The sequence below is a fragment of the Amblyomma americanum genome, chromosome 7 (genome assembly GCF_052857255.1).
Source record: "Amblyomma americanum isolate KBUSLIRL-KWMA chromosome 7, ASM5285725v1, whole genome shotgun sequence".
In the NCBI taxonomy this organism is placed as follows: Eukaryota; Metazoa; Arthropoda; class Arachnida; order Ixodida; family Ixodidae; genus Amblyomma; species Amblyomma americanum.
The window spans coordinates 108,700,334-108,844,512 of record NC_135503.1 but is presented as its reverse complement, the minus strand read 5'-3'; the positions used below and the strand labels follow the sequence as shown (position 1 = coordinate 108,844,512).

The following is a 144,179-nucleotide window of genomic DNA, read 5'->3' as shown; positions in this document are numbered from 1 at the left end:
CTTTCGGCAGTGTTGTGGCGGAGCCTCTCTTAAAATTAAACTCCATTTATATTCGGGCTGCCTTCCATGGAGCAATGCGAAACCAGGACGTGCTCAGCTATATAGCACCGACTTAGCGTCGACGAGCGCACAATCTATTAGCGTTTAGCCTCGTGCAAGAAATTGATTTGATCGCTTCCCTACTTTTGTTCCACGTTCTCCATTAACAAAGAATCTATTAAGTAAGCGTCATCATCACTGTTAACCCAAATATTCCCACTGCAAGGTAAAAACATCTCCAGTAATCTCCAGATAACACTGTACTGTCCCAGCTACGGCTCCCTTGTCCCCGCAAGCTTCCTAATGATATACGCTCATCTGACTTTCTGTCAACCCTCCTGCCGTTTACCATCTCTTTGAATCCACTGGGTTACCTTAAGGGGCCACCGGTAATCTTCCCTCCGTATTACATGCCCTGCCCATGTCCATTTTCTCTCCTCGATTTCTAGTTTCGACATCATTGAAGACTGCATGCTGAATATATGAAACATCTCGGGATACCCGACAACGAAAAAAGCTTGCAAATAGGCCTTTGATTTCGGTAGTATTGTTCAACAGGATACACTTATTACAGGCGCACCTCGTAAGTGTTATTGTTTGTGATTCGCTGGGGCCAACAAGACTAGATCCAAGGGCGTGCCAAGGTCAAGGTTTCAGACAAGGTCTCTGCCGCGCTCCGTCAGCTAACTAAACAAATAAAGCCGCGCACCCACAAGAAAAAGGTACTGGGTTCTATCCGTATTCTCCCAACTGAGCCGTAAGCCGGTCATAGGTGCGTGCGTTCTGTAGAAATATACCGCACGTGCAGAAGCGAATATAGTAAATTGCAAATGGTACATTTTGACGTCCGAAAGCGAAACATGAGCTAAGAGGGACAACGCTGGAGAACTCCGGTTTAATTTAGGCGGCCTGCTGCAGGTGGTCTATAGCCAAAACAACTGCGCTGACTTCGCAGTAGATAATACAGTAGCTACGGAGGAATGTCGCTTATTGGTTGAACATAAATAAAAGGACTGGATATTATTGTTTCAAAAACCAGCAATCAGATGTGAAAAAAACATAGTAGTTGAAATAAAAATGATAGGGCGGTCCGATTAAGAGACCGAGAGCAGCATACACTGAAGAGCAAAAGAGATTTAGGAATTTAAACGCAATGGAAATAAGCAAGTTGTGCTCACCGGGAGATGTGACTTGCAATATACATAACCGTTGTTCTGTTAGGGTCAGACGTGTCAGCGGAAGTGAAATGGACGCTAGCAAAAGTTACCAGTGGCGGTGGGAGGGGCCAGAAGAGAATAATTTCAGGGAAAATTCAGGTATTTGCTCGGATAGGATACGTGGGCGCGGCAGACTCGTGACAGGGCTAATTGTTTATCGATAAGAGTCGCCTTGGTTTTAAATGCAATGGACTTTGTCTAGTGGACGACCATCTTTGCTGACCGTTATGCCCGTAACGTCATTCCAACTCTTACACGCTTAGTCAGCCTTCCTGGAACAAAGAAAAGCTGCATTTTGGTTTAAGCTCCTTTCATACTTTTTCCCTTCAGCTATGAAAAAGTATACATTACGTCCAGATAGTGCTGGAGAAGAGCATGCTAAAGTAGCGACTTCCGCCTCAAGGCGTTTGCCAAAAGCATTTGCAAAGTGATCCAGTAGCATAGCGTCTCTCTCGAGTGCAGGAACTTAAAACGAGGGTTAAGCGCCTGTCACACCAAACAATAATAATAACAATAATTGGTTTTGGAAATGGCGCAGTATCTGTCTCATATATCGTTGGACACCTGAACCGCGCCGTAAGGGAAGGGATAAAGGAGGAAATGAAAAGACAGGAAGAAAGAGGTGCCGTAGTGGAGGGCTCCGGAATAATTTCGACCACCTGGGGATTTTTAACGTGCACTGACATCGCACAGCACACGGTCGCCTTAGCGTTTTTCCTCCATAAAAAAAAAAAACTCTAAGGCGCCGTTGTGCTGTGCGATGTCAGTGCACGTCACACCGAACACAAGTTTAAATATTCTGACAAAAAGAATGGACTGAAATGCTCCCGCAGGAAACTTCAGTGCAGACCTCGAGACCTTGCGTTCAGAAATCAATAATAAAGCCGAAGTTTTGTTACCGAGGAAGGCAGCTTCAACCAAAGTTGAGAAACGCGACTCGCGCTTCGGTCTTGAAAACTCACAGCGGCCCCGCCATTTTCAGACATACAGCTAGAAAATTCCGATCACATTCGCCTGCAGAGCTCCTATTTTTTTTGTTTACGTCGGTTGTAGTACTAGGCAACTGTCTCGCTTCTTTATTCGATCAACTTAACCAGTGCCTAAGGAAGATTATTAGCAGACAAGGATAGGAAAATGAGGGGCTCGTGATGACGCGCATACGAAGAAATAACTCTCAAAAACGAAAAAAAATCATAGAGGAATGTTTCTATTTTTTTATTTCTGCTGTTTATCAATGGGAAAATAGTAGTGTAACCACTACTTGTTGCTTGGAAGGTGAATGTTTATAAAGTGGAAGGAAAAACAACCCACGACCTCTGAGTGTCGAGTGCGGTGCTCTACTAACTCAACTACGGCGGTGACTGTTAAATCTTTCGGGGACATTTACGTTGCATGTCATCTAACCTTGACAGTGTTCTCCAGTACCGCCTTCGTCCATATAAACTATAGGGGCGGACGTAACATATCCTGTACTACCGCGAGTGTCAAGAGCAAGATGATCTAACAGTGAGCTCGGAAGCTGTGCGAGAACGCTCTTATACTACCTATGTCATCAAGACTGCCAGAACAGAGGCCCTTGTTAAGCTACGGAACATTCAATGTTAAGAAGATGAGGGGCTCGTTGCGTCGTACGTATAAATAAATCTACAGAAAACAAGGACAGCACCAAGTAATGTTTCTGTTTTATATATATTTTTTGCGCCCTTTACCAATGGGAAATAAGTAGGGAATCCCTTCGACTGCCTTGTCTAGAAAGCTCTGTGATTTTGCGCCTTTATTCACAGCAGAAAATATACGCAGGGCACCTAAAACTACTTACGTGTTTTGCATGCGAAAGCATTGTTTTTTTAACTTCTATTTCCGTTTTTACTTCTAGAATTAACTTTTATTTTTTATCTTCTGTGGCACTGAGACACCGACTCATTGGCATACAATCGTAAAGTTACAGATTCTCTAGGTTCACCTTTGTTCGCGAAGAAGCGGTGTGGTTTTGTGTAAGCCTATGGGTTGCCTGCTCGCTTCGCAATCTGAAGGTCCTTGGTTCAATTCTCTGCACCTTCTGCAGGAATGTTTTTTTATACCAGGTTGACGTCATCTGGAGTTTTTGGGATCACTGCTGTTGGTGTAAGCCGACGCCGGGTTTCATTGCGGATGGGCCGTATTATAATTCCGCATTAGGAACTTTAATAGCAACAGTTCCACGCTTCCAACTGTCGTGATCAAGCAGCCTGACATGTTAAGATCCCTCCCCCATTTTATGTTAGAATGGGCCACTCGCGTTTACATTTGAATTCCTGGCATATCTTCGGTTCCTGCGCTAGAAAACGTTGGCAATGCTGCATAAAATGAACAGGTCTTTAGCTCATTTCATAAATCAAACATTGTAGTCTATGACGGGGGTTAGTGACCGCACATTAAGGAGAGCCAAAACGTGGAAGCTGTGAGCCTATTCTCGTATTTTTACCGCGACCAACCTGAAAACAAACTTCCTTTGAGCTTTCTGTGTGTTTATGTGTGTTTGTTCTACCACTTCAAATGCTTTGTTTTCTTAGAAAAAAAATCACCGAGAACGAAAGACGCGAAGGCTAAATAGAGCAGGTACAAACTCTTACGAAGCAACAGAGATTATTTTTTGGGCTCTCTTCTTCTAGCCCAGAATACATAAACTGGCTGGAGAGGTCTCAATATACGCTACAGCCTTCGTTTAATCTTAATGTGTAGATGCTGTCTTTGCCGTCAACACACCGGCTTCGCCGAGTTGACCTCGAGATCGAACCCTGTGATACACCGCAGGCGGTTGATGAAAAGAGAGAAAAGCGCTTCCGCGCAGGCGGCAGCCTTTTTGAACTCAGGGGTTCTTTTAAATCACAGGTGCCGCCGAAGTCACTCCCTAGACCTGTTCCCACGAATCTTAGCAGCTGTTCAGGTTTATGCGCAAGGCATCGCGGTGGGTGTATACTTTGTTGCGTCTGCTTTTATCGCCGTCCTATTTGGCAGCGACAATCGGTCCGCTTGTTCTGTATCGTAGCAACGTCGAAGACTTGAGGGACGCGGATATTAACAGTTACATGAGAATTGACGCCCTAATAAATACGCAGCCTGTACATGGCGGAATCCGGTGCAGTGAGCACTTACAAAAATTTCTTCGAACAGTCTGTATGTAGACTGTCCATATACTTCTCTCTATAAAGTCTGTAGACAAACACTAGAGAACACTCTATAGGCAATACATATTCCATAGAAAGTCGATAGACAATCGATAGATTTATGGCCATACACTTTTCGTAGACTTTTGTCTTTAGACAGTCTATAGACTATGAACAGACAAAAAGAAGCAATAGAGTCTATAAGTGTGTGACAGTCTATAGACCATTTTGTAAGGGAGGAATCAATTTTTTACGCTTTACAAATCTCCTCGACTGCTGAGCTCTCTGAATACTGCTTTCAACATCAATTTTTAAAAAATACCGACGTATCGAGGCATAAGGCAGTTATTTCAAGCACAACACCGCTAACAACAGAGAGATTCGTGAGTTCTTTAGTAAATGGTTGCCCGCTGAGAAGATTAAATGTGGCGTTCAGCTACCCAGAAAAACGTTACGCGCTCAATCCGGGTGGCGGGAGGCCTATTTAGATGTAGGCGAGACGCAAACATATGTCGACATTTATAGTATGGTGCACGCTTAGCGAGGCGGTCAAAATTAATCCGCAGCTCTCTATTAATTCCTCTCACATAGCCGCTGAGGCACGAAAAATGATTAATGATAAATTATGCTATCAGTAACCTTCGTGACGCTTCATGGTATTCAAGCACAGCATGCACACATACATATCAAGCGTATTTGCAGCCTTTGTCAAAAGCTTGCAGTCCATGGAAGTTCGCTTTCATAGTGGTCCTAACCATTGAAGGGTTGATGACAGTTGCCTTCAAGAGATTGGATACGCTGGGGGTGCATAACGAGCTAAACTGCGTGGGCCAGAAGCAAACCCCTCTGGCCTGTAAACTTTTAACAAAGGCTGTACATGTGCACAGACGTCACGTGTGCAGCTGAGATATTGATAAAACGCCCTTTAAATTGTAGCTGCCTCTGTGTTTGGCTTGTGGAGACTTTCTGATGCAAGGTCAATTCAAACACTTAGCTGCTGCTGATAAGGACAGCACAGGGAAAGCTCACCATTCTGTATTTATAGAGGCTGCAAATGACCGACACGCTCCGGTCTGTTTTTATTCGAACCGTCGCATAAAGCAGGACCACTTATGTATGCTTGGCCCTTCGGACGGTAGATTCGAAGGATATAGAGGGCACAAACACTTTCTTATTTTGAGCGACGTCCTTGTCCCAGTTACAGAGGTTTTAGACGACTATCCTCGCCCACGTTATGGTGAGCACGTGGAAACTGCAGAGGTGTTTGAAGTGGTAGTCAGTGAACCTGGGGACAAAGAACGCCAACGTCGGTGATTCATGGCGAGTGCAGACCCGTACCGAACTTCAGCGGTTCCTTCTTTTGGCTACCATGGCATTTAACAGCAGAACAAAGTAGAAATAGCTACCACGAGGATGCCATGTGGACAACATCGCCATCGTAGCCTGTGAGATTCCCGTAGTCTCCGGTTTCTCCTCTACAGAGGTCGTGTATTTGGGCTCGACGATCTCTGCGCTTGGAGAATTACGACGTGAATACTGCACCGAATTTTTAGCGCAGCATCACTTCTCTAAGTTCTCTATACGGATACTTACACGGTGCCGTTGGCCTATAGAGAAACTAACGCGTGAAAGCCTTGCCTCCCACGCAGCTCCGTCGCCTAACCTCATTTTTGCTGCCAAGAAAAGTGATGTTGGTTTTCGGTATAATCACTGCTTAACTGTGGTAGGAGGCATTCTATGCTCTGGAGAGGAATATTCATTATCCATGTGCGATTTTTGTTGTGCACAAATTAATTCATTTAACGCCTATTTTTTTTTCTCTCTCCTCTGATCTCTCTTTTCCATTTCCTTTTCTCCAAAATTTTTGTTTGGAGAAATCCCAATTCATTTTTATTTCATTGGTGTTAGTCCGTTATAAGTAGTGGTGCGGGCCAGGACACATTTTTTCATTTCCTTTTTCTAGTCCCAATATAATCTGTCATACGCGCCGCTGCATCAACGTAACAGCAGGTTCGACCACTGCTCTGAGAATCTTTTAAAGGTGAAGTGCCTTTTCTGGACGTAAAATATAAAGCTTGTGTGCGTGTGTGTATCTGTATATATGTATAGAACGTCAGGCGGCAGCTAGGCGCTGGCTCTTAGGTATGTTTGCTGAATAACGACTTTACTGAGACCAAAATGCGTAAAATTAACAAGACAATTCGCAGCAAATGGTGAAATCAATGCGGACTGCTATGAGAACTGTTTTGCGTTAATGTGCACAATTACGAGGCCGTCCCATGGTCATGGACGCCTTACAATAGCATGCTGCTCCCGTCGCATCTGACAGCATTTAAGAACCAACGAGTTGAATTATAAAATTGTTTTGATGCTTAAAATCCAAAAGGCTGGCGTTATTCATCGGTTACTAATTTTGTTCTTTTCGTTTTTAGATAGTACTGGTTTGAGTTCTTTGGTCATTTCAAGCTGGAAATCAAAAATAAGAAAAGAGGCAGAAACAGGAGCTGTAATTTAAAAAAAGAAAGTACAGTTGAAAGCTATATCACTTGATGAAAACTTCAAACTGAAAGACGTGTTAACCTATTTCTCCTCACGCCGCTTTTAAGGAGTCTTCGCTATGCACAGTTGCTGCTCTTTTATACTTGTCGCTGGAACCGCAGCGGCACATCTACGAACACGTTGGTCAACCTATCCACCTTCCCTTTCCCTTTGTACCTCCTCGGAGCGAGCACCTTTATCTTAAAAAACTGCGCGTACATCCAATTTTTCAACCAAGAATTACCTTGTACAAAGCGAGCGAAGCTCTCCCTCTCCTCACGGCTCCCTTTCGCGCCTTCTTAAAGAGGGAGGGAAAATGATATGACAATGCTCCTGAGGTTGTCCCTTGCTATAGAGTGCTGCCCATAAATCCAGCGCTGTTGCACAAAAAACAGTCAGATATATCTAGCCATTCAATCCGCCCACCACGATATACCTCGACATGGGAAGTTTCTGTTATCGCGGACATTGCACCCCGACTCTGCGACTTGTTCTTCTGTCAAAATTTCGGCACTGCTCGCCTGTGCCCATTCGTATAGAGGCGGCTCTTCCCGCGTCGAGAAGATAACCCGAGGTGCCATCGTTGATTAAGATATCCCAGCTTCTGAACAGAGACGTCAAAAAAAAAAAAAAAAACGGAAAGTATGCGGAACACAGTACTCGCGCAATTGTTTTTCGGGTTTCGAGATAAAAAGGTGTCACAGAGGCCGTTACAGACTGCCCGACACCAGTGAAGAAAAATAAGCAGTTGTGCCAGGCCAACCTTGATGCCCCCAGATATTTAGAATGGTGGGTTATCTTTGAGAAGAGTCATAGTTGGTGCGTGACTTGGCTCACAAAGCGGAAACATAGCCGCTGTGTACTTCCTTTCGTGCCTGTATTCAAATGCTCCCATGTTCAACATTCTTGGGCAAAAATTTTGATTATAGAAAAATTGTAAGGTAGCGTTATGGAAATACTGCAGGTAATGGTCCATTCTTCTGATATGTAGCAAATTATTTTAAATATTTTCCGTCGCTCGCATCAAGCATCAAACTGCCATTCAGAACTGATGGATAGCAAAAACGTTAATTTAAAAAAAAATGCAGAAGTGTCGACTGGAGATCTGCGGATAATTTGATTGTTTTTGTGAAGCCTTACAATATATATAAAATTTGGTTTAATTGAAACTTTCTCGTTCAAAAATGCTTTTCTCCAAAATTGTTGGGCATGAGGAGCTTTGAAATTGCGCGTAACGCTATTTAAAAAATATATTTTGCGTGGCTTTTATTTTGGCAATCTGGTCTCTGCCAGAAGCGTTGTTGCATGTACAAAGGTTTTTTGTATAGCTTGAGCTCGAATTGATGAAGAGGAATATTTGTCTGGACTAGGCTGTGCTTCTAACTACACAAAAAAGCTACCCGAAAAACATAGCATGCATTTGAGAGAGTATACTAGTATATTCATGGTATCCGTCATAAAGCCGACACTGGTGTAGGAGAGACAAAATTCTAACACGCAACTGACACTATAGAGACAGTTTCTGCTATGGAAAACTTCAAGACAATCAAACGCGAAGAGCTGATACGAACGAGAAGAAACCATGTATTTCATTCATGCAATTCAAGGCGCAGAAGAAGTGTTTTTATGTAGTCATACATTATCGCGTCCTCTTTTGCATGTCTAAATGAAAAATCCGCTGCTCAATAAACCGAAGTAAGCTCTTCTCGAACTCCTACTAGCATACTGCCGCCATGTTATGTTTTATAAAAATATGCTTCAACCTATGCGGCGTCGATGTGTGTCGTAAATGAAAGCTGCAGCGTTCACATGCATCCAAACGCATGTTATGGCGGAGGCATATATCTTTGCCATAACAGACATGGGGGACATCCACATGTTCCTTAGGGATCTGCAAGATACGGCGCCGATGGGTCGCCCCCCCCCCCCCCCCCCCCCCCCCCTAAGCACCTGTTCCCAGGAGCGGTCATGCCCGGGGGAAATAGGGGAATGTAAGTCCAGTCGTGACGCCCCCGCTTAGGGTGCCTCGTTGTCAGCTACGGAACTAATCCTTTAATGTTCCGGCGCCGAGTCAACCATGTTCCGCGGAAGAAATTCCTTGGCTGTCAATGGAGACGGCAAATCTGATGCGTGGCATTCGATGGAATGCACGTGCAGCGAGCTGCGTACGCGGAGTCACGCGTCCTGCACGTTTCAGGAGGTGCGGGGATCACTGGGCTCGGACCGGTGATCCCTGGGCTCCGCCCACTTGCACATACGGTGCCACTGCACTGAGGTTGGTTAAAATTGGGCGCGAGCTTGATTACTCAAGCTCCGCCCAATTATCGAAGGGGTTAAAAACCCGTGGGAAACAACGTCTTGGGACGAGCGCGCCGAGTCTCAAGCTCGGCCGTTTCTAACAGCCTTTTTTTAAACTGCCCTTTTTAAACTGCCTTTTGCTAATATGCCTTTTTTTATCAATCCCGTCTTTAATAAATAGGTTTTGTCTTAAGAAGTTGGAATTGCTGCCCTGACCGGCAACGTGTCGCCGGACGAGCGGACGAAGACCCGAAGTGCTCTTCGTACTGCTAACCGCCGTATATTCGATCACCGACCAGGGTGCCATCATCATTCACCGCTCGCGAGGAGCAACCGACTAGCCCGATCCGGCCATTCCATCAGGGGGAGGGCAAGAAGTTAACTCGGTCTATCCAAAAAACGCCAGAAGGCAGCATCCGTTGAGGTGTGACAGCCATCAGCCTCCTCAATCAATGCCGACCCCACCGAAGGTGATTTCGTGCGAAAATAAGATATCTGGCACTGTACTCACGCTTCCTCACATCACTGCGCGAGTTTTTTCGTCCGCCCAACAGATTTTTGTCTATAAAAATGAATCTATACAGGAAACATGTTCTTAAAAGGAGTTACCTAACCGGAGATATTATTTGCAGTAATTCTGGGGGTGAAAATGGGCTGCTTTAAGGTATAAACACTGAATTTTCCAGTTAGCTTCTTTTTCACCTATGCGATTACAAGGGAACGCGCTTCAGACAGCGTTTTTTTTTATTCTCTCAAGAACAGCGGAGTTTTCTAGATAGATTCGTTTTTCTTTCAACAGACCTGAGTATTGTTGTTCGACTACAATAATAAGTAATGGGAAGAGTAAGGGTAACATTGTGCGCACCGAGTTCGAAAAGTGCCGACAAAAGGGGCACACTCCGCGTAAATGGTTTGAAAATATGAAGTTTCAGCGCTATATGACAGCAGTTGCATGCAAGTAACTCGAGCCCATAGCACTTGCAAGTTGACTGACAAAGTTCCTTCGCCCCGAAATGGCTGGCGAAAACCGAATGCAGTAAAAGACTGCATATTAATATGGACCACTGAGATTTCTAGCGAGAACCCTTTGAATTTGAACTGGCAGACCATTTGCAGACATTGCTTCAATAGAAATGCGAAAGACGCGCCCGATCTGGAACTTTTGCCTTCGCATGCTCAGCAGCAGAAGTACATATATGGGCTCCGTGCGCTGGTATGGTGGCGCCAGCAGCGACCACATCGTCAGCGCCGCCTCGTCGCTTCCATAGCATACACACATGCACGAAAAAAAAAACGAAACAAAATTGACATGCTGAACCACAGAGGAGCATAACAAACGAATACAAACTTCGGATGCTAGATCCAAGAACTGCACCGTAAACCATATCCTGCGACTGACTGAGCGCATTCCTTCCCTTTACATAAAGAAATAAAACAACTACCAATGATGGCACGTTCAAAACACCCCAGTCGATGTAAACCCTTTCCCAGTTTGCACTCATGAATTTAATTCCACAGTACACCCATTTTCCAGCAGACCCTCTGTGCAGGAGCGAGCCTGCACGATGTCCAAGGAAGCGTTAAAATATATTCGGTACCTTGACTGCAGCGTTTTTATAGTTGTTATGACATTGCTAAACAGAGCAGTAGGTCGAGCACCCATAATTATCCAAGTTAGTTTTCGCCTTCGAACGAAACACCTCACCGCTCGCCTCGCTCACTGCAAACTGAACCAGAGACGCGCGTTGGCTGCCTCCGCCTTTCGCCACCGCTGTTAACCAGGTGGCGCCACTCGCGCGCGCCAAACTGCAGCGCACGGAGCCTATACCGAGCGTCGCAGTTAAATGTAACCAAGCTTTTAAAAAGATAAAAGTGTCCTATAGCCCAGTGAAAACAACTGAGGGTTGTTCAGACTCGCGTGGCCTAATCTGTATTATTTTTCGTTCTTCAACGTTAATTATTTAGTTTAGTATAAATAGCTAACTTTTTAATTATTGATTTAAGGAACAAAGTGCCAATGTAAAAGTTGTAGATCGTCTCAAAAAAAAAAAAAACCCACTAGCAGCGCTGTTTCCATCAAGGTACGATCTACATAGCTTTATTTATTGGCCTTAAAAGAAAGCTACCACGTGGCCAGCAGCTGCGCCACATCTCTGCACCTGCGTCTTAAGCTGTCTCCAGCCGAATGTAAATTCGCGGGGGGAGGAGGGGAGGGGGTAGCGGCATCGTTGAGAGCAAGCAGGGACCAAGGCACCCTATATACTGGTGGCCTTCATCAGGACTTGAGTAATTTCTCAAGAGTCTGAACTTTCAAAAAAAAAAACATCGTGCGTGATGCTAGCAGCTGTGTAAACAGCCAGTCTTCACAGTATGTAGTACAGCGTGGCACTGCTGGCTGCGGTGCGCAGACGCCCATTCGGCACCCAAGCATTGCATATGGATTCGATGAGCGCGTTCACACGCTGTCTTGGCTTCAAAAGGAAACAGTTAACAGCATAATAAAATTGGCAAGGAGTCATGTATGAGAGGAACATTTTCGTAACGTTTTAGGGGTTCTTAAGTAACATTGAAAATGAAATCAAAGTTGGATGTTGGGGAAAGGAAATGGCACGGTATCTGTCTCATATCTCGGTAGACACCTGAACCGCGCCACAAGGGAAGGGATACAGGAGGGACTGATAGAAGAAAGGAAGAAAGCGGTGCCGTAGTGGAGGGCTGCGGAATAATTTCGACCACCCGGGGATCGTTAACGTGCACTGACATCGCACAGCACACAGGCGCCTTCGCGTTTCTCCTCCATCGAAACGCGGCTGCCGCAGTCGGGTTCGAACCCGTGTACTCTGGATCAGTAGCCGAGCGCCGTAATCACCGAGCCACCATGGCGGGTTAACTAAAATTTCCAAAGGAGAAAATTGGAATGGTCTTTCAAGGTTCACCGAGGGCTTGGTCTGCAGGTAAGACACAGAAATATATGCAACAGACCAGGTAGCCTTTTCAAAATATTCGCAGTGAGTTTTCACGCATGGCTGTCATTGTTGAAGTTCCATGGCTCCTTTGGTGCAGAAAGGCGTGCACTGCTGCCGAGCCATTGCACAACATCGGTCTGTAGTGCTTCACATGGCTAGAATTATTTCGTACCAGGTGCTCTTTGCTATAAAATAATGATCACTATATGCCAAATCTGGCCTGTAACGTTAGGGAAGGGTTCCCATAGTAAAGCTGCTAGTGTTGTTACTGCTTTATGCGCCGGGACTGTGACGGGCCTTACTGGCGAGAACTATATTGCTAGACGATACTCCAGATTTTTTTTTTTTCTGAATGCCACTTCGTCCGCCGCCCTGAAGCAACAGACAACTATAATACGCAATAATTCTAGCCTGGCCCTCAAAAAATTTATCTTGTATGACACCTTTCATATCCCAAAATAGTGCTCCCAATACATTCCCAACAGACGGCTGCAATTTACTATCCTTGGGTGATGGAGAATCTTGACGACGTCATTCCACGCTGCTTCTTTTGGCTCCAGCCGTAAATTAAAGCTTCTGCATTCAATTAAAAGAAACTATTGGATCAAAAAACTATTGCTTTCGGCTCAAGTTATATAGATATAGAAGCTGTTCACAAATTGCTTTCCTTGTTTATTTCTGCTCAACGTGAACTGGCGGGGTAACAACCTTGCACACAGTTCGAGAGAATAAAGGCACATGGTTGACTGTATCAACACTGCCAGCAGAGAAACAGGACTGGCCAGAGTTAAATATCTCCGCCAGAATATAATTCACGTTTACTCGTCTGTTCGCAAGGATAAATTGTTTATACGCTCCACCTTTGGTGTGGTGAGAGTTGCACGAACAGGCCTATGCCTTCAATTTAAACATCTTTCTACCTTCACAAAGCTGTTCGTGCCATTTGCACACTCTTGCTTGAAGTTTCTTCAGCATTCTGTTCTTTCAGTCTCCTTTTAATCTAAGACAATTTCACGCTCTTCTCAGAAAATTCTTTTCGCCCAGTGTAGTGCGCCATCGACAGATACTCCATTCCGCCGTGTTTGTTAACTCTGATGCGAATACATACGTGTACATATATACAACGTGAATTATACAACATGCAGGCAGCGCGATTCTCATGAAGAACCAAGGAACTATCAGGGATTTCTCTCCCCGACTCAAGCGCGGGCACCAGAGTTTGTTGTCGTCCGTTGAGTCCAGGTCACAAATGTGGAGGTGAACGTTTGACTTTGGTTATTTAATGCGCTCTAGTCACATGGGGGATCGTTCGCCCATTTCGCACCCAGCCACATATATCGCCAGTCGCGCGTCTAGAGGCTTCTATTATGAGTCAGCTCAGCCGTGGTCCATGTATTCTCAGTTTTTTGCGGTAAAAAAACATCAGTAAATCTCAAAACGTCGCTATATTTCAACTGAGGCCTGCACAATTTAGGAACTCCCCATACAGCCTCTGTCTCACTTTCTTTTCTCAGTGTCCAAAAACTACTTACGTGCCCACAAAAGAGGGTCTGCTACAGTGATCCCCATTCTACAAATAGCTACGTACAGCAATCTCACGGGAAAGGCATAAATGCAAAGTTAACAGTGCATCCCACTGTGAAATTACGGGGCCTGAATCCTTCGCGCTTGGCAGATATAAATGTTCCGAAGGCGCTTCCCTACGCGACACACGACCACGGTGCCGCCTGTCACACAACTTCGCGCGTCACCCTGGAAGTGCGTGTAATAAGGTGTCTGACAGTGAGGTTTCTGCGTGGCCGTTTTCTTGCAAGCTCTCCTGCCTACGCTGCATATATCCGTGCCTGAACTGTGGGCGCGGTTACAGAACTAAAGGCTACGGACACGGTCGCTATTCCTGGCAGCGCTTCTAAAAGGGCGATGCCGAAGATAGGTCTGATGAATGCTCCTGACAGCGCGCGGAGGCACAAGTCAACTTATCTTCTCTCCAAAGCCGTAAGCAGCCTGCAAATAGAAGGAGCGAATTCAGGGTGCCAGTGACATCGCGTTTATTGCTCTCCAAGTCCTGTCCAAGCACCGGCCAAGTACAAGACCTTTTCCCACAAAGCGCTTGTTTTTAACAATACCGGTATTTTTCACTGTTCATAGTGACATCCGAAATACGATTAATATTTACATTGCACTCTTATTGTTTGAAAATTGAGCTCCTGCCTCCTTGCCCAGAGTGTTGTATCTTATTCAAGAAGTGAATAGGAGTCGATAAAGTCATGCAATTGTGCTTCTCTGTATGCATGGGCTGTCTTATAAGCTGTAGTAGTGTGTGTTCTGGAAGGCAGATATGCGTGCCTGTGTATACATTTGCATGGTGACTTCATGCATGCCTTTGTACGACACTTGTCTGTTGCATGTGTGCTGCTATTGATAGCAGGTTTTCGTGCGTGTGTGTGGTGTGCGCCTGTCTTTGGAGCTGTTTGCTCATCTGGTTCTTGCATTTGTTCTTTCATTTGTGTTTATCTGTGTTTACATATGCAAAGTGCATGTCGGTTTGGCCCGATAGAAGGTGCGATAGGGAAGTATGCATTCTTGCACATGGGTAAGTACTTGCGTGTGTGTATGCCTGAGTGCATGGCTGTATGTGAATCTATACGTGCCTACGCATGTACATGCGGTTGCGTGCTTGCTTGCGGTTTATGCAGATCTATGCATAATTGCCTGCGATCTTATAGCATGTTCTTCGTGTCTGTTTGTGTGATAGCGCACTCGCTTGTGCTTGGAGCTGTCTGTGTACGTGGTTCTTTCCCTATGTCTTCGTGTTTTCGTATTGAATTTGAAGGCTGATTATTAAATTATGTGTGGGCTTGAGCGCCTTTTTACGCGCATCTCTATACGCTCAGTTCGCGCGCACCAGCGTTTATTGCTTGCGTAGTCGTGCGCGTGTGGTGTTTGTGTACGTATCACTTCGTGCTAGTGTGAATATGCAGGGAAAGTATGCAGGGTGCTTGTGAGCCTGCCGCCTATGTTATATATCGGCAGTGAGTGGGTGTGTGTGCGCGTGCTTGTCTCGTCTGTTGTGCATTTCGGCTGTGCCTCTGTGCACACGTTGTTATATGTGGCAGTGTTGTTAAGGTCTAGGTTATGAAAATTAAGTATACGTTTATATGATCCGTCTGTCCGTCATAGAGACAGAAGCTTACATCCCCTCAAACTAGCTTACAAGATTCACCTGTACTAGAAAAATCAGGAGTAGCTTAGTCACCATTTCGCGCTCAGTTCTTGGCCTGCTGTAGAACAGAGCCTGAACAATTTCAAATTGCGCAACTTACCTCTCCTGATGTGCGAGGAAGTTTCTTGCTAGTGTGTCGTGTGCGGGCTTGCTTTCGCACATGAATGCGTTGTACTCTGCCTGTGCTTGTGAATGCACGCGCGAGGTTGTCCTCGTCCATACTCTGCACTTTGTACAATAAAACGACACAGTGAAATAAGCCAATTGTATACATAGTGTTCGTTAGGTTTGATTTGAGGCGTGGTGTGCGTAAGTTTCGGTTTCGACCACGCAGGGAGCCACGGCCAGAGATACGAGCAGCCGCGCATGCGCTTAGAGAGTGTTTTCCTCTCCCGTAAACATACCTATGTGTCTTGATTTGGTCTCCAATAAACGAACGCACCAGACGCATGCAGCGCGTATATGCACTTATTTGCCTCTTAGTACAAATGGCAGCAGTTCGTAATTCCTAGTCCTTTGTGCTGAGGTGGGGACTGTAGAGTTAAGATGCGGGCAAAAACATCCAAATATGTCTTTTTCCGAAAAATGCTCCGCCATTGCCTTGTAAAAAAAAAGCGTATCTCTTATCGCTGACCGGAAATGGCGGTATTTTCTAAAGACTTCAACAGTTGCTTCGCCACCGCAGACTTCTCAGTTCGCGAACTCTCTTAGATCGGTGTTAGCGATGCTGTCCAGTGGCACATTCCACATGACGATTGAGGTCGTGGAGAAAATGTCTCACCCTTGTAAAAATCTAGGGCAGACTATATACCAAGGAAAACATTCCACAAATCATAACTGTAGCAAATAGGTGACGCGGCGTGGGGGATCTGAAGCAGCCGTGACAGCGTGTGGGTAGAATCACTGCGTAGGTCGTACGAGAATACCATTGTCGTGTTAAGACCCCGTGTATTTCAATGGAAGTGTAAGGCCGCTGCTCGTTTCCAGCTGCGTACATTTGCAGGAAGCAGGACGCCGGCACACGCGGTGGCCGCTCCCCACTACAAGCGGGGCTCCCCGAGTGCATACGGGGAACGAGGCAAGGGAGGCATCCGGGGGGAAGCCATGCGCAGGGTCCAGCCTTGCCTGGTGAACAAAAACGTATTTCCAGGAGGGCCATGACGGACACCTGTCATGGCGGACATGCAGCGCTCAACAAGAATGTGGGAAGACAGGGGCGATCCTTATCTGGCTTCCCAGAGCGACAGACAAACCCCTTCAGGCTTATTAGCTGTGTCCCGCCGTCGGTAGTGCGGCAGCATCGTGGCCCTTTCGCTCCCTCCTCTGTTGCTGACGGGCGACGCTGACCAATGATGGGTGGCAGGGTGCCTGAGGCAAGTCGGATTAGCTCCGAATGGAGAGCCTGTGTATACTCTCACTTGAGAGAGAGTGGTGGCGTTTTTGTTGTTTATTTAGTTTGTATTGTTAACAGACTCTGGGTTCGAGGCTAAGCCCAACCCAAGGGGTAGTCCCCATCTCGCATGTTAGTGTTGATTGGAGAATTGATGCTTAGGGCGGGCCACTGAAAATGACCGCCCTTAGTGATTTGTTTATTAAGTGCTTAAAAGCGCATGTGAACGGATGCAGTTCAGTCCAGTCTGAGCTGGGGCTCCATGCTTAGCATGTAACGTGATGCTACTTAGGCTCTAACCTGCCGGGTCGATGAGTAAACTAGCGCAAAGTTTGTTCTTTTGTAAATTCAGTTCTGCTTTTTCCAGTTTAACTCTCTCTATATGTATGCTGTAAATATATGCTCTGCTGTCATCATCTGCAAGCTCGCCTCCTGTCCATCTTCCAAGCCGAACGACACTAGAGGAAGGGTTCGTGAACCTTCCTCGAAGAAACGAACGACCTTTGAAATTCTACTGGAAGCGCCGGGGCTATCAAAGCGAAGAAACTGCGCCAGCTGCTCCGAAATATTCTCGATTTCCTGAATAGCCACTAATGTTTGAAGTGGCCGAGCATTTCGGAAAGGAATTCCGCTTTTTTCTTACCATCCACTGGTGCCTGAGAGGGCAGACACTGGAATCACACCGGGAAACCGTTATGCTAGTTTCCTTGGTTAAATGGTCAGAAGGAAAATTCGTTCAAAGGATACCGCGTATCAGAGACTCTATAGTGCTTATTCGAAGCCAGAATTATGGCATTTTGCCATTTTCAGAAAAAGGGCCATTTAAGTGACGTTATGTTGACCTCAGGTGCAGCTGCACCATTAGATAGCACTTTTCGAAGGACATAACCGCAGCAAAGCATGACTGCTCACTTTTCTCTCGAACTGAGCGTGTACTTGCAGATGGGCCCTATGCATTTTGCAGATAATTTGAACACGCTTCGGAAAGTGAGCCCTTTATTCCTATTGAAGAAGAGCCCCGTAAATAATTATTTTATTCCCTGTATTACTGGCTGCGATTTGAGGAGTTCGTTAAAAAAATTTCATTTATTATTTCCCTTGGTGCCCTGCTGCTCCTGAGTTACTCCTCAGTAAGTTCACTTCGAAGTGCTTGTTTTGCTCGTTATTTGAAGAAGGAAAGAATTAAGGACGTAAAAAACAGCTTAGCGAAATATTTCTCTCCTCGGGGGTAGAGTTGGAATAGGCTGTGGGTGTGAAGAAACCCTTCTCGTGCTGCGCACTTCGGCGTTTTCTTTGGGGAGAGATGACGCGCACTTTTGCCTGAATGTACCCCGGAATTACGCATTTATTATTTTCAGCTTTTCAAATCTCAAATGTTTCAAATGTTTGCAGCAAATGCAGACATATAAATGACGAGGTAATCATTAGGGCAAGAGAGAGCGTGCGAAAGCACACAGCAGGGATTGTCGGCCAGAAGACACTAGAGAGCGCGGACATATATTAAATGTCAAACACCGGATAACACGCTTCGCGAAACAGGCTTTCGTTGCTTTTTAATGACGCCGTATATTTAGATTAATGTCTAATCAGAAACATGTGCCTTTTCCGGAGGCACCCACCACCGTGCGAAATATGCCACCCTTCAAGTCCTTTTCTCACGCATGAGATCATCGTCCAACCAGCTTCCTTTGCTCATTGCAATTTCGGCCTTGCTGCAGGGGACGTCTCACTTCTATCCCTGCCCTGTACCATTCCTTATACGCCGCTGCCGATCTGGAACCCGGCGCTTTCGTTGTCGTAAAATCTTTCACCAAACTCCGTGCTCGCGCTGCTTTTTACGACCGCATCGGGGGCATAGCGCCGACGTTCTCACAGGGCAGGCGCGCGTGCTTGTAATGTCGTCGTTATAAATAGATACCCCATGGTGCACGCTTTTTCCGTCTCCCCCTTCTTGAATCGAAAAGATGTGATATTTTTAAGGAAGGAATTTTGAAGGACTGCGTGAGCGCCAGCTACGTTCCAAAACCTGCGCATGCCGAAGCCAAGAAAGAACTGCGCAAACAACACACGGACAGCCAAGAGGCAACGACGCACGCCACTGCGTTTGGGTACTTTGCCTCTTCGCCGCTCGTGTCTCGTTCGCGCAGCTCTTTCGTCGCATCTATAATGAACCAACTACGCAGCCCGACAAGATCTACCGAAGCAAAGCAGAGATGATGGCGTCCTCATTCTTCTAATGTAGCTAGACTGAATCAGTGCTTTTCGACTCATAGCAATCACGTTTCGGTTACGGCTAATACGCCCGGAAGCAATACAGACGTCCCTGAAAAGCCCCGAACAACTAATTTATGAAAGTGGAAACAGAGAGTATAAAAAGATGCGCGCCAGCAAATCACGTTCTTGGAGATATGTTGCTAAAGATTATCTCTTGGTAAAGTCTAAATTAAAGGTTCGCACCAAATTTTCCACAGTGATAAAGAAACATTCACAAGATTATGGAAGCCTAACGAATTTTTCGGCGGTTAAAATCATAAGGTTAAGAAAATTATTGGACACTTCATTAATAAAATTTCTTCTTTCAAGCATTTGCAGACGTCACTGCCGTATACGCTCTCGGTGTATTTTTTCTGCTGCATGACAAAAAACGGCAGCAAAATAACCTTCAGCCTAACAACAGCAAGAAGTCCCCATCAGTTAGATCAGTTAGGATTTGCTCTTAATTTCATTCAGTATGTTAAAAAGAAAGCCTGCTTCTGCAGCTCGAAGCAACGGGTCTTTCCCTTTCCCGTAGGTAACTTTATGATCTTTCTTTTTAACTTAGAGCACTTTTTCTGACTTTTTATTCAAGCTGCTGACTTTCTCTCCAAGCTCCTCACTTCGACTGTTCTTAGTTATTGATCTTTGAGCACGGAATGCAATAACGAGCACAATCACCACTTTTTCGGAGCGGCAGCGCTGGACAAGAAAATAATAATAAAACAGCAAATAGAATGAAACCCTTCTGTTCGATCTCTACGTCCCCTTGGGAAGAGCAGTTGAGGAAAAATTTCATGGAAACCAAGCGATCGTTATCAGGGCGCCTGTATACTCGCGGATAATGATCTCTCAAATCAGCATCGATCTCTCTCGCCGAAAATCAATAATCCGCTCGAGCTTCAGATGCGTCTAAATGACGAGCGCACTCGCTCGGACCGGGCGTCTAATTTTCCGCTCATGTTTTACATATAACTTTCTTGCGTCGCCATATATTGTCCGCGATTTCTTCCTTTATAAAATTTAATTTTTGTAGTTTGTTCCAATGTCCTCAGTAAATGCTATCCGGATGTTCTTGCTAAACAATGCTTTTAGGTAAGAGGACTCTTAATAGGAGTGAAGTTACACAACACTTTATTTTCACTGTTACAGTACAGGCCAGTATGCCTTCAAGTCACTCGAGTTTATTTAGTAGCCGAGACAGCAGAGAACGTCGTAAACGATCCACATGGGTGTCCCTTTAACGGCGCGAAGTTTAACCCACGCCTTTGTGAAAGCAGACTTGGAGCAATCCTAAATACTATAAGAAGTTAGCGTGGCTGCGAAGATCGTGCGCCTATATAATACTAAACACAACTTAGGCAACAAAAGACGCCTGCACATTGCGTTCGAAACACCAACCTGTCATTACGACAAAGTGAAATGTTTTCCGGTACGAATGTACCATAACCAATGTGGAGCAGTCACTAAGGGAATAAGGACACCCGTATCGTTTCCCGGGTTTCGTTACAGGCGAAACAAGAGTAATGCTCGTATGCTGTGCGGCGACGTCAGTGCATGTTAAAAAAACCCACGTAGTCGAAAACATTCGGCAGCCCTCAACTGCGGCATACTTATTACCCCGAATATGTGCATTGGGAACAATTTTAACACTCCCTGTACAGCAGACTCCCATCTTTCCGTTACTGTAAGTTTAATGCGACTACTAGCATTTTCTAGCTAGTTGGCTGGTCAACAAATATTGAGTAGTTAACTTTATAACTATCAATATTATTCTTCTTATTTAGTGAGAGGCGTGTAGCTCACGGCAAGTATTATTGATATTAGGTTTTAGAATTTCGAAAACGAAGTTGCCGTCGGTGCTGTGCCAAAAGAAATTATGGCAATTTCGACCAGTTACGCGGACAGGAGCGGTTAGTTCATGCTTGCAAGCTTCTCGAAAGCACATTTAATTTGGCGCGACGTAGGCAAATGTAGTGGACAACAGCTCTCAGGGTAACTCTGTTTTCGAAATTCTAAAAACTATTATCAGTAATACTTATAGTAATACTGCATGCCGCCCAATAAATAAGGAGACTAAATAATAGTGATATTGTTAAAATGGTTCACTAATAAATGCATACTAGTCAAATTTAATCTTAGACAGATTTAAATATTAATCAACCAGCCTAGTAGTTACCACACCTTAGCTGTATTCTGATGCGCTATAGGGACACCACTGATACAGAAAAAAATACCCTCCTTTAACTCCAAAAGCCTATTTTTAAGAAGTGCTGGAAGCATTAGGTCAAACCTCTTTTATAGATTATCGCGTGTGTTTAAATGCGATTTGCGCTGTCAAGCTGAGCTCATTTCAACAGGTATGTGCAACTTCTAGAACAATAAGATTTTCGCCCATACAAGGGAAAAGCTTAGAGGACCAAACAAAGCACTGTGTAATGTTCTACACTCTAAACAGATAGCAGTAAAAAGGGAGTAAACCGTCTTCTGGCGCACTCCATTTTATACTCCCGCATAAATGCATTCGTGTTTAGAATGTTGAAAAGAGTTGGTTGCTGCGCTGCTTAACCGCGACGCCATTGCTGATACGGTCATGGCATCGGCTCATCCTGACACCAGGAGAGGGTTGAAACTTGCCTTCAAGCCTGGAAAACTATACAGCGGCTCGAGTAATACTGTCGCGCGGCTGCAGCGACAGTATTCAGCATTGCAAGCCAGTCACGCCGATTATCACGCGACTCTTACTCTCGGACAAGTGCCCGCATACACGAAATCTCCTCCGTCAAGGCACCCGCATGCAACGTTACCCGTCGCTGTCCTCGTCTTGCGTGCTTTGTCTCTACCGCTCTCCAGACCGCGGAGGGAAGACGAGGGCCCCACTCCGTTGGCGGCGCTCGTTTCCCTTGCTTCGAGTGCCTCCGCGTACGGCTGCATTCCACGCGCGTTTCCCACAGGCGAGGCTTAGCGCACGTCGGAGCGCGCCAAAAGCTTATGCGCGCCATCCCGGCCACGCGGTTATTAACGCGTCTCGCGCGCACTTCGCCGAGCAGAAAGAATGGAACGTTGCCGCCGCCGACGGCGCGCGACGGTAATAATCATTAGTAGCGGTGCGCTTGTCTCTTCGTTTCCATATCGCGCGCGTTCACCCACCCATCCGAGCCACGTATGCCAGAAGGCGAATGGAAAAAAGCGCGGACCTCGAAGGGTGGAACGCGCACGAGACACGTGGACTCTATTATGCAACGGCAGAGCGAATGGGCGCATTCATTCGACCTTATGCGTGCATTTATATATGTATGCGTGTAACCCGCCACCTAACGCACGCACATACTCTCCAGAAAGCTTTGTGCTGCGGACACTGACGCGTTTGCGCTCAAGCATGGTGGAGGCGTTCGCACAATATCATTGCCATCGTCATAATTGAAGCCAGTCGGGAAGTGAAAAGAAATAATTGTCTGACAGGAGAATAGTTCTCCGCACTTTCCTCAGCACGTTTAGTTTCACTTTTGTGTGCGCCTTTGTTGGTATAAGCTCAGACGATACGAAGCACGAACAGAAGCTTTGCTCGCAACATTGGCGCTACTATACTAGCCCTGCTTCGAAGCGAAGAGGTGCCTAACCACCGCTGTTGCTTAAATTACAGTCATCGAGTGGGGGCGGCTGCTCGATTGAAAAATAATTGCATTCTTATATTCCTTTGAGCGTTGTATTAGACCCGTGGTGCTATGTGGCCAGAACAAGAGTAATTTAAAGAGAACGCATGCATACCATAAACCCTGCGATTACATTTTGACTGTGCTTCACGGGGAGCGCTTGAATGCAGTAAAGTCACAAAAGAATTCAAAGACAATTCTCATGTTTTAAATTACGCCAGAAAAAGAAGGCTAAAGAAAGCATGTGCTATCGCCTGCTGAGGTGTGTGCAGCTTGCGACAGTTGCCGCCTCAGTGCTTTCGTGAGCTTCTGTTCCGTTCCTGTGGTGCGCCCTCCTGGCCTCAACGGCACTCACAGCTGACGTCGACTATGGGAGGCGTATTTCGGAACCATTTACTTATCCCGACGCTGTTCTTTTCGTGTTTGCATATATCTTCAGTCCTGCCTTTAATAGAGTAGCAGGCGACCCATCAATGCTTTCTACGTTTAATCTTCTACGTCACAGATTGCACTTTCTTAAGGTAGGATCATAAACAAAAGTTCTAAAGGCAGAGATTGGTTGGAAAATAAGGGCCCAAAGGTCCACACTAGCCATCGTAGATACACATCCCGCTGCAAAGCCCCTTGGGAGGACACAATCACATACACACTTTTTAGAAATCTTCCTGGCTCTCCCAAACAATTCTTGCTCGACACCATGAAAAAACTCAGGACAAAAGAAACCCTCCCTTCTGACTGGAAATCTCCTTAATCACTCTCATACCCAAACCAGTCAAATCCCTCTCTCTTTCTGACCTCCGCCCTATTTCTCTCACTTTGTGCGTGGCAGAACCATTGGAACGTATGGCTCTTATATGCTCTTCGATTTTCTCGATCCCACAAAGTTTTTCCCTCCATTCATAGTGGGTTTCCGCTTACGTATCTCTACGCAGGGCCTCTTCCTCAAATTACAACATACCTTCTTTGATCTTCCTTCCTTCCGAATGCACGCTTTGGTCACTGTGGACGTCAGCAAGGCTTTTGATTGCATCTCCCATGACCACACCTCGAGTCTGTGGCCCAAGCCGGCTGTGACTCCAGCCTCAGGCACAGGGGCCGTGCAGGGGCCTATAGGGACCCACGTGTTCCAAACTCTCCTGTGTATACTAAATGTTTTCACTATCACGAGCCCGTCACCGCTCAAAGCGCGATAAAGCAAAGGAAACTACTCTCCGTTCAGGTAACTTGGAAACTATACTGAGAGTCACTCGGCAAACTGCCTGCATACATGCTCCTGGATGCTGATGGGTTGGAGCAGCGGAAGACAAGATCCATGCATTAAAGCAGGGCACGGGCTTTGCAGATGGACGGCGATGGCAGGGCAGTAGTTCTGCACTATTAATATCCATTCCAGCTCTAACCAATCCCGGTGGCTGAGTGACTACGACGTTCGCCTGCTGACCTCAAGGTTGCGAGTCTGAATCGCGGCCACGGCAGCTGCATTTCGATGGGGGTGAAATCAAAACATGCAGTGTCATGCAATGTGCAACGTCAGCGCTCGTTAAAGGCGGCCAGGTGGTCGTAAGTACTCCGGATGGCATATCTCATATATCCTAGGTGCATCTTCTGGACTTTAATCCCCGCGTACCTTACCAACCCCACCTGTTCGATCCCTACAACCACTTCACTCAGCTGCTCACAGTGAAACTCTCACGGTGCCACACGGCTGCAGACTGAAGTTAAGTGTTACGATTTTTTTTTTTTCAGACAAATGAGCCCCGGCTCAGAGGTTTGTTTTTATAGAGTTTTTATAGAGTTGAGGGATGGCGTAGCGAATGGCTCCGGAAATGTCGATTACCCGGGGTTCTTTAACGTGCACTGGCATCGCACAGTACACAGGCATCTAGGATTTCGCTTCAATCGAAATTCGACTGCCTTGGCTGGGATCGAACACGTGTCCTTCGGGTCAGCAGCCGAGTGCAATAGACACTGAGCCAACGCAGCGGCGTTGGCTCAGAGGTACGTCGTAATGAACTGCTTCAGATTAATTACTGCTACCTGGGGCTCGCTTGCGTTCACTCAAATCTCACTATATGGAAACGCACGCAAACAACACTTACCTTGTTTGTCTCGTAGTTTGTAGGTTCTTTGCAGCGAAAAGATGTATGGAGCCTATAGGAGGTATTCACATGACGTCATCCGCAAGGGGGCGCTAGCGGCCGGCGCGGCATTCGCCATGTTGGTGGTCGCGCGCGAGGCAGCCACAGCATTTACTTCGCTTGTTATGTGTGAAATGTGAGTGTATTTAGCGTCTCGTCGCAAACCATTTCTGTCCGACCCGTAACACCGTGTGACTGAGTGGAGACGCCGTGAACTGCGCGAAGCAGAAAAGAGCGGGCACGCTGAAAATGTTACACTTTGTGGAAACGTCGACCCGTAGGAATGTGCAGGTGCCGGCGTGGTGTGCGACGTACTACAAGACGGCTGCCGTGCGTTGAATTCACCGATATTGAGGTTTGCCTTGTGCACGGCGTAGGTTTGCCGACAGGCCAAGGAATTAAAGCATGCAAATCTATGAAAGGGTGCAAGTGCTTGACAAGCGGTCGAGCCCAACATCCGTGTTGAGGGTGCCGACGGCCGAAGTGCCGTTTTTCACCTAGGTGAGTAGTTCAACGTGTCTGTTCGTTTAGCTAGCTTAACTTCTCATCTCTGTCTGCTGCAAGTGACGTGTTACTACTGAATGTAGCGGAATCGCTGCACATCGCGTTGCTGAGAACCGGCCTACAGATTCCATGTCTTGTGCGCTGGAAGAAACGCTACGTTCTTACAATCAAACCTGCAAAACATTCTTGCAATGTCTGCCATTCGTGCTGCGAGTGCATGACAATATTTGCTTGACCATTTTGTCGCGTAAATAAAGCAGCTATGACGCAATATGCCTTTTTGCTGAAACAATAAGGCTTCGGCAGTTCGCGGACTACAGCCGCTGGAAATATGAGTTTCTGCAGCGTCAGTTTAGGAATATGGGTAATTAATCATGTGCTGTGTTATCCACGATGTGTCCTGCATGAGTAGCTGACAGTTATGAACTGATATTAAAAGCTGCAAGTCGTGTACATTCTTGCGTGCAATGCAGCTGGCCTGTTTTGCTACCGAGTTGCAGCACGCAGCTCGGTTAAATTAAGGCACAGAATTCTGCTGCAAACTCTATGCACCATAAGCGTTCCACAAAGTGGACGTTGACGCATTTAACAACGTGCAAAGATGTTACGGATCACTAACAATACAGGCCGGATACCTCACGGCGTACCGTGACACTGCGCGAGCTGGCGTGAAACGAACGCAAATATGGCGCGTTTGCCGCGGCGGCGCTCGCGCCGTCATGTAGCGCGGCCTCAGTGAATACCTCCTATGGACCTCCTGCATGTTTGTAAACAAACGAGGTGGCGCTGCAGTCGCTAGCGAGCTCGTGGTAGGCAAAAGGTCGGGGAGTGGTGTCGCGGATAGGTGTTGTGCGCGGGTTTTCAAGGCTTGTAGGCGCGTTTCCTGTTTCTGCGAATCATAGCAATGGTCGATGCTTCCAACTTAGTAATTTGTCGAAGTACACGAGCTTGCGTTGTCCACGTGCGGCCTATAAAGAGAAATAGTTTGCCACTGTGTATTGTATATATGGTTAGTCGTAAACATGTAGAAAGCGTTCCTGCCGTTTATTTATGCGCTAGGCATTGAATAAAACAAGTTTCGACACTCTGCACTAGCTGGAATGATTTTACTTCGGGACAGTAGTGAGGGGAAGTGCTGGCGTTGTTTCGTCGGAGCAGACATGCTCTCATCGTCTGCTGACATACGTACGTGTCGCACTGCGCGAAAAGTGGGAACAGCGTCATGTCCCCGATCTCCTGTCTCGCTTAGCGCTGTTTTTAGCCGCATGACCACGCACCAGCCAGGCCGACTTGTCCTCTTGTTAAGCTGGTAGATTTGATGAAAATTTTTGATTTCTAGAATTATTTTCTTTCCTAGCCCTGAAGTCTAGTTTCCTGACGAAAAATTATAGCAATATATTGAGTACAAATTTATAAATTACGCTTTTTAGAAGTGTGGTCGTCAAAAATTGTGAGGCAATTTCTTTGATTTCAGTGCCGCATTTCTTTGCAAAAGCGAAAGCGAAGATACCATAAACGAGGGAATAAACTTTAAGGTTCGTTTTCTGACCTCTCACATTTTCTGCGACTGGATCACTCACCTTCGTAATTCGCATGAAAATAAAATGATTCCATTTGTCGCAAACTATTCCTGAGACGTTGAGGAGCGTAATAAATCTCTCGATTTTTTGCCCTACACGTGCAGTATTGTGTTATTTTTTGTAAGAAACGTATTCATGTAACTATGCATGCATAAGTACTGATCATATAGAAAAAGAACTAATCGCGTCATCATACAGAACAGAGCTTTATGCACATGCTGGCATAAAAAAACTGCGCACTATCTACTCAATTATTTGAGACCTAGCTTGGGGGGACTTGACGACGGTGCTAATTATAATTACCCAGAACTGCACCAGGTATAGCTATAAATAAAAGGAATTACTGAAACTAGCGTAGGAATTTCATATTTGCACCAAGTTTAGTTACATATCGCATGCATGAATAACGAAAACACTTTTAATTGCAGCGTCCCCTCTCAATCTCGCCACGTGTCTGTTAGTAGCACGCCTGCGGCTGCTTCTTTCCAAACAAGCTTCGCGATCATGTATTACCTCATGGAACATGACACATGCATGATGCAATGAAAAAACATATGGCGTTTAGCACACTTAAGGTACGCTATTCTAAGCACACCAACGCGACCGCGCAAGATTGACACAGCTTACCAGACTTCTTTCTACTCGAATGAAATAATTACGTCATCATATCAAGAAACAGTTTCAAGTAAATATTAAATGTCACAAAACGCGTCATTTAAACATGGTGTGCTATTAACAAAAAAACGTATTCCTTGGGGGCGAGTGAACCTGTCGGCGCTCCGAGCACTCCGGCTCAAGGTGATAAGTACGTGTGCAGCTACATATGTCTTTTTTTTTCCTTGAGCAATTATTAGCCTACTATCCTGAAGTTCAGGTGAATGAACGCAGTAACTTGCATGCTATTAAGTGCATTGAGTGGCAGTGCCTATCGACTCCCAGACTTCGCGCTTTACTACCGTGGCCCAATGCCTGTTAGCCAGTTTCCGAATGCGGCATTTATGCACGAGAAACCTATCGAGACTAATTTAATATTTTTTATGCTACTACGCGGATCCAGCAGTGACGCAGCTGGTCAATACATGCTGCTTCTGCAGTGCACAGGCTTGAAGCAGCCGCCGGTAACTGCGGCAGCTGCGGTAGGCACGGGCAAGCGGAACCTGTTTTGCCTACCATTCGAAAGTCGCTGCTAACATCAGCGCCACCGCATCTTCGTGACGTCGCGGGGTGAAGGAGGTCCATAGGCCGAGCAAGTTTTGAGCGTAAGTCGCGGAAAGGCCATGGAGAGGTACAACTCAGCACGCGCCTTACTGCCTCAGCTGCCGCTCACCCTCTCTAAATATGGAGCACTTCCCCTTTCAGTGCCCAGTAGCCCTCCAAACCCCCCCCCCCCCCCCCCCCCTCATTCCTGGAACACATAGAGCAACTACGGGACGACCACAGTGCGCTCTGGTACTCCATACCCGCGATGCTTTGAGCGGTTAATACGTCGCTCCTTAATAAAGTGATTATCTCTCTGAGCATGAAAGTTCGTCATGCGCCCGTGGCGGTTTCGTCTGCTTTGAGATTAAGACACGAGGTCTTGCTGGCCGCGCAGCTCCTACGCCGTGGTGCACGTCGGACCGTCCGATTAGCCGCAGTGAGCAGCCGAGATTCGGTGCGCTCGTAAGCATGAGGAGAAGCGGCAACAACGGCATAGTGCAACCGTACACGCGAGGTGGAACGCGATCGAAACCGCTGGGAAACACAGTCAAACCGAACATCATCGCCAGATCAACGCCATTTGTGTCCGAGAGATGGAAGCACCCGCACGCTAAGAAAAAAAGGAGTGTTCTTAGTCCTTTGAGGGGGTAAATCCACTGACGCTGTGGCGACCCCCTTTTGGTGTAACGTTACACCTTCGTCGGGGGACTAAGCGCGCACAGTGTAATGTTTAGGCTGTTATCGGGGTAATGTTATTCTGTCTGGCCAAGTGTAAGTATAACCCTTAGATGACTAACGTTACCCCTCCTCAGAAAGACTAACGCTTAGGCCATGAAAGTGTAAACATATGCTTCACTTTCTGGCGCATGTTTACGCCCACTCGGAATAAGCTTATGCTCAATCCCAGGGCGCAAACTTTTACTCGCAAGGGCTACAGTTAATCCTGTCTAATGAGCTTACTACAACCCTCCTACAGAGCAACTTTGCACCTTATCAATGGGCGTAACATTGGTCTGCAAGAGCATATGGGTTCCTCTATTAGGTGCACCTTTACCCCATGTTAGGAAGGGTAACGTAAGCGTAAGCTTACCCTCGCAAGGGCTATAGTTACCTAATGAGTTTTTTACAACGCTTCTATGGTGCAACTTTGCACCATGTCAGTGGGCATAACATTGCTCTGAAAGTGTGTATGTTTTGCTCTTTTAGGCGCATCCTTACGTCTCTTTTGGACGGGTAACGTTACCGTCCAGAGGAATGTATCCCATATTACAGTGTATTGTTACAACTTCTAGAATGTAGGGCACAGGCACTTTCGCTGTGATAATAGGCATCCATTGTTATTAAAGTAAGATCGTTTTTGGCCCTGTAAAGCAAACCACTTCACTTTGTAGGTGTCGGTAATGGTGCATCTACTTTAATGTATTACATCGAAACCAAACGCAGCATTACAATACACCTACAGAACAAAGCTGCTTGCTGAAAAGGCATGATAAGCACCTCACTGCCATCAAGTTCACAGATGTTTTTCTCTCCCACATTCCTGGTTATGTTTGTGTTAGTGCGATAAGATTGTGGCGTGCCGTGCTGCACTTCAGAGTTTCGGACTCCAGTGATTGTACACCAGTATGCACGACAGAGTTTATTTCTTATGGAATTTAAAATGGCAGCATAACTCAGCAGTCTTCTGTCAACGTCATGATGGCATCCATTCTCCAAGCGAACCTGTGTGACAAAAAGAAAACATTGAAACATGACGGACAGTACACACATCTAATGCATAAATTATAATTATGAGATCAAAATTTAATCTGCGACAATTTGGTCTGAAGCGCGAAGGCGTACGTGTGGTGTTTTCCAAGCGAGCATGCTGTACAGGCCAAGAAATAAGTAAAAGAATGAACAACACGAGCTCAGGATACCAAATCATGATACTGATTGAAGAACATGCATGCCCCACTAGCTAGACCGAACTAGAAGGCTCCTACATTTGGTGTGCAGTACACATATCTCACATGCAGTGGAAGTATAGAGCGCAGCTCCCACTTCAGTAAATGGCCTAGTTTTTTTTTTAATTACAGCGTTCTTTTGGCGCTGATTCAAAGGAGCCCGATTTTGCAGCTGAAATCTACAAGACATAAGAAACCATACCGCAGTATATTTGACGCTTGTAAAATGATAAGCAGGGCGTCTTCACTCACCCCGTTGCTATCGTGCATGCAGTGGTGCTACCATATAGTTAGAGTCAGTGCATGACCATGTAATATTTTTTGCAAACAAAAATGACCTGAAGTGAGCTCTTGTTCAGCTGTTGTCCAGTTATGCTTTTGGCGCTAGCTAGCAAAATTGTGGCTGAATTTTTGCCGCCTGCGCGCAACAAAAGCGTATGTGCACTGAGATAGTGCGTTTCTTTCTGCAACAACTTGCAATATTATATAAGTCAGCTTCTTCAAAATGATGTCTTCCGACCAAAAGTACTCGTTTACAGACAGCAGTCTCGCATTTTCAGAAAAAGGTTGGATTCCCCTTAATCTATTTTGGGACCGACTAACCCATCTCCCCTTTCGTGGCAAGAACAGGAATTGATAACGAAGACTGTGGTAAATGTCTCGAACCCAGAGGACACACTCACATTCTTCGAGCGAATGAAAACTCCGGATGGCCGCCCACTGCCTGCAGCAGAGTGCAGGCAGAAAAAGGAGGGATACCGTCCTTCGTCACAGAGCAGTGGGGAATGGGTTGTTCCTTGTACTGGCTAGGAGTGCGCGGGGGAGGGGGAAGGGAAGGAAGTTAGCGCGACGGTGTTGTTCAGTAGAAAAGTTTTAGAAAGTTTAGCGTGAGCTAGCTCACTACTTCCGCCGCACAGGAACAAAGGCCCATTCCCTTCTATTTCCTGCTTAGCCTCTACTGCAGTGCTACCGAAGGTTGACTGCATGAGTACAATTGTACTCTTGGTGGCTCTCTCCAGGCCACTTTGAAGTAAACTGGCGACATCCCCGAGCTTGCTCAGAAGAGGGAACTTTACTCTTTTCGTTTCCACAAAAAATGCGAGAGTGTCGTCCGGGTACGAGACCTTTTGGTTGGAAAAAAAGCCTTGCGGAGAAGCTGACTTACACATTTCTGCAAATGGTCTATTTTGCAAGTTGTTAAATCTCGTCAGGATTAAGTGACTTGAAATAGCGATAGAAAAATGTTTGGTGAAGATTAAACAGAAACATAGCAGCATGGAGCTAATGGTCGAGTTCGGGGGAAAAAACAGGCCCTTTTTCTGCATTAAAAAGAAGAGAAAATCCTGACCGCGCCACTCCGCTGCATCTGGAAAAAAGATGCCATATGGCTTTGGGCCTCATCATAAAAAAGGTTTGTACTCCAGTTCAATCAATTTTTAACTTCAATCACTCAGAGCAATCATCAAGATTCTGAAAGAAAGTAGGACTCACCCTCTGAAGCTCAAAGGCCACATTAGCTGCCCTCATGCTTGAGGTCGCATGCATTAGGAAGCGTACACCCGCCGCCAAGAGTTCAAGAAAGGCGGCTGTGCCGAAAACAGTTAATTGCTTCGTATCCACAACTTATTGCTGGGGATATAAGGGTGCATTGCACAATTTGGACCATGACAATTAATATCTCTTCTAAGATCCACGAACTGGCGAGGGCGAAATTGAGTTGTTTTACTAAAAGTGTACATGAGCGTAATTTCCCACCGCCACCCCGCCCTCTACAAAACACAAGCAGATAAACAGTCGACCGTACTTACCAGGCTTGATACGGCGTCATCGCAAAGTTAGCCTGTTGGCGGGCTATCAAAACGCGTTATTCGCTCAGCGACTGCACACCACAGGTACAGAGTCGGACAGCAGATAGCATGACAAACTCTGTCCAGAGACGCTAAGTGCAAACTGCGCCCTGCAGCAGCTGCCAGTATCAGGCAGTGCCATGACAGGTCGCGCTTCCCTCCTCCTGCGGGCAGATTTTTTCTTCTCTTCTTTTTGTTCCCCGGACCGGATTCCGCGTGTCCGCCGCGTATGCTTTCTTGGTGGAGGGATTTAGCATACCGGAGACATACTACCGGCTTTAGGTACGCTTGTTGTGCACGTGCAGCGGCCCTTCCCTGCCGGGTGCTTGCTTCTGCGCATATGTAAAAAATTCCTTGGTTAACTGTCCGAACAGAAAATCGCCTGTTTTCTTGACGGCTGAATACAAAAAAAAGTGTGCGGTAGGAAATATCGCGAATGTACATATGCTCTGCGCTTCTCGTCTCTAAAATGGCAGCCACTATGAAGGTGGTGCAAGCGTGCTTTAATATAAGTTATTTGAAATATTGCGTATAAGTTAGAAAATGAGCAAGTGCACGCACTTAAGCGGAAAAAGCCTGTTTTCGGATTCTGTTTCTGCTAATTCTTATATGTACGACAATCGCTACTATACTATTGCTAGAAAGAAAACTAAAAGTTGACACAGCTCCGTTATATATCATTCTTCAACACCTTACAGAAAATAAGCAACCGAGTACAATTGAAATGACTCCATCAGAAATGTATATGAATACCGGGGTGAATTACAGCCTCAGGAAAGTAACGTAACAATTACTGAAAACTAGGCTGTTATTCTTCTGTTACTTTCCTCCCAACATTTATAGTTCCATGACAAAAATTTACTCAGACTGCAGTGAACTGCAGCAGCTTGCTTGATGATTTGTTCTTTTAATAAACTGCACATCTCCAACCAAAAATTTTAATTTTAACCCAACGTTTCCAGGCTGACTCGGCTCCTTCATCTGGGGTGACTGAGGGCTGTAGCTAGTGTCTTAAGTATAGAGGAGGGAGGGGGTCAAAGGAATGACAGGTGTGATGCGAAAGGCATGGTGGAGGGAGAGAGGGCGTTAAGGCTGTTTGTCACGTTGTCGCACTGTGGGGAGGCGGTCAATGGCGACTTTTTTTTTGTTGAGTTGAAGAGCGAAGTCCCTGGGCATATACTGGGGGCAGGTTTCCTTTTGTGCGGTTGATGTTGTTCGGGGTGGTTTGAATGTGCCAGGATTCCAGAAGGAGCCTTTTGTGGTAATTTGTTTCGGTTCCCAGGATGCGGGTTTCTTCGAAGTTGATTCTACGGTCGGAGTCCTCGGAATGTTCCAACCAAAAATTAAAATTTTTGTTTGGAGATGTGCAGTTTATTACAAGTCTTCAAACCCAACCAGACAGACAAATCTGTCAAAATGTTTAGTTTTCAATGATTTGTTCTACGCTGTTAATTTCCGAGGGCAATTGTTTTTCGAAGCTGCGGTCAAAAACGTTCCTACGTTTACTCGCGAAGCTATTAGCGGCCGCACTGATCACATTTAGAACACCTTGCGTCGATTTTGGGTGTAATGAGAGGTAAGCTGCGGCGCCATCATACAAGACAGGGGGGGGGGGGGGGGGCTACACAGCGGTCACGTGATACCTCTCGGGAGAACTCCCATAGAAGACGGCGTTGACCCGGTTGTGGTGCGGACATGATCGTGCGCGATGCTTCTCGGCAACCGGTCTGCTGTCGCTCGGTCACAAAGAAAACTGCTTGCCGTCAGGAAAGCAGTACCTTCGGCTCGAGCTTTTTTTTTTTTTTGGAAAAAAGGAACTGATTACCTGTAATCAACTACAGAAAAAGTAATTGAATTGCCTGGAACTTTGCCGTTTGAAAAAAAAGTAACAAATTAATCATAAAATTGCAAGAAAGTGCAGCTGATTACAAGTAATCAATTACATGTCATGCGTTACGTACAACTCTGGTACGTATCGTCATATCTTCTATACTTTAAAGCCGGCGTGGTGGCTCAGTCGTTATGGCACTCAGCTGTTGACCCGAAAGACGCGGGTTCGATCCCGGCCGCGGCGGTCGAATTTGTGTGGATGCGAAGTTCCAGAGGCCCGTGTACTGTGCGCTGTCAGCGCACGTTAAAGAACCCCAGGTGGTGGCAATTTCCGGAGCACTTCACTACGGCATCCTTCACAGCCTGAGTCGCTTTGGGATGTTAAACCCTCATAAACCATGAACCATCCATACTTTGAAAGATCTTCCAAGCGTTATTATTAAATAACGGCCAAGACAATGCGCCAGATATCAAAATCTAGCAAATGTAAGCTTGTAGTTGTCACAGGAGAGCAAATCAAGCCAATGTACACTAAAAATACAGGTACTAGTTTACTCATATTTACGAAGCCTTAGACATACACACACACACATATAATCGATAAAATGTGCATGTAGAGATGGTCCACAAGATGTGGGACACAAATTTGTGCGCTGGCCTGAACGTAGTGAAATTTGCTCAGTCAAAAAGCATACTTAATAAAAAATGTTTCACAACGCTCTTGCAGTGTTCACACGTGTGTCTAGGATTCACGCTCACTTGCGCTCGCATTAGCAAATCAGTCGAAAAGCTTCTAATGCGGGATAACTTCAAACCCTTGAGTGTACTCCTGTGAGCAGGAAGTCAGCGCTGTGCATAGACAGCAAGGACAGCACGGTGAGGGGTTAGCGTGGCTTCCAAGCTGCGCGTCCGCTGCTCTATCCCGCCTTCGGTTAGTCATCCGCCGGGTCACTGAACGTAGACCCTGAGGGGACAAGTATTCCTAGGGAGTGTTAACATTGCCCCGCGTCTGAATGATGCTTCAAGAGCTTTCCGCGCTGGAGCACAATAGCGCTCGGCGTCGTACATCGGCGAGACCAGGAACTTCGCCGAAAGAATGAAGCAGCACAAAGCGGATTAAAAATCTGGAGGAGCGGACTCGCGACAAAAAACTTTTTGGACTAATTGCTGCAGTGACACGTGGCCAAAGGCGCCTTCTTTCTTCCCTTTCCTGCCCAGACCTTGCTACAGGAATTTGCGAGTGTGCATGAGAAATGTGAGCTTTAACAAAGTTTGAGCACTCTTTTATTCATTACACCATAATTATTTATGACAAGCACGTTTTCTGCTTTCTGTTTTTCTCTTGGCGTATAGCATTCAAAGGTCATTTTCAAATTTAATTGAGAAATAAACAAAAAATTTCATTGCCAGGGAGGAGGAGAAAGCGTCAGAGGACCCAAGACTCCTTTCCACAAATCAGTAGGTTCATCTGTGTATGCGCCACTCAGCATTTCCCTATTTCTGCTCCTTTGTAAAAGATTACCTTGGGCTCACCCCCAGCCCTGTTAACAGCAAGGCTGTCAAGGGCAAATTGCATTTGCGTTATCACTCGTAACATAAAATGAAGTACTATGTAAAGCACGAATGTCCTACAGACGAGAGTGAGCTTATGGTACAAGTTTAATCATGACACTAAATCAGGGCCCGCCGATCTTGCCATTACGTGCATCTGAACATGAGGAGGAAATATGCACTGCTTGAAACGGACACAGATTAAATGCGCATAGAACGTGAGCGTTGGAGCTGATCGCCGCATCATGTCAAATTAAAGCATGGAATGTTTTTAGTCGTACTAGAAACAGTCTATATGGAAAAAAGCTGTAAGCATTTGAATTCCGTTTTGAGCGTAGACTGCTAAGCTTAATATTTTTACTTGATACATTTGCCACACAAGTAAAATCGACCATTATATAAATTCTTTCCCGTCCCTCTATGAAGTCGGCACGCGTATCGAGGCACTTCACACAAAATTCTCCACGAGCGCCCCATCGCGGCATGCGAGCAAAGTATAATCACCCCGCTGTTTTGGGGGCAAGAAAGGACGCGCAGTTATCAACAATGGTAGATAGCGTAAGTAGGGTGTAAGTTTTCTAAAAGGGGGTAAGTGATCAGTAGCGTGCTTTTAACGGGTGCAAAGTTATTCCTAGGGTCCTCTAAAGGGGGTAAAAGTCCTTTTTACCCCTTTCTCACACCCTTTTTTCTTAGAGTGTGGCTCTGGCAGGTGGGTCCCAGAGAGCAACCTATAAAGCAGGTGGGCCACCTAGGTCACGTGACATTGCGGCGTAATCACAACCTGCCTACCGGACTATGAGTGAACTGCTCACTGTGGCAGGTGGCAATTAAATTAATGATTGGTCGCATGGGAAGAGCAATCTGCACTCTACGCACGAATACGCTTACATGGGAGTAAAAAGAGAGCGCACTCCCTTAATACGGAGTGCACTATACGACAAATTACTCTCTTTTTACTCCTATCTGTTTAGAATGTGGGCTGCACAAAGCCCACCGCTCGGAGCACCTGCCATTGTAGGGCGGCGTCGCGTCGCTCAACCGCTGCCCACTGCACCAGGAGGGGATTGAGGACTCCCGGGGATCTATGAATGTTAAGTCGAGAATGGCCTCTAGCAATATATGGAAATTAACGCATTAGAGATATATAGTGTCATACCCTTAAGTCGGAGATTATGTATCCCCACCAATTGTTTCTAGTGCGATGAAAGTGTACTATATAGGAGTAATGGTATAAAACGTTCTTACCCACTGTACAAAATTTAGTTGATGCCTGTAAAAAAAGTTAACCGTTCGTGGTTGGACTTTTAAAACTTAAGAAATCACTTTCTTGAGTTTCGATATATAATTTGGGCGAGACATTTCTACTTTGAATTTAAATAACGAGCGATCGACTTCTGAACGGGTTAAATAAAGTCGATGTTCATGTTCCTGTGTGGGCTTAACTTCCCAAAGCGACTCAGGCTATGAGGGACGCCGTATTGAAGTGCTCAGGAAATTTCGACCACCTGGGGTTCGTTAATGTCAGTGCACGTGAAAGAACCCCAGGATGAGCAACGGGTAAGATAACATTGTGCTAGATATACAGTATACAGGGTGTTTCACCCATGCCTCTACGCATTTCCTTTAAAATAGGCGTTTTGAGTTCGAAGAGTTTTTTCGGGATAGCATTGTCAGCAGTGCAGTATATAAGAACTTAGCTAAGACAGTAAAGAGCAGGCTGATTAACCAATACTGAATGGTTAATTTTTAACTTTTACCGTTATGATCTTCAACTGTGGAGAGGCGTGCCTTACGAGTTTCAAGAATTTCGGAAACGCGGTTACCTCAGGCGCTGCGGTCAAATTCTGCTTATATCCCGCCAAATGCATGCGCTTACGAGAAGCTTGAAGCCAAAGCAACCTTTTTAGTGCACGTAACTGGTCGAAATAGCCGAAATTTGTGAGGCCAGAGCACCGAACGTAACCGCATTTTAGAAATTCAAGACACTGATATGGATATTAATTAGGGTGGGCTACCCGTCTCTCTGTAATTGAGGACCATAAGTGTAATACTTAAAACGTTAACTATTCAATATTCGTTAAGCAGCCTGCTAGTCAGCACCTCTTAGCTGTACTGTTATATACTACACCGCTGACAATGGTATGCCGAAAACAGCGATATTTCAAATTAAAAAGGCTACCTTTAAACTCTGCGTAAAGTCTTAGGTGAAACACCCTGTACCTAAGCAGCGTATACTTGTCTCATCGGATGAGAAATGGTGGACTGCGTTAAACTACCTCCAGTTGTTCTCAGCGGCCCAAAGCTGAATGCGCAAATGCTTATGTTTAATGATGCTCTCAGTTAAATCGCGCGTCGCAAATTAATTTGACTGAGAGTCTGCAAATATTCGGTTTATTTTTAAATTCCGAAGTATGGCAATCACTCTAAGTCGTAAATATAACTTCGTAGCAGTTGATACTACGATCACCAGCCGGGAAAGTAAGCTTCAGGTCACCTTGACATTCTGCATACAGCTGAAATATCTGCAAATCCATCAACGAGAATAAGCACGTGGCTACTGCCAATTCATTTAGTGCTACTCCCATAAAAGCTTCAACCGATTTGGGTAGTTCGTATTCTAAACTCAAGCTGCCGAGTCACAACAACTGTCTATGAATATAGTAACATGCTTCGTCTGTACGCCCCCTGTATAAGAACATAAACTGCACACATTATCAAACCCGCCTCATCGCAATATGTTTGCAAACACAGACGAGTTGTGGTCAGCACTCTATCAGTGCTGTTCCGCAATTTTGTTTTTATTCGTGTCGGCCCGAAATCTTCTTACAGCTGACACGAAGTGCACAACTTTTTTCTTTCGCTTTTTGTATGCCAACACAAATATTTATCATTTGGTTAAAGCACTCCTCGAAACAAGACGAAAGAGGAACAGGAATTCCCTCGCTTCAGTTCCGCAGCCCAAGTTTAGATAATGCCCCGATTTTAAACGAGAGTCAAGCCCAATGTGTTGAAGGTAACTCTACGGTCTCACATGACGGTATCCGTTGGTCATCGGGCTGCAAAAGGCGTTAAACGATGCTTTGTTTGCTTTCTTGAAAATTGCCGAACATCGCCTCTTGCATTCCGCACCAGTGTCGATGCTTTGAAAAGGCGACATGTTTTCGAGGCATTCATTAGCCTTAACCGATCAGATTTGGTATTTAGCTTCCGAGTTAACGGAGAAACCAGTGAAAATATTTATTTTTGTTATCGGAGAGAACAATGAGCTGAAATGCAGCAAATGCTGACCAAACAAACAAACAAAATCCAAGCATCAGCATTTGTGCACTGCGGAAACAACTAAGCTCGTAAAAAAGTTAACTTTCGCTTTCCACTCTTCCGAAGAGCAGAGAGTCTGGTAGAGGAAGCGGCATTTGATGCAGCTTTCTTTGCAAGATCAGCCGCTTCGAAGTTCTTCTCTTTGTCTGTGTAGCCCTGTGCACATATGGCGTCGTCACCGAAAAGCTGCTTTCTCCGCACGGCCAGCGCGTCCCCGCCGCACCGATCGCGCCGCCCTCGAACGTCGAGCGCTGAAACTGCACTCCGCTTTATCCCGGGAGCAATAGAGAAGATGAACGCCCCAGCATCTTCCGCTTCCCGAGTACCCGCAGCTCCTCCGGATCGTTTACCCTCTCCCCCAACACTGACTCCCCATTGGCTTCAGAGAGCTTCGACGTCACCGCTGTCATACCAATCTCCGCCCCGCTGGCACCGCCCACCGCTCCGGAGCACGCCCCGACGCCTGCCGGGCCGGTGAGGAGGCGTTTCGTTTTCCTGCGGCGTGGGGAAACCGGCTGCCATCGACAACACGAACAAATGCGGCCGGCGAGCGGTTGAGTGCTGGCGAAGAGCGTCTGGTAGCAGTCGGAGACGGTGTCGTCGCGCAGCTATTGTGGGCAGCGGAACGAATTCGGCGCGCGTTTGTGAGTCTGTGCGGTGTGCATGCCAGCGGCCGAGTGTTCCTGCTTCGTTGAGGACCTACTTGCCCGCGAGCAGCAGCAGCCTCGCTTTCTTCGAGTGTTCGCGGAAGCTGGAATGCCGGGCCTCATGTATCCACATCGGTCGCGGTGAGTGACAACACGCGACAGGTAGCCTCGTGCGGGACAAACCACGGTTCGGGCCCCACAAGCAGTGGTGATGAAGTAGTCGCCCGGGCTCCCATGTCATCTCGCAATAGAAGTACATAGGGCCCCGGAGACAAGGCTGCGATCTACGTTTCTCCAGACATCGATACCCTAAAGCTTGCTTCTTACGACGCAGTATTCGTTCTCCGCGAGAGTAACAAAGTGCTTCGAAGGTGCTCATAGTTGGGACTAGAAGAGGGTCATCACATCGGTAGCAAGACCGCGTACGTGAAGACATCATCGCCCGACGTTTTATTACCATACGTTTTAGACGACTGCGAGTGGCACGGCCCGCCATCACTTCCTACGGCCTGCAGCGTCTCTCACGACCATCTGAAGATTGCTCTCACGTGTCCCAGAATTTTCGAGCAAAGCTTTCACGGCTGGCTTTCACGAAGGCCGACACCGACCTGACCAGCCCGCGGCAAACGAGCAGCCGGCCAGCTGAGGCGCGGCCCTCCTCGGCGTCCCCCCTGCGGAGGCATCGCCCTCGCCTCCGCTGCCCACGGGTCCCAGCAGCGTGGGTTGGTGGGAGTCTGATGCGGCGTCGGCGGCGGCGGCCAGGATGAGCTGCACCGAGGTCATGTACCAGCCCTACTCGCCCTACTTTCCCTACCACCAGCGGGCGGCCGCCGCAGCCTCCTGTCCCGGCGGGGCCGCCGCGTCCGGCATCGCGGCGGCGCAGGCCGCATGCCTCGACTACAAGGTGAGGGTCTGCGGCTCTCTCCTCCCCCTCGCGTCGCCTCCTCCCTCCCGTACTCCTGTCGCCGGGAGGGGACGGCGGGATTTAAAGCCTCCTTCGTCCTTTAGCTGGTTTGTACTACAACCTGTTACCTGTTGGTGTCGAGATCAACAAGGCCCATTCCATTGGACAGGGGCAACTCGCAGTGACCCCTAATCGCCGCTGTCTCGGACCGTCCGCTGCCGCCTGGATATTCCTCCTCATTTCTCGATATCTTCTTCCCACTCGAATGTGTGCTGCATTCGAGTAGATTTCCCTGTTCTTAGGCGCTGGCATTGACCGCGAGCACCACCTATATACTACTTGTCTCTTCTGTTCTTTACATGACGTGGGACCGAATTCCGAAGGCGATGGTCACATTTCTGTGGAGGCGAACGTAAAAGACGCCCGAGTTTTGTGTAAAATCAGCGCTTATTAAATAACCCAAAGTAGCGTTAACCAGCGCCCAGACATCCACTACTGCGTTTCTCACAGCCCATATGCAGCTTTGGAACGTAAAACCCATACCATACCATAAAATATCATTGCTCCATAGCTTCCAGTACCTCGGTACCCACTGTTACTCTTGTTTGGTTGCCAAGCTATTGAAAGTTGCTTCGTTTTTTTTTTTGTATCAATCCTGTAACTATCACCGCGCTTGCCATTTACAGCCTCGATCAATCTTCATAATTCATCTGCTCAGTTACTTAGCAGTACAGTATGATCAGAATTCCCTATAACCCACCTGCTTGGTTACTCATGTATACAATCTCATCACTAAAGCCATGGCTTCAGGTTCCTCACATACATTGTTTATCCTGTAATATATATGCACACCTAGTTTATCACCGCGCACTCTCATTATACTGCATTGTATACAGATCATCCCTTTCATGGTTTATGCCTTTGTTTCCTAAGCCTGAATGGCATGTTATGTAGTTCTTAGCGGGGTCAGGAAAACAGATGACGCATAGTGAGGGCCAACGCGCATGCTATGCGTGGTTTATCGGCGAGGCAAGAAGTATAGATGTTAGACTCCCGATAAATGCAGAATTCCTCAAAGTAAATCAGTCACTCTTCCAAGGCATCACTTACAGACTGGGGCGTTTGAAAGACGATGCATTCTTGGGTTGACAGCACGAAAGATAGCAAGTCTTGTCAGCGGGGAAGCCCAAGTTGAGAGCGCCGATAAGGTATCTCTTGTCTGGGCTACAGATGCCGCCCTTATGCATGAGCCGCAGCGCAGACTTGGACCTTGCACGGATAGGAAAAGCAAGCGGCCGCGATTCTTCAACTGACACAGGCGATAAGCGCTGTTGCCGCCGAAGCCTGTGCATTGGTGTTTCAAGAACGCGGTGATGAAGCCAGGATGTGTCGGCCGATTGGGCATTTAACTGTTCAATCTTATCGCTTCGCTTTCACTACACCAGTACGTCGCACTGGTGTAGTGGTTAGGTTTTGGTTTAATGGTGACCGCATCTAAACGGCGATCACTTTATCAACCTGTCGTTTTAGAAATGAATATGAATAAACTTGCGCTCCTTTCAGTGAGGGCAGTGTCGTATAGAATAAGCATAAGAGCCTTGTACACTCGCTTGCTGAGATATAACGGCATGAGAAAGGGCCAAGACGTATACTTGTGTCCATACAATGAGTGGGTAACATCCCCCCCCCCCCTTTATTTATTTACCTCAATCACGTCACCTTTCGAATAGATCTAAGTAAGGACAGCGGTTCATTCTTATTTCGCGATCCGGCAGGAAAGGAATAAACAGAATGTGGCTTAGGCACGACGTATACTGCATTATGTGGCAAGCAAAAATAGAATGCAAATCGCGCGCGGACGTTCTTCGCCAGCGGAAACAGTGCTTCCTATCTCTGCAAGGCAGATAGAAGCAAAGCAAGTGAGCTTCTGTTTGAGAGAGCTTTTTTAGCAAAATTATTTCTAGAGTTGCAGACGCCCTTGCTTCTGTTGTTAGCACTGTGACGAATGGCATGATTCGTGCTCTAATTCTCAAACAAACAGCATAATCATGGGCCGAGATGGTGGAGATACTTGAGTGACGGCACTGCGCTGTGTATACCGGACAGCATTCATGTGTTCCGTGTTGCAGATCGCGAAAATGAATCCGGTTACAGCGTACGCGAGAGCGTGCTCGGCGTTTGAGCGCCCACCGCTTAGTATAGGCACACATTCTGAAGTCAGCTTAAGCGCCGCGCTACGATAACAGTTTACCTTGCGCAAATGTAGGAGTGGAATGGTCGTTAAATTTTTTGCTGCTGAGAACTGGCCGGTTGAATTTATAACCAAGAGGACATGAAACAGACACTAGCTGTAAATCGCTCGCATACGAAAGTAGACACGACTATCGGTGCGCTGTTCGATATGTTCGGTTTTATCTGTATTCTCGGCGAAAATACGCCGTGCGATATAAATTATGACTGGCGACATGGGCTTTATAGTAATTTTCAATTCCTTAGTCTTCAAGGTAAAATATTTACGAACGCATGCCGCAATGCAACAAGGTGTGTAAAAGTATCTTCGCTTTAAAGAACGGCAGCTGCAAAAGCAGCCAGACCTAATCGTCGCTTTGCAGCTCAGTAACATTCAATATGTTTTTGTACCTCAGTAGGACATATAGCTCGTCGCACAAAATATTCTCTATAGGGCGTATTCACTGAACTCACACCTTTGTGGTCAGGAACAGCCATACGATCAATGAAATTTCCTCACGTGTTTTTCACTGAGTGTTGTCCATATCACCCATTTCTTTTTCTTAGATTGCTTTGCGCGGATCTCGAAGCGCCATCTACAGTATATCCGCGGAATGCAAAACAACATGGCTTTGAGACATTGAGTTTCTAAAGCGCTCCCTCCATACTTTTCGGAAGCCGACACAAAGGAAACTATTCTCTGGTACTATCCCAATTACGCGCCATTCCAAGGTGAACATACCATGTGCATATGCTCCATCGAGGTTCTATAGTATGTCGAAAGGTGTTATCAAGACGTGACGCGGAAGCTCAGTTTATATCGATGTAATGGGCTCCCCGCCGCGGTTTTTATTCCTTACTGCGGCGAGCGCATTTCTGTGCAGACGCTCTGGAATAATGGCCGTACATGTAGAGATTTCGAGACAATTCATGCCCAACAATTCTGGACAAAAGCATTTTTGAATAGCAAAAAGTTTATGAACGCAAGTTTTTCATATATTGTGAGATTTCACTCTAGCAATCAATATATCCGCAGATCTCCCTTCGACCAGCTTGAATTTTTTGCTATTAACGTTTTTTCTATCGTCAAAAGCGTTCCCCATTGGTTTTCTATACTAATCTTAACTGCTCCGTGCGAGCGATGGAAAAAGTTTAAAATTAAGATGTTGCTCCACATCGAAAGAATAGACCCTTACCTTTAATTTTTCCACAACAGCACGTTACAATTTTCCAGCATTTAAAAATTTTGTCCAGGAATCTTGGTCGTGTAAGAACCTTCAGTGGCTGAAAGTACTGCATATATCTACGGGGCTGCTCACAGCCCACAGCGTTGCTTTGGCATATAAAAAAATACTAGAAAGCAAACTATTAGGCTTGTTGAAGGGCCCATCAAATTATGGTTTAAGGTTCCTCAGATATACTGCGAGATTGTATGAACCTAAATGGTTGAAAGTGGTTGAAATGGAAAGAAGACCATTTCAGTCCCAATCTCTCGCCGCAGGGGACGTCACTTATTAAAAAAATACATACTAATAAAGTGGATAAGTATATGATTTAATAATTAGCATTCTAATGTACGCAGACTAATGATTAGTGCTTGATATTTTCTGGAATATATGGTCATCAGGCAGTTTTACTTACATTGTAGTGGTGGTGCTATAAAAAAGAACAGACAAGTTAGTTTTTCCCAGCTTCTCTTGTGCAGATGATGCGTCTGTTACTGATATGCTTTCATTTTCTTTCGATAATTTTCATAGCTGCACGGCTGATGTGCATAACCGGCGCTCCTCTGTTAAGGCTCATGTGGTTGAATTTACTGACCTCTTTGTACCGATGGGTGTTAAGAAAACCCTTGGATTAGATCTGTCTACATTGCAGCTCAAAAGAAAACTCAAACGGGTGAAGAAAAAACATAATAGTGATGGTTTTGACATCATTACACAAAAAATTTCTGCTATCACCCTAGATCTTAAAATACGAATATCATCAGATAGAGAGAAATATTATGGTGTCTGACTGCCCAATTGCATTGCTACATCTCCAGAAGAATTCTGGCAAGCGACCTCCTCTGCTATTACAGACTGCGATGCATTTGTCAATGAAAACAACCTATATAGTATCCGACGATGACAGGCGGCAAATACATTTAATATTTCTTTCAAATTTTTTCACAAAAGGAAATTACACGTTACCCAATTTTGGTTCAGGTTTACCGCAGATAACAGACGTTGTAATCAGGGAACAAGGAATTTTCAGTAAGCTCTAGAACGTAGTAAAAAATCTGGACCCAATCAAATTCCCAGCGCTTTTCTGAAAAGGTATGCGGAATCGACAGGTAAATATCTATTGTGTTGTTTTCCAAAAGACTGCTTGACGGCCAAATTCCAAGGGGCTGGAAGACCGCCAGAGTCAAACCACTTCTTAAAATTGAAAAACAAAATATTGTTATATATCGTCCGACGTCACAAACTTCTACAGTTAGCAAAATGCCCGAGCATATTATACATAAACACGTTTCAGCACATTTATGGCGATACGGATTGACTAAATATCAACACGCATTTAGGAGAGGATATTCAGCACACGATCGGCATAAAAAATAACGGTGACCAAAGAGACGCTCTTTCATGGATTTCTCCAAAGCATTCGGCAAGGATTCTCGCAAGGAAATCATTCTTAAAATTGGATAAATTGTTCATTTTTTTTCTCTTTATACAATGGATATCTGCCTACACTCAAGATCGCCATCAATTCGTTGTATTCAATCACGAACACTCTAATGGACTTTAGGTTGACTCTGCATGGTGCTGCCCGAGATTCGGCGCTTGGACCCCTTTTATTTCTATTAAGTATTAATATCGTGTAAGGCATTCCTGGAAATTCAGTCGTATGCTGATAATTGTGCTCTTTGTTTTGAAGTTAAAAGTGTTACTGACCAAACAGTTTTAAATAATGTATTCGCCAAAGTTACCGCTTGGTGTGACACTTGGCAATGCCTGTAAATTTTGAAAACCTGTGTATGTGAAACTAATTCGCAAAAAGGTACCTGTAGATTTCAGTACTCCTGTAGCCAAAGCATATTGGAGGAGGTGTACCAATGGAAGTATACAGAGATTTGGATTACGAATAATCTTAACTGGAATAAACACGGTTATTATGAGATAGCTAATGCTAATATGAAACTGCTTTTTCATCGAACAGCCAATAAACTTTCTCCTCCTCTAGCGGTCGTCTACTTGCATACAATTCCTTGTTTGACAGCTTTAAACGACGTGTTTCAAACACATTGATTGGAGCTTTTAAATGGTGTATGAAGCATCGATCTGCAAACGCATTACTAGCAAGAACAAGTATAGTTTCATTAGTTAACAGAGATAATCTGTTGCGTCTTGAATTTTTGTAAACTAATTAACAGACATTACAACGTGGACTTTGAAAACACGATTTCCTTTTCAGCTCAGTATGCCATGTACTTGCACAAGGCAGCGTCATGTTCTGACAATAACCCCTTTTCACACAAATAATAACATTAAGCACTCATTTTCTCCAAGAGCTGTGACTGACTGAAATTTACTTACCAACAATGAGGTTCTTCAGCGATCCTTGAAATTGTCTGAATGTCATCTGTATGTTTTCTACAAGTTTTTGTCATGACATGCTTTATTTTGCTTGTTGCTTTTTTTTGTATTCAGGGCTGAAACATGCTGCTGCTTTCATTTATCCCCCTTCCCTTGAGATGTATTCCCCTTTTTTGCATACGTATTTCCACGCTGCTGAAAACCCTCCACGGGACTGCAGTATGTATAAAAAATGAAATGGCAGTATTAAAATAATAAATATAATAAATAAATAATAAAAATTTTTAAAGCTTAGAAAAGGTTTTCATTTAATGCCGCATTTTTCCTCACTAAAAGCGGAAATTTAGCTCATGAGATGCGTGGGAAGTTAAGTACAAAGGCAACCTCCGCAGGTTGGCGTGTTGCAATGAAGTGTGTGCCTTATCGTATCACGGCATGCACTTTCATTTGCTTCGTCACTCTCAGACACAATGACCACGTCCTTGATGTTGGCTATCCTTTTCCTTGCCCTGAGCGATACAGCAAAAAGAAATGCATGCCTTTGTAGAATAGCGCAGGCAGTTATAAATGCGCGGCGCAGCAGTGCAACTCGTCACGACCAGACGTTGCATTTGCAGTGAACTTTCTCCTTACTTCACGTGCTAGCTATAGGTTCCTGTTAGATGCGGGAAAATGCGCCTGATTTAATCTCCTTGCAGGCCTGTAGATAATGACTGCTTATTTATTTAAGAACTGTATTTTGGAATCATCGTGTCTATGGTTTCGAACTCGCCAATGGCACTAACCACCAGACTGTTGAAAAGTCAGGCAGTGAATTCTAATTAAGCGGCTAGCTAGTTAGGCGAATTTTTTGCTATAGCAGATTTCCTTCGAGGTTCGGATGTTCAGCTTCGGAAAATGTTTTCATTTCAACTCCCTATAGAATTTAGAGATTTCAAAAGTGATCGCTGTAATACCCGTTATATGTTATGATGAGGCGGCACAGCGTTCCATGTCAGAATGGATTTATTGTAGCTGGATGCCTTGATATATACCACGGCTACAGTCACGGTCGCCATAAACATTTGGTCACGACACTGGCGATTCAAGTGCACTGTGCTCTTCATAACGGTGTAATGTGCAATGATTATTACGCACACTGCACAGCAAAAGCCTGTCACATGTCTTGTTATATCAATACGTCATGGTGCGCTGCACTAAAGATACCCAGGCAGAGCTCTTTTTCTTTAGTTTGCAGCTAAATTCATGGTTCTTTCCGGATCCACACGCCATCCATATATACTAAACGGAGATCCTACAAATTAAAGCCGCCTCCTCTGTGGTTCTGTATACCACAGAAAGCGACTGGCAGCAAAACAGGAAACGTTAGCTCTTGCACTGTTTTTAATGAAAAGCCGCGCCAAAGCCAGAGCGGCAAAATAATGCCCACAATTTTGAAGAGCGCAAAAAGATCATAATGCAAATATGAGCAGGAGGAATATCAGCCGCGTGGCTGAAGTTTCGATGAGTGGCAGAAAAGAAATTGATATTGAGACTCGACATTCTGCATGTATAAGAGGCATTCGAATAGGGATGGGAAAGGATATTTTGCGGTGCAAGCTGGAAATGAGGATTATGATTTGATATAAACGTTTATTTGAGTGTATGCTTACGTGCGCGAATGTTGTTGCCAGATTTTTGAAAACTAGGATAGCAGAAGAATATTTAGCCGACATATTCCACGTCTCAGTTCTTTGTGATAAGTAAGAGTACGCACTTAATGTAATGACTTCTATCTGAAGGCAGCAGTACATCTAAAAAAAACACGTAGCTGAAATCATTTGAATGATGCTGAATAGCGTAATAAGACACATGATACAATGACGCGAAGTTCCATCCGTCCATGTCATGAAGGATTCCCGTTGTGGCTGGAAAAGTCTTGCACACACTTGAATGTCTTTAATTGTGAATATAATTTTTGGGGCGCCTTTGGAAACTTCGAAACGAATTAAATATATCACATGATGTGCCTATTAACCAATTAACTTTCCTGAGTAGGCGCGAAGCCGATGCTAGCTTTCAGTTATTTTTTTCTCAGAATATTCTGCCTCGAAAAGCGATAGCAGCGGAAGCGTTCCTCAGAAAAGATGGCCGATAATTTTTAAAGAACTCAGCTATACTCAGCATTACTGCTTTTGGCTAGTGAAATAAACTGCACCACTCCCTGAAATCCTTGAGCGTGGAGTACGATAGTTAAGGCATTTACGAGTTACAAATTTTTCTAAGGATAGCCATGTTTTAACCAGCTTACTAGTTAAGATGATTTACCGATTCTCTGGTGTCCACCGACCCTGGCAATACCATGCCGCGCAAGCCATATTTTTACCTGAAAAATCCAATTTTGGAAATTACTTAGTCTTCCCTGAAAAACCCGGCATAAACCAGCTGAGTGCATGCAATTTGTGACCAAAAATATAGTCCGCCATGAAGATCAGTCCGGAATCACCCGAATACAACAGTTTCGGATCTCCGATGGGGCTTTGCTTGTGCATTAGGAGATAGCAGCTGTCACATGGTAACATCTGTATTTCGGGGCTTTCTTTTAAGGCCTGGAAATACAGCTGAGTAAATGGTACTCTGTACAAACGTTTCAGCTGGCTATTCTTCAAGAAGACTCACGCTATCTGAATTGATACTTCATTCCTGAAGCCAATATGTAAAAGAAACAGCTAATTATTTGGTACTAATAAATTATTTTTGGAGAACGGAAAATGCACTGCCAAACACGCGATTCCCGGCAGAACTCATTTAGTTCCACTCGAATATTTTGGTCCTATTTAAAACGTTGGTTACTTTTAGCTGGGACGCCCGGTATGATCAGGGCTTTGAACCGCTAAAAAAGAGAGCAAGCCAAGTCTTAATGCATCGCCGGTCGCCCTGTTTAGTCTGCGTTCCAGTAGTACTGGATTGAGGGCAAAAGAAAGTGAAGACTTAACGCTGAAGTTGTCGGGCTGGGATTAAGGTGTACTTGCCTCGGCACTTGAGGCACCTCTGCGAAAACAGTGCCTCTAGAGCCCGGCAGTTATGTACGATGCTGGTAATCCAATCCCACGTTGTCAACATAAAACTATTTTGGCCGAGGGAATGGAGCAAGTTTTGGCACATGTAGAGCGCGTTGTTATAGATGAAGTTGCTATATATACGAGGAACGGACGAATGCTTTATTACGAATCACTAAAGTTATCTGTAGGCTGAAGGGCTCTTCCTGCCGCGCTATAGACTCGTTGTGAGACCAGCGTGATTACTGATAACGATCATAATGTCGATTTATTTTGTTGCATAAACGTTATCTAGAGCCACGAGTCACGACCGAGCCCTGCGAGTCGCCCGAACTGTCTGCCTGTCTGCCCTCGTGGCCTAAATTGAATATTACCCTTCTCCTGTGTTCGCCCGTTGTCGCGAAAAATAACCCGCGCGTTACTGCGATTATCAGCACATCGTATGGATGCATTCACTTCCGGGTCCCGTATGAGGGCGACACACGCATATCCGTTCATAATGTCACCCAAGTTGTACCCATAAATTTTTAGCACGCCTATACCTGGTTACATGAAATTAAATTCGTGAGTTACACTTTCCTGAACTTTGCTGTCACCGCGTTCGAACCGCGTTGTCACCGTCTCCGGATACATTGGACTCTTGGTCACAATGTCCGAGTGGTCAAAAAGCGAGCTCATAACGTGCAAAAAGACCCTATACAAATGCTGTAGAGAGGTCAAGCCAAATCGTTTACGGCAGTTTCCGAAAGTACAATACTGTGCGGCAGCCGCGAACAGAGTATATATCTGACCGCGCTTCGTCCTCGCTCTCGGCAGGCGCAATATACCTTCCACCAGTGTCCATACAGTATGCGCCGGACACGCTCATATAACGCTCTCCGGACGTCGCATTCAGAGCGAGCAACCAATATGTGCTCGCTCTCCCAGTCCAGTCCGTTCGTCGGTCCGTCCCCGCACACGTCAGCCGGTCTCGCAAAAGTAATAGCGCGCGCTATATGGAGGGGCCTCCGACAGCAGCAGCAGCGCGAAGCCAGGCGCCCGTGAACGTCGGTCCGACCAATCCGGCGCGCTCTTCTCTCGCCCGACTTGGCGGCGCAATAAGTCCTGCCGGCAGCCGGGTCGATGCGTTGCGTGCGATGCGCAGCCCCCCCTTTCGAGGAGCCGCTGGCGCCGGCCGCGTCATGAAGGAGCTGTTCGTGCGCCCCCGACAATCGGCCGCTCTTTCTGCTGCGCGAGGAGACGGAATACGGGAAGGGATAGAGGAGGAGGAGGATGAGTGGGTTGTAGCGTCTCCCGCGGATGCGGCGACTTTATTGCCGGTTTATTGCGCCTCGCCTCTGTGCCGTCGGTGTGAATGGCGCCCGAGAAATATCGAAAGTGGAGGCGGCACGGCTATAGGACTGGCTGAGGGAACCCGTGCGGCGCCGCTTTGAGAGTAATATGGTTGACAGGGCTTGGAGAGGACAGAAGATCGGACAGAATGAATGATTGCATAGACGCCACGTGTGTCGTTCAATTGTTCATCTTCTATAGTGATTACATGGCAGCACTCCACGCCCACTGTTCTCACGCCCACGTGAGAACAGACGTGGCACTATTCGGGCTCGTGGAAGCGGTAATATGCATACCGCACTCTAAGCACGGATATGCCTATATGTGAATAAAGAGGGAGGAAGTTGTCCTTTGGCGTCCTCCTTTATGGGTCGTTATATCTGCGTAGCTGCAGAAAGCATCAGATGCGCGCTCCTCACAGACGAAAATCAGCCAACTAGGCAGGCCAACAGCGTCAGCCCAGACACGTGTCCCGACCTAACCCTTCTCAAAGGAGCAAAACAAGCAGAATGGGAGAATCTGATAGAAAACCTTGGCAGCGACCGTCACATCATAAGAATAAGCACCGCAGCAGATAACGTCAAGAGAAAAATTGGCATGGCCCGCCTCACGGACTGGGACGCCTTTAGGCACCACTGCCGGCAAATAGAGGGCAACATCACCTCGATAGGAGAGTGGTGCCCACAACTTAAACAAATGCAGGAAATGTATACCAACGAGGTAGATCGTACAGAAAAAGCACCAGAGGTGGACAAGCGGCTACTCAGGCTATGGGAGGCAAGACGCGGTCTTATTAAGAGGTGGAAGAAATAGAAATTTAATAGGAAACTAAAGAAGAAGATAGCCGAGGTAACATCCCAAGCCGAAGATTACTCAACACACTTAGGCAAGGGTGGCAACAATTCAGCACTTCGCTGAATGGAACACTCAGCACGGCTACAACGTGGCGGATTCTGAAGGTTGTCATGGATCCTACCAAGACTAAAGCAGAGAGCGGAAAAGCCATACAGAGACTAGTGCACCAATGTCAAGGAACAGACGAGCAGCTCCTCGATGAAGTCAGAACCAAATGCTACGGCGCAGATGAGCCCAAGGGCTACGAAGGAAACTACCTTGGAGAAGAAAATCCAGATATGGACAAGCCCATCACCAGATAGGAAGTCACCGTGGCAATGAGAGCCATTACGAAAAACAGAGTGGCAGGAGCAGATAGAATTAGAAACTCTCTCATAAGAAATTTAAGCGACGAAACGCTGGACCAGTTGACGGCCTACCTAAACAGACTATGAGAAGGAGGAAAGATACCAGCTGAGCGGAAGCATGCCGTAGTAGTCATGATCCCCAAACCAGGCAAGAAGCTGCAGATTGAGAACCTAAGACCAATCTCCCTCACTTCTTGCCTGGGAAAACTGTACGGGAGGATCGTCACGAAACGCATCCAGCAACACCTAGAAAAACAAGAGGCTCTACCCGGACACCATGTTCGGCTTCAGGGCGAACCTCTCGACGCAGGACGTACTTCTGCAGCTTAAAAAAGAAGTCCTGGAGACAATTCCCAAACAAGAGGAGAACGTAGTCATGGCACTCGACATAAAAGGTGCCTTTGACAACGTCGGCCACGCCGCTATAATAGAGGGGCTAAACAACACCAACCGCGGGAGAAGAATCCATGACTATCTCAAAGACTTCTTGACCAACAGAACGGCCACGGTGGGACTAAGGGAGCTGAGGAGTGACGTCTTCACCACTCCAAGCAAAGGAACACCCCAAGGCTCAATGATCTCGCCCATACTCTTTAATGTGGCGATGTTCGGCCTAGCGAGAAGACTCAGGAGAATCCAGGGCATCCAGCACGCGATGTACGCAGACGACATCATGGTCTGGGTGAACCATGGGTCCCTGGGTGAAAAGCAAGATCTGCTACAACGAGCAGCAACATGCGTTGAAAGATACGTGAAGAAAAGAGGACTAGCCTGCTCTACAGAAAAGTCCGAACTATTGAGGGTAGGAAGACATCCCGCCGACGCGCCGCTCGAAGTGAAACTAGAGGGGCAAAACATCCAGGAGAAAACATGACAAGAGTCCTAGGGATGTGGCTGCAAGCAAGCAGAAAATGCAGCAACACACACTGCCTGCTCGGCAAGTCAGCCGAACAGGTAGACAGAATGATAACCAGAGACTCCAACCGAAGACATGGAATGAAAGAAGACACGCTAAAACTAGTACGAAGCCTCATAGTCAGTAGGGTCATCTACTCGCTGCCATACCACCCCATGATCAAAAGCGAAACGGAACAGGCAGAGACAATCCTAAGGAAGGCCTACCAAGAAACACTAGAACGAGAAGCTGCTACAGCTAGGAATCAGCAACACATTTGTGGAGCTGGCAGAAGCACAGCACGAAGCAGAGCTGCAACGACTCAGAAACACGGCTGCAGGAAGAGCGCTCCTGACTAGGTTGGGTCGCGACCCAAGGGGGTATCTCGATGGATCCGCCGATATACCCGACGAGATCCGTAAAACCCTGCAGGTCAATCCCATTCCGAAAAACATGGACCCAAATCTGCACGCGGCCAAGAGACAAGCGCGGGCAGATTATGTGGAGAGGTACTTAGCCAATTAAGAAAACACAGTCTTCACGGATGCAACCATGTATCCATGGAATAGACGCGAAAGCTACTACAAGACAGCTTCGGTGGTAGTTGATAACGCAGGCAATCTAATCACCTGCGCAACTACACGTAGCGTCAGGATAGCGGAAGCGGAGGAGGTCGCTGTTGCGCTGGCAGCGGCTGAGGACTATCGAAAAGACGATAATTGGTCATCCTAACGCACTCAAAAGAGACATGCAGAAACTATACGAAAGGTAGAATCTGCAAGCTGCCTTAGCTATCCTCAGCGAAGTAGTTCACCTCAGAAAAACAGCAACCCACAAATTAATCTGGATTCCGGCACACACGGGGATAGAAGGAAACGAAAGGGCAGACAGCTTGGCTCGAGAGATCACGCACCGAGCCGAGCGGCCATACGCCCTGGGACAGCACTTCTCCGTGGAGATTGGATTTTCAGAATACCTAGACTATCAAAGAGGCAGGAGAATTAGATACTCCCCGCCACTTAAGGGCCTCACACAAGAAGAAGCAGCTAGTTGGCGGAGGCTGCAAACGGGAACATTCTTTAAGCTACATATACTTAGCAAGATGTATCCTACACAGTATAGAAACACATGCCCATGGTGCGGGGCCACCCCCACGCTTTACCATATAACCTGGGAGTGTAAGCGAAACTACACGTTCCACCAACACAAAACCCCGAGTGCGGAGCAGTGGGAGAGCCGGCTCATCAGCTGCGAGCTCGCCGCCCAAAGGGCAATCGTGCAGCACGCAAGCAAAGCAGCGCGACTCAGTGGAGCCCTGGACTAGGGGCCCAACCCTGCTTTGAAGGTCAAGAGTACAGCGATGAAGACGAAGACCGAACGCTGAACCCTTAATGGACCAAATAAAGTTTTCTCTCTCGAGAGAGAGAGAGCGCACCAGAGCAATTGCTTACTCCCTGTTTACTCGTTTGTGTTTAGAAGGCGCGTATTTTAACCCTGCGTTTATCGCGGAGCAGGGACAACTATTGTTATCTTGGTAGCTCACCACTGTGCGTGTGACAAGCGTGATGCCTTACACGGAAGAGCTGTAGAGGGTGGTTGTCCGATTTCGACACCGGCAACAGATGAAATAATAAGGCGCTTGCTCGGGCAAGCAATTAAAATACGTTCGGTGCACTTGTACATGCTTTGCATTTCAGAAACCGGCGGACTGCCCCCATACCATTCCAATTATTCTCCTCCATTAAAAGGGGGTCAGTGACAACATCAGTACATACAAGCCTGGTTAAAATATCTAGTGCGGAGTAAATGATAAAGATGCGAGTCAAGAGCCAGAACCAGAAAGCAAACAAAAAATCACATAAAATATTGAAAATGTCTTTAAACACACGGTGAAAATGAACACAAGGAACTCGACTTTTCCTGCCGACCGTAGACAAGCGCTGTCGAATTCTTAAAAATACATGAATGAATCGCGCTCAGAAACGATCGTGAAATGTAATTTTACTTGCCTACATCGGCTATATGGACTAACATGGTCGTTTGCCCTCAAGCTACAACTAATGGGCACTTCCTCCTCGAGCTTCTAGGAGATCAATGCTAACAAAACCACACATACAATCTAAACAGAAACGAATAAAAAGAGTACGCTGTTTTTTAGTGCGCTAGCTCTTATAAAAAGAGAGTGCGCTAAAGGACAGCTTACTCTCTTTTTACTCCCATATGGGCGTTTTTGTGTTAAGACTGCACCAGGCTCGTTAGCACCTCAGAAGAGCAGGATAAAGATTGTTGAAGCTTTCAGTTTGGTCTGACGAGGTGACTCACCAGTTACCGATGACAATGGATGAGGAAGCTAAACATTCCCTATACGAAAAGCTGCCGACGACCTGTCTAACTTTACAACACAGTTCCGGCATCCCCAACTATAATTATAATGCCCAGATGTTTCTTTCACGGTGTTTGTGAACCATTCTGCTGTGGAGTCTCATTTGTGATATCTGCATATGTTCACAATATGATTTTTCTAAATTTATTCAAATAAGGAAACAATAGAGCGTGCTAAAGGAGGCCAACCTTCGGCAAACCAGGACAAAATATAACACGATGCTATAATTTGCCACTATTTTTGGCAAAGCAACAGAAACAGGTGTAAGCGTAACTAGACGCAGCCATACAAATCTACTGAGGCGACGGAGTTCAACACAGAAGACACCACTGCTGCGCGCATTACCCAGTTGCAAAGACGCTCATACTTTCTCCAAGTTGATATATGCCATTTCAGTGAGAGCCTATTTGGATTCAGTGAGGCTTAGCACTTCAGCTAAAGTAACAAAGAAAATTAAAATTGGTTTTCCAGAGAAGTAGAATGACGCAGTAATTGTCTCACATCTCTGTGGACACACTAACCACGCCATGAGGGAAGTGAGGAAGACGGGAATGAAAGGAGAAAGGTGCCGTAGTGAAGGACTCCGGAGTAGTTTCGACCACCTGGGGATCCTTAACGTGCACTGACATCGCACAGCACACGGGCACCTTCTGCGTTTCGCCTCCATCGAAACGCGGCCGCCGCGGTCGGGTTCGAATAAAAAGTAATTCAATTAATCTCACATTATGGTGGCACAAATCGCAGTCATAGCTGCTCGCATCAAGGCTTCAGCTGTCATCACGTGATTTCCAAGGCAATCAACTTTCCTTACTCGCAATTGACGTGGCCGTGTAAAAATGGAGGTTATTTGAAATAATAAAGAAGAGGTTGTTAGAATTAGTGGGCCTCTCATATCATTAGTTGCTCTACCTTACGTAACTAACACATGGGTTCATCATGTATTCTTCTGATGCGTCCACCTTTCTATACATGCGCACGAGCACGGCAGCAGGCAAAAGAGGAAACAGATATTTTCACCTTTGTACTACTCTCCATGAAAACCAGATGGAACCGCATCTATTGAGATATCTGCTAATCTTTCTAGCTCCAAAACAACATATAAATTTTTCTACAGTATTAAAATTCTAAACCGCGATAGAAGACCATCTGTAAGTACGTACAGTTTGCTGTAACGCTGTCCTACAGTTTGTCCAACACAAAAACAGGAATGCAGCCGAGAAAACACGTATTACTGCCGTGTGAACAATCTGATCAGATGACTTTGTATCGGGACAGTATGTAAAGTTCTGTAACCACTTGCCTGCTCTGAAATGTCGTTTACAGTGTGGCAGAAGAACCCGATCGCAGCTCAATCCGTACAAACTACCTGAAACACGCGCCGTTTAAATCGACTTACTGTACATAAGTGAGAGCTCGTGAATTATCTCTCCCTTCGAATCCTTGCCCCGCATACCATTAAACCGCAGGGCCTCATGCAGCGCATTGGGTATGCGATTCTAATCATATAGCGCCTGCGTGACGGCATGCGGCCCGATGGTTCCATGGATATATACTAGCTAATACTCATGATATCCTCTCTCAAGGCCAAGGCTGAGTGGAAGCCCCCGAATCACGGAGAACACAGCAACAAAGATAACGACAGAAAGAGGACAAAGAAGTTAATAAACGGGAGCTGTGTCCACAGACGATCGCTCGATCAGTTAGGGGCGCGATGATGTACGCTACGCCGAGTACTCGGGGCTCGCCCGTCGCTGTATCGCGGCGCCCATCTGACGGCGACGGGTGGCGGCGGAACCTTTGAAGAAAGCGAGCAGGCGCCGCAAGACTTAGCCGTGACCGCGAACAATGCCGCGACCTTGCGCCGCAACATCGTCGCGCATCGCTTGGAGGCCAGTGCTAACAAGCCATGCGCGCGGGCTTCGGAAGCCACGCGCCAACGAGTACGTGGGCACGGGACCATGTCTCACAGAACCGGTCCCTTCGCCTTTCGAGAATGTATATGTACGCATGCTCTAGGTGCACAGGACGGGTGCGATGCGGCCGGTGTCCCCCGTGTTCTCTGTTTGCTTTCTTCCGCCGGGCTACATGCGATAACGTACGGCGCCAGAAACGACGTGGCGCCTTTCTTCACTATGCTGGCTTGTATGGTTTTCAAGCACGCTCTTTGTTCTGTTGCTGTTTACGTGAGAGCTGAACCACAATGCCGCAAAACATCCTTGCCTTTTGTATTGTTCTTTGGGGGAAAAAGGGAAATACATTTCAATTGGTAGTCATCTCTAATTCCGTAGTTTAGTCCCAGGTGCATCTGTGGTTGGTTGGGCTGTTTATGACGATGATGCTGTTTGTTGGAGAATGTAGGATATTCGGGAACAGCCGGCTCGGGGTATCAACTTCCCCGGCTCCGTGACGGCGTCTCTTGAAAAAATGACACATCAAGGAAGCTAAACCCGAGCGCCCTATAGCGATTCCATTTGATCATAGCACCAAAGCTTCGCGGCGCATACAGAAAGTTGCCTAACAGAGCGTTGAGCGCTGCTACACTTTGCTCGAAGCTTAGTGCGCGTCCTCCACATTACGTTCTTCAGTAAAATCCTTCGAAAGCTGGAAGGAGGACACAGGCCGGCCTGGCTCACTTGGTGAGAACACTGCGCGGGACATAAAAAAATTGCGCTTTTTGTCCCCACCGATGCCTTAGTATCTTTTGTTCTCCTTTCTGTCACATTAACCACCTTTCCATCTGCAGAACGAGCAGTATTCGGTAATAATTAGTACAGGAGAAGTGTAATATTTTCATTGGCGGTCAGGTCTCCATGGTTGCCTTGGAATTAAATATAATGATTACGTGCCAAGCCGACGGTGAGGCTATGGTTAAAGCCGCCATAAATTACTCACGCTTCGGCCACCTACGAATTGTATAAACAACAATAATTACGTCATTACACCTTTACTTTCATCACGGCGACTGGGCATAACTGGAATCTCAGGGAGTTGCATTCCGACTCTATCGAAATGTGACCAAGCGCACGGGTTCATCGGCTGCGATATCTACTGAGGTGGTACCGCAGTGGTGACCTAGTGGTCTGAGCATCCTCCTCGCATGTGGGAGTAGCGGGGTTCGATCCCCAGCGCCGCCAGGTAGCCACCGGTGATGCAATGGGTGTAGGCTTTTCCCTGGCCTGGTGCTCGGCTTCATTAGGGTGAACTGCATGGGAAATGGGTCCCTGACCCCACCTCAAGAAGACGAACACGCTTGTGCTATGGATGCCCTTTCGCCATAAAAAATCATCCTCATCATCAACTTCCGAGCCGTTTCCCCGTGGTAAGGTAAGGAGGGCGCACGCAATTTGTCGGACGTTCGCTCTGTTTTTGCTTGTGTCCCCGTCACCCCGCGGTACGTGCCATAAACATTGCGCACGCCAGCCGAATAAGCACCACGTGTGACCCCTGCCAATAATTTGCTCTTTTTTTCCCTCTCTCGCGCAGCGATTCGTGAGCCCCAAGATGCACGACCTGCTGGCCGGCAGCGCAGCCATGGCGGCGTCCCCCGCGACGCCGCCTTCGTCGCTGCAGTCCCTGGGCCCGCAGCGGTCGTCGTCCTCCTCATCGTCGACCGTCTCCTCGCACCACTCGCGAAACCACCACAGCAACCACCACAGCACCGCCAACAGCAGCGTGGTAAACAGCAGCAGCAACTCTGCCGGTCCCCCCGGTGGAAGCGGCGGCGGGGGTCGCTCTTCGTCTTCCTCGTCTTCGTGCGCGGTAGCCTCGTCGCCTTCGACGCCTCTGGCGGCCAGGAGCCCCGACCACGACGAGCCCGGCCAGGCGGGCAAGGCATCCGGCGGGGGCTCCTCGGCCTCTGCCATCGCGGGCGGTGGTCACGCGTCCGCCACGGTGGTGACGGGCGGTTCGTCGCCGCCCTCGACGGTGGCTGCCGGCGCGTCGTCGGCCTCTTCGGCGGCCCCGGGAGACGCGCAGTACTTGTCGGCCAACTGTGTGGTGTTCACGTACTATAGCGGCGACATCTCGGCCGTTGTGGACGAGCACTTTTCGCGTGCCCTGAGCGAAACCGGAGCGTACGACGGAGCGCCTCCTGCAAGTCCGGCGCGTCGCAACTCAAAGGTCAGTGAGACCAGCCCACTTTGGCGCCTGGTTTCGTTGGTAAACTCTTTGCGTTATCGGCGGTTCATGTGAGGTGCGATCGCCATAGCGACGGTGAAGGCGCGTGTTTCTTGTTAAAATGGACGTCTACTCCAATCACTGATTGGATGGAATGTGCCTTGTTTACGGTTGCACCGCATATGCGCCCAACCCAAACTGGGCAAGCCGTGGAACTGTATAGGAGGCCAAAGAGTAGTTTTGCGCACTTCGTTATAACCCGCTGCTGGACGGTGGTGAGGTTTGCAGTGAAGAAATGCCATATCGTCTTTAAGTCCTTTGTGTAGTTAAGGCTTTCTTTTCAGTTATAGCGCTCAATATTGGCGATCTACACACCCGCCGCGGTGGCTCAGTGGTTAGGGCGCTCGGCTACTGATCCGGAGTTCCCGGGTTCGAACCCGACCGCGGCGGCTGCGTTTTTATGGAGGCAAAACGCTAAGGCGCCTGTGTGCTGTGCGATGTCAGTGCACGTTAAAGATCCCCAGCTGGTCGAAATTATTCCGGAGCCCTCCACTACGGCACCTCTTTCTTCTTTCTTCTTTCACTCCCTCCTTTATCCCTTCTTTACGGCGCGTTTCAGGTGCCCGCCGATATATGAGACAGATACTGCGCCATTTCCTTTCCCCCAAAACCAATTATTATTATTATTAGGCGATCTACATGCATGTGTGCCTTGAAACTACTGGAACAACAGCATAACATGGCGGGCGCTAGCCCAATGGCAGTGCGATAGGTCAGTGGTACCTCTTTCGCGGAATGATCGATGCAATGATCGCACAATGCATGTCGAGTTTGGTGATGGGTGGTGGCAAGGTGAGCTTATGCTTTACCATTAAATGATGAGAATGTGTACTACTGAGCTTGTTTACCCTGTCATTTCCGTTTCTCGGATCTCATCACATGTCTGTTTGCGTTCAGCAAATGCGTGCATATGGGTGTAATAGTTTTTACTGTATACTGCCGTCTGTAGTGTCCGTGCTAGGGCTTCGTCACGTTTTCGAGTGCGTTAGGTATAGTTCCAGAGTGAAGTGTCCTGGCGCGACATCAAGGAAGGGCTAGTTGTGCTTCATGACGTCGACGTTTGGTTGAGTCTTATCCGACCGCGCTCCAGGTGAGCTGCGTGCCCTGGTTGGTCTCCTTCTTCGACGACAACAAGGCAAGAGCAGCGGGGAGGACGGCATGAACACCAACGACTACGCGAAACCAGGGAAAGAAGCCAAGACAACTACAGCTATATGAAATCAAAGAAAAGGTTGGAGCCGCAGTGGTGAAAGCGCCTAAGCGTAGAGTCCATAGCCAGCTTTCGCTCCGCCAGGTGCGGTGGCTAATGAGCGAAATGTGCACAGAAGACTACCATAATCGTGACTGCACACAGGGGCAAAGCCAACATAACTGACATTTTATCATTGCATACCCTTAGGGGTGTTGGCATTTCGGTATGTCAGGTTACCCTGTAACCTCTAGCGAATTTCTCAGCCTTAGGCTTAGTATGCATTTGTTTGAGCCTGACTCATATAGGTAAAGCTTCAGTGGGGATCACTTTGAAGACAGCAGAGAGGTGGCGTCCAGCCTGATATTGTGGTATACCGGTTTATTTGTTTTTGTCTTTCTTTTTAGCCCACAGTATAGCCATTTGTTTTTTTTGCTTGGCGAAAGAAGAAGCGCAAAGTGAAAACATAGTCCTTTGAATCATGAGGTAAGCTCACCGGTGTCCTGCGCTCTAACACGAGTTTCTTGACCGCATATAGATACTGCGCAGTAGTCGCGATGATACTTTTTCGTTGGCTCCCGCGAAATGCAGATACCACATGGCCACTTCGGGGCAATGATAAGCGAATAGCCCTACATATCATCATCACCATCAGCCTTACTACAACCACTGCAGGGCAAAGGCCCCTCCCATGGTCTCTCCAGTTAACCCTGTCCTTTGCCAGCTGCGCGCACCCTTATGCCTGCAAACTTCGTAATCTCATCCGCCCACCTAACCTTCTGCCGCCCCCTGCTACGCTAGCCTTCTCTTGGAATCCACTCCGTTACCCTTAAGGACCAGCGGTTATCTTGTCTTCGCATTAAATGCCCTGCCCAAGCCATTTCTTCCTCTTGATTTGAACTAGGGTGTCATCAACCCGCGTTTGATCTCTGACCCACTCTGCCCGCCTCCGGTCTCTTAACGTTACACCTATCATTTTCCATTCCATGGCTCACTGTGTTGTCCTTAACTTAAGCTGAACCCTTTTCTTTAGCCTCCACGTTTCTGCCTCGTAGGTGAGTACCGGTAAGATACAGCTGTTGTACACTTTCCTCTTGAGGGATATTAGCAAACAACCAATAATGATCTGAGAGAACCTGCCATATGCGCACCACCCCCATTCTTATCCTTCTAGTTATTTCCCTCTCATGATCCGGACCAGCTGTCACAACCTGCCCTAAGTAGACGAGGGGCTAGAAGTGCTAAAGCAGAGCTTTAGCACTTCTAGCCCCTCGCTGCCAATTGTGAACTGCTGTTTCCTTGGTGGACTGTTGAGCATTACTTCGGTTTTCTGCACGTCAATTTTTAGACCCACCGTTTTGCTCTGCCTGCCTAACTCATTGATCATGATTTGCAGTTCACCTCCGCAGTGACCTAGCAAGGCAATGTCATCAGCGAACCGCAGATTATTTAGGTGCTTAAGAATAGCGCAGCATATTACAGATGTTTCATCGCTATTCATAAAAGCGGCTCTGGCCTGCATGCCTCAGAAATAACTTTATTTAAATATTGGTGAGCTGAATTTTGCCGCCGGCTGTGGATCAGTATATTTATCTCAATATACTTTTTTTTTTCTGGTAGAAGTTACCAGGCATCTTTCTTATGCACATTGTTGTGATGATATGGTTAGTGCTTGTCGATTACGTGTCTTCTTGGTGAGTGATTGGCTACCTTCCTATTTCTTTAGCAGTATAGTCCTCTTTCGATGAGAAGGGCGTGGTCTCTGTGTCTGTGTGAATCCTCCACCCACGATGCCCCTATAGCGAATTGGAGAGGATCAGGGGGACCTTCCCGGCACCTTCCGGGCGCGGAAGGAAAAGGCGACGGCGAAATCATATTCAAGGACACAATAGGAAGATGACCAACGTAAAAGAGAGTTAATGTACAACCAATACCGCTAACAGAGACTCGCCGCATCACATCGTATGAGGCGTCTGTGCATTTTCATTTATTTATGCAGTGTGTATGTCTCCGTTTTCCTATACCACGCGGTGGGTTATCCAATTGCGCAGTTGTGGAGGAATGCGGTCTAGCACAGGGAAACGTGTTTTAACAAGAATACAAAAAAAAAACGTTCAGGAACGTGGCACGCACCCCCGTCGCTGTATCCACAGCCACTCAAAGTGACACTCTTGCCGTGTACTATATCGACCAGGGCCCCACAGAGCGGGGCTTCGGAGCAGGAAAAGGTCCGTAGCGTGGAAAGGAAGGCGGCGCGAAAGTGGAGGGCATCCGAAGAACGCGGGACGTCAAGCTATAGCGATGGGCGGACGTCCCGGCCGTCCTCGGTTTCTGTTTGCTGCGCTATGAAGGGAAGGGGCAGTAGGAGGTGGAAAGGGGGACATTGAGGCGAGCAGCAGTTGACGCTTATTTTGGCGCCGGGTGGTGTATCCGAAGACCCCCGAGACAGCGACAAGCGGCGGTGCCGTGTGATGTGCGGCCAGATGACACGTTCGTCTCCTGCTGCCGTCGTCCTGGACTTGAGAGGTTCGCGTTTAGTTGCCTTGCTGAGCTGTCTCCGGTGAAGACCTCGTTACTGGCTGCGATGACGGAAAACAGCTAGCCATGGTAAGCGGCCAACTCCTCGAGGTGAAGGCATCACGACCGACTGTTAGGACGAGTTTCTCAGAGCGATACTTCGATCGGTGAAGTGAACGGACTACATTGCTAGAGCCATTTCATTATTTCGCATGCACTCTGCTTCGGGGGCCAGTTTTATATTTCCGCGTAATGCGGCCCATGCACCACCACTGAAAGCCGCCTGGTGGCAGCTTCGGAAATCGCGGTCGGGAGTCCACATGTAGTTAATTGCCACCTTACATCCAGTCTATATGGTTTTGCACGGTTTATGACTGCAATTGTTTGTTTTTTGTTGTGTATCACGATCACTTCAACGGATACGCCACTAACTGAGATGCGCCTTTGTGAAGTCGAGCGCACTGCATCCGTCTCAGAAAGCGTATACTGCGCATACGCGCCAGGAGCCTTTAGGTGAACGTCAGGTTAGGTATGAACACCCGGCTACACGGTAGAGTAGAGCTTTGCGAGGTTAATTCACTTGAGCAGCTTCCACTGTAGATCGAATTCGCTGTTCTTTTTTTTCTCCAACGCAATGCACCGTTACCTTTAAGGTGCCTTTGATGTGCACATAATGTGGATTATATACAATTTTGGGCCGTAACCGCGTCATATCGCATAAAAATATTACTGTCCTAAGCATGGCTGCAGCATTATATCCCAAAGATTTTTCCGTTGAAACGCATAGCTCTGTGTGAAATCCGTCATGACACAAGCCGCTTCTGCATGCGTTTGGACTCGCGTTGCTCACAAATTGTACAGCAAACTCTATAATCCGAGCGAGCGGCCTTCGGTAAATTCTGTGTCCTGGTGAAAAACAAATGCTGAGATGAAGGAACGAAGAAGTTCATTACACCTTATGTTTGTGGTACGGAGTGAAGGTGTAAGGGAAAACTGCGCGCAGTAGTCCTATATACGCTTTCCATTACGTGGTTTGAGATGCTGTCGAGGCAAATTTAATCTTAATAAATTTTCCCAGGGCGAACAACGCAATGACGGGCGGAAAAGAACTTACATACAAAACAGGTTCGGTTATTCGAGGATTATCAAGTTTTCACTGGCGGCAGGTTTCTTTCCGATATACTAAACATGATGCTATGAACGGTTCACATTTCGCGCAGCCTAATTTGCATCGTCCGTGTGTCCTTTCCCGCCCTCCTTATATATATATATATATATATATATATATATATATATATATATATATATATATATATATATATATATATATATATATATATATATATATATATATATATATATGGCTCCCATCATAAATTTGTCAAACGGGCCCCTCATTTCCTTTAACTTGTCTGCTGATAGCTTAACGAGGGTCTCGGTTCTGGCAGTCTTAATGCCAAAGGTAGCATAAGAGGGCTCTCGCACAGTTTCCGCCCTCGCCGTTAGATGACGTTCTACGTCACGCTCGCGGTATTACAGGACGTGCTACGTCCGCCGCTATGGTCGAGGGTGGCGCTGGTGAACACTCTCAAGGCTCGCTTACACCCAGTAAACATAAATACCCACGAGAGCAGCAGATTGGACAGCCGTCGCCGTAGCTCAGTTGGTAAGAGCACCGGACGCGATATTCGGAGGTCGTGGGTTCGGATCCCACCGGCGGCATGGTTGTTTTTTCTGCTGCTTTATAAGTAATTTTCTTTAAGCGTTTTATTAATCTAAGTACTATAATATCCCACTGATAAGCATAACACATTAAAAAAAAAAAATTAACGTTCCCCTATGCACCTTGGTTTCGGTGACTGTTGGCTCCCTTCATAAATATATATATATATATATATATATATATATATATATATATATATATATATATATATATATATATATATATATATATATATATATATACTTCTTGAGCTTTTCTAAAATGTGTGCCTAACGTAAAGCAACCACACACACACACACACACACACACACACACACACACACACACACACACACACACACACACACACACACACACACACACACACATATATATATATATATATATATATATATATATATATATATATATATATATATATATATATATATATATATATATATATATATATATATATATATATATATATATATATATATATACTTCTTGAGCTTCGTGCAACAGACCCGCTGTGTTAGTTGTCTTTTTTCATAAAACGGGCGGTGTGTTTAAGGACCCAGCACTGCTGTACGCAACTGAGTAGTGCTCGAGACATGGAGAGATGGTCGGAAAGGGCGAGAAGAAAATATACAAGAGAAGGGAGTGAAGCAAACCGGGTTCAAACTCCACATGTTTGGGTGCATGAGTCTAGGGGAGGAGGAGGGAAGAGCATCTGCTCTTTCCGAGGGGCGCCGGGTCAAGTCACTTCCGGAGTCGGAAGTGGCAAGGAGTAAACAGGCCCGAGCACACGCACGGACCCGCCGTCGCACGTGTGTCCCTCCCGTGACTTCCGCGGACGCATTGTGCTCAAGAGTGGGAGGAAGAGAAAATAGCTCGCGTAATATTTCTCTGCCGTCGGAAACACTTGCGAAGCCTATGCGGACAGACGGACGCGCCTGCTGTAGCTGAAGAGAAGGGTACGGGTATAGCGAGACAGATCATTAGTCAGCTGCGTCTTTACTTTGGCTAACTGCCGACTTTGCTTCTCTAGCCTGCCGTTCAGAGTCAGGTAAGTATCCCCGCGCCTTGCTAATTTTGGTAGAAGCAAGAGATAGCAAAAAGCATTGTCTTAGCGCGAGAACTGCCGTCAGTCACATGGCGGTCCGTTAGGTGGCAAATGTCACCCACTCCTCCCCCATCGAGAGGCTGTCAGCAGTAAATTATTCCTAGACCTAAATGAGTGTGACGATGATTATGAGAAAGCGCGCAGTAATGGATGTATGCGGAGGTTAGCTTAGTTGGCCACATATGAATGTCGTCCGATGTCCGTTTAGCGTTAAGGCGTTAATATTCAAAACATCTGTGCAGAAATTACAGGAATATCTTAGTTGGGAACGGTTAGTTACCTGGACTACTGTACATATGCCATTTCAGAGGCAAACAGTGTAAGATGTATGTGTGTTTGTGTCCAGCAACAACACACGCAGAAGCAGCGCTGATCAGACGCATACGCAACAGGGAGATTGCTACCCAACTACCTTTCGAAGCAAACTTTACGTGGGAAACCCTGAGAGGCTTTCTGAAGGGTATGCCGATGTTTGAGTTGGTATGGCAAATTGAAACAATGAGGTAACATTCTTCACAACCTTGAAGGCGCTCCACGCATGAATAAGATTCTTCATGCACTCAAACTTCGTAATGGCCAAGGAATTGCGTTAATCATACAGGATTGTATACAACACGCGTGAAGGCATGTAGATATACGCTGGTAATTGTGCTACCTTGCGGCGACGGCCCAATGTCGTTCCCTCCGCCCGTCTGCGAGATTGCCTCAACAGTCCACTGTATACCTTCTGTGCTTTTCAAGCATATGCTACCAAGAGTTCCTGAACAAATTGTGTACTCGTACATTGCTAACTCACACACATCGAACCGGGTCATCTGAGGAATGGTTTGCGCCGCGGCCGTGGACAATATACCTTCACGAAGCACTGACGCATTTCTTTTGACTAAGCTGAAGACACATTTTGCTGGCTCCAGTTGCGTAACTCGTACAGCACTGCGTGGCACATTTGCAGCTAAGCAGTTTTCTTAACACTCACTTTTTGCTTAAGTGTTGCGGAGGTCCTGTTAATGAACATGCGGAGTGCCTGTGTTGTACTGTTTGCCTTTACCCAAGGATCTCAGTGCACAACACTTCATAGTACTAATGAGATATGTTCGTAGAGCAGCATAGATTTATTCACTTTGTTCTTTTGCTTCTGTTCCGTGTATTGTGTTGATAAAGGGAAGACATGCACCATATTGTTTCTATTTCTCACTTCATATGAACCGTTTTTTTTTAATGCATTGTACTGTGCATGCAATGTCAATCTTGCCAAAATGGTTGCCTGGTCGAGTCAGGCTGTTTCACTACTATTTGCTATGAAGGTCATCAACGTTGTAAAATGTTGAAAAATAAACCTGATTTCATTGGATTTGAAAAATTCTAGAACCGTTTCAGGATGGCTCGTAGACGAAGTAACTTATACTGCATGCTGCGTTCCGTGCTCAAAAAGCAATGTGTTGAATCTGACAGGCAATCGGGTAAGTCAATCTTCTTGATTTTTGTAAAGTATTACTGGACCCAGAACGAAGGCATGGCTTACGTCGGAGCTATACACAATGATCGGGTTCGATACTGCAGGGGATCTGAACCCGATTAAGGACAAAATGCGTGCAAGTAAACCAGGTGGTTTGTGTTCCCGCAGAATCACGTTTGTTTTCACGAGCACCTCGACTGTTAGGGAATCGGGAAACTACTGGTTGTGCTTGAAGTTATCGTTTTTTTAGAATGCGTACATAAGACCCGTCGACGGGGCAGCATTGAGTGGCCAGGGTCTGGCTATGTACACTTAAGCCTCGTTATAAGGAAGTTGAAGGAGCCCGGTTAATACTACTTCGTTATAGCCGTAGCTTCATTATAGGGAATAACACAGGCGCTACAACCACATACACAAAGAGGGAGCACAGCGCTGTGGTTCCCCTTTTTTTCTGTGGTTGTAGCGCTTGTGTCATTCACAATGAATGTTTACGAACTTGCTCTGTTGTCTTGCTTGATCCTTCATTATAGCCTTTGTTGACCGAGCTTCTGAGGGCAATCGTGATTCCTTCGTTATAACCATTATTTCGTTATAAACCGTTTCATTATAACGAGGTGCGAGTATACACTGCTTTGACGGGCGCTATAATGATGATACTCGCGTCGAAGAAAACGGATCACTTGCAGAGCGAGCTAGGGAGCCGCGAGTGCGCCGTCAGCGCAGTCGTTATCTTATGATGACACCTCGCGCTTCCAAGAATGTCGACGAGATGTAGTGGTCTAGAACACGAAGCGGGCGCATGCCGACAAATCGAGAAAGCAGTACAGACGACGCGAGAGAAAGTCACCCGTCGTCAGCCTCGCCGTCACGCCAGAGGAAAAAAAAACAAAACAACCCGCGAGGAAAATAGCAAGACCGAAGTTTCTGCCGAAAGACTTTGAGGCACGCTGAGGACACCTCTTTCGAATTCCTCTTCTCTCTCCTTGCTTCTTCTCCCCTTAGTTATTTGCTCACCCCGCGGGTCCCTTTTAGCGGAGTAAGCGGTAATGGCGGCCTTCCCGCGCCCTTAGCTGTGCAAGGGGCCGGTACCTTCTTTTGTGGCGTTTCTCGAGTGGTCGACATTCCTTGCCAGCTCGTTAATCTCCGAGCCTCCTCCTCCTCCTCCGCCCCTCAAGAGAGCGCGAGGACGTCATTGCTACTTCGCTCATTTAGGTGCTCCCGTTTTATTTTTCTCTCTCAACACCTCAGCCTTCTATTTCTAAAAAGAAAAACTTCATTTAGTTGTGTTATGTGGCGAGGCTTTCTTGTCATTTTTTTCTTCACACTTTCCTGTCACATTGAGCTTGCTACGTGCATTTCTGAGGCGAAGGACAAAGCAGGGGCATAAGTGAAAGAGGGAGGAGAACGTTCCGCAGAACGATAGTGTTCGTCCTTCGTCGGGCTAAATTCACATCGCGCAGTTAACCATCTCATCACCCCCTCGAGGCAAGGCCAAGGCAGAAGCGCGGCTTGGGGCGGGCTCTCAAAGAGCAAGCAAGCACCAACTGGCGGACACTTAATTCCCCCTCACAGTCCGTTCTCTTTATATACGGCTTCGTTTCTTTTTTTCACTCGCTCGTTTCTCCTTTTTATCTCATTTCTTGGTTCTCCGCCTCGGCGCACTTAATGCAGGCCCACAAAAAGGGCCTTCTTACTCGCGAAGAGAGTTGGAGCTTACTTGCTTAAGCCTCGGGCATTGTTCGTGACATTAGGGAGCGCAAGAAAGAAAGAAAACCCTAAGAGCACTGTCCTCGGTACCAAATGTTCTCGGTGATTTATGGCTGTCTCTCGAAGTTTTCTTTTTTGAAGGCTTTTATTTCCTGCGTGTCCCAGGACCACTTTTTTCGTTTACCACAAACGCACTTCGTGGTTACTTGTGCAAAAAAGGTGCGGTCAACCCCAGCATGGCCGGTCGTGGTAAAGAAGCACGGTAATACGTTTTACTGATGGCCCTCGCGTCATGGACTCTGTCTGCGGTTAGCGCGCGGGTGACGCCGTTTTCTCGGCCATTTGACTCGTGCTTTCGCAAAACGTGTCGCGCTTGCCTCTTTTAACCGGAGGTTTGTCTTGCTTTTTGCCGCGGTCCATTCCTTTGCGTTAATTCACACACCGCTTACCCAGTGTACAGACGGGGTCTAAGCGCCCCATTGACTGCGTTTGTTCCAGCCTGGCAATGCTATCTTGTTGATTCAGTGGCCGTTGAATAGAATCTCGGGAACTGGCGCGAATATGTGCTTATAAGGGCTGTACGCATAGGAAGGAAATGACTTGCTCTGTATATTATCCTGTACCGCCCATGCGCGTGCAACACTCATGGAGCTTTGCATAACGCAGCTAAGCCCGGCCTCCAAAGCATATCAGGATCAGTTATTTATTTTTAAGGTAGATGCATTGCTTGTACTCAGCAGAAAAAGGTGAAGAAGGTCGTGACACCGCAAGAAGATCACATAGCAAAGCTGTGATCACGTCCCTGCATGATTACTTATTGGTCTGCATGTTCATGACGTCATCCATCACCGTAGGTGGGTCGCAGAAATCTATAAGCCAGCTTCCCTGCACAAGAAACTTCTAGACCTTGACTGCTGGACCGCTTTCTGGGGAAGAAATTAGGTGCAGTGGTGGCGACTTCTGCTATCCGAGAACTGCTTCACGCTCCTGCATTCTTCTGACGTCGCTATTACGTTATTAAGCACACTTCACCCAAGCCATTGCTTCGCGACGAGGGATGAAACGCAGCCGCGCGAAGCTTTCTGTGGCTCTGCACATAAGGCTAGGCAGGAAAGGGAAGAAAGACAGTCTATTTCCCCCGTGCTGAGGTGTGGGAAAATGGTAGTCGCGGGGTATCGGCGCATGCAGCGCATGAGGCACACCATAGAAATCCCCAGCGCTGCAGCCAACTTCAGCACACCAGAGGAGCCGCGCCGCCATAGTGAAGTGCTTTTGCTTTGCAGGGAAGCTGACTTCTTATTTCTGCAGCACGCCTATTAGGTAGTGTTTCTGAAGAAAAGAAAGGAATTGCGCTGAAAAGTAAAATGGTAGAGCCAGGCCCTGCCCCTTGGATCGTGAGCCGGGCGCGCTGCCCCGCGACCACTGGTCTGCTCAACGGACCCATCAAAGCTATCGAGTCTTACCCTTAAGGCGGAGCTTATGTGTGGCCCGATTTTTTTGTTCCAGCGTACTGGATTGACTTATTGGTGTTCCAATTGGCGCCCGAAAAAGGAAAGCGAAACCAAAAGCCCTATTCAGAACCCAGTTATCATCTTGAAAGAAACGGCGCAAAAAGACGGAGGACTCCGAACAGACACCGCAAGCCCTGTTTCAAAGAGGCTCGGCTAGATATCACAACTCCGTTTCGTGACGGACAACTGATAGGTCACTGCAGCCGCTGTACTTGAAGAAAGGGAGTTGTCATATCAGCGCTGGTGGTATCTGTTCTATCTACGTCCATAATCTTTTTGCTTGTTTTTTCCAAGATGTACCAACTACCTCAAATGTCGATATTAACCAAATTATGATAACACTTTAGGGGGCTATGTTTTGTGCGTTCTTGCAGAAAAACTGAGCCCTGATGTAGGCGTGATAGTCATTGATTAGGATGGTCGGTATCCTCTTATGTCATAGTGAACGCGATTTCGCTGACGGCTGCGCTCATAACACGAGGGACACGGGCTTCGACACGCAAAAATAGAAACACGTTCCCCTCGTTTCAGCAAGGCGTTCTTGCCTCTCCCAGAGCCGGAGGCTACTTTCGTCGGCTCGATTAGTGTGCGTAGTGAGATAACCGTCGTCTGACAGAGACCATTTGTCGACAAGGTCTAGCTAGGCCTAACGAGGGCTTATCAGGCCGCGCCCTGATTCACCTTTCGGGGAAGCCCACGACGCGACGTGCCTGCTGGTTTAGCAGATACGGCAGACGACACGTGTTTTACGACCCAGCCACGGGCACTCCGCTTCAGATTAGCATCTGTGAATCGCGAAAGCTCGCTCGTGTGCGTGTCTGTGGCAGCGTCAGATCCGCCGCGCGTCCAAGTGGGGCTTGTTCCGATGTGGTAAAAGAGCTTCTTTCTTTTGGTATCTTCTGCTCTGAGCCCCCCCCCCCCCCCCCCCCCCCCCCAACCAGAGAGCACTGTCTTTTTATCTTTTTAATCTTTTTCATACCAGAATTATGCTTGCGAAGGCCGTGTGTGGTTGTCGAGAGGCTACTGAAAGCTGCTTGAATGGTTTCAATATGAACCTGATGAGCCCTGATTACAGCCCGTCAAGAGCACCGGCGATTACTATCCGCGCTCTCACGCACGCACACAACATGACTTCTCCGCTGTCCTCCCACAAAGCAGTTGTCTTGAAAACTGAGTTATTGTAAGCAGTAGGTTTCATTTTCATAGGTGAGGCTCAAAATTCTGGCTGATAATTAGCACTGAGTGAGATTTATATATTTTAGTAAGGACTGAAGCTTTATAAAGCCTCTCTAACTATGTACACGCATTTGTTCAGAGACAATGACATACCGCCAGCAGTATAGTATTTTATGCACGTAAAGGAGGCGGCGTGCAGAGTATTATATGCCCTGTCGGATAACGAACGGCGAAGCGGCGTCCCCCTGAGCGACAGTAGCCGCAGAACGGGACCCCTGCAGGTGCACGGCGTCTGCGCACTCCTTGACGAAGTGAGACCGTAACGACATACCCTATTAGAAGCAGCAGTGCGCACTCGGGCTCGCGTACGGAGAGACCGGAGCCCCCTGGCGCAATCAAAGGGCGCACCGCTGCAAAGCGGTCGCGTCGCCATGTCATTTGTCAGCCGCGGACCTTTTTCCCGCGAAGCGAGCGCAGCGCAGTCGTTCGCTCGCTGACGAACCGTGCCGCGGACGCAGCGCCAACGAAGCGGCCAACAGGGCGGATCTTTTTGGCCTCGGGGCACTTTTATTTTGAGCCGCGGCGGAGCAGCAATCTAGGGGGAGCTTGCGAGAGAGCACCCGGGAGGAGGACACACATCTGAGGAGAGGGAGCATCGTAAATGGGAGCAACGCGGTCCCTCAGGAGTCCGCTTTGAGATAAGAGGGCCGCCGGAGCGCGGCCATTAAAGCGAGCGGAAAACACATGGGGCGCCCTCCTCCTCGCATGTGCCACGCTTTCGCTAGCGGTTGTCAGCCATTCGCGACGGCTGTGACGGCGGCGTGTAGGGCTACGCGTTGTTGACTTCTGTGGGCGAGCTTTTGTGCAGTGCCGACTCCGTGGTCGCACGTATGTTCGTTTGGCCGGCTTGTTTTATTCCACGCGTTGCGGTTCTCTCTGCTTGCGCAGGTTAGTTTTGACCGTCTAATTAAGGCAGCAACCTCGGACCTTAGCAATTGGCGTGAAATGTTCCCTTATGTCGGCGCAATGCATTTCCGAAAGTGTCTTCCATCGTAAATATCTACTTGCGAGGCACCAACAATGTTCGGCTTCGCTTTTATCTAAACCCACGCTGACCTCAGACCTAAGACTCTACTGGCGAACCCAGTTTCTAAGTGTAGCTATTTTATGTATATAGCACATTAATTTCTCGGCACTTGCGGGGCTTAGAAGGTGCGCAACCTATCGAAGGCGGCCAATGTTAAATTGTTTGTTGCCGGAACAAGCTTACCGCACGCAACGTTTCTTTCGGCTAAGCTGATAGCTGTCCAATTCCTGATGCTCATCGGCTCATGTAATAATAAGCCTGTGATGACTGCATGCATGGTGGCATCAACATCACAGAGTGAATTCAATACCAAATCGATTCAGATCAATCTAGAAACGAACCGACCTTGGGCACCTGCAATTAAGTCAATGAAATTTTGTGTATTGGCCCATGAATTCATGGGTTAGAATCTGTCGGCGCACCTAGACTAATCGCGGAGCTGTTGTATTTCTGCTTCAGTGCCGGCCTTTGAGGTTACAGAGCATGTACGAGGATTTCAGCGCATGTGTTGGGGTTCCAGTTACAGCAATGCGTAAAAGCTTTGTGGACGCCTGCTTTTTCAAGACCTGCATGTGCGCTGACGGTGCGTTCAGGTCGACTGCGAAGGACAGCGCCAAAACTTTCACGCCTTCTTTGAAGTTCTTTCTTGCGTACGAAACCCACAATACCAGCCTGACTAACTGTTTTTAACCCACACTCTCCGACTGATACTCGCTTTGCGGAGCTGCTTCAAGATTTCGGAATCTCAGTCTACAGACTTTCTGTGGGCTATCAATAGACCCTCTAAATAAATTTTTCATAAGGTAGCCGCTTTGCTGCATGTACAGGTGCCCGCAAAAGTTTTCAGGACGCAAAAATTAGGAGGCTTTATTGCTGGGCAGCCTATGCATGTAGCCACAAACTAAAGGTTGTGCCTTGAACTTTCCGCTGCGAACTGCACATTGCGCCACTCAATGAATGGCGGCTATGATCAGTGAGGAAATTAGTCTTTTTTTGTGATTATAGTGTTCAGAGAGTGAGAGAGAGAAATAACATTAATTTGCACCCATCAAAAATTACGGGGGAGAAGGCTATAGCCTAAACCCCCGTTCATTAACCGTCGGCCGGAATCCCCTGGGACTCGGCGGCGGCCAGGGCGAGAGCGATGACTTTGCGTTGTTCTTCTGCTTCGTGGTTGAGCGATAAGGTCTCCCAGGATGGTACACTTTGATTGGGGTAGTTATAGAAAGGGCAGGTCCAGACCATATGGACTAGATCTGCAATGCGCGGCAGAAAGATCACAGGCTGTTTTTCTGTCACCTCAAAAAAATGAGAAGAAACTGTAGTGTTCAGAAAATATTTCGTGGGAACCTGTACGTGTGTGGTATTGAGACTCCAAAAGGCATTATGTGCATAATGCATCCACGCACCAAGCGCAGCTCTCATTAGGCTTCTTAAAAACCGAACAAAAAAAAATGGAAACAACCTCTACAATAACGTGTCGTGAGATGGCTACATGTGTTTATTTCCTCAATTTTATTACCCTCAATTTTTCAATGTCAAGGTCATGGAACGTAGGGGAGGTACGAGTACGCGGTATGTGGAGTTCATGAAGGCTCGAGTTCCAAAGGTTTAATTCAAGATGCTGAGATCTCATATGTTTCGATTAATGTAGACTTTTGTATTAGGATTAGACGGCTGAAAAAAAGACGCCGAGGAGGCGACGATGATCGAAAGCTTTAGCGTTCGTACAGTCGGGGACAAAAGCCCCTGGACCGCGGGCTGTGTGAACGAAGCTGCTCTGTTACGAGCCGCCGGCTGAAGACCACACTCGTAGAGGTGAAGGAAAAAAAGAATGCTCTATGTCTATCCACTCCATGAGTTTGGTCGGCAGCTAATAATGGCGCTACCGCCTTCGTTTGCAGAACTCGCTGTCCAGAAACTTTTGACCCTGACTCTACATCATGCGGCGTAAATTTAAAGGTTGGAGGTCATTTTAATTGAAAAAAATTGGCGTGTCTCGCTCAAGCACATTTTGTGAGCACTTAATATAGCATCAAGGGCACGCCCCAGTGTCACCATTTGAAAATTCTGGCATTACTAAGGCGACTGGGCTTCCCATGTCTGGGAGCTCCATTCAGCGGGTGAACGATTATGTCGACAAGTCCGCGTTCGAGAGTACTCAGTAGTTGCTTTAGAACGTCAGCCCAGTTCATTCAACAATTGCCTGACTCCCTCAAGAAGTTGGCGGAAAAGTGCGTCGATCGCGTCTGTATTGTTTCCTGATGATGCTAGGTTTTTATGGCGCGAGGGCAACTAAGGCCAAAGAGCTTTAGTGTGGTTTCCTACCCCGAACAAGGTGTTTCACGTGTACCAAATGCGGAATGAGCCTAAACTGAAATAACCCTGCGGGACAAAGCATGCCACCCAGTTTGTAACTTGCAGGACAGGTGTGGTGCACTGCATTACCATTTTGAAGTTGCGTACACCTCATAGCCACCCCAAGCCAATGCATCGCAATACAAATATGACAGCAACCAGCGTTGATGCTATGATTCCGAAATAAGTACACTGATATTATTCATGTTTCCCACACAGGAAGTGAATCATATACAGGTATTTGACGCGTTCTATGTGACCAAACCAATGTTGGCAGTGACGTCAGCAGCCCTTCAATGGCGTTCTTAGAAAAGGTTGATTTGCTTCCGCTCAGCTTGCCAGGGCAACGAGTCCGAGCTTGTCCTGTTAAGATCAGCACCACCCGTTATGTTCCGTGCAAATCATCCCAAGCAGCACAGGTAATTGGTCCAGTATTGGAAAGGGATGGTTTTTTCTGGCCCTTTATAGGACCGGCTATTGCCAATATACTTCCAATATTGGGCCGATTATCTGTGCTGCTTGGGATATGTTCGTACTTCTATATTTTTATTGGTTTTATTACGTGCATACGGGCTGACGGCTATTGCACAGAAATCACGGTTAGCTCTTTTATTGTGTTTCTTCGCCCTGAAAAAAATTGAGCCTTGACGTGCAGAACACCAACCCGCCCAGTGGTCATCTTTATTCTGGAGAAATATTTTCATTTTTCGTAAAAGGTACAGGCAATGAGTCAATGAATGAATTAATCGTATTTTATTTTTTTCTTGGCCCCAAGTACATAGACAGACTGACAGGCGAGTGAAGTGGGCCCGCTGCCCACTCTAGCGGAAATTTTCCGCAGTATGTCAAAGAGCATATCCGTTCACGTGACACGCGGTACTGGCGCGTGTTGCTCGTGGTCGCTGTTCAGGGAGCCTTCCTGGCAGCATCTCCGATATTCATTAGTGTTCTTGCATGGGAAGGGGACCGCGCTCTTAAATCCCTCAGCCCAGGACCGGTCAACCTTTCTTTGCTACAGACGCTTTACGGTGTCATGTGTGCCGCCATATATGGTCACGTGATCCCGCCGCAATGACGGGCCTCCTGGTAGGGCCCATACTCCTGGTTTCGACGGCTGCCGGCGATCTGTAGCCGTGCGCCATGGCATTGTTCCAACTCTCGCAGTGTGCAACGAATTAGGGCGGCAAGAAAGCTTGGTGTTAATACGCATTGCGCGGCAGTGGTACAAACGTAATTTACTTGTTGCTTTCTGATTTGTCGGGAACAGGACGATCCACCTGAAAGTCTGCTGCAGTTTTTGTTTTTTCCTATTTTTTTCGTTCAGAGTGTGGCTCGTGACTGAACAAGGAATTACTTTTTAAGCGACGTGAATTATGTGCACAGTATAGTGTGAAAGCTTTCTCTACGGCTCTTGGTATTTTGGCCGTAAGAAGAAAAGTGAAGTGGCAAAATTGTCTCCCGCTCAGTACTGCACCCAATATAAAAAACACGCAAGTGATTGCAGGGGTTGGCAGAAAGTTAGGCGGGCGGGGAAGGATGACATTCCGAAGTTTGCGGGGATAATCTGGCCGCGGCTTCCACAGGACAGGGTTAAGTAGGGAGATATGGGAAAGGCCTTTGTCCTGCAGAGGGCGTAGTAAGGCTTATGATTATGGTGATGAACTTTCTGGCTTCCACAGGCTAAAGGTAAAGAATGCAAGTTGCTCGGAGGCCGGTTTATGCCCAAGATATGACAGGACTGCGCTGTAGTAGAGGTGCCAGATAGGTTTGTCAGCTGGAATCAGGTGAAGTTTGCAAACTCCCATCGTGAGAAATTTCAACTGTCCCGTGATTAAGCATCGTTCTGAAGGCGTCGATTATTCTATAGTCTGGACCGTCGAAAATGTGTCGGCGACCACGGTTAGGGAATCAAGAGTGACATGCCTACTCCACATAATCGCTTAATTGTAAAGGCTTTCGGATCACTCGCAGCAACGACATTTTTTAAAATCATATCGGTAAAGGTGCGGCGCAAGTAACAATATATTATAGCACTGCAGATTACCACCTTCTACTCGCAGCTACAGCCAGAGCTCAGTTAAGTTGGCGCGAAGCGTTCATAATTTCTCGTCAGTTTTTCGCTACAGAAACTTGTAGACGTGCTGTCGGCAGAGATGCCAGGAAAGCTCTATGAAAAATGACAATTTGAGTCACGAAGCTCCATATACATAAGCAGCTCCGTCCAATTTTCTGCCAATCCGACCACAAGAACAGTGAGCGCAACGTGGCTCTTGAGGCCTAAAATGGCGGCTGTCACTATAGTATAGTGCCATCGGTTGTGCACAAAGCCAACTGCCATTTGTAAACGGCCGGTATGCACGCTACTTGCGCTGTAGCCATTAATTCAGCAATAATACTAGCCTATCTAGTCGGTATAGTCGCCAGTAACGGATCACCGCCATTCGAGAGTGATTCTTGGCAATGCCAACTAGCTATAAGTCCCATGCTCGCAGGACGTCTGTCCTTGGAGAAAAAGTGTTAGCCTTCAATCAATATTCAGTGGTGCGACACTTCAACATCCGCCCTTTCAATAATGTTGCAGAGCCTTCGGAAATAATGTCTGGCTCCTAAACTGGTTTTTACATCTAACACATCCTATGTGCAAGGTTCACTGTCCATTGTAAGGGTTTCACATTCAATGCGGGCGCTGAAAAGCCGGCAGCGACCAGCGTCCGTATCGATCCCTCGCCGATCGCAGCCACCAGCCGAGGCTGGGCCTGCTGACCGGTGTCGCTCGCATCCTTGGTCCACCGATCCGTCAGCTAGGAATCGAGCGGCCGCTCTGGTCCGGAGGCGGGATCACGAGGGAGACAGGGAGGCAGACCAGGGAAAAGAGGAAGTCTGGCCAGTGGCTGCGGGAGAGGGAGGGAGCGCTGTATGGGGGAGCGCTGCCTTCTCTCGCCCCTTTCATCGGCAACCATGCAGACACACGTGCCAGTTGGGAAAACGATTTCTCCACTATAGGCGGGAAAAAAGGGTACAATGATCACCGGTACCCAACTAGAATTAAATAAAAGTGCACAACAGGCAAGATGAGAAGCTGGTGTTTCTGGCAAAACCAGAACAGAGCTTTTTGGAGAAGGAAAGACGTACAGGACGAAACAGGAGCGCACGCTGGCACTGTCCCTGAGTTTCTCCCTACGAGGAGGGACGCGAGGAAGAAGATCCCGGATCGATGAAAAATCAATAGCGCCGCGGCCGCGAAAACAGCCCAAGCGGCCCGCCCGTCTCTACGTTATATATTTATATATATGGCTTTATATATACCTATACCGGCAGGGTTGCATGGCCGCCTTTTCCTCCTCTCTCACTGCCCGCCCATGGATAAAAGGAGGGAGACAGGAAGAAATGGGTGTGTAGTTTAACGGCGCCGCGGGCTTTTCGCTGCTCCCCGAGCAGCCACCGTCATAGAGGGAGAGCGGGAAGAAAAGGGAGAAAAACCGAAAGAACGTTCGTGGAGAGGCGTCCACGGACGCGGACCCCGTATCCGCGGTAGGTGGCGGCGGCCTGATCCCCTCGGTCCTTCTAGGACTCCTCCCCATCTCGAGCGTCCCCATCGATCTGCTTCGACGGGAACGACGAGCACGTCCTGGTCTCCCTCTCTGCCTCTGGCCCACCCGCTGCGACAGCGGCGCCCTCCCTAGCAGTCTTCCGTTCTTTCCCTTACCTCTTTCCCTTGCGTAACTCGCCGCGGCTCGCCTGCCTCTCGAAGCAGCAATATCTTTCCTTACGTGCCCACCTCCCAGCCCGGGATTGTACAAATGACTGCTGCCTGCTGCGCCTCTAGATATTTTTGACTGGATCAACGCTCTACTCCTAGTGGTTATACTTCACGTTTCGCGCCATTATTATAATCTGGTCCTGTAAAAGAACTTTTGAACGATCAAGAATGGCGTTTACTGCACTGTCGTGAAGCCTGACCGCACGCTCGGCAAGCTGTAGGGCGTGGGTCCGCTCCTTCGACGCGCAAAAGGAGGAGTTTTGGCGGCAGAATTGTAAAACCTTTTAAGGTCTATATCGCATCTGATCGACCTCAATCACAAATTGATCTCGACCGGACAAAACAAGGTGAGGTTGAGGTGACGTTAGCGACATCCCGAATTTTCATATTTTTTTGTGATTTGAAAGTCATGTGTGAGTTCGCTATTCTTTTATTTACTGTTTTCACAGATTGTAGAATTGGAACAATGCATGGGGAGGAGGGGTTACACTGAATGTGGGTGAGAAACGATTAGAAATTCAGAAAACACAGTAAAAAGCAGTGTCATGCAATATCGTATATCAAGACACTGGAAAAACATTAAGGGCACGTATCATAGTAAACACACTTAAAGCGCTACAGCGTTACACATTAGTTAGCGGCAGAGGAGGAGGAAAAAGGTTTATTGACCAAAGAAAGCTTGATGACTGAGCTGGTGGCAGGAGTCCTACGTCCAGGACCCCAGTGGCATTGGCCAGCGCACCAGTTGGATGAGCGCTCGTTGGCTCTCAAAGGTGACGCTAGTGAACTGTACCTCCTACTGTTCGACTGACGTGTGCGGTGTCTGTAAATGTAGGTAATGAGAGCTGCGCCCGTGTCGTGTCTTCTCGCTCGCTTTGCTCTTGTTGTTCGCGTGGCTTAAGTCTGAATCCTCACCAACTTGCCCAGTTTTCCGTCCTTATTCTGCAAATGTCGCAGTTTAGCCTGGCATCTCTATGATATTTGAAGTAGTTTCGGACTAGCGCTGCACCAAGAGCAGAAGTTTGGGCATTGGGTAGGATGGATTTGGTGGAATCTTGAAAGGTGAGCAAAGACAATCTTCAATTTTACGCTGGCCTATGCTTCACCTGAGGCGAGGTAGCTATGCGGTGGTCGATAAAACCGGCAGTCGAGCCCTTGGGTGTCAAGGCGTTGCGAACAGGGAGGGCGGGCGGGTGGGGGGACAAGGTGGGGATAGGCAGCTCAGCTCAGTTAATATCACGACCTGAAGCGTTAACCCTCTCGTTCCCCTAGAGGTCCTCGTCGCCTGGGGCGCACGTAAAGCGATGATGCTCGGTGAGGCGGGAGCCTAGGATGAGCGCCGCTCCTGTGGGTGTCGGCCTGTCGTGCAATTGTGGCAGGCTTGTTGATAGTCGGTGATGATCTGGGAAGGGGCATCGATGTTATCAGAGTGATAGGCAGTGCCACTGGAGTGGCCCCTGCTGTGTCTCGGCTCTCGGATAGCATATAGGCCGTTTGAACATGGTTGAAACTGTAGTCCAGGGCCTTTACCGCGAAAGCGTCACCGTCTGGGTAGGCTGCCACGCCCACACGCATTGATTCGGTGTCTCTATCGAATATTGCGCGTAAATGCCGAACTCTGGGCTGGCGGCGTCCTGCGTGCAGCTTGTTGTAGTACATGTGCTTTTATACTGCGGACACCTGAATATGGTGTCGGATCCCATGCGAGAGTGGTTGCTTGGATACCAGTGCTCGGAGGTCTTCCGCACCTTCCGGGGCCGAGAGATTCGTTTGTGGATCTCACTGCCTCCACAGTGGTCTGGAGCCGTGGCCTTCTGCGATGTGAGGACTGCGTCACGTAATTCGTCGAAAGTGTTATGCAGTAGGAGGGGTGAGAGCCTTTCATTAGACGTATTGATGGAGATGCATAAGGCCGTCCAGTATGCAGCCCGAATAATTGGATCAATCCGCTTTTCTTCGCTTCTTCGAAGGCGTTGTTAGGGGTTAGCGTAGAGGATCCGGCTGATTATGAGGGCATTCACCAAGTATGTCCTAATTCTCTCAACTCTACGCGGTGCTTGATGACGCATCTTAGCGGCAGAAGTCGGCCTCATGAAACGTGCGACTTGACGAGGCCGACTTTTGAGGTCATGTCTTCACTCCATTCGTTTGGGCATTAATGTGTTTGCGTACAAGCAACGGCTGTAACGAAATAGAAACGAGGAGCACGTCAAACCAAAGCGCAACACGATGAGTGCAGCGAACATGTAATGTGCCGTTGGCTCATGTGATGCGCCTTGTGTAGATTGGCAACATACAGAAGCAATGCCGATTATGTAATCTTTATTCTTACAATGAGATATATATAGATGGCAGCATCTGCTCTAAAATAAAAACGCACTATATCTAGCGTCAGTGCAGGTTCTTTCGCATGCAAGTTATAACATGCAAGTTCCTTGAAAAGAATGTCAATTTGTACTCTAAGGCGCAATCACGGGCCAAAGTTGGGAGGTTGCAAATTCGCACAAAAAAGTTAGATCGCTACCGGACCTAGAAGAAATATATTCTTTTCCGCTAATCTGCATTGTCAAAACTATTTTTCATGACCGTATGTACAAACTGAGCGTCATGTACACAGCGCATGCTAAATAATTATGAAGCCGCTGGATATTACGGCAAGAATTCATAATTATTTCACCGCCACGATCGTCTCGGCATGCCTATTATACAGGCTTCATGTCTAATTTACATTGAATCACTGCTTTGAGTGACACGCAATGTGCTCCTGGTGGCAGACCATGCAGTGCAGTGTCAATCTCGACACCACGGCTGTATCGTCAGGTGGCGCCCTCATGCAGCTCGGCAGGTTTCAGAACTTGGAGTGGGGGTCGGAGACATGTAGTTGTAGTAGTAGTAGTAGTAGTAGTAATAATAATAATAATAATAATAATAATAATAATAATAATAATAATAATAATAATAATAATAATAATAATAATAATTGGTTTTCGGGGAAAAATGGCACAGTATCTGTATCATATATCGTTGGACACCTGAACCGCGCCGTAAGGGAAGGGATAAAGGGGGAAGTGAAAGAAGAAAGGAAGGAAGAGGTGCCGTAGTGGAGGGCTCCGGAATAATTTCGACCACCTAGGGATCTTTAACGTGCACTGACATCGCACAGTACACGGGCGCCTTTGCGTTTCGCCTCCATCGAAACGCTGCCGCCGCGGTTGGGTTCGAACCCGGGAACTCCGGATCAGTAGCCGAGCGCCCTAACCGAATGTACGTTGCTGCTAGACTTCAAAGCTATGGCTTACGCGAAAGGAGTGACGGTCGATTGGCCACTGGTTTCAAAGAACTAACCTGATGCCTTAGCAACGAGCGTGCTGCAAGAAAAAATGCGCTTGAATTCCTCCGCTACGTCAGCATACGGCGAACGAAGCCCTGCCTAGCAATGGAGGCCGAGCCCCGGCCCGCAATCTCAGCGATGCCCCTGTGCCACGCGTCAGCTCTTCCCGAAGGCGCCTGGGTCGCGCGGCGCGGCAGTGTTAGCTCGCTGCCAAGCTGCCGCGGCGTGGAAGAAAGATGGCTGCCCGGGGGAAGCGCCCCCTCGCGCTCCCGCTCTTTGGTCCATTTGTCAACGGGCGCCGTGGCAAGTGGCGCGCTCCAGTCGCCGTCGTCTTCGCTTTATTTCGGACTCGCGGCGCACCTGATGACGATGATGGAGCGTCGCGCGGTCCGTGTCGCCCAGCAGCCGCGGCAGCCCGCCCCGGGACTTTCTCGCACGGCCGAGCGTAACGGGCATCCACGCTCCGCTCGCGAGGACGTCTGCCTGTCTCTGCCGCGTCTTGAGGCCGCTGCGTCTCGAAGCGAATGCGCACGTGTATTTGCGAGGGCCCGCGCGGGACCTCGATTTACTTGCTCATTCCCGGCGGTTGCTCCCCGGGCGCATGTGCGCGCCTGCCTTACCTTGTGTGCGGAGGGGGGGAACATCTGTGCAGTGCGGACAAACGTGCGTAGTACGCGCACGCGCGGTGCCGTAAAGCTGTATAATCAGGGAAGCCTTTAGAGTCGGGTTGGAGCTGTGTTAAAGTGGGGCGCCCTGCATATATATACTCGTCCGCAGCTGCCCATGCTTCCACACGTTGCAATGAAGACGACGCAGAGGATCCGAAGCGTTCGAAATTTTTACTGAGCTGTCCTTTATGGTTACTCTTTCGTTCAACCCCGCTTTCACCCGACTCTCCTTATACCCCGTTATTCAGATGTCGACCGTAGGTAATAGTGTTATTTCTCCAGTCCTTCCTTTACAGCCCTTCCCCCCTCTCTCCCGTTGCAAGAATGCTTGGACCACTTGGGGCGGCTGCGTTTCGATTGAAGCGACATGCAGAACTTTTATGCGTTCAGTAATCATTATTAAATAGAGGTGTCACAAAGGCCTCCAACTCGGTATTGTGCCCTTTCAGCGGAAGTTTAAGAACCCCAAGTGGTCGAAATTTCCCCGGAACCCTCGACTACGGCGTCTGTTTTTGTTTCGTTCCTCCTTCCCTTCCTTCAATGCGTAGTTGAGTTGTCCACCCGGAAGCGGGGCAACTGTCGCACCTTTCCGTTTTTCAAAAACTGGTTCTTGCTTTCTGAACCGCTTCCTTCTTCCAGCATGCATGCTAGCGTGCTAGACTAAAATGCCAAGGTGCTCTGAGCACAAGGATTGTGCGTTAAGCAGACTTCTTTCGCTGCGGAGCTTCTCGCTCACCTTCATTTCACACACCGTGGCGAGAGAGAGAGAGACAAAGCGCTGAATGGAACTCGCGAAGCGGCACGCGACGCCAAAGTTGGAGCGCGGAGTCTGGGCTGCAAGAGCACGCGGACGGTTACGCGGCAGCCCTCGTATTTCGTCGCGGCATTCCCAGGCCTCGTTTTCTTCGGAGCTTGCACCGCTTTTAGCACGTGGTACGCCAGGCATACATGCGCCGTCCGGAGTCTATATGCGCGCATTGGGGAGGGGGTGTCTCCACTGCTGCGGGCCTTAGCAAGCGCGGCGCGCTGGCGTGCCGTCGACTGTCGCCGTTGGCGTTGTTTGCGTAGCTGGCGCGCGACAACTGCTGCTGTCGGTAGACGGCCGTCTGAGAGAGGAGAGAGGAGGAAGGGTGGTGAGAGACGCGTCCATTTTCTTGCTTGGCGTCTTCCATCGTCGCGTTATTGATTGGGCCGCGAGCGGTGCGCGCGCACCACCCGACGTCTCCTTCTTGCGTCTCGCGAGAGCGCAGACGCGTGGTTGCTTAATTGCCCCCTTTCCGTCATCCCTTCCCGGTCACCGTTGTCACATGACCCGACGGTGGCTGCACGGCAAGGAAAGAAACAAGGAAGCATTGCAGTTTACAAACGGTGCGCGACAGCGGTGGCTCGCGTCTCTTTAACCACGCAGTTCGTTAACTTTTTCGTGAAGTAAACAAATGAGGGACTCGCGATTGGGGATAGCTTTGGGGAAATTACCCGTCTACACCGTGCGCGCTTATTGAAGGGAAAATAAGAAAAACAAGTTACAGCCTTCTCACGTCAGATAGCTGCAGTTTTAACGGTGGAGCAATCCGTTGTAGATAGCTCTTAAGATTCGTTAACATGGACCTAAACATAAGTATACGCGATCGTTCCACCATCTTTCTCGTAGTAAACGTTAGCGACTCGGCCCGGTATCCTGCACGAGAACAGTTGCTCACGGGCGGTTATGGTCTTACTCTCCTCTACGCCTTCATTCCTTCCCTTAAGGCACCGCACTTAGAAGTAGTGTGCAAGGAAAAGGGAAACACCTTTATTGGGCGTCTTAATCTAGACGTCTAGAGTATCGATGACGAGCCAGACCACTGCTCGCTATAGGTTGAGGTACGCCAACCAGGTGGCCCTGGCAAGGGGTGTGTGGTTGGGGAAGGGGGGAGGTGAGAGAAACGAGGTAAGATAAGATGCAGTGTTTCACGTGTGCATAGGGGGAAGAGCAGTTAGGGAAATGGTGGTTCTGTATAAGTTTCTCAATAAACCGACGATAGGGGCTTGTTGGCATAGCATTTTTGAATAGGCGGCGAATATTATTTGGAATTAAATTCTGCCGTATACGCGAGTTTGTCGGATCGTGAGGAACGGAGGCGGCAGAGTAAGGGTATAGTTAAGTGTGATCGCATGCCTGTGTAGTGTGGCTTGACGGCCTTCTTGATGACCACCCTTTCGTCCACCATCGGTGGGCTTGACCATGGAATCACTGACGCCCGCCCTCACAAAAATTTCTTTACAGAGTCCGTAGACAGTCCTTAGATGTTCGACAATATAAAGCCTGTAGAACTTCTATAGACAAATCTTATTGACTGGCCTATATGCAAGCAGGAGAATTAGGATCATACACTTATAGCAGCCTTTTGCTATAGACACCCCTTAAACTATGAATATACAAAATGAAATAGGATGGTAGTAAATTGTAAAAAAATTCTATAGAACGTTCGTAGACCACTTTTATAAGGCCGGCAAAAATTTCGCGTGTGAGCTGACGTGCCAGCTCAATACCACTGATCCCAATATGGCCAGGAATACATCGAAAGGTCAAAGTTGAGGTTGCAAATGCATGAATGTGTGATCTAATGCCCTGTGGAGGCCTGTTGGACGGTTTCTACGATTGAAACGTTCTGACGGCTTCCTGAGAGTCCCTATAGACTACATTGCCAAAGGAAGGAGGAAGACGAAGAAAATATTCTATAGCGCCGATAATGGCGAGGATTTTTAGCGGAACGATATCGGAGGGGTTCCTAAAACGGGCCACTAGTGAAGCTGACATAATCGGGTGATGACAAGTGTTAGATGATTTCAGATCCGCTGGCGACTGCGTGAAAGGCATCAGTGTAGGCAACCGGTGCTGTGCCCAGCGGCGTACGATGTTTGCATGCATATGCCGCCCGACAATCGAGGACATGGCCCACTTAATCGGGGCGATACGCAGGTTGTGGACATGCGCTGACGAGGGGATCTGTACAAACCGCTTGCCATAACTATCAGCACATTTGACTGCTCACAACAAATATTGCAAACTCCTGTTCTGATCCCGCCCACATTACTACAGTATTTTATGGTATTAGGCCAGCCGGAGCCAGCTTGTGCACTGGAATGTCTCATAGCAGTAGCTGGAAGTTTTATCTTGTGCAATGCGATAATGTGTGTTAAACAGCGCTGAGAATTTTGTGCTCTGAAATAATTTAAGTTATTCCACAAGAAAAATGGACACCCCCTCATTCGTAAATTGCAAATGTATGTTCTTACTGCCAACTGCTTTAAAACGCGCTGACGTTTCCAAGTAGATGATTCGACCTGAATTCACAAGTCGGTATGACTAGAACCCAGTGTTAAAATACATAATATAGCACACCCTCGATTACTGTATATCGCCAAGCCTAGGGCTTTGCTCAGTGTATATCGGTGACCAGAAAAGCTTTAGCTTGAATAATGGCATATGTGTGCTAAGCATAAGTGCGAACAATGCGCTCTGAAATTGTGCGACTTAATATGAACGAAAAAATTCCGCTTATGTGAGACGATACCCCGTAATTTGATCGTCTTTTTATAATTTGTTCTGTGCTTCCTCATCGAACACTGACTACAATAATGACTTTTTATGGCGCAAGGGCATCTGGCCAAAAAACATCGTAATACAAGAAGGTCGTTGGTTCGGATCCCATCGGTGGCATGTGGTTGTTTTTTCTTCTGCTTTTATTAATCTCCAATTGATTAAAAAGTACAAATAAAAAAATACATTCCTTATGCTCGTTCGTTTCGGTGGTTGTTGGCTTTCGTAATGCTTACCGTAATGAGCCCCTCTTTTCCCTTCACTTGTATGCTTCAAGTTTAACGAGGGCCTCGGTTCTGGCAGTCTTGATGCCATAGGCAGCATAGGAGGGCTCTCGCACAGCTTCCGCCCTTACCGTTCGATCACGTTCCTACATGGCACTCGCAGCAACACTGGACGTACTACATCCGCAGCTATGGACGAGGGTGGCGCTGGTGAACACTCTCAAGGTTCAGGTACTCTACACATAAATGCCCCCGAAAGCAGCAGATTGTACAGCCGTGGCCGTAGCTCATTTGGTAGAACACCGGACGCGATATTCGAAGGTCGTGGGTTCGGGTCCCACCGGCGGTTTGGGGTTGTTTTTCTTCTGAGTTTATTGATCAGCCATGGATGAAAAACTACGAATTAAAAAAAAAAAGGACATCTATTCTCCTCCGTTTCTGTGGGCGTAAATTTGGCGCATTCCATTGTTTTATTTTAATGATCGGCCGCCAGATCCCATAGCATTAGTTGCGTAGAAGTTCGCATCCCCTCGAAATTAAACAAAAACGCCTGTTTTCTTTTACGGTAGATTTAATACGAATGACGGTTATTTTTACACATGTCTAAGAATATTAATTTTTGGGCTACATATATTGATAAACTGGCGCTACAGTTTCAATCTAGAAGAGTCGAGTCAGCGGTCGTCAATTCAGCTGCCACCTTTGCATTTGGAGTTCCAACCAATCGGTGAGGACCTCCGGAACTTGGGCCCTGGCAAAATGAGAGCACATACGCAAGAATGCTTAATTTAAATCTATGGGTTAATGAAATATTCGCACGGGTTTACATGAAGTATATATTCTAAAATTACAAACAAGCTATAAAATATTATCCGCTAGAATTCCGTTCAATTCGTTTTACTCTCCGGGCATACCTTTTGCTTTATTCCTATCACTATTTTCCTCTCATCCTCGATTTCTTTCTTCTTTCTTAGTCGATCTTCACTCCTCTCCCGGAGTGCGCGGTTAGCATCTGCGACCGGAGCAAGTTGAATCAATGCTTCCAAAGCATTAATCCCCGTGGGCACGGACCGATAGTTGATATATAAACCCATTGCCTGATTTCCGTCTCTCCAAATATTACGCAGGCTCGCACTGGTTGTTACCTGGTTTCCGGCAGTGTTGTTAGATACAATGCGCGTCATCCTGCGTATCCTGACGGGGCAGAGCCCAACCTTACCTGATGAGAATGAATTAGGCTGTAACATCGCAGCTGGCACTCTCTAAGCACGAATACGCCTGTATGGGTGTAAAAAAAAAAAAGAGTAAGCTGCCCACTAGCTCAGTCTCTTTCATAAAAGGAAGTGAGTACAGCTGACTCCTTTTTCACTCCTTTCTGTTTTGAATGCTCGAGATGAGAGGCCGAGAGAGAGGAGCGTTACTACACGGAATGGACAAATCGAAAGCAATAAAGCTAATCAAGGACGTGACTTCGTATGCAGAACTTGTGCGGAAGGTCTGCAGCGCATTTTATTTGAAGGTAAACAAAAATTGCCGTACGTTGCAGTCGGGCATTGCTTGAGGAGAGGCGAAAAAGAGCTTTTTACAGCGCCATCTGTTAAAGTGAAGGTTCACGAACTAAGCGTAGGAGTTGTCACCATGCACCAAGGCTCTGTGCATCTGAGCGTGACCCGCAGAGGCGAATCATGGGGACACCCAGCGCAAATAGCCCGTGCCTCTGGCCTCGTGCTAGCGATTCCAAAACAAATACGCAGTCTTCATATACTCACGCAGGGCAAATGAAAAATCGCATACCCACGAACAGGTACAGCCAGAGCTGGTAATCCTCATTCCATCGTTACAGGAAGCCGTTGGCTCTAATCCGCGGAAAGTAAATAAGCATGTATTTATTACGTCAATTATGGCCACAACTGCAAAGACCAACAAGGTCGCCCTGACGTTAAGGAGGGCCTTATCAAACGAAGCTATTAATGGCGTAAAAATAAAAAATAAATAAATAACCGAATAAAATGCTGCAGCCCAACCGCGGAATATAGCTTAAAATGCCCTCCTGGGTCGTTAGTTTTTGTGGATTTTTTAAGCAGCACCCATATAAATCAGCACCGGTAATGTAGCCATTAACTCACCAAGGCTGCACAGATGCAACTGTACTGCTACTCCGTAAGAAGGAATCGCGTAAAAAGCGGCACGGTTGCATGCATGAATGCATTCCCAACAATGTTCTAGTCACCTGGCATGATCTTTCTGAGCTTCCTTCTGCAGCGCACTTTCAGTTTGATGTGTGCAGATATGGCTGCCAGCTGCGCCGTGGGAAGTTGAAGTCGGTTATTTTAGCTTAACAGTCGGGTCACTTGCTGCCAAGGGAGCTTGCATGAAAGGGGTACAGCCTTCGCGATAAATATACAGCTTAGGGACTTCGCTTATAATGCGCTTCTAATCGTTGTCCGCTCCAGAGTGAGATAGGGTGCTTACATCGCCTTCGAGAGATCCGGCATGCTGTTGACGCAAGGTGAGCTGCATTCTATAGCGCCCAAAAGCAGACCCCTGTTGCTGTATATAATTTTGACAAAGCCTGCGAGTATAACTGGTGAGGCTTAACGCTACTAAGTGGAAACACGTGCGTATTTCTATATCGACCTTCGCGATAATTTCTCTGTACTTCTTTAGCAACATTCCGTTATTGTGCCTTTCGCGATGCAAATAACTAGGCGTTGATATAACACCAAACTACCTTTTAGACTGCAAGTGGAATATGTTTCTAAACTAGGCTAAGCGCATAACCGCATTCTTACGCCTCCACTTCTCAGCTGCAACCAGACCCGTTAAGCTTCATCTGTACAGAACACTAATAAGGCCGAAACAAGAATATGCTGCAGGCTCTGTTTGAAATCCTGATCAAAGGGCTCTATCGGATACCTTAGAGTTCATCTAAAACTGTCCCGCCCGGTTTATTGCGTCACTGCACTTTCGAAGAGCGAGCGTGTCCGCAACGTAATTGACCCTTAGTCCGCCTTCCTGACAACCGTACATATTTTCGCTTATGCCTCTTTTACAGGATTTTGCTACTCTAACCCGGTCCACGAAGATATGTTAGGTACCATTACCTATTGACAATAAATCCAATATTTAGATTCCACAGTGTCCAACCAGCCCAATTCCTTCTTAAGCGAAAATAGCGCAAAAGACGAGGACAACAAGGAAAGAAAACAACAGGATTAGCGCTAACTCACAACTGAAGGTTTATTCACAGGAAGCAAGGAATATAAAGAGGGCAAACAAAAAAGATAGCAAAGCAAACAGACGTGTTGCTACGCGGAATCGAGGAGACGAACCTCACTGTCATGCAGGCACGCCGACGGGCTACTAACAAACAATATAGTTTTTTTCTTCATGTAAAAAGCCTCCATAATCTCTCTGGTTAACTGTGTTGGGTGACTGTACAATACATCACTGTGATGCAAAGTAGGGAAGCAAGATTTGCAGTCTCCAATGTACTAGCATGCTCAGTTAGGCGCGTGTTAATACAACAGTGAAGTGAAGTGAAGTCTTTATTTCATAGCGAAATGTACAAAAAAAAAGTACTGGTCAATCTAAGCACATAGTGCTTGTTAGCAGACCAGGCAGCCAGTGTTGCATCCTTAAACTAGGATAAAAAGCAATATACATTCACAATATTCACATAACAGGAAAAAATAATAATACAAGGTAAATACAAGTAATACAATCTAATGCAAACAAGATATAAAAAACGAGAAAATATAATAATAACGAAAAAAAAAGAAATCCAACAAGTTCCCCACTTGAGTGCGAAAAAAATCTCACATTACAATACAAAGTTGAACACCATTTCCTTACTTCTCTCAGCATTACAGCTCGTGTTTTTAAATCGTACAGTATCTCACTTAGTTCATTGAATATCTGAGGTACATAATAACTCCTGGCTTTCTTTCCATAGTTTGTAAAGACTCGTGGTTTAACATATTTCTCAGTTTTTCGTAGTGATACAACTTTCTTTACTAATAGCTTAAAATTGTTAGAATAATAGTAGCGGGTCAACACAGTATACTTAAATAGCTCATGCACTGGAAGTATTCCTAGTATGCGGTATTTCTCATGTGTCTCTATATGTTCCCATTCCGTTCCATAGGCTATGCTATTGACAATTCTTTTAATTATTCGGTTAATATTTTGTTTCTTGTGGTCAGAACACGTACCATACAAGGTTATACCGTATGTGGTAATTGTTTCGGCTAATGACTTATATACAGTTCTTCGAATGTTGACAGGGCTTTTCCCTCGAAGGTTATTTACATAAATAAAAAAATAAAATAAAACAATTTACATAAAAAAAACTAGTTTGGGCGTTAGCAGCCCGTCGGTATGCCTGCATGACAGTGAGGTTCGTTTCCTCGGTTCCACGTAGCTTCACGTCTGTTTGCTTTGCTATCTTGATTGTTTGCCCTCTTTATATTCCTTGCTTCCTGTGAATAAACCTTCGGTTGTGAGTTAGCGCTGGTCCTGTTGTTTTTTTTCCCCCTGTTGTCCTCGTCTTTTGCGCTATTTTCGCTTAAATGTGTGTCACCAACTCGCCCGTCTGGCCATCGTGCCTAATTCCTTCATTCCATGGTACTTCGAATGAATGGAGCAACTTTCATGCCTCCATCGCTGCCATCCTCGAAGCTAAAAATTTGCAAAAAAAATGCTGGCGATTTTTACGCCCCTCTTTTTTATAAGGCATCCAAGCCCCTGAAAAATTCACGAATAAATAAATAAAATAAACGCGAGTAAAGTGAATATATCTGCAGTTAATGCAGGCTACGTATTAGGATCTGGTTTGCTCGCTTGCTGGTTTTTATCGCCTCACACACGCTTTGTGCATCTTATTCCAATGAGGCCTTGCCCTGGTTGCGTGTTGCTTTCCACCATGCAAAGGGCGACTGAAAATCGCACTGCTGTGCGAACTGGCTAGCTGGTGGTCGGTCGACTGGTAGCAATTAGTATTTTTAATGTGCATCAATACAGACTCTGAACTTGAATACGCCTTTATGGGAGCAAAAAAGGAGCAAGTTTTCTAGCCCACTCTCTTTTATGAAAGGCAGTGGCCTAGAGAACAGCTTACTCTCTTTTTACTCTTTACTGTTTAGAGTCTATAGAATAGCATGGAAATTTTGCGCTGAGGAACTCAAATACATATGCTCAAACTCTTATGGATACATGCTTTAGAATGCGTAGGTGCGGTTATCACCCAACAGTCGTTTGTGCTCTAAGCAGAGTGGCTTAAGAGACGAGCCATTGGTAATTCCTTTTTTCTTTCAAGAAGCTGTGAACCGCGAATTTCAGAAGCTCCATATAAAGTAACTGTTCCTTCCGCGACTCTAAAGCTACCATTCTTTGGGGTGGCATGCTCCAGATATCGTGTGTCGGCCAAGACTCAGCGACGGAAGCGGCCGAAGCTGATGTGAAGCACCTTCGGAAACGAAAAGCAGTCGGTGAATGGGTGCAAGAATAACTAGAACACCCATTGCATGGGTGACTCCGCCAACCTTGCAGCAATTTGTTGTGGTATTGGAGTAAATTGGAGACGCAGTAAAACACTTTCAGTTGCGTTTTTTTTTTTTACAATATGGACAAAGCAACCTGTGACGCATTGTCCGCGTACACCATAGTTGACGAGCCGTAAGCCCCATGTAAATGCATAATTAACTGCAACAGTCCTCTTCGAACTAAAGACGAACCACGTACTGTATATATGAAGAAAAAAAATGCGCCTCGTCCAACTCACGCGTATGTCACAAATACGCTTCAGACATAATCTGACACAAACTTGGTCCTTAAAGTTATCAGCTGTCTTACAGCAGCACTTTGCATGTTTCGGAGTGGAGCCTATCTTCTCGGTGCCTTTGCTGTCACCCATCATCACTTCAGCTACATTCTTTAACCCACAGGCTAGAGTAGATTATGATGATGATGAAGGGTAGCTCGACTACTACGATAGCCATGAGTGACGTCTTTTTGGTCATTGAGCAGACTATGTTAGGGAGGTGAAGGGCTCGTTATGATACACATATAAGGCAAGCCAACTGACATCGAAACCAAAGAATGTATAGGGAGAGTCGCGTTGGGATGTTAAACTTTCATAAACCAAACCTGGTTCTCCTTACATGTGTGTTTTTGTTCTCCACAAGATGCGGTCAGGGACCCATTTTTTCCGAATATTTCAGCCAGAAGAACCGAGCCCCAGGCGAGGGGAGATAACTTCAGGTGGTTTAAATCATACACCGCATTCCTCCGCACCATAGCGTCCCCATCTCTTCTTGTTTCTTTCACTCCCTGCTTCATCCTTTCCCTTTCAGCGTGGTTCACGTGTCGCGCCGAAAGAGGGGCAATTACTGGGCCTTTACTCTGCACTTAACTAATTTATTTTTATTATTGTATTCGTTGGACAGTCGGTGGTAGGTATCCAGGCGCACTAGTGATAGCACCCCTCAGCACCCTCAAAAAGGCCGGGGCGCATGCTTAAACCTCGAGGTCATTGCCGCGGTGAAGACTGAGCAAGAATTCAGAGACCTCTGCCTGAAGCGAAGATGTTTACCTTTCCTGCCGTAAAGTTCTTCCTCTCTTGATATTCACGATATTTGCGCGTTCCCAGGAATCGGAACTCTGTGACGTCGGCATATATGAGGCGTTTGAGGATACTTCTTCAAGGCCGTCTCATTCGCGGCTTGTACATATCGCTTTCATTCTGCTGGAAGAGGTGCCTCAGGGATTCCTTTCCTTTGCCTGGTGGCGCGCCAACGCCAGTGACCCAGATTCGCGCAAGTCCAGGAACCCTTTGGTTCAGGGTACTTAACACTCGATTGTCACGTGACTTTGAAGCTTATGCTGCATTTTCAAACTTTCCTCCTTTACTGCTTCGTAGGATTCAAGCAGCAGCGAAGGGCAATGCGGTCGAATCTAATGTACCTCGAGAATTACAGAGAGGGAGGGTGTGCGGAACGAAGTATCCTGAAAAAAACAAAAAAAAAACAAAAACAGAACGAAGCAGCAGCTTCGAATAGAGAGACGAAAACGGGCTAGTCAACAAGACAGTCCTTTCCTTCTCTCATTTTTTCTCTTCTCTCTTTTTTTTACTTCTTGTCCTGTGGCGAGTTTGTTTCTCTATCTTTAGCACTTCCCTCCTGTACCCGTGCGCAAAGTCGGGCACGGCCTTGCGAGCACTGAGCACTGCCCCGCTCTCCCCCTCCCGGCGTCATTCTATATACGCCACCGAAAACAAGGACCCACCGCTCTCTGTTAGAAATCGACCGCGACGATCTTACGGGGCAAGACGAAGAAGCAGAAAAGGCCCGGGCGGCTTTGCTCATCGCGCGTGAAGCGCTCCGCGTAGACCAGAAGTCCAGCGAGAAAAAAATAAAAATAAAAAAAGCCGTCGCTGGAGCTAGGATGGAGTCGCGCGCAACCAGGGAAAGAAAAGCCGACAGTATAGACCAGGGAGGCCGAAGAGGAGGGGGGGGGGTGGGGGGTGGAGGTAGCTTCTGCAAGAACACGTTGCTGGCGGCGGTCGCTGGGCAAAGACATGCCGCCGAGTATAGAGCATGGCTTGAGCCAGGGATAGAGTCCGCGATGTGTGACGACGCTCACGCTGTATGCTGGTCTTTCTCTCTCTCCCCCCCCCCCCCTTTCCTGCGGCTCGTTAATTCGTCCTTTGGAGATGGCGATCTGCCGAAGAGTGTGGAGTCGTGGGACGAAGCCTGCTCCTTCTTGGCGGCCGGGCATCCTAATCCGTTTCCGCGCTCGTCGACCACCGTTTGTCACGCCGGGAGCTCCCTCTAGCGTCTCTGACTCGCTTTGTTGCGTTTTCGGCGCCCCTTTCCACCCCCTCTCCCCTCTCAGTACCCTGCCCTTGTACGGAGTATTATATCGTCGGCGTTCGCTGATCTCGATCGGCGGCGTATTGAATGCTCGGGATACGGGCTTTGGCGGTGTTTGTTGTCAGGAGAAAGTGCGCGGGACGCCCCTCAAACCCCAGGCCGCTTATATGTGCGACCAGTGTCTAAGAGACGCTCTGGTGGTGACCGATGTCCGTCAGGGCGCTTTTCGTTAAATCTTGAGCGTTAGATAGCATGGCATCGCATCTCCTGGCAGATATAACAAACTTGCATGCCGGAATTATGCCCATTTTTATCTTCATCCCGGCAACGTCGACTGCTCAATACGGCGCATTCGTGAGGTTCAACAAAACAAAAGTTAAGAGGCTTTTATATTTGTCGCTGGACTATTGCTTTTTCTGTGCTTTTATGCTTGCTTTCTTGCTCTTGATGTAGACTTGTTTTTTGCGCAGAAAAAATTATTTTATCTGTGAATGATTGAGGCTTCGCCCGGGGAGAGGGGGCCATATCGTTTGTAATAAGAATCGAAGTGTAATATCCAGCATATTTATCACCTTTCGCTCAAATCGCGAAACGCTGCAAAGTTCAGACGCACGTATGACGGAACGCACCATCAACGCCCATGGGATGGCAGTCGCGGTTCTGTAGGCCTGGCCACGGAACAGACATGCACAAGATGCGTTATTGCTGTTCTGCAGTTGTTTTGCCCAGATCCGCCGGCGTTGTGGTATTGCTTTGTCTACGATATGTTTCATTCTTCAGCCGAGGTAAAGAGAAAGATCTTGACAGTAATCTGCCGCTTGATGGAGCGAGGCAGCGTTCCGAGCGGCGCGGCTGGCGCGGCTTTCGTCTTAGGTTGGCTGTTTGCCACGGTAATAGATATACAGGGCTGGCTCATGTCAGGCTTAGAACGCACGCTGCAAACCGGGAAGAGCAGGCGCTATTTTTCGATATTGTGGCTGAGCAGTAGAAAAAAAAGGAGCTTTATTTTTTTTGTAATTACACAGCATCTGTGATATGATCGCTGAAACGGAACTGCGGAAGTTAACGATGTTGCTCATTTAGGTCTGCAATACTGGGCTCACAGTTCTGGCTCGCGAGTTTAAATGCTTAGCCATTTGAAACAATTATTTTATTCACGAAATCGGGTCACATGGCCCCTACATACATTGAGATATGGGTGTAGTTGCAAGCAGTAGGTGCGCTAAAACGCAAAGTTTGTGTCACGGATGTGGGCTCCGCTGTAGCTGACTATTCTGGATGTTTTGTCGGTGCCGCTGTCAAGGTGACGTATTCGTGCTTGGGATTATAGGAGCAATAACGGGCGCATTTTATACTTGCGCGCATATAGGAGCGGCTGTTATTCAGTTTGGTCGTCATTTTTAGTTTTACTTTTGAAACCTATTTAGCATTTACATGCGTGTTGTGAAGTCATGTTCTATAAGGCTTGTTAATTGTTCCATGCGTCTCCTTCCTTGTCTTTTGCCTCTGTTTTTTGCGCTAGTTTCTTTACAATATGCAATGCCAACTATACCGACAGCACGCCCTTCTGAATTATATTTTACGATGTGTTCCTTTTAGGCGGCGGAGCGGCGGCCACCTTCGCGTGTTCAGACAGCGGTGCGACAAGGAAAATATTTCTTTGTACGTCGTCATTCCCCTCCAACTCGAATGAATCGGCAAGTGGTGCGGTTTTCCCTGTAACACTAGCTCACAATAAGAAAGTGAGGGCAGGCCCCCTATATACTTACCAAAACTACACTGAGGTCTTCCTTTTATCAGACGTATCGGAGTCGAGCCTTTCAATTCGCTGTCTCCTGTCTGACTGCCCGCTCGTGCCAAGAACGCCAGACGTTCGGCAAGTAAGCGGAAATTCTTCAAGCGATGACGTCCTCAGGGCGGTCCTTTAGAGCGCCTCAGAAGGTGTCGACAGCCCGTTGACTTTCGCGCGTGTCGAGGCGACGGGTGCCCACCCTCCCCCTTCTTGGTCTGCACACCTTCTTGCACCTAGTTACCAGCAGACGAAAATCCCTTCGCTTTCAACACTTCCGCTATTCTACATTGTCTTCTGCCGTTTTGTCCCGCTATTCCCTCGCCGTCGTCTCGTGGCGTGCTTATGTCGTTGGAAGTGCGGCCAGCCGCCGCACGCTGACGGGAATGCCGGCGGCTTACTCATGGAGAACGCGAAACGAGCATTCCGCGCCGGGAAGAGACCGGGGAATAAAAAGCAGACGCTCGAGGCATGCGCGTGCCTCGCGTTGTTGGCGGGAGACGAGCTATTGCGTCATCAGCACCTTCCCTTCCGCCTCCTCACACTTTTCGTCACTGGCGCCCTCTCTCGCCATCCTGTGTTGTCATTCGCTTGCGCAGCTAGCGCCATCTTTAACAGCTGCCCCGGCGAAAGAAGGAAGGATTGTCGCTGGATGGGTGTTGGCAGACTTATTTGTTGTCTTAAAACATGCGAGTAACGATGCGGAATGGCGAACAGTCAGTTTTCTATCCCTATAAACGCGTCCATCTAGATTTCCTGCCATCTAGTCTGAAATATATTAATATATCATAGACTTGGATAGCGCGAGGAAAGATTCATTTGAAAGGAAGAATCAGTCGACTATGCTAGAAAAGAGTTCTAGGAAATATAGTACCGGTAGTGCACGATTGAGCAAGGTTTAGTAGACTTGCCCATTTGTTTCCAAACCATAACACGGCTTAAAGCGTGGGTTCTTTGCCACAATTGAGCTCGTGAAAATAGTTCGATGTTTCCTCTCAGCTAGTAAAGAACAGGGCTCACCAAATAGATGTAATTATTTTATACTTCGCGAAACCGTCTGATAAGATCTTTTCCACAAAGCGATGGTCAAACTTTGATATGGCCTGGATAACACTCGACTATGCAAATGAATAGAATCCCACCTAATGTCCAGTCATCAATACGTGGTTTTTAACAAAAAGACTAAAATCTACAACTTTTCTCTTGGGCGTTCCACAGTCCTCTCAGCGTTAGGACCGCATTGTTTTAGTTTTTGTGAATGATATTCCGATTAACCAAATGCGAAAATTAGGCTTTATGTTGACGACTGCATTTTGTATTTTTTTGTGAACTCCAAAGGTGACCTAGTTAAACTTAACATAGGCCAGCCTCTGCTGATGCAATGATGTAACTCATGGCACATAACTGCCAACTATCAGAAAAAATTTTGCATTGTCTGTGACTAAAAAGAAATAACGTCTCTTCATTAACTATACCATGAATGGAAATATACTGGCCGTGCACATCAGTACCTTGGCTTGAAAACATGTTAAATAAGACTTTCGTTGGGATCGTCGTGTTTTCGTTATATTCGACAACTACATGTAGCACGAAGCTTCATGTAGCACGAAGCTACTAGCGTGTAAATATTTTATTCTGCTCATACTCGAGTGTGCTAATGTGATCTGGTGCTTATTCTTATGTTAACCTCCATCAAGGGGAAATGGCAGAGAGTGAGGCCGTTAGGTTTATTTTCAATAAATACGAATTGGCGTCTGGTTCCGAGCTCATTTCTAAAGCAGGACTAAAGAGAATTTCTGAAATAATTTTAATTTTTGTTCAACCTTCCTTTTTAAAACAAGTAATGTCTATTAACTTTCGATAACTCGCGCTAAATCACTTGTTTTCCCGGCTAAACAAGTACAAGCCCCCAAGTGCTAGCTCCACTCCCTTTCTATGCTAAAACGCATTCAAGTACAAGATCGAAACAAATTATATAAATATGTAATCCAAGAAAACCATACTGATAAGTTCCGGTCCTGGGCTGTGAGATGAACTTTTTCACATTGTATTATCGATGATTGCGCATGAACGTTTCTAACCAGTTCTGTCGGCGTCAGTATTTGTATATTCTTGAATTGTTTGTATTCTTGATCTTGATCTTGTATATGCTTGATCACAACAACCACACCAGGAGAAAGGGTTTACATTACTGACATAGTTCTTTTTTATAGACATTCGAGGAGTGAGCCCCCAGGCGCTCGGTTCCACGAAACGGGAGCGAAGCTACGCATGCAGACAAATTGGCCAGCGGTGCACTGTATTATGGTGGCCACAGGAATCAGTCCACAAAGCGCAGTTGCGTCGGTGACCAGGAAAATGGACTACCCTCATACTCTTCTCCGTGCAGCGGACAACCATTCCTGCGGAGTCGTTTCGGAAGAGGGCTGTTTCTATATAACGTCCCGGGAACCCAGCACTGAGGCAGACTCGGCGTTTCTCGCCACGGCCCGGGCCTGAAGCCAAGGCGCCCTTCCCCTCGTCTCCTCCCTCCGACGAGGTTTAAGCGCTCTCCGTTCGCGAAGCGCTCCAGCGAGCCCTGATTTATAGCCCTCTGCTGCCCGAGCGCACTGCGAAGGCAGGACGGCCGCTTGGCCAAGGGCCTTTACGAGCGCTGCCCAGGAAGATGCTCCTGTCGCTCGGTGCTCGGTTCCCGCTGCAACACTTGGGCCACCAACAACGGGCTCGCTTTGTGGGGCTTCGGTGGGCCGTACAGGCGCCGTGCTTAACACTGCTCACTCCTGAACATTTGACTAATGGCGGCCGAGCGTCGCGTGCGTGTTCTTTCGTTTCCTTGGCCCCTGGCAGCTGTGCCATTGCATCTGTGCTTGGCGCTGTTAGCCACACTGTGTGAGCAATGAAGGGCAAAGGTACGAGTAATTTACTGCACGTGAGCGACGTGCCTATGAGCAGGTTGAGCGTGTTTGCGTGCCGTATCTTTTTGTTTACTTTTTTCCTTCTGCACCCGATGCCGTGCTGGCTGACAGTTGACTTTTCGCTCTCTTCTGATGCACGTGAGAAGTTGCTAAATAACGTTGGGCAGTGGCCAGCCGAAAGAGATGACGAGATGAGTGATGACGACGACATGATTATAATGGCTCGCGAGCCCGGCTGAACCGACCTACCCCTCTCCATCATGCGCGTCGTCTTCTGTTGTGCAGGAATACGCCAGTGCATAACGTGAAATAAAAAGGAAATGACCGCTTATAGAAATTGTTTATGGGCATTCGACAGGCTTTTTATAGACACTATTGCCATCCTGTAGACATTCCGCTTTCTCTATAGACAATCTGCCGAAATTCTATGGACTACAGTCTGAAACACCGATAATTTCCCCTTGTCTATAGACAATTTCCCCTTGTCTATAGACAATTTCCCCTTGTCTATAGACTAAAGTCTATAACACCCTTAATTTTCTTTTGTTTATAGACAATGACTATCCATAGAATAATGTCTAAACATACTTTATTTTCTTTCCTATATAGACAGACTATAGACTATCTGTAGGCTAATGTATATGAAAGATTTAATTTCCTGTTGTGTGTAGGCCATTCATAGACAGTTTTTAGATTATAGTCTATAACAATTTAGTTTTAATTTTGTGTATAGAAAATCTCTAGACTGGCTTTGAACTAAAGCTTATAACAGTTTCAATTTCTGTTTGTCTATTGGCAATTAATACAATACCATCCCACCGGTCTATGACAATTAAAATTTTCATTTGTCTATAGGCAATCTACAGATTGCTTTAGACTAAAGGCTATAATAATTTCAACCCCTTTTGTCTATTTGAGGTCCATAGATAGTACATGGGCTCGAGTTGAGAAGAAGGCCAGTTGGAGGAATCACTGGTGATGTTTCTTCCAGCTGTCTTAGGGATAATGTCCTACGGCTACATTTTTCAAACAGTGCACATTCACCTGAGACACAGGTTTTTCATTCTTCCATCGTAGCGATCACTGGGTTCCACGTAAGCAGAATCATGAGTGACTTGATATCTCTTGTAATATCTGAGGATCTGCTCAGTTATGTTCGGAGAATCTGCTATACCTTCTCAGAGGAAGAGCCTAGAGGGTGGCTACCGTGGAAGAAGGAGGTTCTGATGCGGGCGGAGGAGTGCTCTACTTGGGAATGGTTCTCACGGGAACAGCACTACGAGATTCTTACGCTCTCAAAGAGTCAGTTTTTAATAACAATTAAGTTTTCTACATGTTTTGCTTTTCGTCCGACTCGTGAAAAGAAATTTGTTCCAGTTATATGCATTCTAAGTCGAGGCGGTTTTCCTTCGACTTTGATTGAGTCTGGTAAAAAGCGACGCATTCCTTGGCTTTGATCTACAACCATGTGCGTTCAGTGAACCGTTTAGGAGGCAATGAGTGCGCCTAGCGATTTCTGTTGTAAAACTTGTTGATAATTAACTGAAATTGGTCAGATGCGTTTTGACGCGGCGACTGGGCTGCCATACATGAAGCTGTTGCGAGCTAAATGGGCGGTCTTGAGCAAGAAGCATCTGTTCGAGCTTCCTTTATAGTGCCGTGAAAGCAAAGCTTCTGGAATGTCGAGGTAGCGACACTGAAAGAAAAGAAAGATTTTCGTGCGAGCCAGCGTCTTTAAACTGATTTATTAGCGAAAGTTCGTTCTGTGTACAACTCTTAGTTATGTCACGCATTAACACGCAGAAAGTTCATAATGTGTTCGAAGATTTCATTTTCTTTAGAACTTAGGAGTTGGCCAAACGCCTCAGTTTGTTATGCTCAATCCGAAACGGTGGGCTCGCCTGTCGTATCTATTTATAAGGGGAACTCTTTCTCTTTTTGTGGACTTACGATATCGGACCATTCAACTTTAGCGTTCAATCATGCAAGTACGCCTTAAAAATGCATTGGCGCAGCTTTCTTATAATCATGCAGTGATACCGGTGGGTTCTGATTCAAGATTTTTTTCGCTACCCGAGCTTTCAACAACAAGTTTTATAAGAATATTTCAGTTCATTTGATAAGGAAGAAATGTTCCCAGGAGAAGGAGGAAGAACAGTTGTTTCCACCGAATATGGCGCGGCTGTATACACATAAAGAGAGCGTGGTTGAAAAAAAACCAAAACGGCTGAGCTACCCTTCAACGCAAAGAATTCAGCGAAAAGCTTTAGCCTCGGTGCTGTTGGACTTCGCGTCCACGCTGTTCATCCGCTAGCACACTTTTAGCAGAAGGCCTCATTCATTAAGTACCATAATCTGGAGGCGGACTGAATTTTTAGATTTTCATTAGATAGAGATCCTAGAAACCTATAGTATTTAATTCCACCTCCCGATGATGGATCACATTGGTGAGGTGGTCAAGCGTACAGCTACCGCTGAAATTCTCAGCATCATTGAGAGTCCATGATGTACGAACCTGCACATGGATGGTCAGTTTACATTGATTCCAAAGCAGCTCTTCAAGGCCTGAAAGCTGCTCTACACCGCGGGTCGCATGAACAACTGGTTGCAGAGATTCGCGAGGTGTACCACTGCGCCATACCGAAAGGTCATTTTTCAATGGCTGCCACGAGATTCCGGTATCAAAGAAAACAACCACGCGGATGAGGCTGCCTTAGCTGCCCACAATGACGGACTTAACTCTGTGTTCTTATATCAAGAACTTATGCAGCGTGTGAGCTATGCAGGTTGGTGCTGGAGCTCACATTTTCTTTGTGAAACACTGGCTAGTTTTTCAGCCGTCACCTTAGGGCAGTAAATCGCGGACTGCGTCTTCGTATGCCACACGATATACCGCGTCGCGGAGCAACATTGATTTGCTGTCTATGGCTCGGTGGTGCATTTATAAAGCAATACACGTTCTGGAATGGAATGGACCACAGTCCTGCTTATGAAACATGTGGCCTCGAAGAGACAATTGTACATCTCCTGTGTGAGTGCCCTGCTTTGGCGACCGAAATACATACGCTGCATTGTGCCATGGCCCGCCTCGATACTCGCCCTTTAAAAGAGAATAAGATTCTGGTACCGTTACTACAGCAATCGACTGCTATCAAGGCCTACAAGGCACTGTTCTATTTCCTGAGAACGACTGGCTTGAGGGACCGGTTGTGACTCTGCCCCTCACCCCTTTTCTTTTTTTCCTTTTCAATCCCCTCATCCCTCTTCCTCAATGCATGGTAGCCAACCAGAAGATCCTTCTGGTTAACATCCCTGGCTTCCCTATTTCTCTTTATCTCTCTCTCTTTCCAACGCGCACAGACGAACGAGCTTGTTCTCAATCGACGCTCAAACACCCAAGTGTCACCTCTGGTGTTCGCCTGTCAGTCCAGTTTAATGGCTTCGGCTTTAAGGACGTGCTCCTCCTGATCCTGGTGCCGCTGTCTCATCTCGCCATCGCTATCTAGCACGCAACGATCCTCTCTCCGCTGAAGTTTTCGCTCTGCTTCACCAGCGTACATCTCCAAATAATTGGGCATTCTCCGCTTGCACTCGCTTTCGCGGCAACTTTTATGAAGGTCTTCCAAGTGCTACTTCGATCGGCCCATCCTCTTTGCAACCGTAGCAAGCAATCCGTACAAAAATGGAGATTGAATTTCTCACATCATTATGATATAATCACCCGCCGCGGTGACTCAGTGGTTAGGGCGCTCGACTACTGATCCGGAGTTCCCGGGTTCGAACCCGACCGCGGCGGCTGCGTTTTTATGGAGGAAAAACGCCAAGGCGCCCGTGTGCTGTGCGATGTCAGAGCACGTTTAAGATCCCCAGGTGGTCGAAATTATTCCGGAGCCTTCCACGATATATCAGACAGATACTGTGACATTTCCTTTCCCCAAAAAACCAATTATTTTCATGATGTAATCATGGTGAGTCATCATACATTTATAACAAGGGCCACATACGTTGTTTCTTTCTATCAGATTTACAACATTAAACTTCAATGAGTTATTGCATAACTTTTTGTACCAGACTGAAATTTCTCGTACAGCAAAGATGCATGTCAGCTAACAGAACTTTGCAGTTAAATGCCTTCATTTGTGCCTGCAGCAGATTGAATACATGACGCCAAAATTATGTCCGAAAAATCTCCTTATTAGCAGGTCCCCACTAACACTTTTTAGTGGGTGTCTTATTAAGAGTATGTAAGCATTAGCCTTCACTGTGTAGAAGTACAGATCAGGTGAGTGTACCGGCATGGCATGCACTTGCAGAGGTTCTAATGCTCTATTCTCGATCTTGCTGTTACTTTCTCCTTTTATAGGGTCGATGGAAGTTGTCTGCAGCAATTATTGGCGGATTTGGTCGTTTATAGAGTCTTCCACGTTTCAACGAAAGTAACATATAAAGCAGTTTATTGGATGTTTATATTACGTGTAGGACAGCATCGCCGCAGTTGTTTCTGTATTATGTTAGCCGTCAGAAAAAAATTGCACTGAGGGCACTTTTTTTTACCATAACACTAGTTTGAATGCAACAAAAACTATTCAGGAATGCAGTATGAATTCACCATGCATGCAAAATAAATTAATCAGAATCAACAGGAAAAATAAACACATCGCGTCTTAAATCAGAAACTCGTTGGACATAATTAATCAGCATCGCATCAGAAACTCAACTCCGAAGTCTTAAGAAATACCCGATGAGTGCGATGTCTGAAATCATTGACTCTTTTCAGAAACTCATCACAAAGTTTTGTAGGGGGATCGGCTGAATGGCGGCGTGTTTACCAACCAAGCGCCAAGTGTCACGAGCTAAATGACGCTGGCATCGCGAACGCCCATACGGCTTCGGATGACGCGGAAACTCCATACGCACTGGTAACAGCTAACGTTGGGAAACTAACGCAAGGTGACTTCAGCGAACGTTCAGTGATCTATAGACAGAGTCAACCCCACACATGACCAGGTATCCTGAGGTCGCTTTTTGTGCCGAGCAGGGAAATTTGAACTGAGGTTTGCTTAAATCCACCGTGAATGATATCCGAAGACAGCGTTCGTCACCTTGGGGAGTGTATGTGTGGTTCAATTTTGGGGTGATTTTGGCTTTCAGAGAGAGTGAGGCTGCAATGAAGGAGGATAGAGCGGACGCGTAGGCTTGAGGTATCTGGAAGCGCGAGATCACCGGGCCCTTTTGTTTCCTTTCTGGTGTCGTGCTACACATATGAATGAACGAACTTTATTGAGGGGGAGCCTAAGAAAAAAGCTAATCTATTCAGACTAGCTGGTCCTTGGTCCCCTACGACAAAGGCGAAAAATAAGGGAAACGAAAAGTAGGCGGTGCACAAACGCGTACACATCTGTAAATATTCATTTAAAATGACACTCATTAACGCGGCAATACCAAAAATCTTTCATGATAGTACATACACATTCAAGCGAATTAGGAGGATATTTCAAATCTAGAATCATATTATTGCATCGTATTCAGCGGAAGCTCCCAAGATGTGGTAGATTTCTACTCGGGAGTAATTAAATCATTAGCATCCATGTAAGTGCATTCGTACAGCTACAAAGGTAAGCTGTGCAGGTTTCCCAGAAGCTTCACAGTGAAAAAATTGGTCCTGTCCCGCGAATCGATGTCTGGATCACTCGGGGCAGTGGCTCCACCGAATTTTCCATCAACTGCAAAGCTTCTGAGAACCTATAGTTTTTTTTTGTAGTCATATGGCTGCGTTCAGATGCTTGCTAATTATTTAGTTCCTTATTGAAATCTACTCCACTGTGGTGATTTCCCCTCAATGCATTCCACCAGCAGCTTTTCCGCTTCACGTTCTTGATTAATTCAGCCTTTCCCTTCTATATTTGCTATCCATCCTGGTACCTTACTTAGCAGAGCGCTTAAAAAGTGTTCTTAATCTTTGAAGCGTCTGAGAAAGCTGCACAAGTTTTGTTTGTAGCCGTATAGGTACACTAAGTTTGCTGATTAGCTACTCCTTAAGTGGAAGCACGTTGGACAATATAACAGTGCGAGGCAGAGCTGCAGGACAACTTTTATAACATGTAATCACTCATTTGCGCCTACTTGAAGAAACGCATTTTGAAGAACAAAGATGAGTACCTCTGATGTTGAGATCTGTGTGAGATGACACTCTTTCCTCGGGGATGCGATGTGCGACCGGCGTGCAGTATCTTTTGCTCCCTCCCCACATACGTCACTGAACTTCAGGACATAACGGAAGCGTTAATTGTTACGGATGACTTGCACCGACATCACAGGGGCAGCCATAATAAATGTTTAACCTAATCCGCTTATTGCCGCTTGCTCCGATGTGCCTTCTGGAAGCCGTGCATGGTCCACCATCAACGTGTTCACGACGCCACGTGCAACCCATCCATATGTGGGTTTCAACTTCCGAGGCCTAAACGTGCACCCTCTCCATCTCGCAGACGCGCCGCCCATGTCCCAGCGCAACTTCCCGGCATCGTTCTGGAACTGCCACCAGACGCCCTCGGGCGGCTCGCCCAGCCACGGAATGGGCGGCGGCGTATCCAGCCCCGTGGACCTGTACACCGGTAGCGAGCCCCACGCCTACCATGCTCACCACGCGCACCACCACGCTTCGGCCGCCAACGCGGCTGCCCTGCACGCCAGCCTGCAGAGTGACCCCTGGCACTACGCGCTCACGGCGCCACAGGCTGGACCCTACAGGTATGCTCCTTCCGTCTTCTGCACCATACTGGTACATGCACGCTTGACCCGCGGCGAAAGTTTAGTGACTTGACGTTGTGCTATTAAGCACAAGGTCACGGGATCGAATCCCAGCTGCGGGACACGTATGCCGATGAAGGCGAAAGGCTAAAATGCCGGTGCGTTGTGCAATGTCAGTGCACGCTAGGGAACCACAAGTGGCAGAAATTAATCCAGAATACTCTCTTGCAGTGCCCATCATAGCCCCATGCGTAGCGTTGGGACGTTAAACCTCACGTACCACATCATGTTTTCAACATGCTACAGAAAGAGTATGACAGGCAGTGAAAAAATGCAATTACAGTAATAAACGTGCTGACCTGCGGATTATAGGACATTAAAGGCGCAGCTCCAAGAGTTTGAAGAAAAGTCAAACATCGGTGCGGACCCTAAAACAAGTTCGTATTCGTAAGTTCGGATTGGCGCAAGCACTCGCGTAACAAAGAAGCTGGGGCTAATTGGCAGAAAACAGGTCCAGAACGTTAGCTAGTTGCACGGTTTATCACGAAAAAATTAAGGCCGACACATCTGTCTCGTCTATCCATATTCTGTATGCTTTCGCCTTTCCTTACCCACTCTAGCGCGGTTTTTGTGTACATGTATAAGGCATGCATTGCAGCGCTAGTGACAAAAATCTGTAGTTCTTACAGAAATCTAACAAAGTAGAGGTTTACTTCAAAAGAAAGCACGGATGTGGTGACTCCAGTCACGATCGCTCAAAAGCTTTACACCTGGACTCCATGTAGGCGAAAACTCACGCGAACGCGAAGGCGACGGCGGCGGCGACGGCTGGCGTTCGCTCCGTCGCTTGTCGGCAACCTCCATGCAAGCGAAGACGGCAGGCGACGCGAACCCGCGACGCGCGCAGCGGACTCCGTGCTTTGCGCACTCAAGCTTAGAAACACGCCCGTAACCTGTTCTCTCTCTTAAAATTTTGTGAGTGTGCCTCATAGTCAGATCCAAAGGAATATTTCCTCTACGGCAGCGGTGTAGCGGCAGTGGAGATAGCCAAAGGCGTGCTTGCAGAGACGAAGTCACATCACGGGTTCACGGGGGAGGTGTGCTTTCGTTCGGTGCCTGTGCACTCCGGCTTAGTAAAAACACTCCCATAAACTGTCACCGCAGTTTGATTGTAAGTGAGCAAACTATAATTTACCAGTGAGAATCCGCGCCGCGAGTGTTTCTGCACAGTTGGAGCGCAGCGGCACGGTGGATCGAGCGCCGGTACCCGCGGCTCGACACGCATCTCTCTCTGCAGTACGCCCGCTCGCGTAGCCCGCTCGAAATGCTGTTAGCCCTCCGCACCCAAGAAGTAGATTGTTTTAATTATTCAAATTAGGCGGGTCTGCCTCTCAGTTACAAAACCAAATATTTTATCGACGGCGGCGATGACCAAGACGACGGGCGGGTTTCGTGAGATGTACCCGTGAGAAACCGTAGACAAACCGGAAACGGCTTTGGGGGGCTCTGGTTGGCCAGTCGCGTGGGGGACTTCCGGGCGACGAGCGAAATTTTCTGTGGGTGCAGATCCGAGCGACACGGCAAGCGACACATGCATTTTGCTTCGCGCGACGGCGTCGCTCGTCGCTTGCCGCCGTCGCCTTCGCGTTCGCGTGTGTTTTCGCGTACATGGAGTCCAGGATTTAGCCTCCTGCTTCTAAGAACTAAGTCCCTGGTTCGCTTATAGCTTTAACGAGTGAAGCATCCATGGGGCGAAATATAAAGATGTGCTCAGAGTATTGGTGGACGTTGGAGAAAATCGGTTCGTCGAGCCTAAACGACGGCCCCCAGGAATGGCTTCGCTAAGAGGCTATGTGTAAATTGAGCTCGCTCTGCGGGCACCATACTAAATCATTAAATTTGTTCGGACAGAAAGGGAAAGAAGTAAGAACGTTATGTGAGGTAAAACTAAGGCCTAGAGGTTCTACTCCGTCAGGAGGACAGCTGGCAGCTGGTCGACGAAGACCTCCGACCAATAGGCCAGAGAGAACCTCAGGCGAGTAGTTGGGACACAATTACAACTTCTGAAGGCCGGGACAATGCTCGCACAAAGTGCTGCTTAATAGTGAATGTCTATTCGCCGCTGATTGTTATTACATTCATTCGTTTTTGCTTTCGTCCCTATGCAATCAAACATGAGCCAAGGAAAAAGCCGTTCAGACTCGGCTTCAGGTGTTCTTGGTCGCATTGCACTGACAGCAGCACTGACAGCAACGTAGGTGTTAAGCGTATTGCCTTGTGTTCAGCGCTCAATATGGTCGCCTTCTTCCGCTGTCGTGTCAAGTATTGAGCTACTTCCAGGTGTGAATAGAGTGAATAAGTTAGTTTTCTAACGTGTAATGTGCATACATCTTGCAGATCTGCAACTAAAGCCTCCATGGGCAACCGGGCCCGTGACGCTCAAGCTATGTGCTCCTTCTCGCTCGCACCCACCCGCAGGTCGTCGGCGATGCACGAGCTGGCGTACTCGGCCGGGGGCGCGCACCGGTTCGGCGCCGCTGCCCAGCAGTACGGCTCGCTGCTGCTCCAGCCGCGCTCCTCCCGCCTGGGATCCGTGAGCGCCACGTGCACGGCGCTGGACAAGGGGGACGCGTGGGCCTCGCCCGCGGCCCGCTACCACCACGACCAGCTGGCGGCCGCCGCGGGGCATCACGTGGTTGACGCCTCGGGATACCAGGCGGCGCACCACCACTACGGGTCCATGGGCGCCGCGGCAGCCGCGGCGGCCATGACCGGTGGGCGACACTTTCCCTAGCTTGCGTGCTTTGAGACTGCAAAGAGCGGATGAGCTGGCAGTCTGCGGGACGTGTTTTTTTTTTTTTCGATGGTCTCGATGGCAACATCTGATGCAGCCCATATTTCGCTTACACTTTCTCAAAAGCTTTTTACTTGTTACCTTTTTTGCGTTTTAGACGAACTTTAGCAATGAAAGATTTGGAGATCGGACACTACGTCAAGTAAACATTAGGGACACTGTTCAGCACACAAAGGAATGGAAAGAGTTGTTCGTTATGATTTGGGGAAACTATCACGTCAGGGTCCGTACTACGTTGTGAGGCGACTTTGTGTATTGATGAGGTAGAGAATAATTGTTTGACCCGGAGGTCGTTTGATAGACCATATCCACTCAAACGTTAAATCTAGAACGCACATGACAGCAACAGTGGATGAAGAGCCTTGGAGGACGTCAAATGACGTCCTGCAAGTGAGCGATGGTTCTTCACCCCAGTGCACATTCAGTGCAATGATATGTGAGCAATAGAGCTGACATAGTGGTCGCATTTCAGTATATGTACTTTTCTGTGTGCTGGTATAGTGCATAAAATGAGGTTTTACAGCTGCACCGTTCCAAATGTTACATCAGAGCAGGTTCTTATCGGTTATACCGCATTACCTGTACATGGCGAGCGTCGCTCCAAAGTACTGACAGCAAGACCACTACTAATACTTTTAGGAAGCTGTCACAAAGCATATATGCACCTTCGTCTTCAAGCGATAGCCTCCGACTTTGTGCTTGCATTGTAGGTACAAAGGGACTAATGAACTTCCCATCTTTCGCTCATCTACCGGATTAGAAGCAAAGGCATTATTAATAACGGGACAAATTAAATATTGATTGTTGTTTTTAATTTGCTATCAGTTGGCACAACAGCTCGCGCAGAAGCCTCACTGTCAAAGTGACTGTTATTGTCCACGTGCTCCATACACTTCCAAAATTTTTTTGACAGTTATAGACTGTCCATATACTTCTATCTATAAGTCTAAAGACTCTCTACAAACCCTAGAGAACAATCTACAGGCAGTACAAATCCTATTGACAATCCATAGACAATCTATAGATTTATGGCCTTACAATTTTAGTAGGTTTTTGTCTATAGACAGTATATGCACTATGAATAGACAAAATGTATATCTCTAGGAAGGCAGTAGAGTCTATAAGAAGTCTTTAGACTGTCTATAGACTATTTTTGTAAGGGTTAGGTGCTAGGGGCGCTAATTATATTCAATAATTTGAGGTAGCTTGCGCGCCACAGTAATGTGAGCGCGTATGCATGAAAAAAATGCTTCCAGAAGCGCAAACAAGTCTTACCCGACTTGTGAGCAATGTGCAAGTGTTCAGCGCGCCTTGCTGCGGCTGTGCACAAAAGAAATGAAGCGGTGGTGCGGCAAAATGTTTTGGCATTGGTGGCTGTGGCGGCTCTTTTCTACAATGTGCCGGGAAAGCAAATGAGCAATAAGGAGTTCACAAAAGGTCTTTCAATGCCTGGCATCGAAGCGCATTTAACCCAAGTTCGTGATTTACATCTTGCTTTATGTGCTGTAAAATCAGAAGCATCGAAGCGTCCTGTGAAACATTTCAGCCTAAAATTTTGTACAATACGTGTCGCACTCTTTCTGACCGGTTTATCAGACTGGAATGAAGGACCTCGTAGAGCGTACACAATTTGTTATCACGGTATCTATTATCTTTTTCTTGCCGTTGTTTGATTACCATATATTTGGTGAGAATTGTTTTGAACTGAATCATGTACTTTATCGGCAAGTTACTGATGCCAGCGCCGAGATCATAGTTTTCGTTATTATCATAGTCAGTGCATGGTCATGACCTACAGGCATGATAACACAATGGTGCTCATGCACAATCCAAAAATATATAAATTATACTTGCCATTTCTGTCAAGCAGCCTTCACATATCTGATAAGTGTGAGTTGCCGTGCCTATATGTTTACGACATGGAGTACACCTTCAAAATGTGCACTTTCTGTTGCAACGTAGAGCAATAATACAGAGGTTTTAGGATAGCCGCAAAACACTTTGAACCAGAATTGCGTAATCACCCAGGGGAGACGGTATAAATTGGCGGAGCTGTCTGGTAAAAAAACCCAATACATATGAACCAGGGAGTCTTGAACTGCGTTTTTCTGCATCGTACTCTGCACCACTGTCTCCAGATCCCAACAGCGGCGGCTACATGCTGGAGTTGTACAAGTTCCAGGCGATGCATGCTTACCGGTGAAAACGAAAGCGAAACGAAAATACGAACCAGCCACCACCGGTCGCTCAAGAGCGGGTGACGTCAAGACGGCGACAAGAGTAGGTTCCTTTGATCGCTTCAGCTGCTGGACTCACACGGACGCCCTACGCTCGCCTGGTATCCCTCCAACTAAAACGAGCTGTTTCCATGCACGGTGGCGCTACATGAATTTCCTGGCTTTGAGTCTATTGACTCGTGCTTCATCCTTCCTTGCAAAGGTGGCGGTTGTGGCAGTGGTGGTGGTTGTGGTGGTGGTGATGGTGGCGGCATAAGATTTTCGCAACCTCTGCTAACTCCTCATTCCTCCCTTGGCAGCTTCTCTCATGACTAACGTTGAAGCCGAAAAGCATTGTTGCCATTGTGTAATGATACGCAAACCAGCATTTTGTAAAACTCGGTGTTATGTTGAAGGGTTTAATAACGCCATATTTTATGAAACTACGGTCGTTTAGCACAAAGCTGAAACATTTGAGATGACGAAAAACTTAGCAGAAAATGAACGCATCTTGAATTTGATGACGTTGCTATAGCCAATTCATAGCACAGAAATCAGTTCTGATCTTCGCCGTGCTAAGAAAAGTTTGAATGTAAGATATCTTTCTCTTAACGTAGAGTTGCTGTACACGCATCTGCGGCATCTCTGTTGACAAACTATTCCGTTTTTACGATGTGGTGCTGCCAAATTAGGTCAGCTTTGTTGAGCGTGGTGGAGATGTTTAGTGACTACTTGTACCATGGTATACAAACTACGTGATCCGGAAACCCACCGCAGTGAGATCCCAAATCCGCTCTGCGAAAAGAGATTTTTAATTTCACATAGTGGACAAAAGCCTCGATTTGCGTTTTGCAGTGAAATGATCCTTTCTCTCTCTTCCCGTAAACAATAACTAGTGCTGGTCAATCAGTGGGGCAAATTGGGTACCAAGGAGACATCAACATAGTCGGGGCACAAAAAATCAAGGCCACAAGGTTAGGAAGTCCTAGTAATACTATGGCCGCAGCTGACTCAGGAAACGTACTATTAGATACGACAAAAAGGCGTTTGTCCTGATGTAAATATTGTTGCCGATGGCGGTAGGAGGCAGGTGGTTGGCAGCAAAAGAAATGTAAGTTGTGCCTTTTCCCCGTGACCGAGAGCGCTTTCCTGTTTCTTATGGGCTGTCTCCTGCAAGCATTAACAGTTTTGAAAGGTTGATAACTATGTCTCGCTGATGACTAACTTTTAACACGCTTAACACGAGCGACCTTTATCTTGTCTTGTTTCCAAATATTCATTACATTGCACTGTATGAAATGGTATTTTGTTTTCCATTACTATGTTGCGCCGTGTTTGCCAAAAGTAACCAAGCAGCGGGGCTTGTTTCTTAGCCGTGTAGCAGAGCGCTCTAGCACCTCTTGAGCTCTAAATGGGTGTTTGTTAGGGCGACCCTTGGTCCCCACCTTTCGTGACCTTTAGGTCCTTAGGGGTGCTTAACGGTGCCACTGCATGTCTTAGTAGCGAACCACGTGGTCAGATTCTTTTGGCAAATTCGGTACGTGTGATGAACTTTGTGACTGGTGAATTTGTACTGTGCATAGAGCTGCCATTCAGGTTTCGATATATCAGTACTTCTTTTCGAACTTTTTATGATGTATTTGTGGTCCGTGACAACAGCCGTGACAGGCTGCCTTTTGAGCCTTTGGATGATTTTAAGGCGCGTTTGCTTTTAATGGGTGCACAGAAACATTTTACTCCGCGGAGTCTCGCGCATATGTTTTCTGCATCGGTGAAGCTGAATTGGATTTATTCCGCGTGATTGAGTTGAATTTAATCCAACTCGCCCGTTATGATATGTAAACTTATGACGCGATACCCCCAAAAGCTAGCTTCCCATTACTATCCCCGGATATATACTAAATGCCCGCATGCTCACAGCAGTACTCTGAGCTGTCCTTCTTTTCAAGTTATTAGTATTCAGCAAACGAATGCATTCCATGTCTTCATTCAGCGACTACTTGTAAATAACCATTTTTATATGTGCTACGCTAGTAGAAGAGCGAGCGCTTTTTTGCTCGTTTAAGCCTGACGCGCAGCTAAAGACAACATTGTCAGCTCAGAGTATAATTTGGGCCTACTCTCTCACACAAGACCGACCTGTGTCTGCTCTCGATGAGAACACCACGTGCAGTTTCCTTTTCGGTGCAGAGTAACTCAGAGTGTGAACATAAACTCTCACAGCAAAATCGCCTTGCAGAACTTTATTGTGGAAAGCAAGAACCTGCACGCCGTTTATTTTAATGTGCAGAATTCCTCAACGCGGGACCATTACTCGGGCTGAAAGTGCTCGTCTCGAGCGGTTACGCTTTGTTAGTCTGGGGCTCACGTAAAGTGTTACGAAGGGATGCAATAAGTGTAGTAACGATACAGCGGCTTTGCATCAAGGCTAAATTTATAAGACACTCCAAACTTCATGGTTGTGTAACGTGGGCATAATATTTCCTACAATAGCGTTTTCATTAGAACCAAACTAATAATGACGGTATTTTCAAGCTGTACGTACGAAGACGCTGCTCTAAAGCTGCTTACGGTGGAACGACTGCAGAAGGATGCCCTAGACACGAAGGAAGCAGCGGGTTTTGAAAGAACGCTATAACAACTGCTTCCTCTGCATAAAATGAACGTAAGTGTGCTCATTCCTCTCCAGCCTCAGGGAGGTTTACAGCGATAGCCGCGAGGTGTCGTCACAACACCAAGGTCGCACCTGCAGTTCTACGCTAAGTAATCAACAAAGTCCGCAGCCTCACTCCTATCAGGAGGTGCTAAAATAAATGTCTGGCAGCATTCCCTCGTTCTTCGCTTTCCGTCACCTCGTGAAAGCCGTGCAGACAGGCACAGTGCCCGCACTTAGCGGGATGCTTTCCAGACCCTGATTCGCTAATTCACCGCGTGATGGCTATGAAACAAGGCTGGCGAAACCGTTAGCACTTCCCCCCCTGCTACTCTTCGCACATTCGGCCCCTTTGCGAGCCGCCGAATCCCGGGTCTTCAAAGGAGCGGAGCGGTGGGGAGGCCGGTGTTAGCGAAGCCTCAATTAAAACGAGTTCGGGCGACGCCCGCGCGGTAGCGCCATAGTCGGCTCAAGCAGACGCACGTTGCTCCCTCTACCGGCGTTTAATCAAACCGCCGTGCCTACAAAGCACACGGTGCGAAAAGCTCCCCCTCGCTGCAACTCACACGCGCTGGACCGGCGAAGCGGATAGCGTCGGTAGTCGGCGTTGGAATGATGGCGGCTCCACGACCATTGGCGGAAGTAAATAATGTTTTGCGGGCCAGGACGAAATGCCGCATTCCTCGTTCCTGATTGGCCGGAAGGAGAGCGCGAGCTCTTCAGGTCCGGGAAGCGGCGGATGGGGGGTTGCTGAGGGTAACGCGGCAGAAGGCCTTTGTGCGAGAGCGCTGGAAGAGTGGGAAGACGGCGCAATTCGCGACGCACGGGAGAGCGGTTCGGCGCCGAACAGGACAACATGACTCACGTATAGTGGGTGGTTGCGCAGGAAAGGTCTGGAAGGAAGCGACCCTGACATCCGTGGTGCTGCTGTCCCTGCCGTTTTCAATTTAGAGGCTGTCTCCCGGGTCTGTTTCCCGGGTAGCACACCTATTTGCAAAAGCCAGGAGGGGTTTCCCCGACGCGTGGGTTTTGCTCTTTTAATGCCACTCCAGTGTGGCTTGCAAATGCAGACGCCGCTGTTATACTCTATAAAGCTAAAAAAAAACAGCGCGTCTGGACAGGCGTTTACGTAATCAACATTTTGTTTGCAGAAACAATTTGCTTACATTGTTAAGCGCCTCGCGACACTGCAATCAAGAGAACTAGATAAATAGCAGGTTTTTTTCTGTGTTCACAGTACCTGGCGCAGCGCATTGGCAGAAAAATTGGCGCGTTTTTTTTATCATAGTTGTGTTAAGGAAAAAGATGACTGATTTTCAAAAGGCCGGTGCCACAAAAATTTTTTCAATAGTTCATGTCATTATACTAGGTCTCCTCGTTTAGTTCCCATTAACCTCATCGTAGAGAACCGGACGCGTCATTCGGACGGAGGTCGTGGGTTCGGTTCTCACCTGCTCCATGTGCTTGTTTTTTCTTCTGCTTTTGTAATCAATTACCTTCAAGCGATAAAATATTCTCTACTAATCTCACTGATCAAATGTGTGTGTGCGCGCACACACACACACACACCATATATATATATATATATATATATATATATATATATATATATATATATATATATATATATATATATATATATATATATATATATATATATATATATATATATGGTGTGCGCGCGTGTGTAGAATTCAGTAGACGTTCCAATGGACCAGCTTAGTGGGACTGTTCGTTTTAATGGTTTATGTCGCCAACAGCTTCCGCCAACAGTTTGCCGTAAACCTTAAATACGAACAGTCGCGCTTGTCGTTGCGTTCTGCTATATATGTGTGAGTGTGTGTGTCTGGCAATAGCAGTGACACAGGCTGTAAAACAACACAGGTTTGCTAGCGTGATCCACTGTCGACTATTACGCATAATATTGGAACTCATCTCTGTATCTCTAGCCAGGCGGATTGCACATGCATTACATGCAGTGGTATGGTAAATTTGTAATATTAGAAATTTTTGGAAAGTGAATCGAATGTACGCCTAATAGAATATTCGGAATAATCAAATAGCGAATGTTGAAAATTATTCAAAATGAATCGAATATATTCGAAACATTACGAATACTTTTCGAGTAACTGGCAAGTGATTAGAATAAGGCCGGCCGAATTTTTGTTCGATGGCTGTTCCAAAAACAGGACCAACACCGATGCCGCTTACCACCCTGCCGCGATCAGTATGCGCGGGATGTAGTGTTCAGCGCCCCAACGTGGTCATTCGTGGGCGGCGTTCTTAATGTCTACAAATGGCCTGTATACGAACGGACGACGAGGCGGAACTCGGGCAAATTCAGCCAGCACAGCTTTCTCGCTAATTTCGGAGGCCATGGTTCATACGTATCTGTCACCCGTACCATGTCCCAGATGTGGATCTAGTTTATTGTATTTCGTCTTCTCTAGCGAATGATAATTTTTCTATATGTATAACTTCACGGTGATAAGCCGTGCGACCCCTTATTGCGACTTCTTGTTGCAACCCCTTTGTAGAGGTTAACATAGCGGTCTTTCAACAGCTATATCTTTAACTCCATATGTTAACGCATTCTTCCGCATCGCCTCTGCTGGCGCCTCATCGTTTCGAACGACTGCTTATTTTGTACGAATATTCGCACAAGTGCCGCATATTTTTACTCACAAATATTCTATTCGTATTCAGTTTGGTTTTAGGTACACTAGCCATATTCGACTCGGTGCTGTTCGCACGCCCCTATTTATGTGGCGCCCACGATTAGAAAAATCTTACCCGATGCGGTGGCTGAGTGGCTTTGGCTTTCGACTGCTGATCACAAGGTACCGGGATCAACTCCTAAACGGTGTCGGCATTTTTATGAGGGAGAAATGCGAAAACGCTCGTGTGCTGTTCACTGCCAGCGGAGGGTAGCGAAGCCTATGTCGTTTAAATTAATCCACGGCTATCTAGTACAGCGTCTGTCAGCCAGTATGTCGTTTTGGTGCGTTAACCTCGCATACCACGCTTAAGAAAGATTATTGAGCATTTTTTCAGCATGACGAGTTCGTAAGCAATCTTCAGTGAATCAAACAGCAACCAGTTCTTTTCAGCCACTTGGCTTTGCAACATGGTTTCCGGTGTATTCATGGCAAAAGGGTTTTTACTGTTGGCTGGTGCAAATAATTAACTCTTAGTGTCGCCAGTGTTTAGTTTTAAAATATTCGTTCGCAACATTGGGCACGAGATCATAAATCGCTAAAGAATTTCAGTAAGCGCCCTTCTTAGATACCCGTAGTATGAGCATATTGCACATACACAGAACAGACGGACGTACACGGAAGAAACAAGTGATCATTAACGTGTCAGCTGGCGACCAGTTCTCACTAGAGTGATGGTCGACTGTTACGCATAAGCATTTATTGACACTGTGAAGGACGTCGTGAAGGAATCCCAGGGTAAAGGAAGCATAGTAGTAGAATGCGCATAGGGAGTGGAGAATTAAGAACGCAGTACTGAGGTGTGTGCGACGCCGCCTTGACATAGACGGTTGAAGCCGCGCGACAGAGTTATTCTGTGCGCTGAGAACTATTAATAAACGCTGAATAGTGTGCTTTACTTTTCGAGGGTAATTGAGAGGCCACTAGCGCCCCTATCGCTATTGGGACCTTCTTGGGATGGCGCTTCTAAATGAACACTCAAAAAGGGTACTAGTTTTCTATAACGGATACAGCACATCTCAATTGGGCTGTGTTCTCTTGGGAAAGATCCTGCTTTCTGAAGGTTTACTACGGACACTTGTTCGGTACCAGTTTTTGAAAAGGAGCCTTAACACAGAGTGGGGTTCGATCCCAAGTGCCACCGGGTACCCACCGGTGATACAATGGGTACAAGTTTCCCCTGGCCTGGTGCTCGGCTTTATCAAGTTGAAATGCTTGGGAAATGGGTATTTAACCGTATGTCTTCAGCAAACAAAAAATACCTTATGCCATGGCACTCTGGCCGCAGATGCCCTTGCGCCATGAATATTCAGTACCATCATTAACACAGAGTAACTCCGAACGTTTCTTTTTAGTTGCTCTTCACGAGCTTCACGGACGTGAAGCAAGTGTGATTCTCTGATCACGAAGCTGCACAAAACTAACAACTCTCTCTCTCTCTCTCTCTCTCTCTCTCTCACACACACACACACACACACACACACACACACACACACACACACACACACACACACACACACACACACACACACACACACACACATACACGCACACACACACGCACGCACACACACACATACACGCACACACACACACACACACACACACACACACACACACACACACACACACACACACACACACACACACACACACACACACACACACACACACACACACACACACACACGCGCGCACACACACACACACACACACACACACGCACACACACACACACACACACACACACACACACACACACACACACACACACACACACACACACACACACACACACACACACACACACACACACACACACACACACACACACACACACGCACGCACGCACGCACGCACACACGCACGCACGCACGCGCACACGCACGCGCACACGCACGCGCACACGCACACACACACGCGCACACGCACGCGCACACGCACACACACACACACACACACACACACACACACACACACACACACACACACACACACACACACACACACACGCACGCACACACGCGCACACGCACACGCACACACACAACAACAACAACAACAACAACAAATGGTTACTTCCAACGAATGATGTTCGCTACCAATGTCATTCACGTGGTGTCTTGTTAAAAAAATAGTTGTGGAATTCACTGATGAACAAAATTTGGAACCGAACAGGTCTGCAGAAATCATTTTTATTCCGAACTAATCTAATGGTTCGCAAAAGCTGTCTTAACAAAAATGATGAATTGACATGCGTACTTTGTTGTTCCTACGAGTTCGGTCACTAATTGTCGTGTTTCCTATTCCACTTTTACCCGATCCGAACGTAGGGCTTGAGAGTCAAGTTCAAGAAACCGGCAAAGACCTCTACTGGTTCTGAAGCGGCCCCGACCCTCGTGTATTCCTCCCTCCTCGACACCCAACCTCAGCAGCGACGGAGAAAAACCCCACCAAACGCAGCCAAAAGGAGTCGTCGACTACGGACTATATACGACGGTGCATGAAAAAGTGGGGAAATGTGCTGACTGTTAATTACCGAGCGAGTGGCCGCTCCCCTACAGTGAACGATCTCGTGCTTCACGCGGCGAGGAAAAAGCAAGAAACTCAGTGTGTCTGCATTTTCCCCCCTTACCGCGAAGTGTGCTTCCCGACGCGTACTGTTGTGGGAATGTTGTACCGCGTCAACATGACTAACCGCAGCCTTCGCTAACAGATGCGATGAGGACCTGCTGCCCTGGGTGTTCCCAAACACTCACCTCTAGTTCGCAAACCTGCCTTTCTAAGTCTAAACTAGCAGAGGCGCTTTCCTTGTTTGACTGGCTTGTGAATTCAGTAGTTCTACATTTAAAACGAGCAATCAGCCACGTATAGTGGCATTGTCACACGTCATAGTAATGACTAGCCCGATCCGCCACCCTTCACTAATGACACTTATTTTCAGTTACCTGCAAATGTATACTCATGTCAATAGCATGCACGTGAGTGCATTGACAGCGCACACTTACCTTCTTTTATCGCGTTTGTCGCAATGTAAAGCCCAAAAAGTATGTAAAGTGGAAGCGCTTCCACTTCACATGTATAGCACGCGGTCTATACATGTTGCAAGACACCGGTGACATAGGCGCTCTTCTTTTATGCGTACAAGAATTAACGGCTATTTGGACCTAAGAAAAACAGGGGAGAGTACACATTTTAATAGAAACAAATCCGGTGAGTTCGGTCCCCTCCACTCCGTCTTCTTCCCTGCTCACCATACTCATTGTGCGGACGTAAGAGATCCGCGTCCAAACTGTGAAAAGTTTGCGACCGATGAACTCACCGGTCATTCTGCATCATTTAAGGGCAGCACACTGGCTTTGACAGTTGCTATTCTTTCAGCTTTATGGCTTTGTTTAGGCTGGCTTCTGCTGATTCTGATATTGGACGACCATCCCAAAGCGCACTTTTAATACCCGAGTTTATCTTCGGCAATGAAGTCAGAGAGCGGGTTTGCGAACTTTTGCCAGCGGACGCGGTACATGTGCTTGTCCCTACGCACCAACCAGGTGTGCAAGGATTCCCGGGAAAGCACGCCCCAAAGTACGAAAGTCGGTTCAATCCTTTTCCCTCTCCCTTCCTGCGTTAATTTATTCCAGTCATCGCTTGTAGCTGTCGCACTGTTGTGTGCAAACAGTCTGGGCTGCCTGCGAGCCAATTAGTCGGCGCGTTCACGAGCTTGGACCCTGTGGACCGGTGTGTTGGCAGTATTTACGAGTTTTGTAGATATATAGAGCATATCGAACGCGTTATATCCGAGTCGTGTGCACACAAACACACACATATATACTATGAAGAAAAGACTACCAACGTGAGCGCGAACTGAGCATGCTGACCTTTTGTGGATAATTTTAATTTCCCTACTTTCTTCTTCTCCGGTCATTGTTTTGAAGAATACTGTACATAAACGAAGAAATATATTCAGTTCTGTGAGCATCGGCTGTGTTCCTTGTGGATTGTTATTTGCGGTCCCTGACCGCTCTCGACTACGACGAGGAAGGATTTGGCGCGGACCATGTTGTGAACCATGGAAGTCGCACAGGGCGCCAACGTAAATCGGAAACATCCGTCGGAAACAGCGGTGGCTCCCCACTTCTGCATCATACGGTAAGTGCTTGGCGTTCCGAGCCGGCATTATTGGTCGATGTTCCTTTTCTTTTTTGGGACCGAAGCTCCACTTCTCGCATGCAAAGCTGAAGGTCAAATGACGCTTAGATTTGACCTCTAACTGGAGGCTCGCCGCAGGTGTGGCTGCGACGTCGTACCACGTGACTTGTCGCAGCTGTTATCGCTCGTTTCGCCGCTGCGCCGACCGCTCGCTCTCGCCAGTTGTGTCACGTGACTAACCACGTGATTCGCTCTTGCTGAATGAAGGCCAGCGCTCGCCGCCTAGACGCCGCAGAGACATGGATTTCTTCGACTGAGCAGAGGATGCGCCGGGCTGCGTCTAGCCATCCCTACTACATAGAGCGTCACGAAGCCGCGTTGGCTAGAGATAAGTCGCGAAAGCGGGCTCGTCGAGTTGATGAAACCGTTCAAGAATGGGAAGTACGTCTGGAGAAGCAGCAGCACAGGCTACAAGAGTATCTCAAGCGGAAAATGCAGCGACGTTTAACCATTTCTAACCATGCTTAATCGAGCTTTCGCTCCGTATAATCTGGCCCAGCCGAATTGTGCCAAAGCCATTTTATTCATTCAACTAGTACGCCACAGGTTTTACAAAGGCAGGTGGGAAGGTAGAGGAGGGTTAGGAGAGCAGTCGGTTTCCCTAAGAAATCCGGAGAGGGAGTCGATTCAACGATTTTCAGTTGTACACTTGTGATAGTCACAACCACGGTTCGGCCGTGTAGTCCGCCTTCTCGAGGTCCTTTTTTTCTCCCTTGCCGTGCTTCTCAGCATGATTATATTATCTGCTTGGCGTGGATTGAGCACCGATGGCTGGCCTCAGAAGAATTAACCAGGCCTCAAATTGCGAGCATCGGAAGGAACTGAGGCCACCTGGGCCGATACAAGATAAACGAATTTGTTAATTTGACTTTCTTTTATATCCTAATATTTCCCCGCGTTGACTTCACGATCATTGCAATAAAGCCAGCGCGGTATATATGTAATCAATGAACAGAGATGGGCTTTAAGACGTGTTAAGAATTAAGAGCGCAAAATACACTGCCTATACCCAAATCTTAGCTTCTTCGTGTTCTGTTCTACTCTGAGTTGTTTAAGCTCAGATAAATAAGCACACCAACAAGGGAGATTGCAGCAAAAGTTGACAGGATGAGGGTACGTGCGCGGAAAAGAAGCGCAGAAAAGACGCCCAGTCGATCAAGCCAATCGCCAGAAATGCCAGCAGATTTGGGAAGAGGCGTACGCTCCATATGTTGGTATCCATACCAGGCGACTGGGTCCCGAAGCAGCACTACGGTAAATTTGTTCCCCGCGAACGCAATCTGTAAACTTTCCCTCTCGACCTTAACTCAATAAAACCAACATTAATGTCAAATTTCTGCTTACGAACAGCGCGCTACACAATTATTTGGTGGACATGGATATAGCGTAAGGACACAGAGATAGAGGCAAAAAAAAAAAAACGCACAGGACGCACGCCAAAAAAAAAAAGAAAGTTGCACGTGATCTGTCAGTTTCTATCAATTCGCCCGTTGCTGTGTATCTGGTCAGTTTTTATTTCAATCGTGTCTTACCAACAATCCTGAGTCAAGTTCGTGGGTTGGTTTCGTAGCAGAAGTAGCAGCCACATTCAAGTATTTAATTTGCCAGTGAGAGAGGGGCAATTTTAAAGTAATCTTTGAATTGGCAGTACACTGGAAAGCTTCTAAGCAGAGTGCGTGTCAGTTGAATGCCGTCTCAATGGTGAGTTTCCCGAAGAAAGAGAGAGTTGCGAAAATAGAAGGCACCGCTGTGCGACTGGTGCAGTGCCTTGCAGTCACGTTCCTTTTTGTGAGAGAACACGGGGCCGTCTTTTTTTAGGAACCTGCTCACAAACCGTATCCCAAAGAGTCTTGTCTTGGAGTGACATCCTGTTCGTTTAAAGCAACGGCTTGGAGAAGCGAAACGCTTCCCAAGTCAAAGAAAGGAAACTGATGAAGCGAGGAGAAAAAGACAGTGGTTAGGGCGCTCGGCTACTGATCCGGAGTTCCCGGGTTCGAACCCAACCGCGGAGGGCTGCGCTTTTATGGAGGCAAAACGCTAAGACGCCCGTGTGCTGTGCGATGTCAGAGCACGTTAAAGATCCCCAGGTGGTCGAAATTATTCCGGAGCCCTCCACTACGGCACCTCTTTCTTCCTTTTTTCTCTATAGTCCATCCTTTATACCTTCACTTACGGCGCGTTTCAGGTGTCCAACGATTTATGAGACAGATACTGTGCCAATTCATTTCCCCCAAAACCAATTATTATTATTATTAGGAAAAAATAAAATAACGGGAACCCGAATAAGGCTAAAGGGACTGTTGACAGGCAACGAAGGAACTGAGTCCATGCAGTGAGCGCTCTTTCGTTTTTCTAAGCGTGAAGGCGGAATGCGTGTGCAAGCAGTGCGTTACGTAGCGGTCATCATCATAGAGGTCATAATCGTCAGCACAAATGCCTCTGCCATATCCCTCCTCTTAACCCACTCCTGCGAGATATACGGACACCCCTAGATTAGACGGATGGCAATGTGCCAAGAACAAAAGGGTGGGCTCTGAAGTCCGTCGGTCATTATTTTCACGCCTATCATTTGTTCCACCTTTAACTGCACCTTTAATTGCAATCATAATGTTCACGCCGGTGCCATAAAGAATGCTGATGACCTCTCTCAGTCTCATGCAATCAATCACCCGATCTTCTCGGAGTCGAATCAAGTAACACTGAGAATTCGGACAGGGCTAATCAATTTTAGAGGGCACATGGCGTCGCACATCCCAGGTCCCTGCCCGTAAGAATCTGCATACTGTGGGCGTCCCGAAGATTGGCGTCGAAAAGCAGAGGCAGCCCGAAAGAAACACCGGTCCTCCGGCATTAATATGCAGTGATGGTTTACAATATTGCTCTCTAGAACATCATATTTTGTCCCTCTGACACCTCAGGACCGCGCACTCGACGTTAAACCTGCAGAGTAGGTAAATAATCGCAAAACTTCGCGCCGCGCAGTACACTATAGGTTACTGTTTCGTGAAGTAATGAGCGCTTCAACTTCTCATTGCAAGTTTTCCACTTTGAAGTATGCGTCAAGAGTTGCGTCAAAAAATTACTTTGAACTGTGAGTCCAAGCTAAAGCCAAACCCAGCGGAAATGAAATGCGAACCTTTTTTTACTAAAGAGGCAAAAGTAACGGGCAAATGTAAAGAGAAAAAACTGTAAATGAGGTATGGTAAATAAAACGATTGTTGCCCGTAGCTCTTGTTACTTTGATGCGATGCGCGCGGCGAACTCCTGGCGGCTAAAATCTGTCTGGAGCCCCGTGCCATGCACGCCTCCTTCTTCACCACGGTGTACCGTTTTAGCAGAGTGCGAATACATCTATTCTGGATTCATTTTTGTTATTTGCTTCCATCCTAATTTGAGAGATGAACGCATCTTCGCTCTGCGGACGAGTCACGCCAAATTAAATCCGAGCAGAAGCTTTGCTCTCCGTAGTAGAAGCTTAAGGCACCGCAGGCCCGTATAAAAGTTCTGGGCACAGAGGGAAAAAAAGATTCACGACGCAAGGTGCCGCCACGGCTCCTGGCTCCTCCTGCGCTGTTGGGCGTCGGGAGAACGCGGGGCCAACGAGGGACAGCTTGATGGATGACTAGACGCGCTGCTTGCTCCGCACTCTTCGTGTCGGCCTCCGCTGCTTCGGCTCTTCCTGGCGTTCACGAGCCTGCTGCTCTTCCCTGTGCTCCCCGGAGCCCACAGACAGGGAAGCCTTTTGACAGATCTGACTTCTCGGTTGAGAAGAAAGGAAATATAAAAGGATAGAGGAGACGCAAGCAGCAGCCGTGTAGAAGGAAGAGCGAAAGCGCTCGGAGCACGGAGCGTTCGTGCCACATGAACGGCTCTTTGCCGAACTTTTTGCCTGCCTGCTCCAGCCCACGCGCTCCGTGTGTATGAATTGCAAGCTATAGCTTTTTGTATTTACCTTTCGTTCACGTTCGTAAGAAGCATATGCGAAGGCTGAACTTTTCCCGTCTAGTCGCACATGGTTGTATTTGTTCGGACGAAACAAGCGGCGCCTTAAACTATTCGTAGATTTTTGTCTATGAAGTCCATAGACCTTATAGGCAACCTGTATACTTTATACACTTTATAGAAGTCTATAGACTTTATATAAATAAATGTATACAGAATTTATACATTTTGTCTATAGACAGATAAATTCTATATACTATTCTACAGGCAATACAAACCTTTAGACTATCTATAGATTTGTGGCCATAAACTTTTAGTAGACTTTTATCTAGAGACAGTCTATAGACTATGGATAGACAAAAACAAATGTTTGTTTGTTAATGGCGAGAAATAATTATTGGAAGTGCATCCTTGTGGAACGCTTTCAGTCAGTCTCCAGCTTTTTTCTGTGATTTTGCGTGTATACTGCGGGGATGCCGTCCCCCGTCATAGGGCGAAGGATCTGAACCCTCCTGGGCATCCGAATGGCCTGGCGGCCTCCTCCTCGAGCTCGTCGAGGAAGCCGTCCGAGTGACCCCGAAAGCGAGGACACCATCGAGTACCTCAGTGGGGCCAGCAGTGTGGACGGCTTTGAGACTTACCTCAGCCGGAAGACCAAGAGAAGACTCCTAAGAGCCGAATCGTCATCCAGTGAGTCCGCTGTAAAAACAAGTGGCAGCACACCGGCACACACCATCCTCGTCCTTCCTGTGCAGCCAAGCGACAACATGAGGCGGCTTGACAGGCAAGTCGCCTGTGTAGGACCCGAGGCCCTCGTGCCTAACGAAATCAAGGACGTTCGAGTGAATGCGCGGAAGAACATTGTAGCCGTTGACGTCCACCATGCGGCTGCGCTGGAACCACTGCGGGCCATAACTCAGCTCGGCAGTTTATCACTACGTACTGTTATCCCGCTCGGCGGGGATGAGTACTCTTCTGGCGTAATCTATGATGTCGACGAGGCTACCACGCGAGATAATTTGCCCATACTCGTGAGGCCGGCAAACGAAGGCACCGTGATTCTACGGGTATCACGTCTGGGCAATTCCCGTTGTGTGAAGATTTTGTTCCAAGGCGACAGCCTTCCATAACACGTGAAGGTGGGTCATTTCCGTCATGCCGTGCGGCCATTTATTCCAAAAAACACCTGCAATGCCACAAATGTTTGAAACTGGGTCATGTGAGCGGGGTCTGCGACAACACGAGAGTGTGCTCTCGTTGTGCCGGAGCTCACATTGCTAGTCAGGAATGCACAAGTGCTTAAGTTTTCCAACTGAAACGGACCTCATGACGCCTCGTCTAAGAATTGTCCGCGCATAAGAAACGAGCGTGCCGTTCTAAAGGAAATGCTTTGGTACAATTCTACGCACCGTGAATCTGCCGCGACTGTTCGGAAAAGGCGTTCTCGCCGCAAGAAGTCCAAAAAGTCTACTGCAAAAATCAACCACATCGACGCGCCCACGGCACCTCCTTTTCAACCTCCTCCCGTGCCGCCACGTCCAAGTGTGTCCAGTCAGCGAAATATCGCCAAGGATAATCAGACCTCTTCGTGTGTGGATGCTTGGCCAGTGCTTCCGCCGTTAGGTCCTGCTGAGCCTCCTCAGCGCAAGCTCCCATCGCCGAGCTCACCTGTCGTTAGAGAAGGGCTCCCAGAGCAAGATCGCCAAGCCCTCGTGATCCTCAGGACGGTGGTGAACGCCATTCGCCCTCTGATACAGGCCATGCAATCGTCAACCGCCCGAAGCGTCTTACTGCTGCTGAACTGTCTGGTTCAGCACTACAATATCTTTAAAACAGAATGGCTGGCCAGCTTCCCACGTTTCGTGAGGAAGTCAGAGGCGTTGCGGTCTTCCAGTGGAACGCAAGAGGCCTAAAGTCATGAATCGCAAGTTTTCGGCAATAAGTTTTCAACAACCACTCCCAGATATTAGTCATCTGTGAACCTAACTTGTCCCAAGCAATCAGGATTTCCGGGTACGAGCCCTTCTTTGCTCCGAAATACGGGTAGTGCAGCAAAGTTCTGGTCTACATCCGCACCGACATAACGTAAGTTGGCTGCCCAGTTCAACCCAACAATGACAATCAGTACGTGTGTTTCATAGTCAAAAAAGGATCCATAGAGTTCACACTGGTTGCGGCGTATATCTCCCCCTCCTCTCAATTGGACCGCGAGAGGTTGAAGACAATTATGGAGGCAACCCGGGTTCCTTGGATTATTAGCGGAGATTTCAACGCCCACCACCAACTGTGGGGAAGTCCTATAGTCAACGCCAGAGGGAGGAATCTGGCCTTATTTGCTTCAGAAAATGAACTTTATGTAATGAATGATGGCCGCCTGACATACCTGCAAGGCAGTTAATACAGCAGTTGCCTAGACCTGGCGCTAGTTTCGCGGTCTCTGCGCTGGCGTGTCCAGTGGTTTTGTCAAGTGGAGACGCGCGGGAGTAACCACATACCCACCTACCTCAAGATTCCATGTTTTTGAGCGTCCGGCCCAACTCAACACGCTCACATCGATTGGACGGCATTTAAAACTCGAATGGAAGAGGCGTGCAAAGAAGCCCTCATTTCCAGTTTGGAGGACATTACAGCAACAGCAATGAAGGCTGCTAGAGGCTTCCTCACGTCAACTAGAATGCGCACCGAATTTGATATCGAATTAGACCACCTACGTGCTATTCGTCGGCGTGCAGGAAGACGTTACAGACGGACCAAATGCGTAAGGGACCTCAGAGAGGCGCGTCGTTTGCAGAGGAAAGTCAAGCGACGAATGGACACGCTGGCAGAACAGCGCTGGGAATCCTTCTGTCAATCTCTGGATCCTCGAAAGCCCATGTCCATCATTTGGCGTACAGTGCGTGGGTTTCGAACGCTTCCACAGCAAAGACAGCATTTCTATGCCTTGGCTCTACATCAAAGCCGTCACCAGATTGAAGTTGCAACTGACTTCTGCAGGACAATCGCCGGTGCAGTGACTACCTCGGGATCCCAGCGTGTTCCTCCGGCAACACGGGATTCAGCGATGGATGTTGTCTTTACTCGTGAGGAACTTGATGCTGCTCTTGCAGAAAGTAAGCGTTCGTCTGCACCAGGTTCAGACGGCATTACATATGCTGCGCTGCGCCCCCTTGGCCACAACGCGCGTAGAGAGCTACTCAGCCTTTGCAACCACTCGTGGCAAGACGGAGTTGTTCCTCCCCAGTGGAAATCCAGTCGCATGATACCATTACTGAAACCATGGAAATCCCCGCTCGACCTGTCATCATACAGGCCAATAGCTTTGGCCAGTTGTGTGGGAAGTCATGGAAAGAATGCTTCTGGCGTGTCTTGAGTGGTACTTTGAGCACAATAACGCGTATCCTATGCCATGGTGGGTTTCTGACGGGGTCGCTCCTCTATAGACAACGACATTGATCTTGTGTTTACAGTACAGCAACAGAAACGCCAGAAGCACATATGCGCGGCACGTTTTCTTGGTATCAAAGGTGAATACGATAACGTGACACATGAGGCCATCCTTGATGCGCTAGAGGCTGTTGGAATCGGTGGACGGATATAGGTGGATCCAAAGCTATCTGACCAAAAGGACATTTTTTTAATTATGTGTGAATATGGCTCCACACCCGTGCATTACACCTACCTGGGCGTGCCCCAGGGCGGAGTGCTCAGTCCTACTTTGTTTAATCTAACACTTATAAGACTCCAGGAGTACATACCTAATACCGTCCATCTCTCTATGTATGCCGATGACATTTGCATCTGGGCCTCCTTTGTGACTCGTCTCCAGGTGCGAGCAAGACTCCAGAGGGAAGCAACCATAACTTCCTCCTATCTCCGAGAGCAAGGTCTGAGCGTGTCAGCCGTGAAGTGTTCTATAGTGGCATTTACGCGCAAAAGTATGACTCGGTATCCGCTAACTATTGACGGCCATGCCATTGCCTATCGTGCATCTCATTGTTTTTTTTAGGAATTGTTATAGATCGGAATTTATCATGGAGCCCGCACTGCAGCATTGTAAAGAAAAAGCTAATCTCTATCACACACGTACTCAGATTTCTTGGCGGAAAATCATGGGGCTTGTCGATTCTATCAATGCTGCAACTCAATAGAGCACTCTTTTGGGGATTTTTGCGGTATAGTGCACCAGTGCTTTCAAGCACATGCAAGACGAATTTGCGTGCCCTCCAGACTGTACAAGGTCAGGCACTTCGCACATGCCTGGGTCTCCCTGGCAGTGCATCAACAGCTGCTACCACTGCAATCGCCCAGGACTACCCACTCTCGACGTATATAACCCTTGACACCCTGCGGATCAACATACGGCATCTAGCAAGGATTACACAGCACCACCTTGTGTCAGTGGCGAATCAAAGACCACACGCAGCGTTTTCAAAGGTTATAGCAGCCCACCAGTCGTCCAAATCATCACAGGTCACCCTGGCAGCACGGCCTTCCTCTGCGCTGAGGTGTCTGCGGGAGCCATGCGTGCGCCTTACAATTCCGGGCATAACAAAAAAATCGAACTTATCGACACCAGCCATTAAACAGTTGACACTCTACCTACTCCACGCCGCATATAGTGACCGCACTCAAGTGTATACATATGGTTCGGTCTCAGATACAAGTTAAACCTACGCCCTGGTCATTCCTGCGAGACAGACCAGTATTATCCAGCAAACTTCGCATCGGACAACCTCCACCGGGTCAGAATTCGTAGCTGAATTAAGACATCTCCCACAGCAGGCGCAGGAAGATGGTCATGACATCGTCTTCCAGTGGATACCGGGACACTCTAGCAATGTCGGAAACGACGCAGCTGACGCTGCAGCTCGAGCGGCTCACGGCAGTGCCAACATTGTCCAGGTACCGTTGACAAGAGGCGACGCAGCAACACATCTGCGAATGCTTGGCTGAAGAGAGCTTTTAGTGTCATGGTCTTCTACTGGCAACTCCACATGCCGTCTGCACCGCCTCGACCCCTTACTTCAACTCAGTCCTCCGTCCGGCCTCTTCCGCTACGATGCTACGCTGTTGTGTTGTCTGTAATTGGGAGTGGCCTACACAAATGTCTACTCCCACTTAATCGCAATGGCAGACTCTCCTGCGTGTGAGATCTGTGGGTGCGTCGAAACTATAGGACACCATCTTTGTAATTGCCCTCGGTTTCAGCGTGAGCGTGCCCTTTCGGCTGCAACACTCCGCCGTTTAGATCCTCGGCCCCTTACTGAAGCCAAGATTCTGGGTCCTTGGAGTAAGCCTTCATCGCAGAGAACAGCTTTGAAGACACTTTTCAAGTTCTTGAAGGACTCAGGACTGAGTGAAAGGTTGTGAACTATCAGTGCGTGCCCTGTATCCTGCAAGTAATGGCCAACGGACATGTGGAAAAGTGATCATCTCTCTTTGTTCTCTCCCCTTTCTATTTCTCCCTCCGTTCCCCTTCCCACGTGTAGGGTAACATACCAGGCGCTGCCTAGTTAACCTCCCTGCCTTTCCGTTTGTCTCTCTCTCTCTCTCTCTCTCTCTCTCTCTATAGACTACTGTTAAAGGGGGGGGGGGGGGGACGCACTCCCGAATATTAAGAGAATATCGCCTGGTGTAGAGAATACAACGTGATAAAAGGCAATGGGAACACATTTGTAACCTAGGAATTTTTTCTTATGTCATTACCCTGCTAGATTACTCAGGGGACGAAGTGCAACGCATGACTGAAGACCTATGCGAACGAAGCCGTACGGTTAGGCGAAACATTGCTATCGTGAAAACAGAAATAGCATTCAACAGTCGGGGCAGGGAACGCCAGTTTACGATAGGCAGCCAGATATTGAAAGCGGCAAAGGAGCTTGGGTCCGCAGATCCGAATCATGATTCGAAAAAAACTCCGAGAATAAAAATTCAGTGAGGCGGATTTCGCCATTTTCAAGTCATGAATATCAGCTTACCAACATCCCTTAAGAGGAAAGTGAGTAGTAATTGTATCTTGCTAGTACTCATTCATTATGCAGAAGTGTGTACTCCAACGAAAGGGCTCGAAAATAAATTTGGGACTAGACAGCGAGGCTTCGAAAAAAGATTGAGATAAAAGGTGAATGGTAGGAAGGAAACAGAGCTCGCTGTTTTTTTTTTTTACTCGCAGCCACTGCCGGACTCATAGCAATAACCTAGTTCACGGTTTAAACCCGCAGAAGTACGGTGCAGGAGACGACGTGTCACGTTATTTTTAATGAGCATATCAAATCATTTGCGAATATAAAGGAAAAATAGCTGATGAATCTTGGCAGAATACACAAAACTGATAAAGGCAAACTAAATTTCAAATACAAGGCTGAAGGTGGCTAAACATCAAAGAGAACAATTTTTTATCTTTAGAGAACATTTGGAAGATATAATATGCAAAAAAGTACAAATATCGATGTCAGTGCACGTTAAAGATCCCCAGGTGGTCGAAATTATTCCGGAGCCCTCCACTACGGGACCTCATTGTTCCTCTCTTCTTTCACTCCCTCCTTTATCCCTTTCCTTACAGCGCGGTTCAGGTGTCCAACGATATATGAGACAGATACTGCGCAATTTCCTTTCCCCCAAAAGCCACTTATTATTATTATTATCGTTTAACATCACAATGGAGGAATTTCTTGAAGAAACATGTGACGAAATCGACAAATATCGTGTCAGAAATCAGCGGAACACAAGTAAACAGGAAAACATTGAGGGAAAACCATCCCATCAAAGCAGTGAAACGTTTCACCAAAGCATTGATAAGCAAGGGTTCTGCTGTAGTTTATGTGACATTGTATTTCCTATTCGAGTACTGGAGTACCGGCGAATGGGAAGTTTTATGCCGTAAACGTTACTTATAGGCGACCGATTAAAATAACTGTATGATAGGTTTCTGGTGAGTCGGGATGATGAGAAAAATACAGAAGCATTGGAAGCATATTACCTCTTTACTATACTGCTAATACAAAAAGGTTTTTTTTTTTTGAAATACTACAAAATGCCAAAAGATAACACATGTAACTCCTGGAACACCACCTTTCTGGATTCGCTGCACATACTGTGAGTTATTATTCTAACTGCATATTTTTAGTTGTATAAGGAGATCAAGGTAGGTACTGTAGTTGCAGCCCCAAGAGTCAGTGCAATGAACTAATACTACATATGGGAGAGGAAGGATTTACACTCTATGTCTCTGGAAGCGCTTGCGTGCTTGGCAAAAAGCCCGACACTAACTTCGCACCGACAGTTTGAATAAATGGTTATCTATATTAACGCCAATATATTTAATTTTTTTAATTTATTCGAGAAAACTAGCGTTAATGCGAATGAGCTATGCGTCGGCTAAGGTCTCTGCTGGACGTTAAACCCTTACATACTACCGAGACACAGCAGCTGTGCATGGTAATCAGGGTATACGTATTAGGAGTGAACCAAGTTTGAAAGAGGCGAATTTTCATTCCGGGTAATGTTGCAAAAATTCCTTTCGAGATGCTATATTTACGGCAGAAAGAACAAAGAGAACCAAAATACCCAATTTCCTTCCCACACCAAGGGTGTTAACTTCCATTAGCTGCCAGGCACTCACTTGAAGGCACTGCAGGAGAAAACATACCGGCGTGGTAGCACCGGGTGAAATATACTGAGTGTGTCCCGTAAGTCTTTACGCAATTTTTAGAAATAGGCTTTTTGAGTAAGAAGAATGCTTTTTTTTTTCGGCATAGCACTGTCAGCGGTATAGTGCATCAGAATACAGCTCAGACGTGCTAACTAGCATGTTGGTGAACTAGTATTGAATAGTTATCTTTTTAACTATTACTGTTAGGCTCTTTAATTATTGAGAGACATGTAGCCCACCGTATGTAATATCCATATCAGTGTTTTTAATTTCGAAAACACGGTTACTATCATCGCTGTGGCTATTTCGATGAGTTACGGTCAGCGGAGAGGTTGCTTTGCCTGCAAGCTTCCCGAAAGCGGATGCATTTTGGTGAAATGAAGCCAAAATATGTCGGGACACAGCGCCGAGGGTGTAACAGTGATTTCGAAGTTCTAAAAACTGATATGGATCTTACTTACGGTGGGCTATATGCCTTTCATTATTTAACGGGCATAACAGTAATAGTTAAAAGTTAACTATTCGTTATTAGTTATTCAGCCTGCTAGTTAGCATGCTTTAGCTGCATTCTGATGTACTACACCACTGACAACGCTATGCCGAAAAAGCGCTCTTCTAACTCAAAATGCATGTCTATTTTTAAAAATTGTGCAAAGTCTCAGATGAAACACCCTGTATACTGCTTGCACACAAATTGGAAATGTCGTCTATACCTTCATCGCGAAACTTTTGAGTTTTTGTATAATCCGCATCTCTTTGTCAGAACGCGGTTCTGTACGACATCAGGAGTACACAAGAAAGATGCGACTGTGGTAATGTCGTATTCGTAGGTCACAGCTCCCCATTGAAGCGTCCTTGTAGCGTTCCAAAATTTGATAGCGTTTGATAAAATCGATCAATCACAAATAGCAGAAGTGTAAGCATGTGTGGTGCAGGCAAACTCCCGATTACACTTCGTATACCATAAACATTGATTTTGTCCCCATCGGGCAGCATATGTGGACAAGGAGGTGGTATTTCCACTGGCCAACGTTACAGTTTTCAGCAACGACGTACTACACCGCAGGCGACACTGGCTTTATTCGCCCCAGAGAGGATCTCCCATAACGTTATCAAGAACGGTGAGAGCTGACAACGTGGGCTTCAAGAAAGACGTCCTTACAGCAATCGTCAAAGCAGGCTGTTAAAAAGAATCCGCAGGTCTGCGGAGCCTGTGATGCTTTTAAGAACGTGTCAATAAAGCGATGGTGCACCGTAGATTGACGTCTCCTTTTTGCTCCTAGGGGCAGCCGAAGTGATCGTTGCCATCTGCACTATACATTGCGAGGGCATTGCATTCCGATCGTTAGTTTCCTGTCGTCGGCACCGCATGTCATAGTAAATTACACCCGCGGGGGTCCACCCACTCTTCGTGCGCGGACGCCTGACCCCAAGACCAAGGTCCGGTTTCCAGTCGTTGCTGTCCGAGACACATAAACCGCCGTTTATTGACGCCCCCGGTCATGCGATGTCGGTGTCCCGAGCGTAGGAATAGTATACGGGCTTTGAAGTCGAGGGCTTCAATGCGGTGCTCTGTTCACCTTTTAAGTGCGCCACTAAGTGGAACGCACCGAGTGCTCGCAAGACAAATCCCTCCGTCACGAGGTCGTCTTTGAAAGACGTGGACGTGAAGTCGAGGGACTTTTACGGCTTCGCCTCGTCACGAGCGGCGTATTAACTTTACTGGTGCACTTTGTAACACTTGTAGCAGCCAAGATGTTTCCAAATTTCTTTGTTTCCTTTTCTACTGATAAGCAAGGTACTAGCCACATGTGCGCTTAAAAATTGAGAGGGCAGTACAGTTTTGCGGATCAAGATTTATTTTGTTCATTTGCTTATTTATTTTCACGTAAAGAAGCCTCGAATGCGACATTGACACGAGCCGATAAAAAAAATGCACCACCTATAAAAAAATGATAAAAAATGCACCACCTATAAAAAATGACAAAAAATGATACACCTTGAAAGCACAGTGAAAAACAAGTAAGACCACGTATTGTAAGAATCACCGATCCCAAAATCCTTTCAATGGCAGAGCACGAACAGGGCCAGCAAGGGAGTTCAAAATTTCTCTAGTGCACTGAAAAAAACTGCGTTTGAACAATTCAGTACGGGGATCAAAAAGCTGAAATGTTTACTTTTTGATTTCTTCTACTGACGAACTTAGGAAAGTTTAAGTGGGGCGGAGTCAATCAAACGAGGAGAATTAATTTTACGAGCGCATGAACTTTAAATCTTGAATACAACGTCATAAGGAACATGGAGTGAGCTCCAGATAAGACAGGTTAAAAGAGGGCAAAAAATATGTTCCATATGGGTAAGTTATAAAACTTTCAACATTCTTTAAAACTTGTTCAAATTTCTTTCAATCTAGAAGCTTACGGGGATTGAAAACGAAGTAGTCGTATCCCATGACTGGGTGGATCAGAGTTCTGAATGTAATTTGCTATGTAGGGAAGGAATACACGAAGTGTACCGCATGTAATCGGACCCATGGAGAGCTTTGTTAGAAATCAGATCGTTGTGCTTAGGCCATGACATATCGTGTGTGATTGTGAGGCCGAGATATTTGTATCCCAGGACTCTTATTAGATAATTGCCTTCGGACGAATATATAAGAATCGATTGCACCTGGAGAGCGACTGCAGACATATTTGGAGGAATTAATGTTTATTGGCGATGTAGCCCACCACAGGCAGTAGTTTGAGAAAGATGGTTAAGAAGGTCGTGATCGATGTGGGATTTAGGTTCAAATGTGCCGACTTTTCCAATAATTTATGCGCTCTAAGAAAACGCTGCTGTTCGGCCATAAGAAATATCGCAAGCCGAACTCCTTCTTACAGATTTGTCGGCAGTAAGCGACAAGGAAGAAAGTTAAGTGAGGTCTTCGTTACGTTTAAGCTGCAACGTTTCTTTCCTCCACTATTCGGCCGTTGCTTATGTAATGAAAATGGCACTAAGGAAAAAAATCGATGCAGACCTCTGGAACTTGTTTCACCCAAAACTCTCGTATAACTATCGAATAAAGCAAATAACTCAAATAGTAACTAATAGGTGGCCAAGTACAACGCAAGGTACAGCCGGAATTTTTGTTTTACAGCTCCATCAGGATATTATAGGTCACGGGGAGTTTAAGCATGTTACTCTCTCACAAAGATTCACCTATGATGACTGAAAGGAGCCACATTAGTATAATTGATAACTCCACTAAGGGTACTTCTTCGCATTGGCTGCTCTGTAAATAACTTGTATATTCATAGTCAATTTGTGCACATATTACTTGAAGTGGCGAATGAATGCCGTGCAAGAAAACATCTTATCGGCGCAGTGCATCGACACCGCCTTTATTACTGTTTTTCTTTTTTAATGGCAGACATTCGTGCCACTATCTTTGGTGCGATTAGTTACGTTTTTTAGTTGCAGTTTTCAGGCCGCAAAGATTAGGCTACTGGTTTGCGTCCTGCCTATGCTATGGTACCTCATATATAAGACCACGAGATATTTGAGAGCCTACATCGTCATTGAGGAAGCTGTGCGGTGAATTTACTGGTCTGGTTCAACGTGTAGAACATGCAAGTGCTACTTCCTATTCAATTCCTGTATCAGGAGACTCACGCTACGGTTTAAGAACGCTGTGGTTGAAGAGGTCTTGTAAGTGCCATAGCATGCCTATCGCGACGGAATTCTTGATGAGTTAGCCTCTTTAGAGATATTGAGGTGAAAAATCGAGCACTCAAGAAATGACGAAGATTTCTTCATTTCTTCAGCGGTCAGTGCCTCGCTTTCATCTTCATGTTCATCCACGACTAGACGGGTGTTCTTCGAACCGTCGACTTAACGACTTAACCACTTCAGGAATGCAAGACCGCATTTAACCTGTGAATACGGTGCAGGTCAGTGACTTTTTCAGTAAGAATATCACTCATCAAGACTGCAGTCTGTGATTATATATAGGCTGTGGCGAAGGGTCACTTTCATTCTGTATCTCAACCTTGCTTCTGGGGAAGCCTAAAAAATCTGGCATATTTTTGTTGTCCCCGTTCAAGCGCCCACGTGTGATTTGCACCAAGGCAGATAACAGAGCAAGTTGGTAAATATTCATTGTGAGTAACACAAGCGCTACAAACACAGACACGGAGGGGGAACACAGTGCTTACATCGTAACTGAACGTTTTGCGAGTAAGCGCTGTGCTCCCCCTTTGTGTCTGTGTCTGTAGCGCTTGTGTTATACACAGTGATATTGCACTCGTGAAGCTGCCCGTGATAGGGCAGACCACCCTTAATAACCGAGATTTTGTGATGTTTAAGTATTAATAGAAAACTTATTGTGCTTAAAACCGATGCTGTTGCTTGTGAGGCTAGCGGCTGCTCGTTAATTGAGCGCAAGTCAGAACAGCAAACAAAATAAAGTGCCCCGGAATGTGTAATTTCCTGTTCGAGCACCAGTATACTAAGACCAAACTTACATCGCTTGTAACGGAATTCTTTGACTTCTGGCTGCCTGCGCTGCGCCCGCCCAATGAAACGGAAGAGGGCTAAAGATAACATTGGAACGTTAGTACTGAGAGTTCTGTCTGGGCCGAGCAAGATTTGCTGTTTGTAACGTTGCTTCATGCCTAGACACGCTACTGAACCTGCCAACCCGTGTGCTAAATGCAGCACAGCCAGAATGGCCTGACCTCAGGTTCCCGGGAGCGAACAAATCTACGTGGCCATCTATAGGTCTGCAAAATTAACAAGCAAATCCCAGCGTTCCCAGACTTCTACGCTAATAACCAGAAAACAATTTCCTTGTCAGTTTCGATCTATACGCGCCCTGCTTTGCGATCCACGAAAAGTGTCTTCTAATTATAAGTCCGCGTATGTATCCGCTCGCCGCTACGGGAACGTCTCTGACTCTGTGAGGAGCGAGATTACACAACCCGAATACTTGTATGCCCTAGGAAGACAGAAAGAAAATCTTTGTCTCCACGGTGCCGGCGTTCGCCCAGACGCGTAAGTACACCCTGGCGGCTGCAGGAATGTGCATTCCGCATACGCGCAGCCGCCAGCCACGTCGGGCCACGAAACGAGAGACGAAACTGTTCGCGGGCCGACAGAGTGCGCGATGGAGACGGAGGAGAGAGAAAAAAATAGGGTGAAGAAAGTGTAGAACACGCAGCCCAGAAAGTTGCGTGCACTGCGTCGGAGGCTGGCACCTGAAGTCGGCACAAACTGTTCAACAATTAAGAAGCCTCGGACGTTACCTGCAATATACTTCTCAGTGCTCGTAAATTGCCGCGGTTCCTGGTATTCTTCGTTTGTTTCCGGTGCTTCCTCGGGAGCGGAGTTCTGTAAGCGCATTTTAAGGCGCAGTGTCCTGAAGAAGAAAGTACCATTGGCCTCGATGCCCATCAATTGCATTGATGTGCCTTCGACAACTGATGACATTGAGTTCGTAACGTAGCTGTAGGTATTAGAGCGAGTAAATACACCAACAGTGCGAGAACAAGACCATCCCCATTAAAAAAACTCAATGATAAAAGGAAAGGAGGAAGATAACTCCAGGTATCACCGATCCGGCTTTGCAAGCAAGCGAAGAGTGGCGGCTATATAGCCTGGACATCATTCGCACGTGTTTTGCCGTCAATTCTTAAGTGTCGCAAAGGTAGCCCCACGTTGAGGTTTCAGTTTTAGCAACGCTGCACGCAACCCGGGAGCAGCGGCCGCACACGCAGCAGGAAGGCAAGGAGAGAACTTGGCCGCACTCCGAAACCTCAGCGACGCCCGGAATGCCAGGCACGCCGGCCGCAAAGCTCCGGGGCCGCGCAGCAGCCACCGCCGCCGCCGACGTACAGTCGTCGCCGTCGCGTGCCGTCGACAGAAACAGTCTTCTCGGTCGGGCGCGGCACGCGGCCGCTGTAGCTTTTTCCCGAGCCGCTTCCGAGTCTTTGCGGACCGCACAGCTAGACATGACGCGAAGAACGCCGCCCACGGCGAGCTCCCCGAGCATTTGTCGGGCTTCCGGGCTTTCTTTTTTCCCGCACTCCTCTCCACGTGTACTCGCCTCACTGCTTGGTGCAGGCATCCCACCAGCTCTCGAGAGTCGCAGCGCTGGAACTTGGAAGATGGCAGGAGGACGGGAGAAGCTTTTTGTCTACACGGCCGCACTGATAGGTCGCACCTCAGTCTTGCGCGCCTTTGGTATAAGACGCGCGATGACAAGGATGAATATTTAAGGCGCAAGGGCATCTCTGTTTAAAGAACTCTATGGTACGTGGTATTTTCGTCTACTCAAGGTGGGGCCAAAGACCCATTTCCCAAATATTTAACCTCAAAGAACCTGAGCACCAGGCTAAGAAAAAGCTTGTACCCTTTGCTTCACCGCTCGGTGTCTGGTGTCTCTGTGGATCTAACCCCGCATCTCACGAATGCGAGGCCTATGCTCAAACCGCAAGGCACCCGCTGTGGTGATATTACATGCATGCAGGGTGGACTACACTTAACGAGAACTCCCTATTCAGCGGCTGGTACAGCGTCAATTGCGGGCGCCTCGCATGCGCAGCCTTACCTGAGAGTGTCCATGCACCCTGATAAGGCGCCAGGAGCGCGGCGTCTGCAGCTGGAAATGAATGAGCCACACAGCCGCGGAACCAAGGGCATCAATGCTCCTGCTAAGTGTTCAGTCAGGATGTAAGGAAACGCGAACAGCGCCTGTGAACAGAACAAAATATGTTATCTGTGTTCTTTGAGCTGAAGTATACAACTAAAGCTCGATTCATGTATCTGGGTAAAGGTCTTACCGAAGTACATATTCCTAAAACAGTTGTGAAGGAATATCGGGCTGCAAAATAGAAAAGTACGCTATATGCGTGCTCGCGGTTCATTGAGGCCTAACTATATATTCGCTGTAACGAAGCTTAAAGTCAGGTCAAGAACCGAACAATCTGCAGCTTTGACCGGTGTCGCTTGGAAAGGGCGTTTACACTGCGGCTACGCACAGAGAAGGAAACTAACCAACGCAGCTGGCATCGACTTTCTGGTACTCACCATGCAGCAGGCTACGTGCGGCTAAGTGCGCACGCCAAACATAGCGCACTTGCTTCAGTAAAAGCTGCCAGCCAGGGAGGACTTTGTCTGGGCTGTTTGGCCTGGCCATTACCACGGAATTTACACACGGAACTGAGAGGAACAACGCGCTGGTGTGCTTTGCATGTTCAAAAACACCGTGCTATCAAAGTACGCGCTAATACTTCTCTTTGCTTTCTCTGGCACCTGCGCCAGAGTTATGCTTAAAGGAGCAAGTTTGATGCGCTGTGTAGAATTATTTAAAGCTCCTGTGTTATGAGCAAAAACCACTGGATGATCTAGTATTCTCGCTTTAAGCGTGATATAACATTGAGGAAAAAGAGCGGTAAGTGGCCATCTCTTAAACTGAAGAGTAAAGGTTTTGAAGGAGGAAAAAATACCAAGAGGTGATGGCGCGTGCACACAGCTTCAGCTATTATCGACTTTGGAGTTTAGTTTTTTTCCACTAAAGTCCTTGTACGGCAGCTTAACAGCATCATCATTCGCAACGTTTCATTTTCTCAATAATCTCCTTTATTCGAACGGTTCCGCCCTGCATTAAACCTCTCCCGTACCGCTACTGCTTGAAGCCACACCACTGAATCCACACCATTCCTTTTTCTTTCACCGAGTAAAATTCAATGTGTTTTTTTTTATTTGAGAACTGAAACAAGTACAAGGAAACTATGTACAATTGTACTGAACCCATAACCCATAGCCGAGGCTAGTGTCGGGTCCATCACAAAGATACCTTGCAAATACAGCAGGTGGAGAGAACACTTCTCACATAAAAAATTTCAAAATAATAAAATCGCAACACACTCTTTGAGCATCAATTTCATTAAAAAAATATGTCCGTTCATACGATTGTTATTCATGCGGACATTCTTTGCCCATAACCTTAACAAAATCATTTCGTGCAGAATTTACACATCTTTGCTGACTTTGATTCAAAATAGGATATCGGATACGTCTTACCGTCATCTGCTAATCGAGCGCCAGTTAAAAGTCGTCGTCGACTGTGTAGACCTAGAAGCACCACAGTATCGAAATTATATACAAGCACCTGAACTGCAGAAAGCGCCGGTTCCAGAAACGTCATTTCTGAAGCGCCATTGCGACTGGGCTGCGGAAATAAGTTGATTAACCAAAACACATCGGCAGAAACTGGCAAGATCTTGGCGGAACAAGCTTGTTTAGGTTGCAAATTGTATGACTTGCAATTCAAGTGTTCAAACTACTTAGTCTCCTAGTGGATAATATTTATTTGGCTAACGTTCTCACGCCGGCTGCGTCATCCTCCAAAGCGATGCGCATTTTTTACTACTTCCATCGGCCCACACCCTTAAAGTACGGTCTGCTGTTGAAACGGCGCAGTCGGAAACATAAGTACGTACGCTTTGTCCTGTGTCTCTCTCATGTCCCCGTCTTCTTGTGCGTTTACATTTTCGTACAAATTGCTTGCATTCAACGTATATGCAGTCTTCTGGAAACTGTTGAAGCATTTAAGCAACAAAACTATCTACTCCCAATGGAAACCATCACTATGCACACTGCCGACAATACCTCCGCGTCAGCTTTACGTGCTCTTCAATGAAATGTGGCGAAATGCGACCGCCGGGGCCGAGATTGAACCCGCGTCATTGGGGTCAGCAGCAAAGCACCATACCCACTGAGCCACCCCGGTGGCAAAGCATAGACTAGAAAGACAGCCGATCTGCAATGATTTATCCAGAAGCGTTGGACACTGCCCTCTCAAATACAGAACGGGCGCATCACATCCACGTAAAGACGGATGGGTCTATTCTGTACACACGTGGGAACAGTTACTCTCGTAAAACTGGTTTGGCTTACAAGCGATTACATATCTACTGTAAAAATGTCCCAGGTATCACATTCAGCAAGTCTCTCTCGAGACTTTCACTGAGGCCAAGGCTCTTAAATGCATGACCTCAAGTTTCTTCAGCACAGAAAGTTAACAAAGAGCTCCTTAGGTAATGCAAAGCCGCCTGAGTCAGACTGCAGCCTGTAGACGAACTGTGCACCTGCTTTGCGTTTATTCACCAAAACGCATCTTTGGCCATGATCAAGTTTCATGGGCCCCACGGACGCAACTTTTTTCTCCCCAGTTTTTTCATAATTCTTTCATCTACCTTCTGAAAAGTGGGATAGCAAAGGGAACGGTATGCGTCTTTAACCTCTCCATCTTTCTTTTCTTCGCCCGCCCTCTTCATTAAATGAGCTGGCAGCGTTGAAAAGAAAGCGGTATCGCAGCGATGAGCCGCTAGAAGCGCTAGATTATTCATGTCCGGAAAACTACTCGAGAAGAAAAGTACGGTTTCTTAGACGTCTGAACGATGTGTAAAAATTTTCCGTGCTCACAAAATCATGCTGTTTCTTTCTGGTGAAACAATTGTGCTAGAGCAAAACGCTCCCACCTGTGCAGTAAACGACTGCCAAACATCTCGCTTGTCATCATACTCACCCCCTCTGTTAGGCTTGGAGCCGACTACACGTGGGCAGATTTAGCGCAACCTACCCGAAGTATACGGCTTCGGAATCGGGTGAAATAACACGCGCACGTGTACGCGGCGCAAATCCGACTCGGGTGATGTTTTGGCGCGGGTCCAGGGAAGCGCGTCTTTCAGGCGCAGAGCGCGGGAGACGTCAACGCGAAGTCTGGGCGGGCGGACCCTCGAGGCTGACACGGAAAGCGGAGGGTGAGATTGGAAAGCGACACGCCCGGTCGGCGTTTCCCCGTTTTCTCAGCGCCAGCGGCTGACAGCGGACGCGTCAAGCGAGGCTCGACTGGCAGCGAGCAACGAGCTGCAGCTCGTCTAACTGCCACCCGGCAGTCGAGCAGCGGCAGGCGAAGATGCTGAGAACGGGACCCGATGCCTGCGCCGCCGAGCCGTTTCCGTTGTGACAGTCCCCTCGTTGCGCGGCGGAAAGAAACGTGTGTTTCTGCTGCGGCCGCTGTTGTCGGCGCGAGAGCCGGATTCGCTTCCTCCCACATGTGACGAGCGGCTTGAGTTGGGGGCAGAGCGGGCACGGGTGTCTGCAGTCCCGAATAAGCTTGCTCGAGAAGCACGCGATGGAGCGAAAATAGATGTCGGAAGGGCACGAAGCCAGACTTTAGGGATATAATAACTGGCGAGTAAAATGTAAGAGAAGTTGTATGCTCTACGACACCAAACCCGGTACACAAGCAGCAGTCGCAACTGCTGCTGTGATATGCTTGAGAGCGCGTTCTTAAAACCACTGCCACAGGTTACAGTGATTTCGTGGAGACGCAAGGGATTACCGTGGTTCAAAAAAAAAAAAACGGGTCAAAATAAACAGCACATAGATATATACAACGAATAGTTTAGTGGCAAAGGTAATCCGATTGCAGCCATCGTGGACTCCCCGAGATTCACGGCTGTTCATGACATCGACCTGCTTCGTGTGCACGCAGTGATGAAAGGAATCGATGACGTGCAGGTCTTTCATCTGAACATGTTATAGCGTATCTCCATAGCTTATAAAGTAGTGCTATCTATGTAAGCCTCGACGAGGCCCTGTTTTGCGTGTACGCTGCTTTCGTTTTTCGTTTTATTAGCGCTACTCGTCCCTGTACTCTCCGTCGCTGGCTTCGATTTCCTTTCCGTCTTCTTTCTCTCTCTCTCTCCTTCGCAATCTTTTCTTTTTCTTTCACCCTTTATTTTCTGCTGCGATCGCAGCCTTTTGTGACCGAAGCACAGTCTGGTTACAGGGCGGTATTTTCTGCCTTCTGCAGTGCACCTGCGCTCGTCTACTGAGCCGGAGTACCCGGGTTCGAACCAACCTCAACGGCCGCGTTTCGATGGAGGCGAAACGTAAAAGGCGCCTGTGTGCTGTGCGTTGTCAGTGCACATTAAAAATCCCCAGGTGGTCGAAATCATTCCGGAGCCCTCCACTACGGCACGTCTTTCTTCATTTCTTCTTTGACTCCATCCTTTATCCCTTCCCTTACTGCGCCGTGCGGGTGTCCAGCGAGGTACGAGAGACAGTGACTGCGTGATTTCTTTTCCCCAAAAACCAATTTTCAATTTTCTTTCTTTTTTTTCCCCGCCGGCTGCACATCTCTATGTCGAGGCAGGTATTCGGCAAATCGATTGTATTTGGGCAGCAAATTGACGTTGCTGATGCCAGAGGGTTTGAATAGCATCTGGCTACATGTCTTGTTAACCTGCAGGGGTTACTTGAATAAACAGTCGTTCACTCCTCTTCACTCTTCTTGCCACGGGTACCGGATGTTCTTTGCAGGTAATGTGCCCCCCCCCCCTCTCTTTTTTTTTTAAGAACAAGCCTCCATAGGGAGCCAATGAATGTGGGGGTGATCAGATATAAACACTTTTCTTTGCCCTCTTAAATAAAGCGCTAGAGGCTGCAGGGTCCATAGAATTATTCAGTTGGATGTCCTCGGAATATTATACTCACAGCAGGTTGAATGGTTTGTTTCGCGCCTTTATCAGGTGAATATCATGTCGAGCGTTTTAGCTCAGTTTCTATCCTTTACTAATTCTTGCATATTTTTTTGCACAAATGTGCTCCTGTTGTTGGCTATATGCACTACCTCCACGGAGGGTGAGTTGCCGTAGAAATACATTATGAGCAGGAATTTAAACACAAATTGCTCCTCTTGAAAAGATGCCTTGCATTAAGCATAAAACGCTTCTTGTTCCCATTCTCGGTAAACTGACCCAAACATCGTCCGATCCTCAAGAAGAATACGAGACCAAACCTGAAGCAGATGATGCAGAACTTTTCGAAAATTTCCCAACGTATCCATCCAAACTGTATGTATCCGAGAAAGAAACTTACCATACTTATAGCCCCAGGCGGGACTGGAACCAGTGCCTGCGCAAACAATGAAACTTCGTTATCCGGTACCTAAGAACGCTCGTATGTATACATGCCAGCAGCCTGTAGAGTAAAACGTCAAAACTGCTAGCCTCTAGAGCTGCGTGTTGAAAACCGTCTTCGTCACCTTTCATCCGTTGGTTTGCGCTTCTAGACATCCTTTTCCAGGCTGTAGCCGCGTCCGTGCAACTGAGCCGGTTGAGACACAAAGTAGAAAGGGTCGCCTGCG

The 144,179-nt window shown here is 47.1% G+C and overlaps 1 pseudogene across 1 annotated transcript; it reads left to right on the top strand.

Annotated features, from left to right (window-relative positions):
• The first annotated feature begins 39,910 nt into the window (after positions 1-39,910).
• LOC144099471 (uncharacterized) lies at positions 39,911-118,696 on the top strand (annotated as a pseudogene). The gene is made up of 5 exons (XR_013307405.1): positions 39,911-40,188; positions 58,329-58,964; positions 105,480-105,741; positions 108,220-108,515; positions 118,515-118,696. The product of XR_013307405.1 is annotated as an uncharacterized LOC144099471 (transcript).
• The last annotated feature ends 25,483 nt before the right edge of the window (positions 118,697-144,179 follow it).